Here is a 144,179-nt window from a genome sequence, read left to right on the forward strand (position 1 = left end):
CAGTCATGCAAGGTTTCTGGCCACTTTTCAGAAAAATGGATTATCTGTCACAGTTCTCTGAAGCTTTAACCCCGTGTGACCTAGTAACATTTTAGGACAGTACTGTGAGGCATTCCCCAGTCAGGCATGTTTCAGGGCCCAAGGGCTGCCCACCTCATAATAACTCTACCTACGCTATCGTTCTGTTATCTTTCAAAGTTGGATTCACTACCCCAACATCTTCTGGAATTTTTTGTCTTTGCTGTTTGTTTTTCAATAATCTGTTCTTTTTTATTATCAGTGACAAACATAGAGTTTCCAACCAGAAGAGAGTGTTTTCTGATGATCACTTCCTGTTAACACGCGGCTGACAATCTGATTCTGAATGACTTTGCTACACCAAAGGGTAATAATAGTATCAGTGATGCTTGTTATTGTTGCTTGAATTTGAGATACAACCTGGGTACAGTGACACAGTGTTCAATGTTCAGCTCAATAATTTTTACATGCGTGTGTACCCAAGAAACCACCACCCAGAGGCTCCTTCCTGTCCCTTCTCCGTCAATACCCAGCTCTGTCTTCCCTCCCCCACACACCAAAAGGTACACACTATTCTGACTTTTTTCACCACAGCTTGGTTTTTCCTGTTTTAGAACCTTTTATAAATAGAATCATTCAGTTTGTACTCTGGTGTCTGGCTTTTTCAACTTTGCATTATAGTGATGAGATTCATTCAGGTTGTTGTATTTGTCAGTGGCTTGCTCTTTTTCATTGCTTATACTCTTCTATGGATAGACCATAGTTTATCTGTTCTCCTGTTGGTAGACATTGGGTTGCTTCTAGTTTTTGCTTATTATAAATGAAGCTGCTATGAACACTTCTGTACACGTAGCATGGTGGATACACACTTGCATTTCTCTTAGATATATGTACTAAGGAGTGGAATTGCTGCATTGTAGGGTATATATATGTTTAGCTTTAGTAGAACAAGCCCAAACTGTTTCACTGGGAGGGTGATTTTGGTGAGAGGGGACTGGCAGTTCTCTGTTTGCCTCTTTAGGTCCATATTCTATTTTTCTCTGTCCTACTCTATACCTTGAATCATCCTAGCTCCCAGTTTCCTTATCAGTGGCTCTTGGTTGGATTCAGCCAGTGGAAGGCCCAGCAGTTGCTTGAAGGATGGGGAGTGGGAGAGAGACTTGGGCAGCCCCTCCTCCAAGGCTCCGACTTTCACTGGCTCCATTGACACTGTCCTTTTCCCTTTCCTCTTTAGGTTCAGCTGACGGTTTTGGATACCTGTTGTTGCTAGTCCGTGGGCACTTCTCCATCTAGTGTGGTGCTTTGAGCCCTACTTATATCCCTGAAAAAGTAATTATTCTATAAAAATCCAAAACCTTTGAGTATGCTATCCTTTGGCATAGGATTTTGACTAATACAGGAAGAAATAAAGGACATGTTGAGAGAAATTAGAATGTGTTGGAACACATAGAAGTTTCTGCTTCGCATGAGAGAATTGGAAAGAGATTGTACCGGAAGTAGTTATTTAGGGCAATTCATGTTAACAGATATACTGGATATGGTCTCAGCACTCAGAATGACATAAAGATGAGGCTCCTACCCTCAAATAGTTTTGTTGACAAGTAGACCTTGGCTTTGATCCTGTCTGCACATGACTCTACTAAGCTTCATTTTTGTAAAAATCTACAAAGTATAAATAATGATTACACCTGTTTCAGGTTGACCAGTAGCTCAACCACTACCACACCTCTGAAGCAGTCAGATAGTGAAGAAAATCAGGCTAAACACAAGCCAGAGGTGAGATGGAGGTTTCGTGATTTCATTAAAGGAATTCATCTAGTAGTAATAATGTTACCTGAGAGGAACTGTTGAACTACTCAGAATCTTGGAGGCAGAGTCCCACATATTCTGTAAGTTCATGGAGGCTACGATAATCAACCACAGATTTGCTTTAAGGGTGATAGTCTAGCAGAGTGGTTAAGAAAACGTAAAGGTTCGGGAGTCAGTTCTGAGAAGGAATCTAGACTTTGTCTCTTATTGACTATATCCCTTTGATCCATAGACTAAAATGTCTTAGTTCTGTCCATTGTAAAATGGGAATTGTCATTCTCATACCTTTTAAGGGAATTGTTCTTAATGCTTTCTTCCCTCTATAAAAAGATATTAAACCTAGTTATGAACATAGTCATTCCTACTTCAGCTAAATGCTGGTATAAGCTGTGAAGATATACAGTGTTGCAAGGAAAGGTTGGAAGTATGGGTAACACTGCTGAAAGGGTAATACTGAGAATGAACTCGTCAGGAGCATGGGAAGCGTGGACACCAAGGTTAAATACACACAGTCTGGGAACGGTGGTATTGAGAGGGCCATGTATGCATCTTGAATTACATCCTGATTCTGGGATAGAAAAGGAGAATCTGCTATGCAAAGTGGAAGATCTGAGAGGCAGAACATTGAAATAACTACACTGATTCAAACTGCAGGGAATTGTTTGTTCGTTTTTTTGTTTCTTAAGGAACGGTAATTTGAATAAATTTCTTTGAAAGGCCAGCACTCTATTTCTACTGTCTTCATGTCCATTATAGAGAAACAAAGTCAAGGTCAACCAGTCTCTCTCTGTCTCTGTCTCTCTGTGTGCATGTGTCTTTCTTGCATATACACCACACACACACACACGATGACATATGCTCAGTAATCATATATTTCAAAGCAATATCTGACATTAATTAGTGAAAGTATAAGCAAGGACACATAAAGGGATTTTTGAGAAAGCAAATTCTGGTTTGCTTGTGGTCATGCATGCCAAAGCACAAAAGTTTTGAAGGCAGCTAAGGCTCTGGGCAAATTCTGATAACACTGAAGGATGAGGAAATAGTCAAGGAGGCAAACAACGTGCTTCTGGCATCCTGCTGGTGATTCAGAAAATTCTGATTCAAAAACAAGAGTTATTTTCAAAGGTCTTTTGACAGAGCCGACAGCTTCTCAGCTGTCAGCCACTCTCCAGAGACCCTAATGAGCTCTTCCTTGTCAGGTCTTTCTGTCTAAACAAGAAATTGCCAGTCTCTGCGTCTGCCACCCCACAGTGAATGCACCTACCTTTGCTTATGCATAGTATAAATTATTATTTAATGCAAACACTTGTTCGGGTTGATCACTAAGTTGTTCCTGTCAACCTACATCAAGGTGGGTCTTTAAAGTGTCAATGACTCAACAGCAGAGTATGTGTGTAAACAGGTGGTCAAAAAGTGTTTTCCGTTGATAAACTAATGGGTTTTCCTGAAGAACTTACTGCAGTTACCTTTGGGTCTATACTTTCCTGATGCTCTTGTAGATGCTCAAAATACTCTACCTTGTTTTTCACCATAATAGCAAACCACGATAAGGGGCAATACGGATGACATCCAAGAGAAACAACTCTTTAAATATATTTAAATCTCATTGTTCCTTCTCTACAATACTCAAGGTCCTAGCCTTATGCTACATAAAGAGACTGCCATTTTAACTTTAGAATTCAGAAACCCCCTTGTAGTTTGGTTTCTGTTGTTAGAGGACACAAACACTATTTTCTAAAATAATTCCTTTTGCTAATTCTTCAGTGGCTTCCCATGTCTGTTCCATGTTAGATGGTGTTTTCCCTGTTTTTGTTTTACTATTCTTCCTCAGTACAGTATGGGTGGTCAAGATCATAAATCCTGGAGTAGTTCAACTTGGGTGTGAGTTCTGGCCAAATTCTTCCTGGTCCTCTTTTCTTACATCGATTACTTTTCTTTGACCTGGTGTGTTGTCACCCTAGAGAAGTGAAGTTTCCTTTTATTTAACTAAAATCTTTCCAGACACCCAAATTCTCTTAGTAAATTTGCCTTATATGTTTGAGGAGAGAAGCTATCCTTTTCATAAAAAAAGAAGTGAAACAACTAAACTAACAATAAAAATCAAAAACATCCTCAAACAATGTTCTTCAAAGCTTATTTCAATAATTATATAAAATAATGGAAAGAAAAAATGGAGAAGAAATAACAAAATGAATCAGTGTCTATGTTTTATGACCTCAAGTTTGACTTCTGGTATGGCCAAATAACCTCTTATTGGACCAGTTCTCTCATAGATAATAATTATAACTCCAGACAAACTAAAAAAAAAACAAAACAGCACTGACAAACGAAGAAAATTCTGCATATTCAGGGTTGAAGCTGATGTGTGCCTCAGTGGAATGGCATGGGTAAGCATCTTACTTTTATAGGTGGCACCAGTCTTTCTGACCTGAAAAGTGAGAGGACAGAGATGAGAGAGATCATAACTGCTAGGAAAATGAAGAGGGAATCCAGGAGAAGAGATGAGAAAAAGCTCCAAATTCCATATATAAATTCTACCTGAGTCGTAGACTTACTCCTGAACTATACATTTGTGGATGAGACTTATAGCAGTCCACAGTCCAACTGAGGATAAAACAATAAAATATATTTTAGTTCCCACTCAAAAGACAGATTTTTCAGCTTGAGAGGAACAAAGTTAGTTGCTTGCTAAAATAAGACCAACAGAAATTGTTCTTGGATCACCCACTCTACTCAGTACGTAGTTAAAAATTACTTGATGTACATGGATTTGGGAAATTATGAGCTGGTCTTAAGAGAAAACATAATCAGGAGTCTGGGTGGCTCAGTGGGTTAAGTGTCCAGCCTCATCAGAGGTCATGATCTCACTGTTTATGAGTGTGAGCCCCAAATCTGGTTCTGTGCTGACAGCTCAGAGCCTAGAGCCTGCTACCTCCTCTTCTCATACTCTGTTTCGGTCTCTCTCCAAAATAAATAAAACATGAGAGAGAGAAAAGATAAACAACCAAGACCAAACCAAAGAATAGTTGGCAGACTAAGAAGTTTAAAGCAACCAATGCAACTCAGCACAATAAAATAAAGGAAAATATGCTCACAAGAAATCAAGAGAAATTGAAACTAGATCAAAGAACTGCATGTAAATTCTATAATTCAAAACTTCAAGTCTGACGTTTAATACACTGGATCGGCTCACAGGAGAATAGAGATGATAGAGAAATAAATTAGTAAACTTTAATATACATTGTCTTATCTGAGGAATGATTAAAAAAAATAACATCCTGGAGACTTGTGGAGCAATAGGAAAAAGGTATAGCATATGTGTAACTGAAGATATAGGAAAAGAAGGAAGAAAGAATTTGGCAACAAACGTGTTCTAAAAACTAATGACCAAAATGTCATCAGTTTGGTGAAAACCAACAAATTTCAGATGTAAGAAGTTCAGGGAATCCAAAATGGGCAAATGAAAGGAAAACCACACCCATGCACACCATGCTCAATCTGCTAGAAAATCAAAGTTGGGAAGAAAGTCCTGAAGGTGGCTGAAGAAAAATTACACATTATATATAGTGAAACAATGATGAACTTCTCCTAATTTCTCAAGAACAACTGTGAAGTCCAGAAGACAGTATAACAATATGCTGCAAAAGTGAAATTTCAAACCAGAGTTCTATATGCCCACTACCCATCCAAATATCCTTCAAGAAATGTAGCAAAATAAAGACATTTGCAGCTGAAAGAAAATGAAGAGAATCAATTACCAGTAGACCTGTGGTACAAAAAAATGCTGAAAGACATTCTTGAGAATTAGGGAAAATGATAACAGATAGAAACTCAGATCCTTAGGCAGGGATTAAGAGCATTAGAAAAGGTCTGCATAAACAGACTGTTTTTTATTCTTAATTTCTTGAGAAACATAATTGTTTGAAGGAAAAGATATAATATTGTGGATGAGATTTTTACTGTATAAAGATGTAACAAACATGATAATCATAGAGGACAGGGGAAAGCAGTGAATGGGCCTATTTGGTTGAAAATGATTGCATTTTATGTGGAATAGCACAAATATGTATGAACTTGAAGGAAATTGTGAAAATTTAAAGTTGTATATCATCATTAAGGAGCAGTCACTCAAATATATAGCAAAGAAGCATAACTAAAAGGCCAATAAATACACTCAAGTTTTTTTGAGGGGTGTTGGGGGGTTCTCAAATACTTGAAAATACTCCACACAGTACAATTTAATTATGTTTTCCAATTGTATATGTATGCACCATGCTAGAAAGAGATATGCATTGGAGAAAGCCTTTGGATGAGTACTGTTTACTTTGATTTAAGACCAGGATATTTCTGATGAAGACTTCTATGGTGGGGTTAAAAGAATTTGTGGTCCAGGATTTTGGTTTTAACTACAAAAATCAAAACCATCTGCTCTTTCCCATGAAAATCTCTTTGACCCTTTTTCCCTTCCCCATATTTAGCGGGCCCCTGGGAAAAGGTTCTGGTCTTCCCTTTGTTCCCATTCACACACTAGGAGCAAATCTGGAAGCTTATATGAGGGAACTGTATCACTGAGAAAGTAAACAAGTGGACTGAAATTCTTGGAACTGCCATTTATTAATTTATTTTCATAAAAATAGATGAAAATACTAAATTATAATAATTGTTATTTTAGACAAAATATGACAGTCAATGTCTCTGAGATCTCACCCATGAGCTTTCTGCCTGTCTCATTTAACAGCGATGAAAGTATGCAAAACATACAAATTCCTTTTGTGTTTAAGACATTTTTTCATCTATCTGTATGTTCATATATCTGTATTTATATACACAGATTAAGGAGAAATATGCAAATTCAAAAGAAAGCAAAAGGAAGCTGTAATATGATCTCACCATGGATGGAAATCATCGTGGTTGGAGGTTGTAAGCACATTTCCATCTGGGGTTATAATCTATCCAGAACACTCTTCCCCTCTGATGGAGTAAGAAAATAAGAAAGGCCAGTAATGTATTCTCCTCTTATGGAATAGTTCCTTGGTGTCCCCTGCAGAGAATTAATTATAGTGTTGGCATAACTCTCCATCAGCTTCTCCCTGCTGCTTTCTGCTCAATCCATGGATGGGAAATTGCAGCTCTAGAGCTCAAAGCAATTGACATAGCTGAAGTACAAGTAATATCTAAATGTTGTGTGTGCATTATATTAACCAGGAAATAAATACATATAAAACTTTTTTCAACGGGTTTGAGGATTTTTATAAATTGAATTTAATTCTATCTGCATCTCATATTATTTTTCCTGTGTCTCTCTTATCTTATGCTTAAAAGAATCCAAGAATGATTTGGTCCAGGGAGAGAAATTTCAGGGCCATTATTCTGATGACTTGCTGGCTCTGTCTGGAATTTAATTCTCAACATGAAGGAGGCATTAAAGCATGAGGTAAGATCTGTAGGAGAATGATGATTCTAGTCATGGTGCAAGGGGTGAAGTTTCAGTTCCACCTTATTCCTATCTGCTGTGACCTTGAGTAGTTACTTCTTTAAGCCTTGATTTTCTAACCTTTAAAATGGGTAATGATAGTGTTCATGCCATGGGTCAATATGAGTAGTAGATCAAATAAACCATTTAAAGCACTCAACACAATGCATAGCACATCATAAGCAATCTATAAATATTAGTTATTATCATCATATTTCTGTCCATTTGACTCTTTCCATCTCAAGAAATCTCCTTTTGGTCTTTGTGCAAAGAAATGAAAGTCATTGTTAACTCATCCCATCAAGCCTCCATTAATAATGCAGATGGACAGGTTCATGTTTCATAGCCAGAGGCCCAAATTACCCACAGCCGTCTTGTCCAAAATAGAGGATAAAAGTCAGCAGGCTGAATTTTTTCCAAACTTCAGCTTGTAGCCTAAAGCATCTTGGATCCTTAGCTGCTTCAGCAGAAACCCAAGTTTAGCTGGGGAAAAAAAAAAAAAACTATTCTCCATTCAATGATGAAAAAATGTCAAAAATGTATTCTGAAGTGAGTTTTTGTGCTACTCTTGGTTTATAAGTGTATAAGAAGTAACAGAAAATAAGAAAGTATTCATAGGTCAAATTCACATATTTCCTAATCCTCATGTGCGTGAGGATACATATTCACCCTCTATGTATGAATATCTTGAACACCAATCACTTATGAAACTTAATGGGATAAATATGATAAGATTTCCAAAATGTAATTAGTTTGAAACTTGTGTATTTGGCAGGACTTGATCAAATTCCATTTGGGACCATGAGCAGAAAGATGACCCACTAAATTGTGAATGATTCTTTGGGATATTGACTCCAAATGTGTCTTCCATTTTGATTCAAAGTCATCATTTTCTCATCTTTCCTTTGCTTCTTATCCTGATGTCTTTTCATTTATTCATCTTTCAGTAAAATTTCACTCCCCACTAGTCCTTTACCCTCTGTCCCAGTTATCAGAAGGTCCTTTTGGTTATCTGCCTAATTTACAATTTCTTTTTCTCTGGGAACTGGGCTTCCATTTCCCTAGGATATTTACTCAGGAGCCATGCTTTTCATGTGTAAGCCTGTTCACCTGGCCAACACCAACTGGACCTTAAGTGGACACTTGATTTAAGCTGAACCCATCAGATCATCCCAGATATTTGGAACTGGGAACAAGAGACAGTCTCTGAGGGGTGGATAAATTATAATATATTGACATGTTATAAATATTTAAACTCAGGAACATGGGACACCCAAGAGAATAGAGCAGCAGAGTAAACCAGTTAATGGAGAAGGAGAAAAATAAAGCAGAAATAAAAGCAGAGAAATGTACAGCTTGAGTTCTTTTTTTGTATATGATTCCAGTCTCCTTGATAACCAAGTACATTCCTGCTCTAACTATGATACATTCATTTACTCATTTGGTAACTCATTCATTATACATTTTTTGATTGTCCAACTGATATCATGCTAAGTATTGTGTATACTTTCTCACTGAATTTTAATTAGAGTCTAAACCATGATGAACCAACCAAATAGCAAAATAGTAACAAACATTTAATGTTCCACTCTGACAACATCTCAGGAAAACTTGAAAACTTGATTCTGGCTATCACCGTAATATTCAAGTGAAATCCCAACTGAATTATGACTGCTCTCAGCTGAAGCCAAAGTTCCTATTGATAACACAGTGCTACCTTCCAAGACTACAGTGGCTAGCAGATGATAATCCCTGGCCATTATTATAACCTACTTAAGATTTCATATAATCACTGGAGAATTTTGATGTGGAAAGGTGGTACAAATATGATTTTTAGCTTTCACTTGTGAAATGCCAATAACTAAGATATAAGGCTAAGGGTACCTAATGCCCGATGACAAAAAAAAAAAAAAAAAATTCTCCTGACCTACTGCTTCCTAAATTTAAATGTCTATGTACCATAATGGCACACATCTATAAAAATCCATCTCCAGAGAAAACATATTTTCAGATTATCACAAATGTAAGATATGGAGATATTATAATTTGTTCTATGAGTAGTCAAATTTACAAGAGAAAAGAATTGTATATAGTTCATGGCATTAAACTTATATTTAATTTCCATCATAAATATCAGCTAGTATCATGTGGGTTGTTGCTAGAGGGAAGACTTTGGTAGCTTCATCACCTACGCTCCCTGAGTCTGTGTTCTTACTACTCATTTAGTTTTTAATCCACTGTACATCTGGCTTTATTATAACTTTATCAAAACTGCTCAGATCTTTTCCTCATTATTGACTCCATACCCTTCTTCCATCTCATTTAGAATAAAGTTCTAATTCCTTCCCACAGCTTTAAGATTGTACATGGTCTTGACGTAGCCTTTCTTCCTAGCCTTAATTTTTGCCCTGCTTCCCCTTGGCCCCTTGTAGCTGCTCAGACTTGAATTAGGGAAAAATGGTTGTGTTAGTTTGTTAGAGCTTCCATAACAAAGTACTGCAGACTGAGAAAGTTGAAGAATAGGTATTTATTTTCTCACAGTTCTGAAGGGTGGAAGTCCGAGATCAAGGTGTTGACAGGGTTTTTTCTAAGGCCTGATTTCTTGGCTTGTAGATGGCTGTCTTCTTTTTGTCTTCAAATGGTCTTCTGTCTGTGCATGTCTGTGGCCTAACTTCCTCTTCTTACAAGCCATATTGAATCAGGGCCCATGCCTATGACCTCATTTACCTTAATTACTTTTAAAGAACTGGTCTCCAAATTCAGTCATGCTGGAGGATAGGATTTCAACATAGGAATTTTTAGGGGATATAATTCAGCCCATAACAATCTTGACCTTTTGATGAGTATCATCTGGGAAGTTTGGACAAGTCACATTAGAGTCATAAGGTGTTTAGAAGAAAGTGACAAAAGAGGTACAAATTTAGTGACTCTAGAAAGTTTGGTTGTGACAGAATTTTGCCAATGTGTGCTCTTCGATGCATAGACTTGAATGTGAGGCCTCATGACCATTCCCCGCCCCGCCCCCCACAAGTCTTAGGGAAGTCAACAGGAGAGGGAAGCTGAGCAGAGAAAGGCAGAGATCCATATACAAGATCAGCAGTCTGCTGGAGCAGCCCCCACATCCCTTCAGAAAGTTGAGACCAACTGAAGGGAGTCTCAGGAGGAAACCACTGCTAATGTTGTTCTACTGAGAAAGTGAGTCTTGTGAAAAATGGCAGTGTAAGAAAATCCTTTCACTTCCATTTATCATAAACTATCCAATGAAATGACTATGCAAATAGCAAGCAACATGATGGATTAGGATAATATTATTAAGGAGTTTGGAAACTTTTTAAAGTGGTTCTTGTGAAATGTTTTTGAATAAATATATGCCATATTGTCTAGCTCAGAGACCCACAGGATTTATCATATGATTGAAAGAGAAATAAAAGGTAGAGAATGGAAGTCCTGAATGACTTAATGAGGCTGCCCCAAATACACCAATAGAAGCTCATTAAATTAATGAAGTGATTAATTTTTAAAATGTTTATTTATTTATTTTGAGAGACCTTGAGTGGGGGCAGGACAGAGAGAGAGCAGGAGAGAGAGAAAATCTGAAGCAGGTTCCGCACTGTCAGCACAGAGCGTAATGTGGGTCTAAAACTCATGAACCGTGAGATCGTGACCTGAGCAGAAATCAAGAGCTCAGCTGACTAAGCCACCCAGGCGCCCCTAGAAGTTCATTTTAAAATGAACTATTTCCTCCTGTGGGAAAACAATAAACAAAAACCAGGGTAAACAAATACAATGAATTTTAAAAATAACAAAACAACCTGATAATGGATTATATAGGGCAGTGACTAAAATGGAATTGAGCTTTATTTCCATTATTTCCATGCTCATGGAGACTTTTGAAAAATTCAGTAGGATTGATATTTTCTCTGCAAAAACAAGTAGCAGCAACAGGTCTAAGTATTTCTTGTATTTTTAGAACGGCTGATTCATACTCATTAACGCAGTTGCTAGAAACTTGATTTCAGATCTCTGTGTACGTCTAAGTGTGCTATGTTTCCGTTGTGAAATGTTCATTCTTTCATATGCTATTACCCTTCGTCCTAGCTTAAGCCACGTTTGAATTTAGACATTTGATGGAAGACATCCCAAAGAGACAGGGTTAGAGTCTTTACACTTCATTCTACAATTTTCTCACTAGTTAGCTGGGAGTATGCTTATGTCACAGGCGTCATGGAGCAGGTATCTGAGATTTTGAAGCTGGGGCTACTATAGACGAAGATTTAGAGTTTTGTCTGCAAACTGTCAATACCAGCCTCTGGCTCTCAGACTCCTTTAAAGGGAAAGCTGAACAGTTATGATTTCTGAGCTGTACAACAGTGATGTGTATAGGGATGACAGGAAGAGGTGGCTTTATCTTTAGGAGTGTGAATTCAGATTCTTCATGGATTAAAAGATTGAGATACAAATAGCATTTCTTAGAAGAAAATAGCTTTCTAACAATATTCAGAACAATAAAGAATGTCCAGGAATTAGTTTGAAGGCAATTCAAAACTTAAATTTTGTGTATTAATCACTGTGGAAATTTAATACGTTTTAAGTGGTTTCCTAGATTAAAATTTTTAAAAAAATTTTTAATGTTTATTTATTTTAGAGAGAGAGAGTGGCAGAGTATGAGAGGGGGAGAAACATAGAGGGAGACACAGAATCTGAAGCAGGCCTGACTCTGAGCTATCAGAATAGAGCCCAGTGTGGGGCTCGAACTCACAAACTGTGAGATCATAACCTGAGCCAAAATCAAATGCTTAACCGACTGAGCCATCCAGGTGCTCTTCAGTTTTTTTAAAAATGTTTATTGATTTTTGAGAGAGAGAGAGAGAAACAGAGAGTGTGAGTGGGGCAAAAAAAGAGAGAGGGAGAGACACAGAACTTGAGCAGTCTCCCTGCTCTGAGCTGTCAGCCCAGAGCTTGATGCAGGATTCGAACCCACGAACCATGAGATCATGACCTGAGCCAAAGTCCTGAACCCCAGTCAGACTCTTAACCGACTGAGCCATCCAGGTGCCCCTAGGTGGGTTCTTAGATTTAAAGATAAAGGGATGATGTAAAAAATTCCTTTCTGAACTAATTTATGCTGAGCCATAACCACAGATAGGTATTTTATAATGTTCTTTTATTAAGACATTTAAATCTGCTGTTTAGCCTTCTTATCAATGCATTCGATGGGCTGATGAGTTACGATGTGAGCAATTAAGACAATGAAACTCTTCTAGACACAATGGTGTAAGAAATTATTTACTTACTATGAAGGAATCATGAGATCTATATTTTTTAAATATTGGACTGACAAGAGCGAGTGTCATCCATAATGCTACTTTCAAGCAATACGTGTCTTAGTATAGAAAAAAAGTCTTCTGATTTTCTAACTTTAATAACAAATTTATGTTTAATTTCACTCTCAAAGTTATTCATTATCATGTATCCTAGCCAAGCAATTAACATCTTGTCAATAACACGTCTAATCTGCACCCGAATGACCTTTGGCAAGTCACTCATCCTCTCTGCTACTCAGGGTCCTTATCTTTCTGATAAGAGTTAGATAAGGGCCTCAGTTGTTGCTATGTATCCAAAACAGACTTGGTTTCAGATGGTCTGGGGACAGCCGGTCGATTGTATTGTGCAGAGAAGATTGAGAGCCACTTAATTGGATAATGTTGGTCTTCTGGTTCTACTATTTTAGGATTCAACAGAGTTTCTCATGGAATGGTAGATTTTCAACCTTTCTTACTGGAGATAACATTTGCAGAGATTTGCCATGGTGAGTTTGGAAGTGAGGACAGGAATTTCACCCTGCTTTCTGTATGAGTCCTTAAAACTTGTGTGTGAGGTTGATAGAGGTACGTATAGTGAAGGAAAGATAGGGATAGGAGAGCTGAATTGAGAGAATGCTATGGATTTTAGGAACTTTGGGGAAACTGCAGTAAAAAAAAAAAATCACTGAAAGGAAGTGGTGGGATCAGTTCTGAATGGTAAACCTTATGCTTTCCAGATATAATACGTACTTGGCGGGGGGTCTATAAATCCTAGGATTTTCCTGAAGATAGCTCATTAAAACACCTGAATAAATACAGTGACATTTTTTGAGTTATGAAAGAATACAGACCCATAAAAAGTGAGAAAAAAAATACCATGTAGTAAGAAGAGAAAATGAAAATTTCCTGTCTCTACCAAGCACAACCTGCTCCTATCCGGAAGTAGCTTGCACTTTATTTGGAATTCTTCCAGATATAGTATAACCTTGGTTTGCAAGCATAATTCATTCCAGAAACATTCTTGTAATCCAAAGTACTTGTGTATCAAAGCAAATTTTTCCATAAGAAATAATGGAAACTCAGATGATTCGCTCCACAGCCCCAAACTGTTTATATAAAAATGATTACAGTACTGTAATATAATACAAAATAATACACTTACCTGACAGAGGAGATACCGTGATCACAAAATAATAAAGAAAATACAAAATATGAAGAGAAATAATCAACTGGAACCTGCACTTAGCTTTGAAAACCTCCGTGGCTGGTGTGAGGGAGGCAAGAGAGGAGGGTTATTGTGTAGGATGACTTTACCGTCACTAATGGAATCACTGCTGTCAGTATTGGCTCAACGGCATCTTTTTCTGCATGGGGCCCATTGTATATGCTCACACCGATGTTGATGACAGTACAGTACTGATAAATTCTTGTCATGTACTCTATTTAATGTAACTGGCAATAAGATAGTGGAGGAAAGGGTCTATATCTGCAGGCAGCCTGATAGAATGAAGCAAAGCATTCCTGAGCTTACTCATGTATGGAAAAGCAAAGGCTGTCCGTAGATGCTTTGAAGTGACAAAAACATACACTAGTGTCAGTTGTGGGCACTTTCCAACTTCTGAAAAATCACTGATATCTGTGAAACACCAGGGCCTGAGACTATATATCCAAGCATGGGAGACAATCACCCACAATTCCAAAGAGAAAGAGAGAGAGAGAGAAGCATTGGTCCAGCTGTGATCACGTGATGTCGGTGTCACATGTTACTCCTTTGCGAGACATGGTTCGTTTATCAAGTTAAAATTTATTAGAGCTGTTTGCTTGTCTTGCAGAGCACTCACAGAACAAGTTACTCTCAATCCAAGGCTTTTACTGTATTTCCTTTGGATAACAATTGTATAAAATAGTCACGAAACTTATCCATCCATTGGTATGTGTTTTTTAAAATAAGATGAACATCATTGTGTTATGATGCTATTCTGTGACTCGCTCCCCTCCACCGTCTGATATATGCAGAGGGTATATGATATTATGATATATGTAAATGTAACTTATTCCTTTCGTTACTACTTAGGATTTTTAAAAGGATTTTTGTCAAAAGTGTGTACCATAGCTTAATAAGCCAGTTCTCTTATAATGGACATTTTAATCATTTCTAGTTTTTTACACATAAAAAATATTCAGTAGTGAATATCCTTGTCGGGCCAGGTAGAGTATCCCTGTAGAGTAGATCCAATGATGTGAAATTCTTGGGACAGAAGGATTTAGAGTGTAGGTAAATTTCTAAATTTTTTGTGCTTCCAAACTGTGATAGCAATTTAATAAGGCCATCAAAACTGTATAAAATTTCTGTTTCATCACAATTATACCAACCTGGGGAATTATCAGTGTTTTGGATCTTCACCATTTTTATAACTGAATTGTTATTCTGTAGCTTTAATTTGCATTTCCTTAATTATCTGTACAATTTTTTTTTAAATAAAGACATTTCCAAAGAGACTCCCACCCACCTAACAACAACAACAAAAAAATGACATACGTTTCCTAGTAAGATGGTAATGAAAGAAAACAACTAAAATGATATATTGGAGGAATTTAGGCAGAATGCAGGCATTAATTTGCATTTTCTAATCAGAAATGCATTTATTTTTCTCTTTGTCCGCTCTGGCTCTCCAATTTGAATATTCAGCAGGAGAAGAAGGCTGACTGAATACTTAGATTTAACAACAATAGTTAAACATATTCCTTTCTTATGATTCTGCTCCATCTTTGTAAGGTGAAACATTTCAAACAAAGTAAATCTTAATTTTGAATTCAGATGGCTCACCGCTGAAGTCATTATGAACACAGTAGAAATGGGAAACTTTTCAGAATATTTTACCTCTGTAGACAAACTGGCACTTGCAGAGAACATTAGCATGATGTGGGGGCTGTGCATCATTTCCATCTCTTCCCTTCCCCTTTTCCCAGCCTCGTCAAAGCCAAGGTTAATGGATGCCCTAGATTGAGGATGGCCCTCAACATGAACTTCCTGGGCTGGCTGGCAGGCACCGTGTTTTCCAAAATGATGTGTCCTGGAACATTTGCTCTCTCCCCAGGTTCTCCTTTTCCCTTCTTCCTGTCCTCCCCTCTCTCATCCTTCTATGCCTCTCCCCCATCTTCTAGGGCCCCCGCCCTGCTTCAGGGAGCACTCTTCCCCAGCACAGTCACACTGTTGTCTAATGAAACACCCACCCACCACCCTCCACTCACGGCAGCCTCACTCTCTTCTCCCATCACAGCCACGGGACTGTGCTAGCACGCTCTTCCTCTTTGTCCTACATTGACTTATCAAAAATCTGGTCCCTTTAGTCAACCGTGAATATCCAAGAGCATGCACTTGGATCAGACCACTGTGCTCGGTGCCAAGCAGTGTGGTATGCATGATGAATTATGAAACCCTTTTCTGGACAAGTTTAGAATCCCTGGTTCTGCCAGGGCCCTGGACCAATGAATGGGAACATGTGTGACAAATCAGAAAATCCTTCTTGGGAAATGGGGGGGGGGGAGGGAGAAACCTGCAGTCTGCTACTGTGACAAACTGAGGACCAGAGGAAGGCCCTTCAGGGGTGACCTGAAAAGAAGCCGGTTCTCACTTATGGCTTAAATTTAGGGATTACTTGAGATTTAGCTAGTGTAGTCCAGATCTGATTTTTGAAACGCCCACAGCAAACTCCTTCTCCATGTTTGGTTTTATATGTTATCTCTGTGTGTGTTAAGTATCTGCTGCTGAGGTCAAGTTTGATGAGCAGGATTAGTCCTGTCATCTATTTAGACAGCAAGCACCATGCCTCCTCTTGTGTGCCTCTCTGTCTCCAAGGCTGTGCAGACTCCTGTTACGCTTCTAGGTTTCCATCCAGCCCATGAGAAGAACACTGTGGGTCTAGATTTTGTAGCTAATGTGACAAGTTCAACCACCGCCAGGTCTTCTCCCTCCCGTTCTCTTTTCTTATTATCAGAAGACTAAGGGCCCAGATTTGTTAAGCCAGGCATTTTTAGTAGGAGATATAGACTCGTACACATGAACACTTCTTACATTTCTCAAGACTCATGAATTATTCCATTTCTTTTTTTCTCCTGTGCACTAGGGATACATTCTCTTTTTCTCCCTTCTACCAGAATGGAGAAAGAGTTTTCCTGTCTTCTTCTGCCTTTTGAAAAAATATTACTCCTTTTTATTATTATTATTTTAATGGAATCTTGTTAGCGTCGTTTTAAAATTGGACGACATATACACCTCACACTGGAGATGGCTTTGTCCTATTCGTCATTACCTTATGTCACCTTATTAATGTGGTAAAAACACTCTAAATCCATTGAACATATCTCTCTGGCCCTCTCGTGATGCACTGTTTAGGGGAGAAATAATTTTATAGCATTTGGCTTCATTCATAGTTGCTATTTCAATTTAGTACCTATTTGCTGAATTTCACTAGGAGTCCTGTATTTTATTTGGTACCACTAGCTGATAACCTCGTCTATGCCTATTACTACATTATAATACTTGTCCAAGTCCTCTAACAAACATAGAAGAAAAAAAAGTTGAGCAGGAACCATGACAATAAAGCCTGGGAAAATTGTAAGTTTTTGAAGCCAAAGGCTGCAGAAGTTCTGTTCCCTGTTGTAATCTCAGACCCTTGTACCCTGGAACCACAAGTGTTTATCAAATGAACTAAAACATGATAAATATTTTCTTTTAATTTATTTTTGAGAAACAGCGCAAGCAGGGGAGGGGCAGAGAGACAGGGGGATACAGAATCCGAGCAGGCTCCAGGCTCTGAGCTAGCTGTCAGCACAGAGCCCGATGACGGGCTCGAACCCATGAACCGTGAGATCATGACCTGAGCTGAAGCCGGATGCTTAACGGACTGAGCCACCAGGCGCCCCAAACATGATAAATACTGAGGACACTGCTTCCTGTACATGTCTCTGCTTTACCTTGCATCAAGTCGAAATAGTAAATATTTTAGGCTTTGTGGACCAGGATCTCTGTTACAGTTGTTCACCTGCCCCAGCGAGGTAGTAGCCGTAGGTGGCATGTAACCAAATGAGTACGGTTGTGTCCCCATAAAACTTCATTTACAAAATCAGATGATTGGCTGGGCTTAGCCTGCAGGTTAATGCTTGCTGGCATTTGTGGTAGACACAGTCCTCCCCCACCCTTCCCCCCACGTGAATGTGACGCTGATCTGTCTCTACAGCTTCTGGGGGAGTAGAAGTGGGGCGAGTAAGGCTGTGATGATGATTACAGACCTTCTCCCTCCACAGGGCCCTACTCACGACCCCCAGAAGAATACACATATCTTTCTTTTAATCTCCATTCTGATGAACAGTTTCAGGGAGCCTTACACTTGTCAAGTGTCATCTTGAGCAAGTAGTGTCATAAATGGGTATTTTTCAGTTTTTATTTTTGCTGTTGTTGATAAAAAAAAGTTAAACAAAGATGATAGGATGGGGCGACTCTCCATGAGAGCGCTTCATCTGGTCCCCTGTTTCCAGAAAGAGCAGTCCTTCAGGGGAATGAATCAGGGACTCACGTGCCAGTCTCTCTAGGGGTCAGATAGTGAGTTGTTCTTTTCTGAACATCATCCAGGGACCCTGGGATTTCAGGTAACCGATGTCCAGACACTGAACCCTGGAGCATTTTGAGATGTCTGGAAGCAGAAGGAGGTAAGCAATGAGAGGTTCTGATTAGTATTTAGGTCTAAGGGAACCCAGAGGTAGCTTCTCTCTCAATAATTCAGACAGGCCACATGAGAGAGGCCACTGTCCAGCTTCAGTCTTAGCAATGGGACAAGGATCTCCGTTGCTGGCAGGAGGCGGTTGCATGTGCGGAACTGCTGCTTGCTGGTGAGATCTTCGGACCAGAAAGGGGAGTTTCTAAGAACACAGTTGCTAAATTCTCTGTGCAGATGCAAATAAAACACAAAGGCAGAGGTAGAAGGAAAAGAAAGAAATGTTTTTTCCTGGTAGAAAGGATTTTAATTGGTATATCCAGCCATCCTGGTTTTTTTTCTCTTTTTCTTTTAAGAAATAATATTTCATTACTCCCTTTAACTCTTTACCTCTCAGGCATAGTGTGTCGTCTTCTTCTTCTTCTTCTTCTTCTTCTTCTTCTTCTTCTTCTTTTTAAATAAATGTTTCTTTCCCTTCACTCTGGGAAAGGATCTGATTTTTTAAATATCAATATGGGGCACCTGGGTAGCTAAGTCAGTTAAGCATGTGATTCTTGGTTTCCACCCATGATCTCTTGGTTTTGTGATCTTGAGTTTTGAGTTGGGCTCTGTACTGGTAGCATGGACTTTGCTTGGTATTCTCTCTCTCTCTCTCTCTCTCTCTCTCTCTCTCCCTCTTTCTTTGCCCCTCCTCCACTCATGCTGTCTCTGTCTCCCTCAAAATAAATAAAATAAAACTTAAAAAATAATTAAAATATCAATATAAATGCTTGTTTAATCTATCTATCTATCATCTATCTATCTATCTATCTATCTATCTATCTATCTATCTATCTATATCTATCTATCTATCATATACCTATCTAGGTTGATATATGTGTGTGTGTATATGTATACTTTTCCCTCCATTCTTTTATTCATGCCCCCTTCTCTCTATGAATCCCACCTATTCCTTCCCCAACTGCCCTTTGTTCTTAATGATTTAACTCAGATGCCTCTCCCTTCACCACAGAGTCTTTCAAGACTTTGGAAACCTCCCCAGCCAGACCTATGTTTTCTCTCTGCATATGTCTGTCACTGCATTCATGGAATTATATGATAATTATCTATTTGTGTAAGTTATCTTTGTTGAATCATTTCTGTCATCCTCCCCACACACCATGCTTTCTACCTGGTTAACTCTCTGTAGAAGGTCCATCGACGTTAAATGTGATGAGTGCTGGAGAGGGGGCAGGTGGCAGATGGAGAATTCTGGCCTGAGCGCTTTCCAGTTCCCCAAGCCACCCCCTCTTCAGATTAACCTGCTTTAAAAGTTCAGGAGTGGCGCCTGGGTGACTCAGTTGGTTAAGCATCCGACTTTGGCTCAGGTCACGATCTCTCAATTCATGAGTTCGAGCCCCGTGTTGGGCTCTGTGCTGACAACTCAGAACCTGGAGCCTGCTTCAGATTCTGTGTTTCCCTCTCTCTGCTTCTTCCCTGCTCACACTCTGTCTCACTCTGTCTCTCTCTGTCTCGAAAATAAAATAAGTAAACATTAAAAAAAATTCAGAATGCCTGGCTGTCTGTGGCAGACAATTCAGTAAGACCAATATTCAGCTCTTTCTCCTGAGTTTTTCATCTTTTCCCCTATTTTCACTCTTTCAGCCAAGGCAACCATCTGGTTCCTTAAAGAAAATCCCCAGGTAGAGCTGAGGGGACATATTCCCTGGGTGTTTCCTAAGACCTCCCAGCTTTTTGCATGGTGTCTCCTATGAAGAGGGCTCGTGTCCCTGCTCCTGGCCCGACTGCTCCGACCCCACACGCTCTCTATCTCTATCCTCAAACCAGCCCAAACTTGAAAGGCTCTGTTCAGACCTTTTTTTTCTATTACACAACTCTTTTCACATAACAATCTATTGCTGAAATTGTCTTAAGGGTTGACTGATAGAGGTTTGAGTCTCTTCCTACATCAAGAGAAGCCACAAAAATGGTGTATGTTTATTTGTGACTTGCTGATTTTCCTGGAATTTTGGAGGAAAATAGAATTATGGTTCATTTCACACACACACACACACACACACACACACACACACACACACACCCCTCATACCACTCACCCTTGAGAACAACTTCATGGAGCTAGAGTTGCTCAAGAAGGAAGCAGGTTGATATGGGTAACAACACCTGCACTTTAGGCCAGCACAGTCCAATAAAAATGTCTTAAAAATGTTTATTTATTTACTAAGAGAGAGAGAGAGAGAGACAGAGAGAGAGAGAGAGAGAAGGTAGGGGCACATAGGAGGGGCAGAGAGAAGGAGGGAAAGAATCTTAAGCAGGCTCCATGCTGTCAGAGCTGGATCAGGGCTCAAACTCATCAACTATGAGATCGTGACCCCAGCTGAAATCAAGAGTCAGACTCTTAACTAAGTCACCCAGGCACCACTCCAATAGAACTTTCTGCAATGATGAAAATGTTCTATAACTGTGGTGCCCCTACAATAGTCACTAGTCCCTTGTGGCTACAGAACCCTTAAAATGTGGTTAGTGAGACTGAGGAACTGCCATTTTGATGGTATTTAACGTATTAAAATTAATTTAAATTTCAATAGCTACACATGGTTAGTGGCTCCTACATTGGGCAAAGCAGATTTAGAGCAGCTGCTCTCATTGCCTCAATGTAAGAATTTATACCAGTCTTACTATTTGCTGTTTGATAACGGGCAGAAGGCATAAATCTAATTTTGCTTTATTAGAATACCTCCCCATAAGTTTGCCGTTTGAGAATAGCATTGTCAATAATTCTTGGGGTACCCTGACATCTTGGTAAGCTTTATGAAAAAGGACAATGATTTAGTTGCTGAAAAAGAAAGGTATTCCCAAGTATAATCCTTATATTCCAAATACTTTTCACAGACCTTCAAAAGTTCTGTTGTATGCACGAGCGGAGAGAGTTTATACTGTATGTGGAAGCTCATTAGAGGTTTAGAAGAAGATGAATCCAAAGACAGAGTTCTGAGTGTCAAGGCCAGCAGAGCATATGACCTTGGGAAGGTCACTTAACCTCTCCAGATTTCTGGTCATCTGTATGTTAGGAATGGTTAAGAGAACCTACTGTAATTATCTTACAACGTTTCTGGGCTAAATGAGATAAAATAGAAGCAAATGCTTTGTAGAATACCATACGAATGATGGTTGCTGCTGAAATTTTAATGAATGTAATCTGTAATCCTTCCAAAGTAGTTCAGTGTGAGCATCAGCAGTACGGGAAGGGCACTGCTCTCCCTACACCTGTTATTGCAAAGTAATTCTGAAAAAGCAAGATATTAAACTACTAAGCATTTTAGGGTTTGCATTCACTTTAACTTACAGGAATATTTGTGGGTGTTGCTAGATTCCACAGTTATACAAAGCAATCTTGTTTTGAAAACTAAATCTTCACATATTCATCTTTCTTTTCTAATGAAGGTTTTTCAGATGGAAGGTTTCCTCCTCTGTTTTCATAATGAAAAGATATTTCAGAAAAGACATGATAAGCTTTTTTCCCCCCATTTCTCTTGACTCACTCAGCAGCTTGTTTTATCATCTTCTGTCCTTTGGCCAAAGTTTCCAGGGCGAGTGGCATTTCCGATCTGGGGAAGTTAAAGACTCGGGAAAACGGAGAACATCACCACATTTTGTCAAGATGTCTTCCCCACAGTAAGCATTATTGTTCTCAGGAATAATTCCAGACCCTGAAGTATTGTTTTTTTCCCTCTGCTCTGTGTAAATAAATGTGTCTGTCAAGTTATTCCCAAGTGACAGCAAATTATTCCAAAGGGTAGGGATATTTGTACTCCCCCCTTTTATTATCTATACTTTGGGAATGTCTAAGTGAATTTTGTTTCTTTCATTCACCATAAAGCCTAATTTTAATGAACAAGGACTTTTTTTTAATTATGGTTACCTACTAAATAATAAGCCATTGCTATTATTGGCAATCCAATTTCTGTTATTTTGAGATTTTGTATTTCATACTTGAACATTTTAGCCAAGCTTCGAGTCTAGATACTTTATGAGTTTATTTATAATATATTTCTTAAATATTATGCCATTTTTATTAATATTATGGCATTCTATAAAATATACCATAAATACTTATATCTGAAAGCCTTTCTCTGAAGTTCTCTCAAATGTAACACCACAGATGAATATTCCAATTCTGGTTAATATCAGACAATGCTATCTTTGTGTTACATGAAGACAAGGTTTTTTTAGATTTTATTAATTAATTTTGAAAGAGAGAGTGGAGGAAGGGGAAGAGAGAGAGAGAGAGAGAGAGAGAGAAATCTCAAGCAGGGTCCATGCTGCCACCACAGAGCTGTCAGGGCAGAGCCTGACTTGGGGCTTGAACTTACAAACTGTGAGATCATGGCCTGAGCTGAAGTTGGACACTTAACAAACTGAGCCACCCATGTGCCCTCCTGAGGACAAGTTTTAATCTTTAAGATATATGTCAGTTGATCTGAGTTAGAACATACATGTGAGATTCTGAGAACACAAACTGAACATTATGCTTCTTTTTAACTTGAGAGGACATCTAGCAAAACTGGGGGGCGGAGCCTAAAGTAATAAAATTACCATGAGTATAGCTAAGCTGAATTCGTAGGAAAAAGAAATATCTGCTTTGATGATGTTAGGCATTCCCACAATTATTCTTTGGAAGCAAATCTAATAGTTCAGACAAGCAGCAAGTGCTATTGCTGGATTTGATTCTGTTTCAGCTTATTGGGGACCTTATAGGAGCTGGACATGTCATAAACATACCATCTTAAGATTCCCTTCCTTGATGTGAGATATGATCCCTAGTATAAACACAAGGAGGCTGGAACTGAAAGAGGCCTGATTGAATCAGAAGACAAATCACCTTTAGTTTTAACAATCAGGGCCCAAGGTTAGGGTTTCTTCCTGAGCGGCACATGGCACATGGGAACTAAAGCAGCAGTGCCTGGCTACCATTTAAAGGGTGCAGGTGGGCACAGCCTCTTTGCTTTCCTGCCTTTGCATATATTTTCCTTCCTTTCTATCTGTCCTAGTTCTTCAAGTCTCAGTCCAAAATGCTGCCTCCATCTTGGTCTTCCAGGACATGCGTCTCACTTTTCCTATATTCCTTAGTGTGTTTCCTTGTTTATTTGTTTATTTTTAATCTTTTTTCAGGGAGAGAGAATGGTGGACGGGCAGAGAGAGAGGGAGAGAGAGAATATCAAGCAGGCTCCATGCCCAATGTGGATGGTGACATCATGATCTGAGCCAAAATCAAGAATTGGACACTAAACCAACCATGCCACATAGGCATCCCCCCCACCAGCTTCCCTTAGTGTATTTATTAGGATACTGGCAATAATATATTCATTACACGAACAACTTTTTGATAGTGCCATGTTGTACAATGGTTAATGTGATAAGTCTGTCTTTCCTCTACTTACTCAGCTTTGTGTCTCCCAGAACACCCAAGGGACAGACTTGCTCCTAGGCACTCAATGGAGATTTGAATATAATTCCATTCTGGCCACTTGTTGAGCCACGTCCAATCTCACCAACAGTTTCATTTTTAATAAAGTAGATTGCACACTTAGGATACTGTCTCATAGATTGAAGAGTGGATAATGGAGATCTCCACAATTAGAGACTTAGTTATGCTCCAGTGGCTTTCACAAACTGCTTTGGTATGCTGCCCGTATTCATTGTGGAAGTTGTTCCTTCTTTAGGAGTTTCCTTTCAGTTCATCTAAGATGGAAAACCTTTATTAAATACTACTGTCTTCAATACCTGTAGTTTCTGTGAGAGAAAGGTTTTTCAGAGTTTCTGTGGCTGTAATGGCTGGAGATGAGAAGAATGGAGTTGGAACATGAGGAACAGAGGCAATTAGGACTGGGATGAATCAAAATTACATAAAACTGTGTGCTCTTGGAAAGTTTCCTGGATGCTGCAAGCTTGGCTATAACTGAGGATTTTATACATTTTATATACTATAATATGAAGTGATTTGCTTATCAGGAACAGTAAGAGGGTCTTGTATAAATATATGGCATGAATATATAAAAATACATTCAGATTTTTGTATTTAGACCAAAAAGCATAGTAATGATCTTACGAAAGTCATTCCTGAAGATCAAACACCAACCATGGTCCTTAGCAGGACATGTATCAATGATGAGGATTATGTGCAAATGTCTTGTTTAAGACATCACTTTATTAGAGTAAAATTTAAAACATTGCTGCAAATGTAGGTACATCGATGCTGGCATTTATGTTGTCTGAGACTGATTTCTTGTCAAGAATTGCAAGGTGTAGAATTATGACGTTTTCTGAAATGTAGACCAATATGGAATTATTCACGGCTGTTCTAATCAAAGTGGCACATCTCATTTAAAAGCAAAAGGTGAATAAGCTTGCCGATAGATAGCGAAACTATATTTCCAGTCTTAACAGTATTAATACTTCTCAGCTCAGAACATTCTTCTCCATTGCTATTCATTTTTAGTTACTAAGCATGGGCTGTAAATAGTAACAATCTCTTACATTTGAATACAGTGTATAAATTCTTTGAAATGTTCTCACCTAGATTTTCTCAACAGGAAACTGACATATATTTAGGGTGCTAATGGTGTGAGGAACCTTGTATATTATTTCATTTCATTCACAAATCAGCTTTTTCGGATAGTTCCTGCTATCTCCATGATAAAAATTGCCAAGCAAACATATCTTTTGAACCTGTTTAAGTTTGCCCAGTTTAATGGACAAATCCCATAATACAGGGCAGAGATGAAATTCAAATTTAGCCTTTCTGATTTCAAAGTCTTTGTAATTTTCCCTTGAAAACTGATGACAAGGAAGTCTAGTAACTTGCCCAGGGTCATAATTCATGGCGAGTTAGAGCCCAGAATGCCCATCCTTTATTACCATATGTTCTGTTCCTCTATGCTTTATGCATATACATTAGAAAGCCAAGATTAAATTTTATTATTTAAAGATTTCCCTTTTCTTGTGCAGGTTACATTTAGTTCTGATGGGAACATATGCTGCCAAGGACTACTTACCTAGCTAGAAATTCCATATGAAGCCTGAGGCCAATTCTGAGTAATTAACCTGAGTGATATATTCTTTTTCTTGTAGTCATGCTGTATACAGTAAAAGTTATCTTAAGGATCATTTTGCCACTCAGGAAGTTTTCCTCTGAAAATCTCTCCCACTTCAATCCCGAGATTGCATAAAATACCACCTTTGAACTCCGGTGTCATCCTGATGGCAGCTGTCACGTGGAGTCAGCTGTCTCCAATTAAATTGTCACCTCTGTAAGAAACAGGGACTGTGTCTCTTATGCATGGATTTCCTGTAACTCCGATATTATGCAAACATGACAGTATGCATATTTGTAGAAATTTGTTGGAGAAAATTCTAGAAGCTAGAAGTCAAACCAAAGCCCGTGCTCTGGACTGATAAATGACAAAACTTCAAGGCAACTATCCTTGTTTAAGCAAGTTTTAAATATAGCTATTGTATGACCAGAGAAGTTTTAAAAAATAAGTCTTTGGCATATCTGGTTTCTTTGATACATATACTTGGCTTCAGAAACATAACCCTACGCATTTGCTCTTTGAAATTGTGTAAAATCAGGGTAAGGTCTAATGAGTCCACTGAGGTAATGGGAATTGAAGTTACATAATATACATCTTTGGAAACATTGAAATTCCAACACTCAAAGAAAACTGAATGCAGATCTCTTCATTGTAAAGACCATGTGGTATGTCTCCCTAGGCTCAGTGAAATCAAAGATGGGAATGGATTGTTTACTTTCGAAGCACAGACCTAGGTGGCATTTAGGAGATTACAGCTGCAGTATCTTAAATGGCACTTTAGCACTTGAATATAGTCAGCATGCCTCTGAAAATATCTCACACCCAGAGACTGGATGGGCCAGGCTACGTAAACATTAGCAATACCAGATGATTACAAAAAATATCCAAAATCCCAACAATCCATCAATAATCCAGGCCAAGAATTCTAGGAGGGATTAGCTCACTGGTGCCCATGGTTTTGGAGAAAGTATGTGGTTATCAGTCCCTGGATACTGAGAAAATAACTTGTCCTATTTTCTTAAGGGCACTCAGTAGACATGTATTCCTTTTATGCCATGGACGCCCTCTGGGGGTCCTCCGGAATTTAACCTAGCAAAGGTTTCCCATTTGTGTCCTTTGCTTGTTTAGAGGCTGAAATGCCTGTTATTTAAAGTTCTTAGTTTTATAATGAATTTATATTTATAGTATTTCCCCATGATTTGAGATGATAGCTCAAAAATAAAGTTAAGCCTTAAGTGAAGTCTTGATGACTCAACATTCTAAATGTTAGGAATGGAATTTGAAAAAAAAAAGGGGGGTATGCTATTAAGTTCAAAGAAACTTGACGTTCTATCAGATGAGATTGCCACAGGATAAGTGCGGAAATGCAAATATTGTCCTGATGAGTGAAAGGTTTTAGTACAGGCATGACCGGTTTGACCAAAGCCCTCATTCTAGAAACCTTTCATAAAGGAAGTCTGTCTGTCATTATGTGAATTCCAAAACATCTGTTCCGTGGAACAGCGGAGTGGGGCCTGAGGTCTGTGCTGTACCAGTGTGAATTTTGGTTTGATTAAAATGAAAATAGCATGGAGATCTTAGAATTTAGAGAGGCCCTATGAGACAAGGCCTTGTTCCTGCAAACATACAACTAAACTCTATGAAAGAATTTGTTGGGAATGGGTGTAATTTGGCTGGCACTTCTAAGACTTAGTGTTTCTGAACAGTTTCTCAGCTATTGGCTAAGACTTAAATATTATATTCCCTTTTCAGAAATTGAGATATCAAAACATACATTCAAATATGATACTAAAGAGAACATTCTTTAATTAAGTTTTAAATATATTCTAGAAGCAGAATTTTAATGTTTCTATAGTTTCTCCTTTTGAACAGATTTGTGTAAGTTATGCTTTTCTAAAAAAAAAGTTTAATTGCTCATTCTTAAGATTTGGAAAAGAATGGACTTTTAAAAAATCTTCTATAAAAGCATTAGATAAAATTGCAAAACAGTTTCTTCAGTTAATCTAACACTTAGCAGCAAACAGCATGGCTTTGATTAAATTATTTTTCATTTGCTTTGCGCATGTTTGTGTGTGGTGTGTGAATGTCAGTGATCTTAGTTTTTTAAAAAATCTTTTCCCTTCATAATGCTTTTTAAAGATTGTACAAAACAACAATCCGTGCTCAATGACTTTCATGAGACTAACAGTGTACGGTGAGAGGTTTGACATAGAGGAGATATATGTTTGGGGGAAGAAAGGAAGGAAGGGAGGGAGGAAGGGAGGGAGGAAGGGATCCCAGGACATGGGAGGGGGTGCTGCACCTGTCATTGGAAAAGATGCACACATGATACATATACTTCATGTCCAGCTGGTTAAAGACATAATTTTAAAATGGTGTATGGTTCATTGAGAATCATTTTACTTCCCTTCCTATTCTCAAATTGGGTTAATTTTCCTTTTAGTGTTCTGAAAGAGGAAAATATGCCATCTCTTTACTGACCTCTCGGGAAAGGCATGGAGTTGAGAGACATGAGAGCTCCAACCAGCCAAATTATGTCCTTGGCACAGATTCCGTTATTCAACGTCCGTGGAAAGTTGGTCCTAACCACCAGACTGCCTGCTCCGTTGTTCAGTTCTGATGGAAAAACATGTTTAATTAGACTTTCCTTTTAGAATAGTGAGCAATGATCATTTATGAGCGCAGAACTTCCTATTTGAGGGAGATTATTTATTTATATCACGGATGGACTTTTTTTCTTTGAAGCAGGGTGTTGAGGTTTACTATTCCCAGGAAACATATCAAAGTATGTGTTGGAAAGACTAAATGTCAAGATCCCCGCTTGGTTTACCACGACTGTTTTTCAGCTTCTGCAGAATCACCGTTGGGTGTTAATGTTTCAGTGAGTGAGATGCTCCATTGTGTGAAATGACAAGCTTCTAGCTTTCTGGCTACAACACAATTCCAGGGTCAAGCCAGTTCTTTTTAATAAGAATGACTATAGGCGTAATTACTGTAGTAGTTGTAGGATAGATACCACCCTTACCCAAGTCCTGTATCTTCTTGAGGTCTCAGTTTTTCCATCCATGTAATGAAGATAATAATGCCCCCCCCTCCCACAAATGTCGTTTAAGGACAAAATGAGAAAATGCATCTGATGACAAGTCCATGGTAGGTGCTCAATAAACAGTAGTGATTCTCCTTAGCTATCCCTTTCCATGGCATAGGATTTTTGTTACTTTAAGAAAAGTACAGATGTGATCCAGTAGGACTCTTTCCCCAGGGAGTCAGCCTTTCAAAGAAATAAACAATACCACAATACCGCTCATGGCATCACTCTCCATTAGGATGGTAATAAACACAGCTCTGCCGTTCTTGGTGAAATAGCCCGAGTGATTACCACGCTCTTATTACTCTCTTTCAGAAGAAGTAAAATTATAGCTCTGGGTCAGTTTGACTTAAATCCAGTTTCTGGTCATCTGAGCCCAATGTTAGCTACCTTTAAAAAAATTAGAATTCTGCAAAAGAAGAAAACTTTTGATAAGCTATTTTCAATTACTATTTTAGGTCATAAAATTGTAACAGTATTGACTATCATGCAATTTAATTAATGTTTTCTCCTCCCTCCCCCCTTTTTTTTTTTTACTTTCTCCTGGGGGATAGTATTGAGGAAGGCATTATTAAAACAATAAATAAATAACCCAACACAAATGATTCATCCCTGCCTAGATTGTGATATTTAGAACAAAATTGAAAAGATAAAATTTTAATATAATAAGTGATTAGATTATTTCTCCTACTTTTCTCTATGCTTAATACATTATGTTAGTCAAATTTCTATCCTCTGATGTTTTAAAGTGAAATCAGTATTTATTCTATTAAATATTTGGGAGCTGTGTTTTACTGACCTACATGTAACATACAGAAATTTCCAAAATGAATTGGCCAAAATACAAGATAGATTATTTGGGATGAAGACTAATACTTACCATCACCATATGATACTCTTGGAAATCATCAGCTGTTGGGTTACTTATAGCTGTTGTTCACAATACCAAGGTTCAACCAGTCACACTTGCCAGGATTCAACAATTCATTACAGGTAAACTTCTACAGTTAGATGTATTTTTGAAACTTGTCAGGGAACTCTTAAAAGCATTAATTTTTATATTACTTCTCATTGTATCTGTGATGACAGATGAGTATGAAAAGGTCTCAGAACAGTATATCCATAATGAAAAAAAAGACCCATTTATTAATCTCAGCATGGAGTGGAAATTCTCCAAGTTGATTATATCTAGCTTCATGATCCACATAATGGAAGGATTTGGGCTCAGCACTGACTCCAAAGCTTACACTGAACTTTCCAGGTTTTGGCTATTGCTTCTAGAATAACACAGGATAAAGAACAAACCAAGAAATAAAGTCTTCACCTCTGTAAGGTTCTATATCCTTTTCTCATTTGTGTCCTGCATCAATACCCTTCATGTTATTTTCTCCATCAGCCCCACAATCTATCTCTGTAACATTCCCATTTTGAGGCTTTTAATCTGCCTATCTGTGTCTGACATCCCACTCGGTTAACAATTTCCTAAGTGTTATTATCCTGGCTATCATCTCCCTTCAGAGAACAAACATTGACATCAATGGCAGGAGAAATGTCTTGGATGTGTCCAGTATTTTTATAGTGTGAATTTCACATTCGTTTTGCCTCAGTATCATCTTATGCAAAACGAGCCAGGGTGGGTTCTTCAATATTAACAATCCTTCAAATCCTTCAAATCCTAGGTGGGAGAAATTAGTGCCCAGACTCTTGTAGCCCACTTGCCTGGATTTGAAGCCTGTTTCTAGCACCTATTATTGCTGGGAACTTGTCTAGTTGCTTTATGTTTATTAGCTTCAGTTGTCTCACCTGTGGTGTGGGCCTAATAAGAATTTCTCTTTCTGAGTATTGTTATGAAAATTAAATGAGACACACATACACACACACAACTAAAAAACAATCTGGCACATACCAAGTACTTAATAGATAGTAGCTCCTATTACTAGCCATTTATACTAGCCTATAAGATGTTTATAAAATGGTTTCACATAACAATATTTCAATTAATCTTAGTAAGGATCCCAATACCAGATGAATACTGAGGCCCAGAAAGGGCAGTTGACTTATTTATTCAATACCTGGTGATAGATCCAGAACCGGAATCCACGTGTCAATCTCCTAGCTCAGATTTCTCTCATGTAAACAAACAATAGTACATTTCCAACATAGGAAGTCTTTGATGGCTCATACCCCAGATCCTGTGATCTTTATAAGATTTTCTAGGAGACTGTTGTTGGTGTAGTCACTGTTGTTATTTTAAACTGCATGGTAACCAAGAATAATCATGATCTGTTATCTGAATTACCTAATCTAGGAACAACGTCCATATGCATATAAAATTAGGGTAAACTTTTTTACTCTGTCACTCATAGTTTTCTGAGGCTGTAGGTTGGGATAAGGAATAGATTGTTGCAAAGTGAATTTGAGGCCTGGCATTGCAGATGAAAGCCACTGCTTTCCTTGTGCAGAAATGCGTCACTCATAGAATGTTCTGCAGCACTCGTGTGAACTGTGAGTGTGCGTATGTGAGGGCATTCATGGGTCTAATTGTAGGGAGATGGAGAGAATCATCCTCTTTTGAAAGCAAGAATACATTCCTGTTCAAATATATTCATCAACATTTCTATCTGAACTATTTCTGTGAAGAGAACAAGTTCAAGTGTAGGCCTGACTTACTTGGCCTCTTTACTGCTAAAATGTGATTAATTTTGTGCCTGCCAGGGTAGAAGTGCAGGAAGCTTTTCTTTTCCTTTGTTATCCCTGTAACATCTACTGACCTATACCTGGTAATTCCCTGTGACAAAACTGTGCAGAAGAGAATAGCAGTGAACAAACAAGATGGAAAAGATACAGGGAGACAACTTGGGTGGGACGTACATTTACAAAGTAGTAAGTGGACTGTTTTCTTTATTTTAACAACAATAGTAAATAAAATTTGATGGGTCAGGTGCTAACCAAGGCAGAGTCATCAACAAATCTCTGGACTTATTTTCTTTTAACCAGACTTCTTGTTTGTTTTCACCAGGAAAAGATACTAATGAATTACTGAACCCATAGTATATGACAGGTATGATTCTAAACATGTCAACTGCATCATGAGTTCATTTTCTTCTTACACCCATCCTAACAAACCTCTGCTGTGGGTATCTTGATTCCTGTTTTACAGATACCGTTTAGAAATTTTACATAGTTTTCATAGAGCTCATAAGTTGAAGAGTCAGAGTTGGAACACTTGTAATCATAGCTACTACTCTTGTCAACATCTGTTGAGAATGATGTTCATGAAATGCAATGGTTAATTTTGTGTTTCAACTTGACTAGACTTGACTAGACCATGGTACCCAGATGATTTGTCAAACATTTTTTCTAGATGTTGTCATGAAGGTATTTTTTGGTGAGATTAACATTGAAAGCAGTGGACATTGGGTAAAAATTACCCTCCATAATGTAAGCTGGGCCCATCCAATCAGGTGACGGTCTTAATAGAATAAAAACTGGAGTCCTGGAAGAAGGAATTCTGCCAGCACATGGCCTTCTGACTTGAATGGCAGCATTGATCCTTATGTCTCCAACTTACTGGCCTGGTCTGCAAGTTTGAGATTTGCCAGCTACCACAATCACTGGCGCCAATTCCTTAAAATGCATCTCTCTTTCTATATATACACATCTTATTGATTCTGTTTTTATGGAGAAGTGTGGCTAATACAGGAGGCTCCTTCTTACTCATTCAGGTGAGTTGGCTGAGTGATGAGCCAGAGATTTTTTGCCTGGTGCAGCTCTGTAGGTCATGCCTGGGTGGGCACGAAGAGCCTCTGTGAGCTTTCTCGAGGGTGCTGGCATGTCAGTGAGAGCAGAAGAAGCTCCTCATCTCCAATGCATTGACCATACTCCATATTTCCTAGCTTACCAGTATAAGATGGGCCAATTCCTTAGTATAGAGTAAATACATGCCAGTTTTTCTTGGGAATATATTCAGAAATGAGCCCAGTCAGTACATATGTGACTACAGGTTTTTCTAAAAACATCTCATGAAAGCCTATTACATTCCAGGTACCATGACAGGTCCTTTTTATATCCAGAAAGATATGTTGTCTTTGCCCCTCATAAACAACTCGAAACATGAACACCAAGCACACTTGGTAATCCTAATTTTTCAGATGAGGAAACTACGACTCAATGAAAATTAGTAACTTGCATTAGGTAAGTAGAGGAGTTGAGATTTCAACCCAGATCTGTCTGACTTCAAACAGAAGTCTTCTAAACAACTACAGTTAATAACCCTCTTTGGTACACGATGTTCTCCTGAAAATAACACAACAATCTAAAATTTGAAAACTGAATAGACACTAGTTTATTTTTAGAGATTAAACTAAATGTTATGGTATTCTTAAGTAAATATCTGCTATTAGAATAATCTTTGGTGATATTACTTTAATTATGTTATGCTTTTTTTGGGGTAAAGTTTATTTCTTTATTTTGAGAGAGAGAGCACGTATGTGTGTGCATGTGTGGGGGAAGGGCAGAGAGAGTAGGAGAAAGAGAATCTTAAGCAGGCTCTGATAGCACAGAGCTTGATGTGGGGCTTGAACTAATGAACCATGAGATCATGACTTGTGCCAAAACCAAGAGTTGGACACTTAACCGATTGAGCCACCCAGATGCCCTAATGTTATGCTATTCTTTAATTCTGTTCTTTTCTTAACATTTGAATGAATAGTTGGCCTGGTTTAATACAATAACTGCTAACTGCTATTTTATCATAAGAATTTTATCTGTTTCAGTCATATTGGATTTATAATTCATAATATTATTCTTTTCATTGATTCACTTTCATTCATTTAATAAATAATAGGAATACAATGTGATAAACTCAGCTATGCAGACAAAAATCAGCATTTCTAAACCTGAACTATTGACCAGTTAACAAGTACAACCACTGAAGAATTAAAAATATGATTCAGTTGCTGTATACATTTCCTAAAGGATTAATGTATAGTGAATACAAGTATGTTGGCATTTTTTTTTTGAGAGAGATTAACTTGTGAAACTTGTTATGTTTTTCATACCATACCTTTTATTTGTCGTGTTTCCCATCCAAGATGTCCTTAAACTATTGGAATTTAGTTTGGCTAGCTCATGGTTCAATGCAAAAGCCTCCTAAGAAAGGTTAAAACCAGTTAATCAAAAGAAATCGAATGTAGAATATTTTATAAGCACTCCTTGATGCCTTCCAAGTTATGAGCATATTTTTAACACTAATGTTCCACATGACATTTTATAAGAAAGTTAATGGTAGTCTTATAAGCATTTATCAACTTAAATGAAGACCATCAGGTCTGAAAATATTGTGTATGGCTTAACACAATATTATCTCTAATATTTAGCTTCAACTCTAGAAGGCAATATTATCTCTTTATCCTAGCAAATTAATATGGTTGACCAAACTGAATCTGAACGAAATTAGTTGAAGTTTAAGAAAGTCAGTCTGTGGTGGGCAGATAACTTTAGCACGAGTCTAAAATAGAATCAAGAACATTGGAGCTGTTCTACTTCTGAACATGGAGATGTTTTGCCAAGACATGTGTCATCATCACTACAATGAATGCATTAGAGACTGGGAGAAGTGTTGGAAAGTCCCACAGTGAGGTGGCTGCCAAGGGAGGTGCTTCTCTGTGACCCTTACTGAGGTAACCAGGGTACTATCAAATTTAGCCCATAAATGATTCAAAGCATATGAAAAGAGGGAATATTCCAAACTAAAAAAAAAAGTTTCTCCACTGTCGGTTTATTTCCAATAAACCTTGAGCTCTTCTTCCTTCCTATCCTCCTCTCCAAAGCTAAAAATGTGAAGTTCAAAATGAACAGCTTGATATGAGTAACCTACATTGATACAATAATATGATTATTTCAGCCTGATTAATTAAGTAGAACCAAGTTAAGCATAATCATAACTTTATATCTACATTTTGTAAGTTTTGAGAAGCAACTGGATCAATATGCTTTTTATTAAAAAATTTTTAATGTTTATTTATTTTTGAGAGAGAGAGAAAGAGAGAGAGCTGGGGAGGGGCAGAGAGAGAGGGAGACACAGAATCAGAAATCAGGCTCCTGGCTCTGAGCTGTCAGCACTGAGCCTGACATGGGGCTTGAACCCACAAACTGCAAGATCATTATGAGCCGAAGTTGAATGCTTAGCCAACTGAGCCAACCAGGCACCCCTAATATGTTTAACTGTTTTAAAATTCAAATGGATTTTAATATTATAGACACCCTATGTAATTCTCTTAGGGTTTATTTGACAGATGCGAACTAAATAGATGAGAAGTTTTGAAGGAAGAGAGTGTTGAATTGATACAAAAAGATTAAATGTCTTGAGTTACCATTTGAAGTGAGAGGAAGTCACCCTGGCCCACATTTGGTGCAATTTAGCAGAACTCAAACACACATCTCTTTTCTGCTGAGAAATGGAAGACATCTATTGGCGGGGGGTGGCGGGGGGTGGCGGGGGGGGGGGAGACATATCCTCTTTGATATACCATATAAAGGGAAAAGGGAGATTTGGTGTGATTGTAAGGCAACAGGATGTGGGTGTCTGATGATGTGCATGTTGACATCAGCAGCTGCAGGGACATTTTCCTTGGGTTTCACACCAACAGCAGTTGAACCCGCTGCTGTGAGTAGCACCACATGCAACAGCAAGTAAGACCGTGTGGCTCAGCATCTCTCATGGCCTTGCTGTCCACAGGGTCTGAGAGGGAAGTTGACATTGCTCAACAACGCTCTCCCCCTCAGTGACCTAACTTTGCCTCTGGCTATTTTCACAGCTGTTTGTATGCTCAAGTCTGCTCATAAAGAACTGTGGATTGCTGGGAGAGGGGCTCCCCAGCCAGCCACCTGCAAGATAAGAACAGCCATGTTTCTTCCATCTCTCCTTCTGCCTCCTTGGTAATGATGGAAAAGTGTTCTTCCCTAAAAGGCATAGGTAGATGAGGCTGGAAGACAAATAATGCTCTCCTTTCTGTGAACCCTATCTCTCTCTTCCTGAGACTGCCCACAGAACAGATTCTTATTTGACACACATCATGCTCTGCCTCTCATCATTGCTGTTGGTGTGGACATCTTATGCCTTCTATTTGGAACAGGAAACATGACTTACTAATCTTTTTATTTTTAAACAGCAGCTATAAGAGGAACTGCAAAGCAGTGTTTGTTAGATTGATTAAACTTCAGAAGCATTTGAAAAAAAACAATTGGTGTATTAAGTCATTAACTATTTCCTGAGTGGCTACTATGTTCTAAGCACTGTTCTAGTTCTAAGTGGATAATATGAGTTCTTGCTCTCAATTAAGTTGCGTGTGTGTGTGTGTGTGTGTGTGTGTGTGTGTGTGTGTGTGAGAGAGAGAGAGAGAGAGAGAGAGAGAGAGAGAGAGAGAGAGAGAGAGAATAGGATGTTGTGGGAGTACAGAGCAGAGAGAAATGAATTCAGTTTGGAGAAGTCAAGGTTTCCAGGAGAGGATGGGTTGATCTGGATCCTGAAGGATGGCTAATATTCAGTAAGCAGAGAGAGAAAAAGGGCATTCAGGCAACATGAACATTTCTTGCAAAACCAGTCATGGAAGTAATATTTCAGTTAGAAAACTAAGAAGAGTTCAGAAAGACTGGAGCATTGAGGGGGATAGTTGGAAAAGGAAGAAAGGAGAGTACATTCACTTTCTATAGCTGTGTCACAAATGACCATAAACTTAGTTGTTTAAAACAATATGTTTATTATTGCAGAGTTTCTGTGGGTTAATGCAGTCCTCTGCTCAGCATCTCACCAGGCTGATGTCACTGGGTTGGCTGGGGCTTTATCTCACCTGAGGCTTAAGGGTGTCTTCCAAGCTCACATGGTTGTTAGGGGAATTCAGTTCTTTTGAGTTGTGTGGTTAGGAACCTTTTTCTTGGTAGTTGTTGATTTGAGGCCACTCTAAGCTTCTAGAGATCACCTTCAGGTTCTTGCTGCATGGAGCTTCCATAGGCCCTGTGACAGAAGACATGCCAGTTAACTTCATCTTTGAGACCAATAAGAGGGCATCCATATGACACTTCACCTTTTCTTAAAACACTCACCTGATTAGATCATGCGCAAAAGGCCATTCTCCTTTTCAATTAACTCAAGTCAAGTGGCTAGTAACCAAAGATGTCCCATCATTTTCACTGGCCCTGCCCACACTCAAGAGAAGGGTATTATAACAGAGCAAAACTCAGGGCATTAGAATCTTGCCAGCCATCTTTTTTTTTAATTTTTTAAATGTTTTTATTTATTTTTTAGAGAGAGAGAGAGAGAGCGAGCAGGGGAGGGTCAGAGAGAGAAGGAGTCACAGGATCTGAAGACAGGCCCCAGGCTCTGAGCTAGCTGTCAGCAGAGAGCCTGACGCAGGGCTTGAACCCACGAACTGTGAGATTCGGGTGACCGAAGTCGGACACTTAACCAACTGAGCCACCCAGGCGCCCCACCAGCCATCTTATAATTCTTCCTATTACAGAGAAAGTAGAAGGAATGGTACAGAGAAAAACTGAAGGAGGAATCTAAAACGTGAATTTTTTCTAGACCCTGCCACTTATTATTCATCCAGTTTTAGATCCCTTCACTGATATAAATTATTTTACGTATAAAATGGGATGATTATCTCCATAGAGATGGTCTAAGTAGTAAGTAGAATGAAATATTACAAAAGACTCTGCACCCTGATCTGGGTGTACATGTTTGCTACAAAGGCTCTTGTAAGCCATGTTGGGAGCTCACCCTCTGTTCTCTAGGGCAGGGAGTGGAAAACTTACCAGCACTCTCGGAAGGGAAAACGCTTGATTGTATTTGCTTTTCATCTACTGGGCCCTGATGTTCAGCATTCTGGCCTCAAACCAACCAACAATTCATTTGTATTTTAGTTCTCCTAACAAATACTAAGAATTTGGTAATCATTTGTAAAAGTTTTTTTATTACAGAAAATTTCAGCCATATGCAAAGTATTTATATGTATATATATATACACACACATACATATACATGTATATATAATAGCATAGTATTTTCCCATATAGTTATCATTAACCTTTAATAATATCAACATTCTGCCATGTTTGTTTCATTTATATCTCACCCCTCTTGGACTTCCCCCAGCTTTTGTATTATTTATTCATAAAGTTACTTTTAGGGTTAGATTTACATATATTGAAATGCACTAATCTTAACTGTACAAGTTTGACTAAGTGATATGCCCAAGTAACCCGCACCCTTATCCAGATATAAATATATTTGTCACCTCAGAAACTTTCCCCCACTGTCTCTTGCAACTCAACCCCTCTCACCTAGCTCAGAGACAAGCACTGCTCCAGTTTTTGCCCATAGGTTAGTTTTGCCAGTTGTAGAACTCAATGAGATGTAATCACACAGCATGCACTCCTTTGTGGCTGGTTGGTTTTTCTCGCTTTATTTATTTATTTATTTATTTATTTATTTATTTATTTTTGTTGTCGTTTGTTTCTGAAACATAATGTGTCATGCATCCCTGTTGTTGGGCATATTAACATTTTGTTCCTTTGTAGTATTTCATTAAAAGAACACACCACATTTTCTTTTTCATATACCTGGCTGTTCCCAGTTTGAGACCATTACAAATAAAGTGGCGCTGTACATTTTTACCTATATGTGGACATTTGTGTTCATTTTTCTTGGTTAAATATTTATGGACAAGATGGGTAAGTCAAAGGCAGGCACATATTTAAATTTATTAGAAACTAGAACACTTTCTCCCAAGGTGCTTATGGCATTTTTCTACTCCCGTCAGAAATGTTTGGGAATTATGGTTGCCCCACAGCCTCTCCAATGCTTGGCATTGCCAGTCCTGATTTCAGTCCTTGTGATGGGCGTGTGCTAGTGTCTCACCGTGGTTTTGATTTGTACTCCCCTGATTACTAATGATATTGGGTCATCATGTTATTTTTTATTTTTTTTTGAAACATATACTTTTCCTCCTTTTTTTAATGTTAATTTTTTTTTGAGAGAGATAGAGACAGAGCATAAGTGGGGGAGGGTCAGAGAGAAATGGAGATGCAGAATCGAAAGCAGGCTCCAGGCTCTGAGCTGTCAGCACAGAGACCAATGCGGGGCTCGACCTCACGGACTGAGATCATGGCCTGAGCTGAAGTCAGATGCCCAACTGACTGAGCCACCCAGACGCCCCTTGGGTCATCACATTTAGATGAATAACATTGCTTAAGGACACTAGGTTTAGTGTCAGACAGACCCTGGCCCAGATCTTTGCTGTGCTTCTTGCCAGGCAAGATGCTTGACTTCTTTGCAGAAGAAATGTAATTCTAGTCTCTTCGTCATGGAGTTGATGTAAAGATTAAGTGAGAGAATACACGTAAAGTTCCCAGCAGAGTTCATCAGCCAGTAAAGAGTGGTTTTACTATTCATGGAGAATATTTAACGAGATATACTTACTGATACACAAATTGTTAAGTAGGCAATTTATTGTTATTTATTTGAACAAAATATTGTTTTTTATTTTGAGACTATTTGAAACTTACAGAAAAGTTGCAAAAGTGGTACAGAGAATTCCATAGTATCCTTCATCTAGAGACCCTATACAAGATTTGCCAGTTGTTCCAGTAATATTTTCTATAGCAAAGGGATCTAGGTCGGAATCATGTATAGTGTTAGAGATCATGTCTCTCTTGTCTGCTTGAGTCTGAATAGTACCTCAGCCTTCCCATGACTTTCATGATATCTATATCTTTAAAAATTAGAAGCCAATCATTTTATAACATATTACTCAATTTGGATGTTTCTAATGCTTCCTTAAGAGTAGACCCAGGTTGTATGTTTTTTGGTTGGGACATTACAGAAGCAATGAGTCTGTGTTCTTCATATTGTACCTTCAGCTGTTTGAAATTTTTTTAAATGTTTATTTTTGAGAGAGAGACAGAGTGCAAGTGGGGGAGGAGCACAGAAATATGGAGACACAGAATCAGAAGCAAGCCCCAGGCTCGGAGCTGTCAGTGCAGAGCCTGATGTGGGGCCCAAAGTCATGAACTGTGAGGTCATGACCTGAACTGAAGTCGGACACGTAACTAACTGAGCCACCCAGGTGCCTCATGTACCTATAGCTATTTTTAAGTGGAGGGAACTTAAGGGTGGGGGGAATCCCTTGTACATTCAGAGCCACAATCCCAAACTCTCCTATATGTGGCGTAACCAGCCTCTCTCTGCCCTTGATGATTCCTGCAGCCTACCTGAGCATCCTTGAACTCTTGGACTTGGCCACAAGCCTTTCCCCCCCAAACAGACAGACATGGATTCCAAGGCTGCAGCTTCCTTTATACCCTTTTCCCTTGTTGCTCTGCAGCCACCCACTTCTCTCTTTCTCTTCCCCACCTCTAGTTCCCTGTTTTTACTAATGGCAATAAAGTCCATTTTAAAAGGTTTTTAAAATGCACAGAAAGGCGGACAAAAGTAATTTTTTTGGAGGTGGGACTTTGGGAGGTATAACTTTTTAAAAAATAAAGAAGAAGAATGAGCTCTTTCTTCTCAAATATTTATTTGGTTAACTTTACTAAGTATTAAGGTAGAAGGTAACATAACTCTCCCTGCTTCTACTCCCCAACAAGGTGTGGGCATGTATCAGAACAACCAGAAGCTTGGAAGAGGGTGTGAATAGTTTAAAAATCTCCCAGGTGATTCTGATGTTCTCTTGTCCACACCTCCTGTATCTCAGTAAGACTCATTTGTTAGGAGGAGAGAAGAGAGAGAAGGATGGAGTCTAGTGCTTTCTGGGAATATTGGAAGTGGCTGACAGCTTAGAGGACTGAGAGCACGTACTAGCAAAACAGGAGCAAAGCCAGAGTAGAAGGATCCTACGTTTTGAAAACGAAGAGGTGTGTTAACATTATGGAAAGCTTCAGAGTAGTGAAGTAGGATGAGGAATAAAAGACAATCACTGGAACTGGAAGCTAAGAGGTCATTGGAGATGCTTCTGCTGATGTGCATTGTTGGACGTGGGAGGACAGAATGGAAGCCAAATTTTTTGGTCAAACAGTAAGTGGGAGGTAAGTGAAATCAGCTCTCTCCTTTAAGAAATAATTTAAGAAGTGGAGTGAAGAAGACAAAAAAATGGAGTAGGATGGCTTATATAACAGTGGGCAAATTATTTTTCTGGACCTCAGTTTCTCCTTCTATAAAATGGGGTAATAATAGTACATACCCCATAAGATTTTGTCAGAATCCAATAGATTAACAGGTCTCCTATGTTTATAACAATTTCGGGAACATGGAAAGTACTCAAAAACTGTCAGCTGTGTATTTTACTATTGAAGGAGAAATAGAATAGAGCTACTCCTTTCTTCTTATCTCAGAGTCTCAGGGATCATTACATTTGTCCATTTCTAAATGCTCAGCATCACTCATCATCAGGGAAATACAAATCAAAATCACAATGAGATACCACCTCACACCTGTCAGAATGGCTAACATTAACAACTCAGGCAACAACAGATGTTGGCGAGATATAGGGGAAGAGGACCTCTTACACTGCTGGTGGGAATGCAAACTGGTGCAGCCACTCTGGAAAACTACGGAAGTTCCTCAAAAATTTTAAAATAGAACTACCCTATAACCCAGAAATTGCACTATGAGATATTCATCCAAAGGATACAGGAGCACTGCATCAAAGGGACGCATGCAGCCCAATGCTAACAGCGGCACTACTGACAATAGCCAAAGTATGGAAAGAACTCATGAAATGTCAATCAATGATGAATGGATAAAAAAGATGTGGTACACACACACACACACACACACACATACACACACACACACACTGGAATATCACTTGGCAATCAAAAAGAATGAAATCTTACCATTTGCAGTGACATGGATGGAACTAGAATGTATCATGCTAAGTGAAATAAGTCAGGCAAAGAAAGATAAATATATAATTTCATTCATATGTGGAATTGAAGATACAAAACAGATGAATATAGGGGAAGGGAAGCAAAAATAATATAAAAACAGAGAAGGAGACAAAGCATAAGAGACGTAAATACAGAGAACAAACTGAGGGTTGCTGGCAGGGTGGGGGATGGGCTAATAGCCAACGGGCGTTAGGGAGGGCACTTGTTGGGATGAGCACTGGGCACTATATGTAAGTGATGAATCACTAAAACTCTATTCCTGAAATCATTATTACACTAGATGTTAACTAACCTGGATTTAAATCAAAAAAAGAAAAAGATAATGAAAGCAGGCCATTCTGTCGACATTGCTGTACAAATTGGGTTGTTAAAGCTGGTGACAGTGGGAAAAAATTGCCCTTTTCTATTGTAACCACCTGCTCTTCGATTTGGGAGCCTCCTCCAGATGCGGACACATGGCACACACGTACTTCGATATCCGGTTGCTTCTCAGCTTAGCAGTACCACGGCAAAATTCTTTAGAGTCTGAAAAAATCCACACCCTAACTCCCGACACGTGCACTTCAACTAGCTACAAGACTAGGATAAGAACCACCACCACCACCACCAATGGGACCTTAGAAGAATTCTGAAAAGAAATTGTATTATTTTCCATTGATTTTCCTGTCATAATAGATTAGCCCCAGCCCTCAATACTGCTAGCATTATCCTTTGCCTCCTTTTTATCCCTTCTCTCTTCACTGTCATTCTTGTTCCTGTTTTGCAAGGTTCCCAGCTACTTAAATTTTCCCCCTTAAATTTTGGGGCTTTGTTTCTTACTCAGTATTCCTTGCTCTCCTTGCCCTTTTAAAATACTGCCTCCCTCATCTACTTTCCCCTAATATTTAATGTGGAATACTTGAGGGAATGAGAGAAGAAGAAATAAATATAAGTGTTCTAACAGAAGAAAACAGGGTGGTATCATGAAATTGGTTTTCATGTCAGGAGGGTTTAACTTGAGGCGCACCACTTACCGGGCAGTTCGATCACTTGAGTTCTCTGTGCTTCAATTTGTGCAATATTAGATATTATTATAATGGGACCAAGAATCTGAAATTGTGACCCATCTCATGGAGTTTAATGAGGAATAAGTGAAATCACATGAAAGAGCCTCTGGAAATAAAAGAGCTAAACACACACATCAACCACTCTCCCCTCCTGGGTTTTCAAAAAGGGCTAAATACATGTAATTTATATAGTGGAGAATAACTTGGCTGCATCCATTCCAAAGTGGCCCTTGCCTCATGAAGGAAAAAGAACATATTGGCTTTTTTCCCCCCTGACAAAAGTCATTGAAAGGGAACAAATCTATGTCAGACAATGGTGAATGGAACCTTTGAGACTGTCATACCGTTCGGTTACAAAGGGTGCGTTTATATAAGTGGAAATAGGGTTTGCAGCTACTAAAGCCTAAACGAGACATACAGAAAGCACATGCTCACCTAAGAACGCGAGGCCAGGGCAGGGGTGTTCAGTTCTGACTGATTGTTCCCTTGAGTTCATACATTTTGTGAGTTCTGTATAATGTATGGATGGAGTGGGAATTTTTTTTTTATATTTCTTACAAGGCCATAACAGGGATCAGTTAACTGGTTTTATTTCACATCACCTTGAGTATACAGCAGCTGTAAGGTGTATCATAAACTATGCTTTTGCTGCACCAATGTTGTACCAACATCCTTGCTCCGCTGCCTGCTGCTTGCGGGGCGTCCAGCCCCTCTTGGAAAACAGATACGAGGAAGAGGAGCTTCCTCAATAGAGCTAAGAAGATACATCTGTCCAACTGGCCTTCCTCCCACAACTCGTGTCTACCAGAAGAATGGCTTGCTTACTATGTCATTCTAATAATGGAATGTCCAGATGAGGAGTGGCAGAATTGGACATGGAGGGTGACCCCAGTTCTCTAAGTCCTTTGCAGCCACTAATTCTTAAAAGTCACAGTCACGTCCATTATGGACAAACACCTATGCCAGCCTTCATAAGGAAAACTTACTTCCCCCACCCCCTTTTAATCCACTTGCTTATTCATTGAAGCCTTTGTGTATATGACTTGCACTACACAATGCATAGCACCAGTCATTCAGTTTTTGGTGTGACTGGACTGGTCAGGTTCCCTACAGTCACAAAAGAGGAAGAATAATGGATCTTAGGAGAACTCATGTCTCATAGACATAGCAGGTTCCAACTCATCAGCTAGGCCCAGTGAGGAAGATGGGGAGTGCTGTTCACAAGGTGGATTTGCCCGTCCTTCTGGGATGCAGCAGTGTAGTGTTGTTGTTGCCGGTAGTGGTGTTGGTGTTGGTGTTGGTGGTGGTGGTGGTGGTGTTGATGGTGGCATGTATGTATTTTCCCTTTGTTCTTGCAGCCCATGTCAACACACGTGAGTATCTCCTCCTGTTCCTAAAACCCAGATCAGGCAACTATTGTCACTCTCTTTTGTGCCTGAGGCACGTATCCTTCCTTGAGTGTCTCTATCTCCTGCATCTGCATCTAAGACCGCCCACTCCCCGCACCTGCACCCCACGCTCAAGTGTGTCTGTCTCTTGTGTGCCAGGCTATACCAGCTCATGTCTGTACACATCCTGGGAGTGTCCAGTCCATCTAGACTTCATTTATTTTTCTGCTAGCCTGTGTCTGAGCTCATGGATTTCTTTACCCTGTGCCTGCACTGTATGTATGTCTCAAGTGTCTCCACCTAGTGTGCCTCTCTTAGTTGGTGTTCACCTAGTAAAGGACATCTTGGTTCCTTCCGGGTTTTACCTATTGTTAATATATTTGCTTTATACATGTTCTTAGTCATTGTTATATGGACATATGTTTTCACACTAGTTGGGGAAATATACGGGGGCACAACTGCTCTACAATATAGTGGCACAAGGCTTAATGTCACAAGACTCTAGCCAGATGTTTTCTCAAGAGGTGGTGCCATTTGTATTTCCATCAGCAGTGAATGAGATTTCCTATTGTCCTACATCCTCACCAGCAATTAGTATTATCACTTTTTGGTATTCAGCCACTTTAATAGATGGGTAGGCTATCTCATTGGTGTTTTTATTTGGTTTTTCTTAATGCACAATGCATATTGTTTTCCAGTAATCCCCTAATTTTGAGCAATTATACAGGCTTTTTCCATTTATATATCTTATTTGAAAAGATATCTATTTATATTGCCTTATTTAATTAGGGAGTCTGTTTTCTTATTGTGGAAGTTTACTATTTATTGGAATATTTCACATGCAAATCATTCTTCACATATATATTTTGAAATAAATTGTCCTCATTAAGGACTTATCTTTCCATTCTTTCAACATTATCTTTCACAGGGTGGACATTTTAAATTTCATAAAGTCCACATTGTCAACTTCCTTTTTTCATGGATCATGCTTGTAATTATACATAAAATCTAATCATCAAAGTAACTTGTAAATTATAATTTTTATAGTTTTGCATTTTACATTTAAGAAAATTAATGATTGTGAATGAATTTATGCCTCAGGGGCAAAGTTTGTGGGCTTACTCATCTATTTCCTTGTAGTTATCAGTTTGTACCCTTATCTTTTGTTGATGATTATTGAGAACTAAAAGGCTATCTTTTTTTTAATGATGTGCCTTTATTCATTGACCAGGGTCCAGTTGTTTGTATATAGAGGCCTGTTTGTGGACTCTCTCTTCTGTTCCATTTATCTATGTGTGTTTTTGTTTTAAAATATCATGATCTTTTGATTATTGAAGCTTTATAATAAACCTTGAAATAGGGAAATGTGTGTATGACTCTGAGATCATGACCTGAGCTGAAGTCAGATGCTCAACTGAATGAGCCATTGATGTGCCCCAAAGCACTTATTTTTTTTTTTATTTCCACATATAACAGAGAGCATACGGTATTTGTCTTTTTCTGAGTTACTTCACTCTGCATAATGCTCTCAAAAGTCTATCTATGTTGTTGCAAATGGCATGATTTTATTCATTTTTATGACTGAATAATATCCTATTGTCTGTGTGTGTGTGTACACACATATCACACATACCACAATTTATTTATTCATTCCTCTATTGATTGACATGTAATTTGTTTCCATATCTTGGCTATTATAAGTGATGCCACAATGTATATAGGGGTACATACATTTTATTTGAATTAATGTTTCTATTTTCTTTGGATAAATACCCAGAAGTAGAGTTGCTGGATCATATAATTATATTTGTAATTCTTTGAGGAACCTCTATACTATTTTCCCTAGTGGCTGGACCAATTTACATTCCCACCAACAGAGAACACAAATTTCCTTTCCTTCAAATCCTTGGCAACACTCATTATTTCTTGTCTTTTTGATAATAGTCATTCCAACAGGTGTGAGTTAATATCTCATTGTGGTTTTGATTTGCATTTCCCTGATGATTAATAATGTTAAACATATTTTCATGTGTCTGTTGGCCATCTATATGTCTTCTTTGAAAAAATGTTTATTCAGATCTTCTGCTTATTATAGTTGTTGTTGTAAACGTTCACTTATTTTTGAGAGAGAGACAGAGACAGAACACAAATGAGGGAGAAGCAGTGAGAGAAGGAGACACAGAATCTGTAGGAGGCTACTTCATCTGATGTCTCTCTAAGACTGAAAATGTCTTGAGAGAGGATGCTGTGCCTGTAGCAAATAGCACAGTACTGGAACATCATAAGCATGGAATAAATAATTCAAATAAGCAAATTAGATGAGATCATTTCCAATGTCCTTTATATTATTTTTATTTCTGGTAAAGTGACAATTGTGGTATGCTTTTGCATGGCTATGTGGACTGTTTTTTATTAATAAGGATAGTATAAAGTGGGCACAGAAGATCTGACACATATACTAAAACTTCAGTGAGATGGGAAAAATGATGATAGCAACCTGCTTCACACTGTATAATCAGAAGGACAAGGATCTAGGGAATTAATTGTGGGTCTGAAGAGATTGATCACCCTCTAGAGAACCTCTTTTATTTATGATAATTTCAGAAACATTTCCTATCAGAAGGATTAATTTTCATAAAGAGGGCAAAAGTTAGCTTGTTTTAAACATGGAAACTATACTTTAAATACTGAAACCATTTCATTTATAGAGAGGTATGACTTCATCCTAGCCAGCTACAATCCAGGGTATTTCTGGAAACTTGACATATCCAACAAGGTGCTTCCTCCTCACCGGTTATTACAGGCAATCTCAGTCTCATAGCATAAAGAGCCAAAATCTTTTCATATTTTATAATAAACTATAACTTAGAGTCTGATACCATATATTGTATAAACTACCAAGAAGGATAGGTATAATTTATGAAACCTAAAATTCAGATACAACTGATATTCTTATAGAAACACATAGGAGGGAATGATATCGAATCATATTTTCAGTTTTTCTTAGTGGTTTTAAAAACACATGTCTTGGGGCACCTGGGTGGCTCAGTCGGTTGAATGTCCAGCTTTGGCTCAGGTCATGATCTCGCGGTTCGTGGGTTTGAGCCCCGCGTCAGGCTCTGTACTGACAGCTAGCTCAGAGTCTGGAGCCTGTCTTTAGATTCTGTGTTCCCTCTCTCCTTGACCCTCCTCTGCTCCTGCTGTGTGTGTATGTCTCTCTCTCTCTCAAAAATAAATAAAACACTAAAACACACACACACCCATCTCTTAAGATGGATCAAGAGCAAATGCCATGAAAGAGAAAGGGGAAAGTTGGCATTTCTGATAGAGTTGGAATTATTTTCCTGTGAATCTAAAGAAAGGTGGGAAGATGACCAAGAATTGAAAGAGGGAGCGAGGAGGCCCTGTCTGCAAAGCTGACAGCTCCTTTGCCTGCGTGTTCCAATTTAAATGATTTCGTTTCCTTATTGTTAGCATTATTTTTTATTTTTAGCAGGCTTTGTGCAGTGCCCTAAAACCTTATAATGACTCCTTATTCTTTTTCAACAAAAGGCACATTTCCTCACCTGGTTCTATTCTTTCCTCCCTCCTGGAGAAATTAATGGAGCAAACAACACTTTTATCAAACAATATGCCAATTTTCAAAAGCACATACCATCCACCAACCCTTATGAATAACAAAGACTTGTGTTGAATAGTTTGCACTGCCATTATCTTGCCTCCGCGCTGCACAGAACACTCTGATGGAGGCCATGGCTACCGGATGCTGATGATCCCACCAGAGAGCGTTATTCAGTGTATGCAAATTCCCCTTCCAGTCTTCTTAGTAAGGCCCTTTGGGAAGGCGGTGCTGTGACAAAGCATTCTTGAAAGAGAAGGGTCAACCATGGATATTACGGTGCACATATGGCCACACCAGTCTTGAATATATAATGCTTTTCCTGAAAAATAAATTGGCAGCTATACAAAACCTGTCATTAATATTTGACACAGGGTGGTGCTGCTATCTGATCTGGAATGAGTGTGGAGTGATTCCGGGTACAGTTTTGGTGTTTTCGTTTTCATGGCTATTGTCCTGTTGGGAACCGCTGCCGATCTGACATTCAGGAGATGGAGTGGGGGAGACTCGGCAGTGGTAGCGAGGGGAAGCGTGGTCCATTCGTCACTGACGGCACAGCAAACACTGTTAAAGGCAGGGGAAGCCATTTGTTCATGAATATACATTTGATACATATAAATGCTTTGTGCCATGAATATTTATCTCTTTCATGGATTGCAGCTGTTGTGTATTGAAAACTATTAACAGGTTGGAAACCGTCCTTTAGAAACCTATGCCTATCATTTGTGTGCAGAACTATCCCTGGAAAGTTCTGTTTCCCCCCTCCTCCCTCTTTTGTAAAAAAGATAGAATACTCCAGGGGCGGAGGGTTATAATGAGGTTAGTCCCTTAGTAGATAGAGAAGAGAATTTGGTGAAAATGGAAGATGGTTTTCTTGTAGCATAACTATATATATTTATTTACTTAAAAAATTTTTTTAACTTACATTGTTTAGAGAATTTTACAACAAAGGCAGTGTTCTGTGCACCAACTGGTATTCAGGTTTTGATGAAAGCTCCATTGTTAACAGAGTAAAAATATCAGACAATAAAAATTACACAATTGTGGGGGTGAGGAGTGTCATGATTTCTATCACTAAAGATGGGATTCTCATGCCTGTAGATTTTCTAGTTCTTTAGAACAGAATGGATAGATTTTCAGACATCAATCGTATGCACTCTCCTGTGTTCTACAATCTGACCACTCTTAAGTTTTCTATGTTCTTCAAACAAGCCATTCTCTCTCTGGCTTCATGGTGTTTGTTAATTCCATTTCCGTTGTCTGAACTCATTTTCTCTGCAACAATTCTGACCTCTCCTCCAGGTTCTCTTCTTAACCCCTGGCTCTTTAAGAATCAGCTCAAACCTTTTTATCTTGTGAAATCTTCTATGACCTACCTCCATCTTTAGGCACCACTCCACTTCCTTGAACAGTTCTTAAATAGACCTTTAAACAAAGTATTCACTTAAATGAGTAGACAAATATATCACACATTAGGTATGAAGCCTTTTAGTTATCCAATATACTACCCTGGTAACATTGTGCTGCATCCCAGGAATGAGGTCTGTGTCAATGTTTAATTTTGTTTAAAATGTGTTCAGTGTTAACATAACTGCTTGGGAAAATTCTTTTTTTATTTTTTTTTTTAACTTGTAGTTCAGATCTGTACCTGTCTGGACTTACTTTCCATTATTCAGGCTAAAGATAAAAAGCCCTTTTGGAAGACTCATTTGTACTAGGTTAACTAATTCCCCTACTACTTTGGGGTTTGCAAATGAAATCAGGCCTATGCTTACATCTTTCCTTATCTTTGTATTTAGCCTTGAAATTTCTTCAGTTCCTCAGTCGAGGTTACTGCTCTTTTTTGGGTTTTATCCAAGATTGCTGTACTCTTTCTAGTCATAGAGTTCACATTTGAATTCGGAATTTCAAGTGATGTTTCAGGAAAATTCTTAGTGCCATTTTTAGTCAGTAAAATCAAAGGTATTATCCACTTACATTAAATATATTAAGAGCTGATAACAAGATTTTTTAGACATTTGTATCTGTATGTGTATATCTACTATCTATCTATGTCTAGATAGAGATATGTAAACATAGGTGTATAAGACCTTTGCCTAGAGTATAGATCTTTGTGTACATTTGCATGTCATTTACATTTTTTGGTCTCTGTCATCATTATCATCATCATCATCACTATCATCACCTGTCTTAGTCCATTTGGACTGCTATAACAAGAATACATTTATTTCTCCTGGTTGTAGTGGCTGGGAAATCCAAGATCATGGACGCAGTGTCTGACGATGATGGTCTGATCTTTGACTCATAAACAGCAACTTCTGGAGTGCCAGGTGGCTCAGTCGGTTAAACATCCAACTTCAGCTCAGGTCTTGATCTCACGGTTCATGGGTTCAAGCCCCGTGTTGGGTTCTGTGCTGACAGCTCAGAGCCTGGAGTCTGCTTCGGATTCTGTGTCTTTCTTTGTCTCTGCCCTCCCCTGCTTGCACTCCATCTGTCTGTCTCTCTCTCAAAAAAAATAAAAACAGTAAAAAAATTTTTTTAATAAAGAAAAACAACCCAACAAATTCTTGCTGTGTTGTTACATGGCAGAGTATAGAGGGATTTCTCTGGAGTCTTTTTTCATAAGCGCCCCAAGCCTGTCCATGTGGGTGGGGCCTTTATGACCTAGTCACTTCCTAAAGGTCCCATTTCCTAATATTGTCATCTTGGGCATTAGGTTAACATGTAAATCTGGGGAGGATATAAACGGTCAATCTATATCATCTTTCTCTCTCTCTATTCAGTTTGTGTGTAAATAAATCTTTTTATATCTTTGAATGACTTATGCTATTAATATTAAGAAGGAATGATGAGGGACACCATGTGGGTCAGTTGGTTAAGCAACTGACTTGACTTTGGCTCAGGTCATGATCTCAGGATTGGGAGATACTGCACTCACTGAGCTGGGCTCTGTGCTGGGAGTGGAGCCTGCTCAAGATTCTCTCTGCTTCTCTCTCTCTGTCCCTCCCCTGCTCATGCTCCCTCTCTCTCTCAAGAATAAAGAAAGAAAGAAAGGAAGGAAGGAAGAAGGAAAGAAAGGCAGAAAGAAAGAAAGAAAGAAAGAAAGAAAGAAAGAAAGAAAGAAAGAAAGAAAGAAAGAAAGAAAGAAAAAGAATGAAGAGAGTCCAGACAGCTCTTTACTTAGGGACTAATTATTAATTGCTTTTCTTTTTTTAGCTTTTTCTTTTCATGTCTATATTTTAGCTATTTCACAGTTCATTAATATGTGGTTTATTTTGCATAATCCAGAGACTACATGTTAAAGTATATTCTATTTGTTTCAAATGTCTTCCTTACATGAAATAAGCCTGTTCTTTGTGAACATACATCTCTCTGCCCTACCTGCTTCTGCTTCTTGTCACCGCCGTCCTTTTTTCCTTAGAATTTTGTGTCCTTAAACTTAAAAAGGTCTGTGGTTTTTAATTTATGCAAGATTTTTACAATACTAACAACACCCCAAATTCTTATTTCTATTTCTTTAGCTTAAAAATAAAGAGAAAACGCGCGTGCACACACACACACACACACACAGACACACACACACACATAGACAGATACCATAAAAGATTTTTTTCACAAGTTTCCATGGAAAGAAGAGAGCGGATTGGAATTGATGTTGGAACTTGAGCAGATGATGCACAACACTCCCTCTTCCTTGCCTGGGTTTGGAACCATCTAAGAAATGGGAGTGAGGATGGTCATCAAAATATCAGCTTTATCTAAGACAAAGGTCTGAGAGAAAACATCAGTTAAATATGTGGGAAATGGACTTACTAAATCTTTGCCCAAAATGGGCCAGATTCATCACTATGTTCACCAGGCAAAGGTAAACAAATCCCTGTTCTTGATATGAAAATAGTTACAAGCAGGTATGTGTTCCTGTAAAATTTACAGCAACAAGAAGTTCAGATTGCATCTTCCTTGAGCAATTCTATGGCTAATAAATAAATACAAACTATTTTTTCTATCCAATTTATAATGAATGTTAGTGATAAAAATAATTATTTGGTTTGTTGTTAACTAAAAATAGATGGAAGCAAAACTTTTTGATAAAAGATCTAAAAAAACTTTTATGTAGAACAAATGGACTTGGTAGGTATAATGTCTATGAAATTACCGTAAAATAACATAAAATAATAGGGGAGTCTTAAGAAGGGGCTAGGAAGAGTTCTTCATCTTAGCATTTAAGGACTTCTCTTAGACTCACTGTCTGAAATTAATTAGGCCTTTTGGACCTTCTTTAGGCCTTTGGCAAGTTTCAAGGACACTCTGAACTGTACTGGGCTTGCTTTTTGCTTTTTCACAACTATCCTTAGGATAATTCTGAGGGCCTGGCTTTTGGGAAAGAGTACGTTTTGTTCCAAATTTGTTTTTAGCTAAAGCAGAAAGGAGCCAGATCTGGGTGCTTTCAAACAGAGCCTCTATATTAGTCACAAAAATTAGAGGCAACAAAACCTATCAGATCATCTGTTTCCTCCCCGTGCCAAGCTCAGGGGATATGGGCTGCTTATTATCTTGAATTTACACTGTTTATCAGAAGGACAACTAAATCAAGCTTCCTCTGAAATAGATACAGAGGGGCTCATTCTGTGCCAGCAATATACACTCTCAGGAATGCCTCCAGGGCACAGGGAGAGGAATGTACTCAGACAAAAGAAATCTGCACTGAGAAGATTTTTTCCCCATTGAGATAATTTAATTCCTTAATCAATTTCCTACCTAGCACTCAAATCACACCCAATTTCTTCATGTTCATTTTTATTTTGCTGAAATTATTCTCATCAGAATCATTATTTTCCATGTAAAAATTTCAACGAAAATGAAGTCTCTCTAATCAAGAGATTTATTTGGATCAACCCTTAGAGCTACTAGATTGGAAGCATTGTTTTATGGACATCATACCTACCAAGTCCATTTGTTCTAAATCAAAGTTTGCCGATAGATACTTTATCAAAAACTTTTGCCTGTAAATTTTTAGTCAACAACAAACTAAATAATTATTTTTACTACTAATATTCATTATAAATTGGATAGAAAAAATAGTTTGTATTTATTTATTAGCCAGTTAATGAGAACACAGTACGCAATTCACCTCTGCTGCTCCAGGAGAGCTATATTATGGAAAACTAGATACTGTAATGCTTACCCCATTCTTCTGAAAATTTTACCATCACTTTGAGTATTGGATTTTAAAATGCCCTTTCTGTTGGTGAAGCAAAGAGCAAATGTCAGGGCCAAATGTCTTGTTTTACTCCATATTTATCAATATTTGAGAGAAAGAAAAAGACATGTTAAAATAAAAAAACAAGACACAGCTTTGTTCTTTTTTCCAACTTTTCCTCTCTTTTCTCTAAACTTTTCAGCCTTATCAAAGTTTCTATGACATGTCCTTTTATTTTTCTATCACTATTCTATCCTCATTGTCGCCTGCCCAATACTCTTTCTGCCTGCTGTTGGCTTTACTCTTTTTTCCCTGCTCCTCCTAAATCTCACTCGCTGTTTTGAACATTCTCCTCTGAAGCATTTAGCTGTTCGCTTTTTCTTCTCTTGTGGCACCACCGTCTCTTACCAACAGGTGCTCATCAGAGTGCTCAATGTCATGATCATAAAGGCTCAGAGAGGAAATTCTCACCCCTAACACTCAGCATCCCACCCAGATCAAGTAAGCATAACCCAAAGAGGTTGTGAAGCCCTGTTATTTTTTTTTTTTCATTTGACTATAAAAGCATCACTGAAAATGCTCAGTTATCTGGGTTTGATTTTATGGGGCAGAGGGATGAATGTTGTGATCTCAGGAGGACCAGGTCAGATCAAGGGACTTGGAATCATCGATTTAGATTTGCTGGACACTCCCTGAGTACCTGGACCTGTATTAGATGATGTCACCCTTTCTCAACTTGAAATCCAGTTTCTTTTTCTCATCTGTTTCAAATATTGTGGTATTTAACCGAATTTTTGAGAGCTTTTGTTATTATCTCTGTTATTATTGAACAGAAATACTGTATTAATATTTACTTATTACACAGACTGGGTTTGTTTGCTTGTCTCACAGTTCCATGGTTTTTAGTATACTAGAGTTGTACAACCATCACTATGGTCTAATTTTACAACACTTATAAAATTACAAAAAGAAATCACAGGGGCACCTCAGTGGCTCAGTTGGTTAAGCATCTGATCTTGATTTCAGCTCAGGTCATGATCTTATGGTTCATGAGATAGAGCCTCACATTGGGCTTCATGGTGACAATGTGGAACCTGCTAGGGATTCTCTCTCTCCTTCTCTCTCTGTCCATCCCCTGCCCATTGTCTCTCACACTGTCTCTCTAAAAATATACAAATAAACTTAAAAAATAAAAAAGAAAAGATAAAAGAAACCCCAATCCATATCGATTAGCCATCATTCTTCATTCTTATTGCCCAGCTCACCAACTGGGTAACTGCTACTATTCTATCTTCTATTTCCATGGATTTGCTTATTTAGGGCATTTCAAGTAAATGGACTTATACAATGCATTGCCTTTTGTGACTTTTTTTGAATGTCTTCAAGATTCATTGATGTTATAGTATGTTATCAGTACTCCATTCTTTTTTTATTGCTAAGCAGTATTCTACTGCATGGATACCCCAAATTTTATTTATTGATTCACCAGTCAATGGACATTTAGATGGTTTCCATTTTTTATCTTTTATAATTAATGGTACTGTGAACATTTGTGAATGAATTTTTGAGTGGACGCATGTTTTCATTTCTCTTAGGTATATCAAGTACTGTCATTGCTAGGTCTTGTGATAACTCTGTGGTTGGTAATTTGAGGAATGTCCAAAGAGTTTTCCAAAATGCCTGCACGAATTTACATCTTCTGTGTGAGGGTTATGTTTTCTCCCCATCTTCATCAACGCTTGTTATTATCTGTTTTTTTAGCCATTGTAATGGGTGTAAGGTGGTATCTCATGGTTTTGATTTGCATTTTTCTAGTGACTAATGTCACTAGATGTAGAACATCTTTTCATGTGATTATTGGCTATTTATAGATCTTATTTGGAGAAATGTCTATTCAAGTCCACAGCGCATTTTTAAATTGGGCTGTGTCTCATTGAGTTTAGGCTGCTAATGGAAATATCATGGACTGAATGGCGTATATACAACAAAAATGTATTGTTCACAGTTATGGAAACTGGGAAGTCAAAGAGCAAAGTGCTGCTGGATTCCGTGTCTCATGAGGGTCCTCTCCTGGTTCATAGAAAGCTGTCTTCTTGCTCTGGATCATAAGGTGAAATTGGTGAGGGGGCTTTCTAGGGTCTCTCTATAAGGGCACTAATCCAATTCCTTAGGTCTCTACCCTCATGATCCAATCATTCCAAAGACTTCCATCTCCAAATACCATCACATTGGGCATTAGGACTTAATATATAAATTGGGGGAGGATATATAAGCACTCAGTCTATAGTTTACTTTCTCTTTCTTTTCTTTTCTTTTCTTTCTTTTCTTTTCTTTTCTTTTCTTTTCTTTTCTTTCTTTTCTTTCTGTCTGTCTTTCTTTCTCTTTCTTTCTTTCTTTCTTTCTTTTCTTTTCTTTCTTTCTTTCTTCTTTCTTTCTTTCTTTCTTTCTTTCTTTCTTTCTTTCTTTCTTTCTTTCTTTCTTCTTTCAAGTTTATTTATCTTGAGAGAGAAGGAGAGAGGAGAGCATGAACAGGGGAGGGGCAGAGGGAGAGAATCCCAAGCAGGCTGTGCACTGTCAGTGTGGAGCCCTGCACAAGGCTTGAACTCATGAGCCATGAGATCATGGCCTGAGCCAAAATCAGGAGTTGGATGCTTAACTCACTGAGCCACCCAGGTGCCCCAGCATTCTGCCTTTAGACTCTCAAAATTCCCAGTTTTATCACATGCAAAATACATTCATTACATCCCCCAAACAACGAAATTCTTAACTCATTTCAGCATCAACTTTAAAGTCTGAGTTCAAGATTTCATATAAATATTATCTAAATCAGAGGTGATCAAGACTTAAGGTATGATTAATCCAGGGGCAAATACTTCTCCAGCTGTCAACCCGTAACAGTAGGGGCTACCTTGGTGATATTTTAATTGCCTTTAGGGTCATTTTTCCATTGTGCAATTACACGTTCCTCATTTCCATCTGAAACTCATCAGAATGACCTTTACTTTCCACTTTTCTATCAACATTCTTTATAGGATTACTTAGATATTCTCTAAGAAGACTAAGGTCTTCTCTTTTCATTCTGAGTTATCACTAGAGTCACCTATAACAGTCTCCTCATGCATGACAATGTGGCTTTTCTAGCATGCTTCTGGAAACTCTCCCAGCCTCTATGCATCACCCAGATCCAAAGCCACTTCCACATTTTAGTATTTTGTTTGCTTAGTGTGTGTTTTTTTTTTTTTTGGTGTTTGTTACAGCAGTACCCCACTTCTCAGTACTAATTTCTGCCTCAGTTCAGGTTGCTGTAACAGAAATATCATAGACTGGATGGCTTACAAACAGTAGAAATTTATTTCTCACAGTTTTGGAGGCTGAATAATCAAAGATCCAGGGGCTGGCAGATCCAGTGCCTGGTGAGAACCCACCTGGTTCACGCAAAGCAGTTTTCGTATTGTGCACCGCCCGGTGGGAAGGATTAAGGAGTTTTCTGGGATCGTTTTTATGAAGGCTCTCGTAAGTACAGCATCTTATTTATCACAGAGAAGACTTAATTCTCCATCAACAGCTACCAAACACAGATCAAGTCCTACGTTCTTTTCTATATCATTCCTTGGCTAAGGGTCTGGCGCGCCTTGTTTAGATGCTTTTGTTGAAGACAAGAGTTTAAACATAGCACTTGTGACAGAAGAACCCTGAATATATTGGCAGCCATGGTGCAAGTGCAAAACAGAATTAATGACTCTATTCAGTGTATTCTTGAATCAGGACACCAGTCAAACCAAGGCAGGAGGAAAAAAAAATGAAGCCAAAAAAGCCCAAAAGCCTGATGTCTATGAAAGTACAAAGCACGAAGAGGGATGGTGTGTCAGAGATCCAGAGAGGACAGACATTTTCAGAATGGGGAGAGACTGATAGTTCTCTTCCATTGTATTTAGAAAGACAAAAGTCCTTGGTGACCTTTGTAGGCACAGTTCCAGTGGAGTCAGAGAACAAAAGTCCGATGAAAGCAAGGTAAGGAATAAATAACTTATTAGGAAATAGAGATAGCAAGGACCAGGATATTTCTCAAGGATTTTGGCAGTAAAAACGTAGAGGTAGAGGGAAAGTATGAGGTCATTTTTTTTTTTTTATTCAGTGTTGGAGAGACTTAACTCTATCTACATGAAAATGTATATCAATTTTAGGGAAAGACTAAGAATAAAGAGGAAAAGAGGAAAAGAAAGAGAGTGAGGGAGAAGACAATAGTGAGGAAAGTGGAAGAAGAGGAAGGGCCAGGGAATAGGGACAAGGAAGAGAAAGGGTAACTGATAAACCAGGGTCCCTGAGGACCTTGACACTGGAATTCATAGGACAGAGTTCTTTATATAGGAGGAAGGAATTCTCTTTCACTGCAAAAGGAGGAAATTCTGAATGGATATGGGTGGATGAATTACACCATAGGCATGAGGGTGCAAAGCTGAAAAGACCTATTGTTTTATGGTCTCACTTTCTCATTCAAGTAGAATACAATGTCCATAAGTAAGGATGAGGGAGGGGGCATCAAGTCTGGGTTTCGAGAAGAAATGAATTTTTAAATTATAGACTCAGAGGGAAAAGTGAAAGGCAACTGGTGATAAACACTATGAAGTGTAGCCTGTTGACAGTGGAGGATGGAGACCACAAATTGGAAATGTCTCTGACTCTATGATTTTACTCCAGCAGCTCTCAGCATCAAGAGTGCCACCTGTATGTTACAGATATTTATATAATATTGTTCTTTTAATTTCAGTAATACATGGCAATAGCATATCATTGGTAGGGGCTTTTTCAAAACCATAATAAAAGCCAGTTTTGATTTTACCAAGGACACTGCTAGAAGGATTTATTAACTCCACATAGAAAATGATCATGAAATAGGTCATCTAAAAAGTCTTGCAAATTGTGCTGACAAAACGTGGCGCAGCTCTGCAATATAAGCAGCAATGCCGGCACCAGCTGTTGATCTTGTTTATAAAATTTAAATTCCTGCTGGTGCCGATGAGATGTGCAGTTAAAAGAATCCCACAGGCTCCATGAATGACTAAATGGTCTAGGTTTAGGAGAGGTTGGGGCGAATAGGTACATTGTACATATTGGAGCTACAAAAACTCTCAGAAAAAAAAATACTTTAAAGTATGCGAGGAAGCTCCTTCTGTAACACATAGGAATCGGTCTGACTTGTATAAATGCTTCCATTTTGCCCTAAAGCTTGTCTTCACTTTGGCATCAATGATATGTTGTTGTCTCTGAACACTCTCGCTCTGTTTTCTTCTTTGGGTTTCCTTCTTCTACTACCCCTGACATTTAGAGCATCTCCAAAGATAGAACCTTGATCTTTTATTTCTATACTTAATTCCTCTCTTGCCTTTCCCTCAACCGTTGCCCATATGCTGTCATCCAGAGTGAGGGGCCATAAAAAGTGGAGCATAAGGCTCTGGAATGTAGGAGAGGCGAAGGCTCTGAGACACGCAGAGTTAATGACATTGGTGTACAGGCAGAAGCCATGCCCTTCTCTCTCTCTTCTCCGTTTGACAAGCTCCTGCACATCCGCGTTGATCCAGCTCTAATAATACTAGTAAAATGATAATAAGTTATTAATGAGCTTTTCTATATGCCAAGCACTGTTCTGAGGATTATTTATTTTTACTTTTTGATTTCATATTAAAATGCAGTATTTTATTTTCTACTTTTCTTTTTATATAGTTTATTGAGAAAAATTGACATCTAGCCCTACACAAGTTTAAGATATACAACACATTGATTTGACTTACATAGAATATGAAATGATTCCCACAGTAAGTTTAATTAATACCCATCTTATCATATAGATGCAAAAAGAAAGAAAAAATTTGAAAAGATTTTTTTCCTAATGATGAGAATTATTAGGTTCTACTGTCTTAAAAACTTTCAAATATACCATACGACAGTATTAACTACAGTCCTCATGTTGTATGTTACATACCTAGTATTCACATATCTTATTACTAGGAGTTTGTATCTTTTGACCACTTCTATTCAATTTCTCCTCCCTCCATTCCCACCTCTGTGTTCTGAGTATTTTATTTTATTTTATTATTTTGAAAAAAAATTTTTTTTTGTTTTTTTGTTTCAAGTTTTTATGTAAATTCTAGTTAGTTAACATGTAGTGTACAATGTTGTGAGTATTTTAAATCTATCAACTCATTTTATTCAACAGAAAATTCAAGCTATCTTTGTAGTTGCTTGTATAAAAATACTTGCCTTCTCTAATAGACTTTAAACTCTTTTAAGAAGAGATAAATTATATCATTTATGTTTTTATTCTCTATAGGGCTTCTTGGTACTTTCTGCATTAAGTATGTAATAAATACATTTGTTGAATGACTAAATGAAAAAGAAAAGAAAAGGAAAAGAATGCACAAAATAAAAAAGAGAGAGAAAAACTATTAACTATATACTTACAAGGTTTTTTTCCAAGTGTAAATTAGATAGGATTTGTTTGTTTGTTTCCCTCAAAGTGCCAGGCATGTGGTAGATAATAAATATTTGTTAGTGGATTGTTTAAAACATGCCAGAGCACTATTTTACCCTGGAGACTGGAAAGCTAAGGGATATATCCTCTAACTCAGAGTCAGAATTCACTAAGTATCTGCTGCATACTTCTCCACAGACATATGTCAGGACTTTGATTCTTTGGATGTTATTTTATTACAGGTAATCTGAAGAATGATCTGAAGAATGGCACTTACTCTATTGCCAAAATTCCATTTGTAGCTATAACTAACTAAACTCCAGTCTGTTTCTTTTCTCTTCCAGTCATTTATCACTCTGGTGCCATCTTGAGTATTCTTTACATCTACTGAAGGCAACTTGTTTTATATATATCATGTATATGATGCTTTAAGGCAAATTACACATTAATAGTGGACTCTTTGTTTTTTATTATTTTAAGGTGCTTTTTTTTTTTGATAGAGAGACAGAGAGACAGAGAGAGTGTGGGGGGAGAGGTATTGACAGAGGGAGCGAGAGACTCTCAAGCAGGTTCCATGCCCAGCACGGAACCCAGTGCAGGGTTTAATCACATGCCTGGGAGATCAAGAGCGGAGCTGAAATCAAGAGTTGGATGCTTAATCATTTAACATTGGTTAAAATGGAGGAATTAAGATATTCAACTAGGAGCGCCTGGGTGACTCAATCCATTGAGCATCTGACTTTGGGTAGGGTCATGATCTCATGGTTTGTGGGTTTGAGCCCCACATCAGGCTCCATGCTGACCACTCAGAGCCTGGAGCCAGCTTTGGAGTCTGTGTCTCCCTCTCTCTCTCTCTCCCCCCCGCATCACGGCATCACGTTCTGTTTCTCTCAAAACAAATAAACATTTAATAAAATATATTCAACTAAATGATTCAGATTGACTTATTTTTGTTTGGCTGTTATACAATTATATAATGAAAGATGTAAGAAGTCTAGGAATTATTTATTGTCCACACTGATTTAACATAAATTTGTGAGGAGATATTATTGAGAACTGTAATACTATTTTTTTTCTGAAAAGCAACCAAACTGTCCTGTGCTGATTAGTATATAGGAAATACATTTGTAGTTAGTTCCCAAAACAAATTGATCTTTAATTTCTGCCAAAAATAATAGCAAGCTCTAATTATGAAAAGGAAAGGATTTTTATTACGAGTTGCTGGTAACTGAGTTTCAACTACATAATTTCTGCATTTTCTCCCAGTGTGTGCATATCACTTTACCTGGAGATGTGCCACAAGCCCTCAAACAAGGCACTTCCCTAGACTTTGGACTGACAACTTATCTCTCATGATTCTGTGATTCTGGCTTTTAAATTCTCTTCTCAACTTCTTGCTCTCCTTTTTCTGATAACAAGGTTGAAAAGTTTGTTGATATTGGATTCCCAGGGAAGAAAAAAAAAACCCTACAACATATCCAACCATTCCCTATGACTCTTTGGACGGGGTGAGAAATAATTGGTATTTCTGTAACAGAGCACACAAAATGGATTGTAGATGATTCCTGCCACTCTGAAGTATGGACAGTATCAGTAGAACAGTGATTTACAACTTCCTAAGGAGAAACTGCTTAAGTTATTTTATAAATTATATCTTCTAGGAATTAAATGAATTCCTATGTAATAGGAAAGAACATGAAAGTTACTTTTTATGATCTTTTGAGATTGAACTGTATATTTCAGTCCTCAGAGAAACCTAGAGATATTTGAAGACATAGAAAAAAAGTCTACAACTCGTCAAAGGACAGATCTTAGATTTAATGTGATTCAACTCCATAATTCACATAAACCTCTAACAAGCTGGAACTAATTTCCATATATAAACAAAAAGATGAATGAAACAAAATGATGTGCAATGTTTAGAACACATCCTTTGCCTTTGAGATTCACCAGCTTTCATTCTGGAGTTTTGGGGGTTATTAGATGGTGAAAATATAAGTGTACAGCAGAGGCAGATAGATTAACAACACAGGTCAACAGCATGTAAATTTACTGATTATGAAAAAGCTAATATTCTAGAAACTAAGTTAGAGAATCTTGGGCCAGAAACCCTTTCCTATCTAGAATAAATTGCTCCCTATTAGGCTGCTTAGTATAATTGTCTAACAAACCTATTGGAAAGTCATTAGACAGCAAGCACATGAAGAATTAGCTAACTTATTTAGTAATCAGATTACTATAAATCATGACTACAAGGAAATGTCATTTTACATCCATTTGATTGAAACAAAACTTTGATAACATCAACTGTTGGAGAGGTATGGATCCATGAAGTCCGATGTAGATCCAAGCAGTTGTACTGTTTTATTCTCCTCTATTGTTGGTAATTGATTTGGCAATTGTCTTGTGAAAAAGAATATTTACAAATCATGTGACCTATCAATTCTGCCCCTAGACAAAAATTCAAGTGGCCTACTTGCTTATGTGCACAGAGACATGTATAAAAATGTTTATAGGAGCACTGTTCATAGGAACAGAAGGAAAATTTAAAAATCTGTGTAAAATGCAAATAGCCATTAAGAGGAGAATAGATAAAAAGAAATCATTACAATTGTGACATTACACAGTAGTGAAAATGAATGAACTACAATATACAGCATGGATGAATCATACCTAGTTTTGGGTAAAAAAAAAACCTTAGAAGTTGTATAAAACATAACTTCGTATATAACTTTAAAAAAAAAGTGAAAAAACCAGTCAATATACAACACACTGTTGAAGCATATACTGTATGTAATCAGACTATTATTGAAAAACAGGGGAATAAAATACAAACAAAACCTTGGGTTCAAACTGTAGGCAAGAAGATAGGACAGGAGGAGTGCAGAGAAACATGTAAACACTTGTCTGTGTTCTTGTTCTTGGCCTGGATTTTGGGTTCACAGATGCTTATTCATTATTGAGATAAATGAATAAATGACTTAAAAAAAATAAAAAGAGGGTCATACATGGATCAGTGTTGATCGTGTGTTATGACCCGTGAATTAATTCAAATCTGTTTCCCACAAGTTCACTTAAAAGGCAAGCAAGACAACAAAGGAAAAGAGAAAAAGAAAGCTGTTGTTGATTTTTGCTGTTAATTTTAAAATATTTTCAGCTGAAGCAATGAAAGGTACAGTGCATCTAATTGTATTTGTTCATGACATATGAAAATGGCATTTGCATGGATATTTGTGTTTGGAGGATTTATAACCTAATATTATTAACCAGTCACACAATGTGTGGCACACAGCTAGGCTCCTGACTCTTCTAAATCCTGATGTTATTAGGATTTTGATTTGGGTCAGAAGACAGGAATGTCCACTCTGAGAGGTGATATTTCATGAGCATAATATATGGATCGTTCTATTAACAGGGCTTGGTTCTGCCACGTGGAAATGTTAGGTTTGTATCTTTTCATGATGATTTTATTACTTATAACTTCATGTCAACTCCACTGTAATTCTTTTCTTTTCTGTATATTTTTCTTTCAGCCTGTTAACAGAATTACCACACCCTGCACGAAGGTGACATTGTAATTATTACCAATATTAAGCAATCAGGATCTGTGGGTACCTGGACTAAATGAAATAGAAAAACTTGTCAGGAGTTCACCTTACATAATTTAGATCTTGATCTAGACAATTGAAGCTTCTAAACTAAAGCTTAAAGCCATGTTTCAATAGGTGGTTGTGTCCTTCTTTTTCTTTCTTTTTTTTTTTTAATGTTTTATTTATTTTTGATACAGAGAGAGACAGAGCATGAGAGGGGGAGGGTCAGAGAGAGAAGGAGACACAGAACCAGAAGCAGGCTCCAGGCTCTGAGCTGTCAGCACAGAGCCTGACGCGGGGCTCGAACCCACGAACGTGAGATCTGACCTGAGCTGAAGCTGGACGCTTAACCGACTGAGCCACCCAGGCGCCCCTTGTATCCTTCTTAAATATAATTCAGGCCCTCCAGTCTCCCATCTTGAATAGTGACAAAGACCAGGGCAGTAAAAATTTACGGTTGGAACAGACTTCAATTGAAGGGTCTCAAAGATTAGGGTGTGTGTGTGTGTGTGTGTGTGTGTGTGTGTGTGTGTGTGTATTTTGGGGAAGTGAGTGGGGGCAGCCCTCTACAGATATAGAATCAGAATAAGGATATCTGTACATACTTTGCCCAAGTAACTATATCATCAGAAACAAAACAGCACTTTTTTGTTTCCTTTACGTCTTCATTACAAATTATAGGATTTAAAAAAATCTCGTTCTTTTCTTTTTCATCAACGTCCTACATAAAAATAATGGAACCCCAGGGTGGGGTGGTTACTCACCATTGCACAGCATATATTGCTATGTCAGCTCCAAAACCAGAGTTAAATATTTGTTGAATGAATTACTCGGCTCCATTAGGCGGTGAGGCTGCTTTAGCAGTCAGTCTCCTTAAATGGCATTATTTGCTTGCTGAAAACATGCTTTCTATGTTGGCTTAGACCTTTAATTTACATAGGCCCACTGCCACTCTGCTGTGACACAGATCTTTTTTTGAAGGCTCTGCAGCTTTTCTGAACCCCTTTTCACATTGAGACATGTTGAAAAATGCATCCATTTTAATTCAACAGCACTGCCTTGCCCTACCCCTGTGTCTCAGTTGCAAATCTTTGATGCTTTGCTATAGATCTAACATGCTCCAACCTGGTGTGTGAGTTCATAAGTCCTCAGCTTTAGATTATAAATAGGGTTGCAATTCAAGTAGAGTCTTGTCTGCCTGTTTACTAGAATGTTTTAGAGATCGTTCAGACCCAAAGAGCCAGGGGAGAGATAGAAACTTAATTTGTTTCAGGCTTCAATGCCTGGAGGCAAGGCAGACTCTCCGTTTCCCATGAGCAGACTACTAAACGTTATCCACTTTGGTAAGCAGCAAAGACTGCACAGGACATACAGAGATTTTCCAAGTACAGATTGCACTCAAATGACAGAGCTACCTGTCAAATACTGAACGAGACCCACCTATCCAGGGAGCTGAGCAATTCTTTGCTTGTTCAATACTGTAATCCTCGACTCAGTTAAGCAGAGGCCTTGGCATAAATAACAAAGTACAGCAAACACGCCTTGAGCCTACATGATGGGGCTTTTGCCTGCTCTCTTTTTGCCTCACCTTCACCAGTCCCGACTGGAATAACGAGTTTTAAAGTTCTTTCTGTTTCCCTGGAAGCTGTTATTGTTGAGATAAAAAACTACAATCAGAGTAAATGTAACTTGTGTACGTAACTTACACAAGACTGAAGCCAGTTGCTTGGGACAATGAATTTCAGGCAAGAGTTAAGTTTGCGATTTCAGTGTTAAGTGACTTAATGCAAAAGAATTATTTTTTTGTTAGCCATGTAAAAGGAAGGGTGGTAAACTTAGTACATCTCCAACAATTCAATTTAATTCAGTCCAGTATCATTTATAAACACCAATTATCAAAGCTTGAAATGGACTATATCTTAGACATTGAATGACAATTCTTTCCTTAAGAAACCCACAGTATGGGGGTTGACTGATTTGCATAGACCAATGATATTAACAGAGACCAGCATGTAAAAGATATTTAATAAATCTGCTGCCATAGTGTTATTACTGTGTTATTATTATTAATGTGGCAAAGTATTAGATTGCTAATACATGTCAAGGATTATAAGAAGACATGAATATTTTCCTTATTCCTAAGGGAAGGTTATTAGAGAAAACAATATATGAATAGTGATTCTGCCAGCAGGAAACAACAAAGGACATTAAGACAAAGGGAATGGCATGTACAAAGCATCCATGGCATAAAATAACTTAGTTCAGTGGTATGAAGTGTCCCAATCCTTCTTGGTGACAAGGACACACTTGGCAGGGTAACTGTTCAGTCTAAGTTTAGTGCTCTTTGTCCAGGTCTAAACAAATCAGGATAGCTTCAGGCAGTGTAGCCAGAGAGGATTTGAAACACAGTAAGATAATGCAACCAAGGTAGCCAGAAATCAATGCTTGTGGTCAAGTTTGAAGAGCCAGCTGAAGCTGTGGGTGGGATAATAAGTAATGTAGTAAAAAGCCAATAGGAGTTGGAAGCGGGTCCAAATGTAGATCTAGAAATAGTTTGTGGGGGGCGGATTTCATTTGGATCATCCTTATTGGCACCATTGAAAGTGTATGAGAGACAAGAAGGAAAAGGACTAGTTAGAAAGCATTACGAAATCCAAGTAGATAATAAAGACTTGAAATAAGGCAATAGCACCATGCGAGAAAACTTAGGAGACAAAATGCATTGCACTTGATAAACAGTGGAACATGAGATTGAGAAGATAGATATGGAAAATTTTCCAGCAGTGCTCAGGGACAACACCTTACAAAATGTAGATGTAGGTTGAACCTGGGACTGATGTATGTTGACCCAAGAGCTGGAACACATGAGTCTATGAATTGACAGGTGGAAATACCATTAATCTCTCATCAGCATTCTTAACAACCAACCCACTTGCAGATTTATATTTCTCATCACCTCAACCTTAGTTTCTGTGGGTTTATAAGTTCAAATTCTCAATGGTAGAATGTTTCCATCACTGGATACATAAAGGATCCACTGCACTTAAAGCACCATATCACTGTACAGTGACCTCTTGCTAGTGCCCCTGCAGGCGAAAATTCAGGAGAAAATGACCCAGACAATATATAAAAGTGGAATGTGATCGGTTCCAAAAGAAAATGTAAAAGAATGCCATAGAAGTTTTGAAGATGGAGAAATTGGTAAGATTCAGAAATGCACAGATGAAAAACCTAAAGACACATGATGCATAAAAGTGATAAGGACAAATTATAATATTGCAAAGCTATATATTATTTTATTGAATGAAAATATTTAGAGATAACCTCTTGAAAGTGTCTCTGTTGGAGAAATAAAGGTACATTTGATATAACTGGATAATGCAGTTACTTGGTGATATTGTCCAATCATAATTTTAAATAACAATGTAGGAAATTAGGAAATAAACCCCTGATAGCAAAATTCTAACACATTTTTTCTACTGCCATGTGCAGAATAACTTTTCTTGGATATTTGCATCTCATTACTTAGAGTTGTGTTATCTTAGGTATCAAACTATTTTTTAAGATTAATAATAAACTTAGAAGGGTCCAATAGCTTCAACTTTATTGTCTTGACTTTGTGGCAATTTCCTCCTCATCTCTACCCAGATTCAGATTCATATTTCAGTCTAATTGTTTTTTTTTTCTTTAGAGAGAGAGAGAGAGATACAGAGAAACAGAGAGGCAAGGAGACAGAGAGACAGAGAGAGAGAATCCCAAGTAGGTTCTATGCTTAGTGCAGAGCCTGATGTGGGGCTTGATGTGGGGCTCAAACCCAGGACTCAGGGATCATGACCTGAGTTGAAATCAAGAGTCTGATGCTCAACCAACTGAACCACCTAGGCGCCCCCATATTTCAGTCTAGATTTGAAGACAATCATATGATAAACTGGTACAAACCTCAGCTTAACTTGAGTTGTCCAACTTCTTTATAGATTGTTGATATTTCTGCTTCCATTCTTCAGTGGAGATAATAATTTTGCTTAAGTGGCGTTGTGTTGATAATCAGTATAGTATTATAACTAAAAGCATGAGTTCTGGTGTTAGATGCAACTGGATATCAAAATCTTGTCAAGACCCCATTATGTTACCATATGCAAGTGAATTAACCGCTCTGTGCCTCACGTTCTTCCTTCACAAAAGAGAGTTAATAATTGGATTATATATCTCATATTTTTGGTGAAGATTATGTGAGCAAGTAAATTATTGGCCCAATTTGAAGAGTATCATGAACTTCTGCTAGCATAAAGCCTCTAGTTAATTCAGTAGTATCAATCTCTTGTAGTAGAAATTACAACAGAAAATAAATTAGTAGTAACAGTTTTAAAAGGTAATTTTTGAACAACAGGCAAATCATAACTTTGATAGAGATATAAAAGGAATGTGTCAAATTTTAAAAAAAGTTTATTTATTTACAGAGAGATTGTGCACACAGGGGAGGGGCAGTGAGAGAGAGGGTAAGAAAAAATCCCAAGCAGGCTCTGTGCTGTTAGCTCTGAATCCAATGCGGGGCTCGATCTCACAAGTCATGAGATCATGACCTAAGCCAAAATTAAGAGTTGGACACTTGACCAACTAAGCCACCCAGGTTACCCTGGAACATACCATAAATTTTATTTAATTTATTAATCAGTGAAGAAATCAAGCATATGCTATAACCAGTTCAAAAGGGAACCCAAAGAATATACATATTTATTTATTTTTTTTTACTTTTTTTATTTTCAGAGAGAGACAGAGACCCAGAGAGAGAGAAAGAAACAGAGAGAGAGAGAGAGAGAGAGAGAGAGAGAATGTTCAAATGGGGAAGAGGGGTAGAGGGAAGAGAGAGAGAATCTTAATCAGGCTCATTGTTCAGCATGAAATGAAAACCCAGAGTTTGGTGCTCAACTGAGCCACCCACGAACCCCTATATACACTTATTAATTAAGAATATAAAAATGAATGTGAAAAAGGGGGTCAAAACTGGCCTCTTCCTCAGCGGAGGAGGGAGAATAAGTGAATACCTGCTGGATAGAGCTTGCATGTCTACAGATGAGACCTTCTTATGTTGCCATGTTATCTACTCATTGAATAATAAAACAGCCTCCATGGAACCAAAATTTTAAAATAAAGAGGCACGTGCTATAGAGAGTGTATACTTTTCCATTGAAGTACAGTTGTCCCCTACATGGTGGCAGTGGTAGTTGTAGTATTTCTGGGTCACAAGTAATGTGGTGTAAACATCACTGAATAGATTAAATCCTGAAAAATCTGAAAAAGACCACGGTGTGTAGATTATTCATAAGGTTCTAATGGTGAGAGCTCTGGTCTTGGCATCAAGCAAACCTGGATTCTAGGCTCACCTTTTCAGCATTTATCACATGATTGACCTTGGACAAGTCATTTAATCTGGCTGAGTCATATTTTCCTCATTGTGTAATTGGGCACTGGAGCAAATGCTTTCTACAGCATCCCTATGGACGCATATCTGCAGCCAAGAAGCAATCACTGTTGATGTGAATTATAACGCAATGTCTTGTGGATCATCTACTGATGGGTAATTGAGACTTGGCTAAAAACGGGCAATGCCATCACAGTTACTGACCTAAACAATTCCAGTAAATGACAAGTCATTAGGGCCTTTGAAATGTCACCAATTTTACTGTGTATATTTAATGAAATGCTAATGTAATTTTGCTAAACATGCAGTACTTATCATTACACATGATGGATTGGAGATATGAGTTTCCAATGGTAGTAAACTGTCATAGAAATAGTGATTAAGTACTACAATTATGGGAACGCCTACCTCTTATATTAAAAAGTCATCTTTTTCCCCAGCTTGTGTCAGTTAAAGTGGTAGGAGACTCTGAATGTGAAGCAAAGGATGTGTGTTGAGAGCATAGCTTAAGAACATTTATCTCAAACTCTATTTGCATGGTGTCATCTGAGTGGGCAATGCCTACCTTACGTATCACGGCCACTGCACATGACTCTTGTGTCGCTCCTCAATTCTGTGTGTGAGATAACCTCAGTTATTTGGGCGAATGTTAGGCTATAAGTGGTTTGCTTTTCTAAAATAATTATTCATTATAAAATAAAATTTTAATAAAATGTTTATTATAAAATATACAGGAAACTGGATAGAGCACATACAGAGTTGAATAGCTTTTCATGATGCGTCTATCACTCAGATTAAGAGACAGATTTTTGAAAGTTACTCAAGTGATGCACCACATGTCCTGTATGAATCAAGCTCTCTTCTTCTTACCTAAGAGAAACCTCTGCCCTATATTTTAATGATTTTCTTCAATTTTTTCAGTTTTCCACCCAAGTATGCAGTGTTAGGCACTGTGTTTTGCCTGTTTTTTTATTAATGTGGTATGTAAGTCTTTTTCATCTAAATGTTCTTCCTCTATCTTTATTATTTTTGAAAATGTTTTTTAAACACGGGCCATGTGATCCATAGAAATTCTTGTTGTCTGGATTTTGGGTAAATTGGTAGTTGGATAGAGATTTGATTAGACTCAAGCTCTTTTTTTTTTTTTTTTTTTTTTGGAAGGGAGGTATACAGGTGATGATGTATTCTCCAATTGGAGGCATACCAGGCCTGATCACCTCTATTTTTGTGATGTTGCCAACCATTGAAACTCCATGTTCAGATTCATGAATCTATGAGGATTGTTTTTGGCTTGATTTTCTGTGTAAGGAACTATTTAAAATGCATGCATAAATCATTAATGTATTGGCTGACTGTTGGTTCTTGTTATGCTAATCTGTTGGTATTACTGAGGTTTGGAAACCTTATTTCTCTAACATTAAGTATAGTAGGTTAGCTAACCTTGTTGTTTCCAGTCCTCTGTGTAACTCTATAAAGGCTCTGTGTTATCTCAATGATCTTGAGAGAGTTCAATTTAAAACTACTGAAAAATTGGTCTCTGAATTGATCTCCCATATTTATAACTGGCGAGGATCATTCATAACACATCTTCCTAACAAAATCTCTCTCAGCTCTCTCAGCAGATCTAATTGGGGCGATGAAGTTTGAGCCATGTTCTGAAGCAAAGACCAAGCTTCTTACTATAATGAATATGGTCTGGATTTTTAAAAAGTTTTTTTTATGGTTTTTATTTATTTTGGAGAGATCGAGACAGCGCAAGCAGGGGAGGGCCAGAGAGAGAGGGAGACACAGAATCCAAAGCAGGCTCCAGGCTCTGAGCTGGCAGCACAGAGCCCGACACGGGGCTCGAACCCACGAACCGTGAGATCATGACCTGAGCCGAAGCTGGACACTTAACTGACTAAGCCACCCAGGCGCCCCGAGTATGGTCTGGATTAGAGGCAACTAATTTGCTGAGCACTTACTTTGTGCCCAGGAAAGGCCCAAACTAACTTTGCTAGTATTTTTGAGTTAAGAGTCTTCTCAGCTCAAGACTCTAGATATCACAAAATATAAATGTCAGGAGAAATGTTAACCATGAGCTGTTCTTTACAGGATTTTCATGGATTCAGATCTGATTCACTAGCAGATAGTATTCTACTTTATACTCATTGAGGAAAAAGTCAATTAATTTTAGCTTTCTTATCTTAAATATGAAAGTATATGGAATAAAACTTTTACCAGGTCTGAAATAATATGACTGTCAGACAGGGTTTCTCAATTTGGCAGTTATTGGTAACTTGGGCTGGATAATTCTGCGTTGTGGGGTAGATCTTGTATAGGATATTTTGCAACATCCCTGGTCTCCACCCACTAGATGTCAGTTGTGACAACTACAGATGTTGCCAAATATGGCCAAATATCTCCTGGGTGAAAGTGATCTTCCTTGATCGAAGACTACTATTCTAGGAAGGTTTTTTTAAATGTTTTTTATTTATTTTTGAGAGACAGAGAGAGACAGTGTGAGTAAGGGAGGGTCAGAGAGAGAGGGAGACACAGAATTCAAAGCAGGCTCCAGGTTCTGAGCTAGCTGTCAGCACAGAGCCTGACGTGGGGCTCGAACCCACAAACCCTGAGATCATGACCTGAGCCGAAGCCGGACGCTTAAACAACTGAGCTACCCAGCCACCCCTTCTAGGAAGTTCTTAAGTCATAAATAGTCGTGGGGGAAAGAAGGAATCTGCCTGTAATTTACATATGAAATGTGTAACCCTTTGCTAAATTTCCGCAGTGGTTTGATATGACCACATTCTATAACATACTAGAGGGACGTGGATGGATCTATGTGTATATATCATCTTTATACAATTTTAATGTCTCCCAGTACTTGTAATTTTTGAACACTTTGTGTTTATAGTGTATTCTTGATTATATTACTCATACATATTTGTTATGTAAAATGCAAGAAAAAGTCAAAGAAGATAAAAATTGTCTGTAATCCTATCCTAAAAATCTTGCTTTTATTTATGGTTGAGGTTTGTCATAAGCTTTTCAGTACTCTCTATCCATCTCTCTGTATCATTTAAGGTTATATTACATACATAGACATGTAATATGTAAAATATTTTGCATTGTTTAGATCATTATATAATGCATATGGCCACATATCTTTAATCTATTATCCCATATACTTCTTCTTTTTTGAAATACTTTGAAGCAAATCTTGGACACTGTTTCATTTTCATCCAAAAATAGTTAAAATATATTTCTAAAGGCTTAAGACTTTAAAGGAAATCCACAATAGCATTTATCTCATCAAAAATGAATAACTCCTATTCCAATGTATGTGTAAACATATAATGATAAATTATATACATATACTACTGTATTAATCATTTATATACCTTATAAATCATGCAAATGCAAAAAATAATAATTCCTTAAAATTATAAATGATTCACTCACTGTGAAGGAAAATGACAATGAATTCAGTGAGTAAATGAAAATGTATTGAATCTACACTTTTATGCTAAACTGTATTTTACTGACAGAATGACTTTACACAGCTTATACTACTGTCATTTAGGGAAAGCTTCTGGTTTCTGAAAGGTGATATTTTTCGTATTCTAGCAATCTATATAATTGTTTCCTTGACCAAATGAGGGGGAGATCTTAGGACTTTGTCCTAGGTTTATCCGTTCTCATGAGGGCCCCCTAGTGGTCAAAAGGACTTTGCAAATGTTCCTTGGCTGAGTGTGTAAAAAAGTGTGTGTGTGTGTGTGTGTGTGTGTGTGTGTGTGAGAGAGAGAGAGAGACAGAGACAGAGACAGAGACAGAGAGAGAGAGAGAAACAGAGAGAGAGAGTGAAAGGAGAGGAGGGAAGAGGCTTTAAGAGGCTACAGTGGAGTAAATGCTAACATATTTCCCCACAGACAGAAGTCCCCTGAGGTCACCGAAAGCTGTTGGATCAGTTATGGTCTGGGCTGCGGTGAAGCCAGAGGTCTCAGTCACAGCAGCCAGCTAGAGATACCAGAACACCCTGCCCCAAGTCCTTGATACCCAGTTCTCTAGATCAATTTGGGTTTTAATTTCTTATCTTATAAACCTATAAATTATAATAAATGAACTTCCAGGCCCCTATAATCCTCCTGACTGTATAGTTCTATAAAATAGAAAACTCTTTCATCAACAGCTCCCTCAGAAAGCAAATGCTGACATAAATATTCCTTAAAGTACTCTGCATTTGAAATGCTGGGAGAAGAAACAAGGAAGTTCCATTCTCTTCTGAGGAAATAATTGCAGTACTTTTCTTCTAAAAATTAAGTTTATAGGGGCACCTGGGTGTCTCAGTTGGTTAAGCATCTGACTCTTGGTTTCAGCTCAGGTCATGATCTCATGGCTTCATGAGTCTGAGCCCACATCAGGCTCTGTGCTACCAGCACACATCCTGCTTGGGACTCTCTCTCTCTCCTCTCTCTGCCCTTTGCCCCACTCACAGTCTGTCTCTTGCCCCATTCACAGTCACTGTCTCTTTCAAAATACATAAATAAAGAAAATTAAAAAATTAAATTTATAAATAGTTATTCATTCAAAAAAATGTTACCAAAAGCCTATAATAGACCAGCTATACTGCTAGATTTGGGGAAAGGAGATCAGAACAGAATGTGTAATCTGTCTTATAAGAGCTCACAATTTGTAGATGAAAAGATTAAAGTGACCAACTTTGAAAAAGATTTGAATTTGACAAAATAAATATATAATGGACAGAAATATGAGTGTCACGCTTTCTGCATGAAACAAGATAATTAAGTACACAAACACACTCACACACATCCTCCTGTACAATCTGAGCTCTTTACCTATTGTGACTGCAAATTCATTGTATTGTATTGACTGAGCTAGGGGCTTTAGATGTATTATCTAATTGAATCATTCTAATAATACTATGAGAGAAGTATTATTGTTACCTACATTTTATTCATTTATTTTTTAAATGTTATTTAAAAAATTTAAATTTATTTATTTATTTTGAAGGGGAGGGTTGGGCCTTAGTAAAGGGGAATCCCAAGCAAGCTCTGCATCATTAGCTTGAAGCCTGACACGGGGCTTGAACTCATAAACTGTGAGATCATGATCTGAGCTGAAATCAAGAGTTGGATGCTTAACCGACTAAGCCAACCAGGTGCTCTGTTATTTACATTTTATATCTGGGTAAATAAAGGTGCCCAAAGCCCAGGTAATTTGCTCAAAGGAAAAAGCCAGGAAGAAAGGAGATTTGGATTGGCTGTTTTAGCTTGGGCTCTTAACTGTTCAACTATATATTGGTTTGACCTCTTGGTTTAACTGTTGTGATACTCAGGTCAACTGTAGTGATACCGTTTAGAGGGTAGTACTGGGCAGAAAATATTACATTTTGACTTTCTTGAGCCCCAGAGTACTAAAATAGCAAGGCACTAAAAATATTTCCATTCTTTAAAGTTTTTTAAAGAAAGTACTAAATATAAGAAGTTTGCTAGCAATCAAACTAGTATTCATTATTGATAATAACAACAATTTTGTGTGTGGTAAAAACACATAACATGAAATCTACTTTTAGTCAATTTTTAAGCGTGCAGTATAGTAGTGTTAACTACACCTTGTTGTACAGCAGATCTCTAGAACTTTTTCATCTTGCATGACTGAAAATCTATACCCATTTGAAAAGCAACTCCCCATTTCCACTTTTCCTGTCCCTGGAAACATCCATCAAGTTTCTGCATCTATGAGTTTGATTACTTTAGATATCTCGAGTGAGTGGAATCATATAGTATTTGTCCTTCTATGACTAGCTTATTTCACTTAACATAATATTCTCGAGGTTCATCAGTGTTCTAGCATATGACAGAATTTCCTTCTTTGAAAAGTCTGAATAATACTCCAGTGTATGAATATACTATATTTTCTTTATCTATTCATCTGTCCATGGACATTCAGATTGTCTTCATTTCTTAGCTATTGTATAGAATGTTGAAATGAATATCAAAGTGCAAACATCTCTTGGAGATCTTATTCCCAATTCTTTTGGATAAATACTGAGAAGAAGGATTGCTGATCACATGGTAATTCTATTTTTAACTTTTAAGGAACCTCCATACTATTTTCCATAGTGGCTTCACCATTTTATGTTCTCCCAAATGGTACACAAAGGTTCCAATTTTCCCACACCCATGCCAACACTTGTTATTTTGTTTCTTTTCCTTGTCTTTTTACTTTTCTTTTTGTTTTTTATTTCTAATAGTCATTCTAACAGGTGACCTCATTATGCTTTTGATATGCATTTCCCTGATGATAAGTGATGTTGAACATCTTTTTTTATAACTGTTGGCCATTTGTCTATCTTCTTTGGATAAACGTCTATATTAATGATTATTTGCTTTGCATTTTGAAACAAAATTTATTCCTTTTCCATGAATAAAAAATAATTTAATTACTTGTAAAGATCAGGCACTGAACACATGTTGGAAGATGTACATCTCCCTTTCTTAAAAGGCAGTTTGCATCATAGAAGAAAAAACAAGTCATGTAGATTCAAACCCGAATATGAGAGAGGTCAAACGTAAGGTAATGACGGTACTGGTAACGGTGGGCGAATCTGGTGAGGAGAAAGAGCCAACGTTTATTGACCAGCTGGCACCACAGAAAACTCGGATTGGGTAAGGATCATCATCCAAGCTATCTGAGGCTCAGAGAAGGAAGTTATGTGCTCAGGATCACCAGCAGGTAGATCAGAGAATCAGCATTTGAACTGGATCCAAACTGCATAATCTTTTCTGCTATAACATGTTGCATCTTCTTTGGGAACTGAGGGAAACTTCAAAGAAATTTGACTTTAGAGCTGAATCTCAAAGAATAGATCAGTACTAATGTTAGAAGGGAAATAGTCTCACTAACTCTTCTTCTGTCTCTGTGATCTTCCTCAGAAGTGAAGTGAAAATCTGAGAGATAACACGGGATCTGAAGAGAAAATGGGGGCAGTTTCTGAAGTATGGGTTAAAAGCCTCATACTTTTGAGCTTACAAGGGTCTCCTTATTTTTGAGACTGAGGTTTCTAATTAGTCAGTTAAACGTAACCCTTTCTCTGATTGTTCTGACCTGTTCTCACTTCCTAGGGATCTTAGACCCTCGCTCCCACCCAGAGTAATTATTCTAAAGTGAGCTTCTCATAACCATGAGTTTTTTTCTCTTGAGCATCAGCTATTCCTAAGTGTCAAATGCAAATGAAATGTGTTGATTCTGAGGGCAATTCTTGGAGCTGCACATAATCAAAATTCTGAATTCTGATCCAAAAGCAAGATCTTTAACATCACCAAGGACTCAACCACTAAGGACATGTTGTAATCAAGATTAAGGATCTCTGAGAAGAAGCCATCTTTGCCTAAGGGCAGCTGGCCTTGGGTGGTGGAAGGGTTCTGTGGACACTTGTAGAATCCTGAGTGTTTAGTTCCATCTGGAATTGTTGGCTGAGATGCTTCTCATTAGAGTTAACTGTGGGAATTCAGGAGTTTCGTAATGTCTCCATTTACTCACTTTTAGCCAACAAATATTTACAGGCTGCAGAACATTACTAGGGACAGCATAAGGTTGTAATATATCCCATCATATTCAGAAGGGAAAGGAGATCAGAATTATGTGGATACCCTTGGACGTGCTGCCAAACCACTTAATGGCCTAGAGTGGCCTCAGAGCTGACCATATCCAGAGGTTGGCTCAGCTTCTTGCCTGAAACAGGGAAAAGAGTCACCCAGGTGGATGCCCCTGTGAAAATGCCCAGTCATAGACTTTAATAGTTTGTTGCCATCTTTGTGTAAATTGAATGTTAAATGGACAGATTGTCACTGCCTATCACTCACTGAGCTGTTCTTATGAAAGTACTGTTGTTTGGTGGGAAGCGGAGACCAGCAGATATTGTTCTAACTTCGGACTCTCTCACTGGCCGTGTGGTTTTGGGCAGGTAACTTTACCTCCTTGGATCTTTATTTCTTCATTTGTAATCTGGGTATATTAACACATGGTTTTTGCAAGTACTAAATTAGATATATTTTGTAAATTTTTCTATTACATTATTTGGCACTTGGTATGTGACTAGCAAAAGAAATTTTAGGTAGCATATGTATATATTGAAGTAGAAATCAAAGAATTTCCTCCAAATGAAGATAAACCAATACACTTGGGTAATGTAAAAAATGTATAAAGAAATTGGGATAATTGCCAGAAAATAATAATATTCTGCATATTTGGAAATTTAAAAATTTACCAATACATTCATTCAGCAAGCATTCTTGGAATTCTTATTATGTTTCTATAACTAAACTGAATTGGAAAATAAGTGGTGCAGATGATTAAGGTAATAGAAGAAGATGATTAAAGTAACACAATATGACCCAAGAGAAGTAGGCAGATAAAACAGAATTGAGGGTTTTAAGGAAGAAGAAATGAGTGGAATAAAGATAGACTTTATGGGAGAATAAATAGTTTCTAAGCCAGACTTGAAAGTCCAAATTGAGTTTCAAAGGACAGAAACGAGGAATGAGGCATTCCAAGGAGGACCTGGAAAAGGGAGGAGACTGCCAGACGTGCCCGATGCTGGAGGATGGGCCGGTTTGGTTGGAGGCCAGGCCAGATTCCCTGGTCATATGACTCATACAGCTACACAGGGCCCTACCCTTGGCTTATTACCTTGTGGTCACCATTTTGCAATTTGTAATTAGTTTTGGACAAGGGATCCTACATTTCCATTTTTCACTGGCCCTCAAAAATTATGTAGCCAGTCTTGACTAGAGAAAGTGACTAAAATAAAAATCTTGACATCCTGTAGGATCTTAAATGTCAGCATAAATAACCTAAATTCTCTTGTGTCAGGAATGAGCAAGGGCATGACATGACCAAGATCATGTGTTAACCATGTAAACTGTATGTACATTGGATAGCAAAAGAGAGAGGCCAGAGGTGGGGAGGAAGTGGTTTTTGCTGGGATCACCATACTTCTCTGTTTTTTAGGGCTGCCCTGCTTTACAGCAACTATCCCAGTGGAATTATTAATAGTGCCCTCTTTCACTCTCAAAAGTATCCTAGTTTAGATGATAAATTATATGGACACCCAAGTTATTTTGACAGTCAAGGTAAATTAAGCCCTGAATTTGAATGAAGACAGGAGGTATCGACCAAGAAGCTTAAATGGCAAGAATTACCAAACTTTGAGTCTGAATTTCCCTTTTAACACCAATAAACTCTGCAAATGCCTATGTGCTAGCAGTTGAACTTTTGGTGTCTGTTGCTTGAGAAAATCCATGCTAACATAATATTACTCTGACTCTAATGTACCTTCAGATAAATCGGTATTTTATCAATCGCTAGGCATCTGAATATTTGTACTACCTATTTAAAGCAAATATTCATCCTGTCTAAAGTCACTGCTTCCCATGATTTTAGATGGGTAGGCCTCTTGCAAAATTCTCCAGTTTTCCTTCCACAACAGAGTATCCATCCATGGCCTTAAAGGGCAGAGTCGCCTATTGGTAACACTAAACTTTGAATTGTTTAGCATGACATTCAAGGCATTTACCAATAAGGGCAGAATCTGAAGTGGAATCTGTGTATTGTTGTTTGAAGAATCTATCAAGAGAAGGCTGAGTGTCCACTCTGTGGAGAGGTGATGGTGTGTGTACATGGAAAAGGGATGTGGAGTAAGTGCATGTGATTTTATGGAAATTACACTCCCATGTATCATTTCAATAAAGTAATCATCTGATGTCTAATTTATATATTGGGTATCCACATGGTATTTCCTTTGAGACACTTTTGAAATCTATAAATGTGGGGGAAAAACATTATGAAATTTCAGCTTTAAATCTAAGCCTTACAGTTTACCAGATCTGTGAATTTAAGCAACTCCTTAAAGTTTTCTAAGCCCCTCTTCTTCATTTATAAAATGGGATGAATGAGTCCACTCCACAGGCTGTCATGATGGTAAATTAGGTATAGTGAGTGAAAATCTTTAAAGTATCTAACTCTGAGTAATTAAATAAATAGTCAAACTCAGTGGTTCTCAAATTTTAGCATACATTAGAATCACTTAGGAGGCTTGTTGAAACACATTGCTGGGTCCCGTCGTCTCTCCAGAGTTTCTGGTTTGATAGAATTTACATTTTAGCAAGACCTTGTGTTTATGGACGGACCCCTAAAATTCATATGTTACTATCCTAAAGTGATGGTGTGAGGAGTGGAACCTGTGGGAGGTAATTAAGTCACAGGGTGGGGCCCTCATGAATGGGGCTAGTTCCCCATGAAAAAGACCCCAGAGGTTTCCCTAGCCCTCTTTCCACCTTGGGAGAATGCAATGATAGATCATTAGTCTGCAAGCTGGATGAGGGTCCTCAGCTGATCATTTTGCACCCGGATCCAGCACCCTGATCTCAGGCTTCTGCTACCAGATACATAAACTTTGTGTTGTTGACAAGCCACTAGTCTATGGTGTTCTGTTAGAGCAGCCTGAACAGACTAAGACCCCGTGCGATTTTAATGCTGCTCCTCTGGGTACCATACTTTGAGAACCACGGCTCTTGTCTACAGCCATACCACCCTGAACGTGCCCGATCTCATCTGATCTTGGAAGCTAAGCAGGGTCGGGCCTGGTTAGTACTTGGATGGGAGAACCACTGGTCTTAGAAAAATTAAAAAGAATAAGCCCCATCTGCCTAACGGATAGGTATTTTGGGGAAGGTTGCACACTATAAAATAAAAACGGCATTGGCAAAGAAATGCACCTGACTAGATATTCTACCAGAGAAGGAAAATCCTGGCTATGTGAAGCAAATAATAGAGGTTGCTATGAATCATCTATTGGTCTCATGCAAACTAAAACCAAAGATTATACATCCAGCTTAATTTCAACTTTATAATGATTTCCTTTAATTACTGTATAAGACCAAACATGAAGATGCAGTAGTGTGAAATTAATACTGACAACACCAGGCTTGCCTGGGCTCTGCAGATTAACCAGCATTTTACAGCATCAATAAAGGAATGAGGAAATAAAATTAAAAACTGATAGTGAATGGAATTACTTATTTGAAGCTACTGATTATGTCAAGCTGTCACTCCCACAGATGGATTAAGCACAGAAAGACAACCAGATAAATTATAAAGCACTCTACAAAGTCCGTATCCATCTAGTCCACAAGCTTGGTAACAATGGAAATCTGAAATCAACTTGGTCATGGCAGATTTGGGTTGCGTGTTTAGCATGTCATAGACTCCTAGCATCTTGAAGAGCAGAGATCAAAAAGACCTTAGAGGTCATGTGAGATTAGATTTCGCTTTTTGAAGCATTACATTGAATTATTTAATTTAAAATGGAAAAAAAATCTAAAGAGGTTTCATTCCTTTTTTAAAATCACTGACACATAAGTTAGAGAAAAACAAATGGTGCCAAACAGCATACCTAAAGTATGTAAAACATAGAAATTACATTAAAATATAGCAAAGCTAGGTATTGGCACTTTTGAGTAGGTTGTGTTTAATCAGCTCATAGATTTTATTTTAATTTCCTTTTCTTTGTCTTTATTTTACTTTCCCACTTTCCTTCCTTCCTTCCTTCCTTCCTTCCTTCCTTCCTTCCTTCCTTCCTTCCTTCCTTCCTTCCACTATTCTTTTATTATTTAAACTTAGGACACTCAAAAGTCTCCTTAAAATACAATACAATGTTCAACAATTTTATCCATTATTCAGTGCTTATCAAGATAAGTGTACTATTAATTTCCTTATCTATTTAACCAATCCTCTCACCCATCTCCCCTCTGGCAACTACCAGCTTGTTTTGCGTATTTTTTATTTATTTTCATTTTAATTCCAGTATAGTTAACATACACTGTTGTATTCATTTCAGGGGTACTATATAGCAATTCACTGGAATACTGATCTCTTTTTTTACCAACTGGTTTTTGGGCAAACTGTGTCTTGTTTTATTGGGTCCTGGCATTAGCAGAAGTGAGGCTGCATTTTTCTGTATAGTTGAAAGTAATTACAGAATCATGAAATATCAAGTCAAACATGATCTTAAGAGATGCTCTCCTAATTCCCTCAAATTGTGGCAGGATGTGGTTTTTTCTTGCCTATGCTTTATGCATTTTCACTGTTGCAATGGAAAGTTTTGTTTTGTTTCGTTAATCATCCTCAAGGATTAGGATTTTGCTAAAAGAGATATTCAATGAGATTTTGTCTGTTTGTAGCTGATCCTTTCTGAAGAGGGTAAAGATGTAACATATTCCTTTCAGGATGGAACTTTAATCAAAAAGTACTGAAGCATGTTGGAGTCTGGACTCTGAAGGAAAAGTCGAAAAGGAAAAAGAGAAGGAGATTATGGGATTACAGGCATCCAACTAAAGATTGACTCTCTGTCAACTCTGACAAGTTGTGGGTCAAGATTAATTTCTTTCAGGTAATGAACAGAATCTGACCACCCTTCCAGGCACTGGGGTCACAGTACCTAGATTTTAACAAACATGGTAAAACTATGAATCTTACTAAATGCATTTCTAAACCTGCTGTCACAGAGCCAACTCCTTTTTGGCTAGAGATCCCAGTGGGGAAAAAAAAAACATAACCATTGGAAATCTTTTTTAAGGATTTGTTATCAAATAATTTCCCCTATGTGCCAATTTATCCTCTGAGTCCTCTGACTTCTCCCTCTAACAATCTCAAAACCCAGGGAAAATCATTACATCTTCCAGTTATAAGGGTTCCCTTGTCATCTAAGAAATAGCTGATCTGATGTAGGGTTTATCTCTTCATTATCCATGACAAAAGTCCATTCAGGTTTCATTGAAGCCTTTTGGTGACGGAGCTCTGAATGTGTTCCCTTTTTTTTGCACAGTTTTATTGTTGGAGCATTCTTTCAAAAGAAAAATACAACCTCTAGGTCTGAGAAGTGGAGACTAATTGATTAAGTCTGACTTTTATGAGATGCTGTGAACACTTATGTAGTAGCTAATGCACCTTAGTACATACTGTTCAATAAATTCACACTAAACCCTCACAATAATTCTAGGTATTATTATTATACCCATTTAATAGATGAAAGAATCCATGTATATAAATATTAAGTATAAGGCCCAAGGTCACATGGGATTTAAATGAAAGAGCTGGTATTTAGTACCAAGCGGTCTTATTGCCAGAGCCCATGGCCTTAACCACTAGGCAAACAACCTTTGATGTGCTGATGGAGAATTCTTTTCTGCATCATCTCTATCTCCTGGATGTTTCTACTCTTTTAATTGAAAACTGTCACTGGATTTCCAATTAGACCCAGGACCTTTCATATATACAAAAAGGAAATTCTCTCTCTCTTTTATTGAAGTATAATTAACATACAATGCTGTATTAGTGTTAGGTGTACAATACAATGTTCAACAATTTTATCCATTATTCAGTGCTTATCAAGATAAGTGTACTATTAATTCCCTTTATCTATTTAACCAATCCTCTCACCCATCTCCCCTCTGGCAACTACCAGCTTGTTTTGTGTATTTTTTATTTATTTTCATTTTAATTCCAGTATAGTTAACATACACTGTTGTATTCATTTCAGGGGTACTATATAGCAATTCACAATTCCATATATTACTCAGTGCCCATCAAGATAAATACTCCTAATCCCCTTCACCTCTTTCATCTCCCCACTTACCTCCCCTCTGGTAAACATCTGTTTGTTCTCGATAGTCTGGTTTTTGGTTTGTCTCTCTTTTTTGGTTGTTTATTTGTTTTGTTTCTTAAATTCCACATATGAGTGAAATCACATATTTGTCTTTCTCTGCTTATTTTGCTTAACATTATACCCTCTAGATCTATCCATGCTGTTGCAAATGTCAAGGTTTCATTCTGCTTTATGGCTGAATATATATATATATTCATACACACACACACACACACACACACACACACACACACACACACACACACACACCGTATCTTCTATGTCCGTTCATCTATTGTTGGATGCACTGGCTGCTTCCATAATCTGACTACTGTAAATAATGCTGCAATAAGCATAAGGATGCATATATCTCCTTGAATTAGTATTTTTGTATTCTTTGGATAAATACCCAGTAATGCAATTACTGGATCATAAAGTAGTTCTATTGTTCACGTTTTTAGGAACCTCCATACTGTTTCCCACAGTCTCTGCATCATTTGTATTCCCACTAACAGTGCACAAAGGTTTCTTTTTCTCCACATCCTCGTCAACACTTGTTATTTCATGAGCTTTTTGTTTTAGCCATTCTGACAAGTATGAGGTGGTATCTTATTGTGGTTTTGATGTGCATTTCCCTAATGATGAGTGATGTTGAATATCTTTCATGTATCTGTTGGCCATTTGTATTTGTCCTTTGGAGAAATACCTGTTCATGTCTTCTGCCCACTTTTCAATCAGATTATTTGTTTGTTTGGGTTGAGCTGTTTATATATTTAGGATAAATTAAGCTTTTATTGGGTAGGTCATTTGCAAATGTCTTCTCCGATGCAATAGGTTGTCTTTTACTTTTGTTGATGGTTTCCTCTGCTGTGCAAAGCTTTATTAACCCCAATAGTTAATTTTGCTTTTGATTTCCTTGCCTCAGGAGGTATATCTAGAAAAATGTTTCTATGGCTGAATATCAAAGAAATTACTGCTTATGTTTTCTTTTAGGATTTTTATGGTTTCAGATTTCATATTTAGGTCTTTAATCCATTTTTAGTTTATTTTCGTATATGGTATAAGCAAGTGAGGGGCACCTGGGTGGCTCAGTTGGTTAAGTGTCTGACTTCAGCCCAGGTCATAATCTCATGGTTCGTGGGATTGAGCCCCACATCGGGCTCAATGCTGACAGCTAGCTCAGAGCCTGGAGCCTGTCTTCAGAGCCTATGACTCCTCTCTCTGACCTTCCCCTGTTCATGCTGTCTCTCTCTCTCTCTCTCTCAAAAATAAACAAAAACAATAAAAAAATTAAAAAAAAAAGAAAGTGGTCCAGTTTCATTCTTCTGCTCTGTTTCTCACTACTGTCAGTTGAGGAGGCTGTCTTTTCCCCATTGTATAGTCTTGCTTTCTTTGTCATAGATTAATTGACTATATAGTTTATTTCTGGACTCTATTCTGTTTCACTGATTCATGTGTCAGTTTTTTGTCTACCATACCATTTAGTACCATACCATTTTAATTACTATAGTTTTGTAATATATCTTGAAGTCTGCGATTGTGATACCTCTAGGTTTGTTCTTCTTTCTCAAAATTGTTTTGACTATTCAGGTCATTTGTGGTTCCATATATTTCAGGATTATTTGTTCTAGTTTTGTAAAAAATGTTGATATTTTGATAGGAATTGCATTAAATCTGTAGATTACTTTGAGTACTAGGTATATCTTAATAAAACCCAAAGACTTCACTAAAAAACTACTAGAAGTGATAAATAAATTCAGTAACATCACAGCGTACAAAATTAATATACAGAAATCTGTTGCATTTCTATATACCAGTAATACAGTAGCAGAAAAAGAACTATGAAAATAATTCCATTTATAATTATATCAAAAATAATAAAAAATTATGAATAAACTTAACAAAGGAGGTGACATACCTGTACTCTGAAAACTGTAAAACACGGATGTAAGAGTAGAAGAGGACACAAACAAATGGAAGGATACGCTTACGGATTGGAAGAACCAAAAAGGCAGTCTTAATATTTAGGCATACTTCTTACTGGCATTCAGTAAATGAACTTTGATACAACTAAATACACTTTCTAATGAGGTAAAAAATAAATGAAAGTCAATGGGAGATACACTTTGTAGAATAAATCGCTTCAGAGCTTACAGTGATGCATTAAAAGGTTTTTATTCAATATCATTATAAGAAATTGCTATCAGATGCTAGAAAATGGAACTGCTTATGGAAAAATCAGACTCACCCATACCAAGCATTTATTTTTCACAGTTGCTACCCGCTGGTCTTCCACTTACTGTCAGAAAAACAAGAAAACATGCAAATGGAGAAGTCTGAAAAGCATTCAGACTCAGCTGAGGGAGACAGATTTTTTTTAAAGCTTTTAACCTATGCTTTCTGGGTGATCTGATGATAAATTAAAAAAACCAAAGAATTTTATATGCAGAGGACTTGTTTTCTTCTTAGAACTAGCACTTTCTCTCTCACTCTCTTTGTATTATTATTATTGTTATTATTCATGACTGCTTCTAAGATTCTCAAAATTATTTAAAATAAGTAATTAGTATAATATATTTAAAAATTCAGTGGAAATGAAAACAGAGATAGCAATCAGATAAAGTAAACCAGGTTAATACTTAAAAACAATAACAATAATAATAATTTTTGTTCAAAGTTAAAAGAATCACAAGGTTGCAAGTAATACCAGAACCCTGAGAGCATTTTTCAAGCCCAATCAGCGTTATGAATTTTTAAAGTAAATATATGTGTGTCTTGAACTCAAGAGTTTGTTAAGAAACTAAATAATAAATAGAGTGAAATATATTTGTTCCTATCTTATATAGTCACCAGAAGTCCACTGGGTGAGAGATAAGAAAGAGAAAAAACAGAGTGTGTTAAGAATGCAAACAATTTTTCTTGCAAAGAGATGTCAATTTAGGTAGTTTGGACATTTTCTGTCTTGTTTGGGGTTCCTGCTGGACCTGGTGGAGATGTCTGAGGATTACTCTACATTTCCACAGTGATGGAATATCTCTAAGATAAAAATCTAAGACACACAAAAATAAGACAAAAATCTCTGAGATTCTGAAAGAAAATAATGCCTTTAAATATTTAGCCCAAATACATATTATTCCAAATATTAAAAACAAAAGCATACCTTATAGTTTGTTTATCATCTAACGATCTTTGCCATAAACTCTAGTAAAGATAAACTATACTGAATCAGTGGTCCTGTGTTTGGCTCATCATGGTTAATTAATAATTAATTGCTCATTGGAAATTAGAGATTGGTAACTAATGTCACTATTGAATATAAACATTGTATCAAATACATTAATGCTAGATTTTTATGTAAGATCTTTTTCAGAGGGAGGGGTAAATAAATGAAAGCTTGCAATATGAAATTGAGAAGACATCTGTCACAGCGGCCAAACCTCTAGTAGGCTGGATAATGATTATGAATCTATTACTGTTGATATATTGCATAAAGCTGTGGGAATAGAAAGCTTTTCAAATTACACAGAGAGTAATCAACAGTCAACTGCAATAGCCCCATGCTCTCACACCTGCTGCGCCCCTCCTATGGGAACATGTGCATCTCCAAGCCTGGAATTATTGGCAAGACAGGAGTTTTCTTTCACCTTTACTTTGGCTTTCAAATTATAAAATAAACCATTGGTTATTCTGTCCCAAGATAGGGATGATTGGAACCATGCTGTTCAAGCACTGTTAATAGAGGCATTCTCTGCCTTCTTTTCTCAACATCTCAAGCTCAATTACTAAAGCTTACTTTCTTGTGATCTCTTTCTCTCTTTGGTCTCTCTCTACCACACATATCACATATTTTAAGATAATTCAGAGAAGTTCTAAAAACCCACAATTTATGTCAAGGGGGGGAAAGAAGAGGTTGGGGTGGAAATTGGGGGGTTCTTTAGAATTATGAATAAGATTCTAAGAAATATTTTTAAAGTTTTTTAATGTTTTATTTATTTTTGAGAGAGAGAGATAGCATGATCAGGGGAGGGTAAGAGAGAGAGGGAGACACAGAATCTAAAGACAGGCTCCAGGCTCTGAGCTAGCTGTCAGCACAGAGCCCAACGCAGGGCTTGAACCCACAAACCACGAGATCTTGACCTGAGCCAAAGTCGGACGCTCAACTGACTGAGCCACCCAGGCGCCCCTGACAGAAATATTTTTTAATAATGAGAATAGAAATTTTAGCTATTATGAATCTGCTTGTAGGTTCAGAACCTGTTTAACCAAAATTGTAAGCCATCAAGTGCTGGTTACTATACTTAGATGGAAAACTTGGTGGTCTGCATTTCTTGCAGACAAAATATGAAATGTCTGATTTCATGCCTAGCACATAATATATCATTCAGGCTTTTTTTTTTTTTTTAAAGAACTGAGGGAGGGGGAATGAGATACTGATGGTGGCTGCATTACAGCAGCGTGTCTTCATCCCAAGCTGGCTTTCTTTTTTGTTGCTGTTGTTTATTTTTTGAGCGGGGGAGGGACAGAGAGAGAGGGACAGATGACCCTAAGCAGGCTTTGCACTGAGAGCAGAGAGCCCGATGTGGGTCTCAAACTCACAAACTGTGAGATCACATAAGATCATGACCTGAGCCAAAGTTGGACACTTAACTGGCTGAGCCTACCCAGGCACCCCTATATTGTCCATTCTTGACAAGTGGAGTCGTTTACATTGATCGGAGGTTAAGATAACTGGGTTTCCTTTATAATCTTTAGTAGCATTTGGATTCTGCCTATACAAAAATGGCCATTTGCAGCACTCGAGCCTATTAACTTGATAATGAATTTGAAAAAGACACTCTTTCTTCAAAATATGTTATTAATGCTATAAATTTATAATCAGTATACAAATATATTGTGACTAACATGTGGAGTGTCCTCTAGGCAGTACATCATTCGTACAACCAAATGCAACTATTTTGGTAGGTGGTATATGATTGCTTCCCCATAATTTCAACTGATGGGTTCTTGGCCATCCTGCACTATGCTGTATTTATGTAGGTACATCTTGATCTTGTATTTTTATTGAGCCTGACCATCTCCAGACACACTACCTTGCACATGAGATGATTCTTATACCAACGAATACTGTGTCAGACTTCCTGGGCCATCTCCACTTACTCTTATACTCACACTTCGGTTCTGATCCCATCCACTTCCTGATTCTTGACTACATGTCTTATTTAGGTCTTTGCTTACAGAATGTGCTTGATGGTAAACAAGCTGTATTTCTTGTCACACACATACATACACAAAAGGTCACTCTGATGTATAACTGGTAAGAATCAAAATAAAGAAGATGAAAGCGTCCCTCTGAAAACTGATACCTGTCAAGAGATATTTGCAAATGTTTTATTGAGGAGGCCTAGGAAATACTCCAAAACGTTCACAATGGCATCCTTAGGTCTGGAATGTAACTAAAGCAATTGTTACTCAGAGAAGGCAGACTGCATACAAAAGGGAGAAGGACAAGTGTTCAGTGTTCACACTACACTGCATAGTGGACACTGCTCCCTTGTCTGGATGGAGAAGTCTGCCCTACCTATTTAGATTAAAATATCCTTTTCTTAAAGAAAGGACAATTCACCTGCTAATGATTATCTGATGTGATTGTGACTTCCTTTACTTTTTTTAATCAAGCAGTTGATCTATAACTTAGTGTCCTGGGAAGTCTTACATCCAGGATCAGTCATGATCTTTGATTCAGGCCTATTTGCCACTGCATTAAATTGGAGCTAAGGTTTTGTTTTATTTTTTTTAATTATATAATTTTAAGCTGTCTCCTATGAATTAGCTCTATGTTAATTCCCTAGAACCTGAAATACTGTATATAGGTAAGAGGATCAAGTGTAGCTTCTGATCGGAAAACCTGATAGTCTGACCCAGATACCCTAAAATGATCTCACACACTAGAGACCAACATAGGAGAATGTTTTGAGAGCAACTAGCAAGGTTCTTTCTTGAATATTTGATATCTCAAGGGCATGATTCTTTAGACAGATGTCCACCAAGGTCTCTACCAAAAATTCTGGGAACTCAAGGACTTGTAATTGCCTTTTGTAACTAGAATTGTAACAAATTGGGTGGTAAGCCATTGATGGTCACGTGAGCTGGGACACAGAGAGAAAAAGAATAAGGTCACAGCCAGGCACCAAGGAAAATCTGAGAAATTGCAAAAATCTTGTGACACTCCTGGTAGCTTTTCTGTTTTTGATTCTTGTCCTTGCACAAGTCTGGCCATCATCCTATCCTTGAGTCTGCAAGATAGTCCAGGAGATACACTGTCTTTTTCTCTTATTCTTTTCTTTTCTTTCCTTTTCTCTTCTTTCTTTTCTTTCTTTCCTTTTCTCTTCTTTCTTTCTTTCTTTTTTTTCTTTTTCTTTCTTTCTTCCTCCCTCCCTCCCTCCCTTCCTTCCTTCCTTCCTTCCTCTTCTTTCTTCTTCCTCACCCTTCTTCTTCTTCCTTCCTTCTTCCTTCCGTCTTTCCTTCCTTCCTTCCTTCCTTCCTCCCTCCTTCTCCATCTCCTTCTTCAGTTAATTCATGTTTCCAGTACTCACTAAAAAGTCTTAACTCTTTTAAGTCTATAATACTGATCTTTTTACCAATACATCTGATCTTACTCATTAGCTCTAGCAATGGCATTTTTATTATAATGCATTCCAAAGTCATATGTATCCTATGCATTCCAAAGTCATATGTACCCTAGGGCACGTCACTTCACAAGATTCTTAGTCAGTAAAATGGTATAAAACACTTCATGGATTTATTGTAAGAATGAAATGAGTTTATATATAAATTCTGAATAACAACACCAGGCATACATAGAAAACATAAATACATTTAATTTTTATTATTACTTACACTAATATGATTAACTATTTTTTATGTTCCTTTTTTATTTGAAAATGTTTACTCATTTTTTGAGAGAGAGAGGCAGACAGACAGACAGAGTGCAGGTGGGGGAGAGGCAAAGAGAGAGGGAGACACAGAATCTGAACTAGGGTCCAAGCTCTGAAATGTCAGCACAGAGACCCACATGGGGCTTGAGCCCACCAACTGTGAGACCATGACCTGAGCAGAGGTCAAATGCTTAACCAACTGAGCCACCAAGGCATCCCTATTCTTTTTATGTTCTTTCTATTAAAAAAATGATTCAGAATGTCTTTATGTTTAAGTCTAGCATATTTCCAGAATGGAGGTGTATTTTTTTTTTTAATGTTTACTTGTTTTTTAGAAAGAATGAGTGTGAGCAGGGGAAGTGCAGACAGAGGGGACAAAGTATGCAAGGTGAGTTCTGTGCTGACAGCAGAGAGCTTGATGGAAGGCTTGAACTTTCAAACCAGAAGATCATGACCTGAGATAATGACTTGAACCGAAGTTGGACACTCAACTGACTGAGACACACAGCTGCCCCCCAAATGGGATTTTAATTAGTACTTAAAATACTCCACACATGTATTCATTCATTAATTACTCTACTCATTCATTCAAGCAACAAGTTATTGGATACTTCATATGTTCATGTATATCTGTTCATAGAAAAACAACTATTAAGCTATTGGTTAGAAACAATCTTCTTATGTTGTTCAATTTGGGATTTTGATTAATAAGATGCTTTCTCCTGAGTTACATTTATCTGTATTAATCATCTTTAGCTTCAGAGAAAAAAAGAACTGAGAAAAGATGTTCTTTGAAGATAATTCTGTATTACACAGTTAGATGTCAGTGTTTGTTTAATAAATAAAAGGAAAAAAGGTGAGTATATTTTAAGCTTCATGATTATGCAGGTGATTGAATTATTAAGAAGATGGACAGAATCCCATTAGGGATGGCTACATATGCCTTCATCCTGATCATCCTTTAAAAAGAGGGTTCTTTGATGCCTATGAACATTTGTTTTAACTGGCCCAGGGAGTATTTAAAGCTTATTCAAAAGGTCACATTTTTGGGCAGGACTTCAGTCATACAGCCCAGATGGGGTAAAATACAAAGGAATGTAAATATGTCAAAGTTTGAGCTGTTAATACTAGGATTCCTGGACTGATTTTCTTAGATGCCACTTAAATTTTAAAGAGTTCCATTTGGAATTGTCGTAAATAATTCTCCAGAGACTGACATAGACATAAAGCCACCATTACCACGAACAATGCACAATGAGACCCTGACACAAACAAATATCTTGGAGAAGCCTGTCTCTGAATAGTGTGAAATGGAACTCTTAGAAACCATTGAAAATACCACTGAATAAATACCACTGAAATCAACATTTGCTTCCCAGGTTCACGGAGAGACTTGAGAAGGTCAAGCTATTAAAACAAACTTAGGCACAACAACTTGGTATCAGTAGCTCATAAGTTGACATCATAACCAGTTGTGGACACTTTCTAGTTAAGGAATTTCTAAGAGTCAATCTTCTACTTTTCTACCCTAATGCCTTTTTCATTTCTTACCCTCTAGATCTCAGCTTTATAAGGTGAAAAATGGTTTTAAAACAAATATCTTGTAATATGTTCTTTACCTTTCTGGAATGAAATGAATAGATGACAAAACTACCAACCACATAATTTTAAAATATGTTGTATCCTAGTTTTAACATTTTTTAAAAAATACAGGGGCAGTAATTCTATTTAAGGCGATGTGCACAACCAGAGCAGAACATAAATGATTCCATGTGATGGCTGTACCTGAATGTCTGGGAAGGTATTTATATTGAATGGAACAACTCTCAGCATTTACAGGACACTTAACATTTGTTGTTCTTGCTCATAAAATGCCTTACCACATGCACTATTGATATAACCAAAAAATGCCCTCCAAAAAATTCTGAAATTCCCCTTACTAGCCGTACTACTCCTGGTGCTAACCATTACTAATACCATTTCTAAAAGGAAATCAAATCATATTTCCAACTGACAGCAACTTAGTTTATAATAAGAACATTTTATTATTTATAGTTGTCTTTTCCATTCTTGGCTAATATCATATCACCATCTTTTAAAATTCTATCAGTAGGGGCATCTGGGTCGCTCAGTCTTAAGTATCTGACTCTTGGTTCAGGCTCAGGTCATAATCTCATGCATGGTTTGTGAGTTTGAGCCCTGTGTCCAGTTCTGCCCCGACAGTACAGAGCGTGCTTGGGATTCTCTCTCTCTGCCCCTCTCTTGCTCACTTTCTCTCTCTCTCTAAATAAATAATTAAATTAAAAAGATGTTTACAATTCTATTAATAATTCCCAGCTTTCCAAAATACAGAGACAATTATTTCTAAAACATTGTTTATTTGTTATTTTTTATCTGAACAATTGATAGTGCTTTGGGGCACAGGAACAATGTAATAAAAGAACTGATTTTTTAAGGAAATGTTAAACTCTATTGCAAAACTTTGGGAGATTATGCAATTCTTGATGTACCGCTGTAAGTTACAAAAATTTTTAAAGGGCATGAACTCTTAAGTGGAACCATTGGTTATTACGAAGAGTTTCCATGTGTTGGTCTAGTCCTGTTTCCAGATAACCCTGATGGTAAAAGCACTTGAGAGGTCCACACATGAAGAAAAATAATCCCGTTGGAATGTAGAATCAGAAGATTCATAAAAAGGGACTCATTCCAGGTGTCCAAGCAGTTGCTTTGCATTATAACCTTGCATAATGGAGCGTGAGGAACAGTTTTCACTGCAAGGTTGAGAGACACACATTTCAGTTAAGATGGTTTTCAGACTCTGATTTGGTTATGATTGCAAAAACGCGGTTTTCCATCTTCCAGTTTAGACAGTTGCACTAATGTCTGGGTTTATGTCCATATCTCTGCCTGTATTTATAACTATTTTCTTGTGGTAGCACTTGGGATATTTTAGTGCCTGGAATAAACAAAAATGACCAAGTTCACTCATGTGGCCTCAATATCCTTTCAACAATATAGTTTTTTAACTGAAAGTTTGGTCAAAGTCAACTGAAGTTTTAACAGGCCCTGGACAACTCTTCCTATTTGTCAGTTACTAACTAGTACAGTGATTCAACAATTCCACACAACACCCTGTGCTTCTCATGACAAGTGCATTCCTTAATCCCCTTCGCCTACTTAACCCATCTTCCCACTCACCTTCTTTCTGGTAACCATTGGTTTGTTCTCTATAGTTAAGAGTCTGTTTCTTGGCTTGCCTCTCTAACTTTGTCTCTGCCCTTCTTTTTTCTTTGGCTGTTTTTGTTTTGTTTTTTAAAATTCTACATATGAGTGAATCATATGGTACTTGTCTTTCTCTGACTGACTTATTTTGCTTAGCATAATACCATGTAGCTCTGGGGCACCTGGATGGCTCAATTGGTTGAGTAACCAATTCTTGATTTCAGCTCAGGTCATGATCTCAAGGTTCCTGGGTTTGAGCCCCATGTTGTGCTCTGCATTGATAGCATGGAGCCTGCTTGGGATTCTCTGTTTCCCTCTCTCTCTGCCCTCCCCTGCTCATGCTCTCTTTCTCAAAAATAAATAAATATTTAAAAAATATTCTTTAGCTCTATCCATGTTGTTGTAGATGGCAAGATTTCATTTTCTATGGCTGAGTGATATTCCATTATGTGTGTGTGTGTGTGTGTGTGTGTGTGTGTGTGTGTGTACCACATCTTCTTTATCCATTCATCAATCAATTGACCCTTGGACTATTTCCATAATTTGGCTATTATAGATGCTGATGCTGTAGACATCAGGTGCATGTATCCCATTGAATTCGTATTTAAAAAAAATTTTTTGCTTAATATCGAGTAGTATGATTGCTGGATAATAAGATGATTCTATTTTTAGCTTTATAAGGAACCCCCATACTGTTTTCCAAAATGGCTGCACCAGTTTGCATTTCCACCAACAGTACTAGAGGATTCCCCTTTCTTCACATCCTTACCAATACCTGTTGTTTTCTGTATTATTGATTTTAGCCATTCTGACAGTGGGAGGTGATAGCTCATTTCCCTGATAACAAGTGATGCATCTTATCATGTGTCTGTTGGTCATCTGTATGTCTTCTTTGGAAAAATATCTATTTATGTCATCTGCCCATTTTTTAATTGGATTACTCATATTTTGGGTGTTGAGTCTTATAAGTTCTTTCTATGTTTTGGATACTAAACCTTTATCAGGTATGTCATTTGCAATGTCTCCTCCCATTCTCTAAGTTGCTTTTTAGCTTTGCCAATTGTCTTCTCTGTGCAGAAACTTTTTATTTTGATGTAGTTCCAATAGTTTATTTTTGCTTTTGTTTCCTTTGCCTCAGGAGTCATATCTAGAAAGAAGTTGCTACAACCAATGTCAAGGGAGCTACTGCCTGTGTTCCCCTCTAGGATTTGTATGGTTTCAGGTCTCACATTTAGGTCTTTCAACCATTTTGAATTTATTTTTGTGTACAGTATAAGAAAGTGGTCCAGTTTCATTCTTCTGCATGTTGCTGTTCAGTTTTCCCAACATCTTTTGTTGAAGAGAATTTTTCCCCCTCATTGGATGTTCTTTCCTGCTTTGTTGGAGATTAATTGACCATTTAATTGTGGGTTCATTTCTGGGTTTTCACTTCTGTTCTATTGATCTATGTGTCCATTTTTGTGCCAGTGCCATACTCTTTTGATTACTACAGCCTGGTAGTATAACTTTATGTCCAGAATGGTGATGCCTCCACCCTTGTTTTTCTTTTTAAAGATTGCTTTGGCTACTTAAGATCTTTTGTGATTCCATACAAATCTTAAGATTGTTTTTTTCTAGTTCTGTGAAGAATTCTGGTGTCATTTTGGTGGCGATTGCATTAAATGTGGAGATTGCATTGAGTTTTATAGACATTTAAACAATATTTGTTCTTCCAATCCATGAGTAGGCATTATCTTCCCATTTCTTTGTGTCGTCTTTAATTTCTTTCATCAGTGTTTTAGTTTTCAGAGTACAGGTCTTTGACCTTTTTAGTTAAGTTTATCCCTAGATATCTTATTGTTTGTAAATGGGATTGACTCTTTAATTTCTTCTTCTGTTGATTCATTATAGGTGTATAGGAATGCAACAGGTTTCTGTACATTGTTTTTATAGCATGTGATCTTACTAAATTCATTCATCATTGCCAGTGTTTTGTTGTTGTTGTTGTTGTTGTTTTGTTTGTTTTGTCGAGGCATTCTGGTTTTCTGTATATGGTTTCATGTCAACTGCAAACAGTGAAACTTTTACTTCTTCCTTGCCAATTCAAATGCCTGTTATTTCTTCTTTTGTCTGATTGTGCTGATTGTTAGGACTCCCAGTACTATGCTGAATAAAAGTGATGAGAGTAGACATCCCTGTCTTGTTCCAGTGCTCAGTAAATATTAATATTATTAGTTGGCTCTCTATTTTCATTAAGTTTTATTTTTATGTAAAATCCTAGAAGATAAAAAGGATATAGTCTGAATGGAATACCTTTTGGCCAATTTGTAACCACTCTGGTTGGGGTATCATATGATTGTATAACTGTGTTTATTTAAGATTTTGCATCAACACAGCTTATAAGTGTGAAACAGGGTAAAGTGGATCTCACAAACCGCTTTTCAGAAAGATTCAGCAGTCCCTCTAGTGATTTGTGATAGGACTATAGTCTAGTGAAACTATTTCTGAGTTAGTCCTGAAAAAAGGGTGCAGACCAAATCTATGATCCATTGGTTAATGCTGATCTCATATAATGTGGTAAAAAGAGCTTATCCATCCAAGAGTTTACCACTTATAGCCTTGGTTTCCTGATCCATAATTCCACGTTCCATATAGCTACTTGCAGAATACATGGGCACAAATGAATTATTCTAAAACAAGACAGAGATGAGACAAAGCAGGTCACCTAGGTTCCTATAATAAAAAATGAACAACTGTAGGTTGCAGCTAACTTAGAGTGTATCATTCTTCATCACTGCATACCTTAATGTGGCAAATTTGATGGATTCAGTTTGGAGAAATTACTTATTGGTGGTTATGGAATTACATGTAGTCGACACAAATATAAGTAGCAAACATATTTCACTTTTTTAAACTTCCACTAAACAAGTGTAATTTGCATGCAGCTAAAAGCCCAGAGAATGCATTGCATAGAGCAGCTTTGCCCCACATCAAAGCCACTCTAGAGATCAAAACAAAATCGAGTTCTGAGGAAGGAATTCTCTTCTTTTCCTTCTTAATATACATGTTTTTCTTTCCTCTATGGGTGTGGGTCAATAAAAGGCAATATAAAAATCTGTGGGTGCCATTGACATTTGAGTGACTCCGTCTTAACCTTAGAAGTAGGCATGGTAGTTAATGAAAATGTGGAAAGTCTGACATGTGAGGAAGAGCCCGCGGGTGGAAACCAAGAGCCTGGAGTTGTAAGAAGGGAGCACCTTTGTCCTGCCTCAGCCTCCCTCTTGGAGAGGATGCCATCGCTGTCACACGACTGGATTTATGTTGCGACATTTCCCCTTCCCTTTCCATTTTTTCGTATGAGATCAACATGAAGATCATTGATTGTCCTCGCTAAGCCTGCCTGAGCCAAAGGACAATGACCTTTTCCCTGTTCTATCATCTGTGGGGGGGATTTGTTTGAGTCTTCTTGCTTTGTTTTCTGTGGGCTGGAAAATTCAGAGCCAATCACACTGTAAGATCCTGGCTCGGTTAAAACCAGGCCTGGGTTACTTAAGCAGGGCTAACACTTTCATAGATCATTTCTGTGACAAAGATTGAAAGGAGGATAGAAAATAGCACAACAGGATTCAATTCACGTGGCAAGGGGAAATTGTGCAAAGTTTAATCCATTCCTACTGCAGTCTCGATTGTGATCTCCTTGGACGCTGAGCCTACGGAAGACTTTTTTTCTACAATATGCATCATCAAGTTGCTTTAGAAGCGGTGCTGTGGGCTGGAGGGAGGCGGCGCAAGTTATATAACATGCAATTTAAGATAATGGCCTTTGAAAAGGAGAAATTAATATAAACAGATGAGGCCAACAAAGCTTCAGTCATCTAGAAGGTGGTTTCAATCACCACTGACTTTAAACAATATCACCCCCACTGAGCTTACACTATGTTTATTATCATTTAATTTCTTGCCCAAATCGGCACTTTCTTATCATGATGTCGCAGGGATGGCAAGCTCTGTTATGACTACAATTGGTAGAAAAATGCATTCATCTAAGTGAGTAACAAGATACAAAAATTGAGCTTTCCATCTTAACCTTTTGTGGCTTTAAACATGCTGCTAAAAACATTAGCAAAAATGGAAGCTATAACGCTTCCATAATTATCACAGCTCTGTCTTTGTTCTTATAATGATAGAATCCATACTTTCACTTTGGAGTGCTTAATAATAGCAGCTGTCTTGTCTGCTCAACTGTGGGGTTTTAGGGCTCCCATAATTATTCATTTTTCACTCACTTGACAGTGGGTGTTTCCTTGTAATATTTCAGGCCACATCAGAAGAGAGAATTTTAAAATCCTTTCAAGTGTTCTGCTATACATAACAATATTGAATTATGCATTAATAAACCAAATTTAATTGACTTGGAGGTGCATAAGCCCTAATTAACACGATACCTCAGTACTAAAAACTGATTGCCACAAATCAGCACACACACACACAAATGCAGGCAAAATGACTGTATCCTTCATGTCTGAGGCCCCGAGGTCTCTTGGTCCCTAAAACCACACACTCTATTTTTTCTTCACCTTCTCTCTTTCTCATCCTTCCTCATATACTTCTCTTTTTCTTATTTTTCAAAGCATTTGTTTTGGAATAATTTTAGATTTATACAAGAGTGGCCCAGGCAGAACAGGAATTCCATCTTTCCTGAGCCCTCTTCTCATTTCTTCCTAACGTTTATTAATGAGGAACTAAAAGATAAAGGGGAAAAACAGAAACCTACACACAGAAGGTCCAAATGGCACTCCATCTTTCTGATATGTGTCGAGCTAATTACAATAATAAATAAAATATGAATATTGGGAATAAACTGGGTAAATCATTTTTCATTATTATGTAGTCTAGATGAACTGGTTGTTTTGTGGTAAGAGAATAAAACATGCATGCATATGTGTACCGCGACCAATGGCAGGCAGTGTGCTTTCTTAGGATGGGGGAAAATGATCTGTGTTTGAGTGTGTTTACATGTGCCGAGAGAGTGATTCCAGAGATAAGGAAGGTAGTTTTATGGGCCAGGCTGTGGAGATGGTGGAGAGGGTAATTGAGAGAGGGAGGTTTTTATGATATAATAAGGTGCAGCGCTCATGTGAGAGCAGGGACAGGGTGAGTGGGGGATGGGCAACAGTTATAGGATGCTTTCAGGACTTTCGTGCTGGCGTTTGTAGACTCTTTAATGGTCTTTAAATGGCTTGCAAGGTTAATGCAGATGATAAGGCTCCCATTGTGTGTGAGAAGGCTGTATTTAGTCTAAACAATTAATCCTGATTTTTAAAAAAACTCAGTATTGTATATAGTACACAATTATAAAATGTACCTTTACATGTAAAGGTACATCTGCTATATAAAACTTTGAAAACTCATATTGCAGGAGGGAGAAATGAACTACCGTAGATAGCTGCTCTAAATAGTGCAATGCATTTTATTTTCAATTTTATTTTATTCATTTTTTTAACTTGTACTATCTAATCATCCTAAATTCTGTTCTGTTGTTTTTATTTTTCTTTTGAGTCAATTTATTCTTCACATCAAGTCATGAGAGGGGCTTCAGACACCCACGTATAGAGCCATTGTCTTTTTTAAACTTTGTAAAAATATTCTAGAAAATACCTCTCACTATGCAAAGGCAAACATGTAGATATAATTACTGGAAAGCATTGAAGAAAAAGTTCCAAAGACAAAAGGGTTCTACTGATTCCCAAATACATGTTCTGCTTTGTTCCCTACTGAAGGACAGGTATTGTTTTATAAGTTCAATCTGGGAACTCTTGATGCTAAATGTAAACTCTCCACTCACCCAGGCCATTTTCACTTAGAGCTATAGCTTTTCTTTCTTCACAGCATCCATATCCATACTTCTCAGACTTTATCAATCTTTACTCTAGAGATACAATACCAAATACCATGATCAGTCAAAATACTTATTGGTTGAGTAAATCAGTTTATTTATGAGCAGGGTATATATTCAGCTTTCTCCATAAAACAGAACCAATGAGGAGGGGGTAGAGAAAGACAGAGAGAGAGAAAACAACATGTTTGCTATGAAGGATTGGCTCATGTGATTAGGGAGGCTGGAAAGCCCTACAATCTGCATGCTGCAGGCCCAGGAGAGCTGGTATTATTGTTTTACTACAGACCCAAAGAATTGATAGCCAGGGTTGGGGCATTGGTATAAATTCCACACTGAGTCAGAAGACTCAAGAACCAAGACACTCCATGTCAGAGGACAGGAGGAGATCAATCCTTTACCTTTCTGTTCTCCTCAGGCCCTCAGGATTGGATAATGCCCACCCACACCAGGGAGGATGATTTTCTTTACTCAATCTACCAGTTCAAATGCTAATCTCCTCTGGAAACACTTTCACAGTCAAAACCAGATACAATGTTTTACCAGCTCTCTGGGTATCTTTGGCACAAAGTGACACATAAAATTAACCATCACAGTGGTTCAAGAATTAAACATTATCTAGAGAAACTGAAGCAGGGTGACAGACTGAGGGCTCCAGGTTACTAACCTATTCTAAGAGCAAAGATTGGTCAGGATGTCAGCCGTGATCCCACTTCATAGCAATGCCATTAAAAACATTTAAAGCACATCAGTAAATTTTGTTACACTACACAGTTTTTGTGTCTATGTCTTTAGGGAATCACCTGAGGTATAACAAAGCCTATTTTCCTTGGATATTAGAAGCAGAGTAGGAATCAGGAGTTAGCTTCAAGTTTACTAGATGCTTGGCAGCACTCCAGGGGACAGCTCAGTAGTTTGAGGACAGCTATAATGCTAGACATGTCCATGTAAATTTATTTAAATGTAAATGAGAAACAAATATCACAGGGTATTTTTGGAGAGAGATGAGCATATCATTGAATGGCACCAAGTAGAACACGGTGTTGCAGCTCCCAAAGTCCGGAAAACTTGGGCATTAGCTTGTAAACTATATTGCGACCTCAAGATGGGCCCAGATGTAAAATAAAATCATAAGATGACATAAAACCATAAAACAAAAACATAAAGTAAAATAGAATGAAGCAATTTATATGACCCAATGTAACTCATTCAGCTCAAAGGCACAGGAATTTACTGAGATTCTGTGGCTGTTTTAGTCTTTTCTTTTTAAATTTTTAAATTTTAAATTCTATTTAAAATTTTTAAATATGTATTTACTTTTTAGAGAGAATGAGACAGACAGTGTGAACAGGGGAGGGCCAGAGAAAGAGGGAGACACAGGCTCTGAGCTGTCAACACCAGAGCCTGATGTGGGGCTTGAACTCAAGAACTGCAAGATTGATCATGATCTGAGCTGAAGTTGGAGGCTTAACCAACTGAGTCACCAGGCACCCCTAAAATTTATTTTAAATAGTTATTTATTTTTGAGAGAGAGAGAGAGCACACATGAGTGCACAAGTAGGGGAAGGTCAGAAAGAGGGTCACAGGACCTGAGGCAGACTCCTCTCTGTGAGCACAGAGCCTGATGTGTGGTTCTAACTCACAAACTGACCTACAGTGAGATCATGACCTGAACCAAAATCAAGAGTCTGAGTCAAAATCAAGAGACTGAGCCACCTAGGCACCCTGCTTGTTTAGTCTAAGAGCACCAAGAACATTTCTTTAAACCAGTGGTTCAAAATATTCATTTCAGTTTAGTACATGTTTACTTAGTACTTATGATGTGCCAGGAGCTATATGAGATGCTGGATCTAAAATATTGAATAATACAACACAGCATACAGGTCTATGAAGCTTATCCTCCAACAGGGAAGCAAGATCATTAAACATACAATTACAATGAAAGGTGATTGTAGCTATGACAGAACTATTGGATGAAATAGAGAAACAGAGCACAAGTGTGTATAATTAGGGTGTTAGGAAAATCTTTCCAGGCAAAGTGACAGCCAAGATATGACCTAGACTACAGGTAAGGTTTAACCCACTGAAGTTGGGACAACAGTATGAGAGAGGGGAGCACACAAACAAACAAAAAAACAAAATAAAAATCTAGCTGAAGAGAACAGCATGTGTAAGAGCTATGGAGATGGATGAATGTGTGTCTGTGACCTATATTAAAAAAAATTTTTTTTAATGTTAATTTATTTTTGAGAGAGAGACAAACAGCACATGAGCAGGGGAGGGGCAGAGAAAGGGAGACATAGAATCCGAAGCAGGCTGGGCTGTCCACACCGAGCCTGATGCGGGGCTCGAACCCATGAACCATGAGATTATGACCTGAGCCAAAGTCACTGAGACACCCAGGTGCCTCGATGTGACCTATATTTTAAGATACAGAACAGTAAGAGATGAGACGGGAGAGCTAATCAGGCCTTATTTACCACATATTCTGTGGGAAGTTAGTAGGTGGCATAAAAATAGTCAAATAAATTTAGGAAACCTGTGCCATCCCCACAGGTCTTCTCAGAGCCCCTACCGTGTTAACACGCGCCACAGTGCATTGCCAATGGTTAGAGCTCTTGAAACAAATCACTATCTTACTATTGTTGCTCTGTGTTAGCTGTCTGCAGGAAGGCAGAGCTGTGACCACCTCCCATGTTCTTTTGAATCTGGAGGGGGACAAATGGTGTCAGGAAGGAGATCAGATGAAATTTAGATAGCGGTCCACGATTCCTTGGTATATTTCCACTGGAATGTACCTGCAGTGCGTCTCATCTGCTGTGCAGTCCTGATTCACTCCAAACCCTCATTTTTTAAAAAGTGAGTTAGTGGTATACATATTAATCTCCACGCAAAGTTCAGAGTAGATAAAAATCATCTAACCCTGCCCCCCCCCCATAATGAGTTTTACCCCATTCGTAAAGGAGTGTTTTCCTATATTGGGTGCACATTTTAAAGGCTTTGATATATTCAATTTCTCTGGGAGCTTATTTTATTTGGCAGCTACAGCTACCCCACCACAAAAGGAATGAATGAGTAAATACATATATAAATAAATAAGAATATAGGCAGCATGTTCCAAGAGCTCTACATCTTCCTGACAGAAAATCAATATATAGTGAGCCTGGAAATCGAGACCGTTGAGTTAAATTTTTGTTTACCTTCCAGATAATTCCAGTTTCTGCTGTCATCAGGATGGTAAAAAGAGAGCTTCCCTCCTTTACCATCCCATAAAACCCTTTATAGGTCATGACAAGCCATTTACAATTACGTTCATTCAAATCTAAATATGGCCCAAATGCAGTTGACAGATTGCAGACGGCTAAGTGATGGGGATGGTACAAATACATTCTGTATATGATAATTATTTATTGATCTGCATGGTGCATTTTATGTGCACTGGTACTAGGACAAAGGCATGAATAGGTTGAGAGCTAATAATAATAATAATAATAATAGTAATAAAAGCATGGACAAGAGGATCTTCCTAGCTTGTATCAGAGTTTAAATGTTCTTGCTAGAAAAGGAAGATTTCCTGCTGTTCCGGTTTCTTCTAACACATGGATGTTTAGAAAGCAGTGGTTTCTGTTTTCTTATACAAATCCAGATTCAGGAAACTCCCTTGAAAATATGCATTACTGCTTCAACCACTACATCACAACCCTGTTGATGGTGTTTAAAATGTATAAGTTCACAAGGTAAGATTAGAAATTTATAGTAACTTAAAATCAGTGTTTCTTTAAAGATAAATTAGCAAAGGTCGATGACAATGAAAGTCTGTTCAGTTCTTCCATTTATTTTAGAAACGAAGACCTGACTTTTGTTTTCAGCCAAGTTGTCTTCATACAGTCATTGAAATAGTCCTGCCCGGGATACAGGGCTGAAATAATGTCATTACGGCCCAGTCTGTTAGGCAGAACTCTGATGGGCATCTCATAATTTTCACAGGTAGGTATAGCAGCCTATCTTTAAATCTATAGGCATAACTAAAAATAATTTATGTGCTCCATTTACCATTATATTAGACCCAAATGGGAAAGTGCCCAAGACTTGACAAGCTATTCTCTTCTAATAAGTCTGAATTAGGTGCCAGAATTTTTTTTTACTTTTAGCAGCATTTCAGGTTTTTAAAACTTTTTTATTTTTTAAATATTTATTCATTTTTGAGAGAGATACAGAATATGAGCGGGGGAGGGGCAGAGAGAGGGAGAGGGAGACACAGAATCTGAAGCAGATTCCAGGTTCTGAGCTGTCAGCACAGAGCCTGGTGCAGGGCTGGAACCCATGAGCGGTGAGATCATGACATGAGCCGAAGTGGGACGCTTAACCAACTGAGCCACCCAGGTGGCTGCTTTTTTAAAAAATGTTTATTTATTTTGAGAGAGAGAGAGAAAAAGAGAGAGCGAGCAGGGGAGAGGGACAGAGAGACTAAAGCAGGTTCTGTGCTTACAGCAGACAGCCTGATACAGGTCTTGAATTCACAAACTAACAGGTCATGACCTGAGGCCAAAGCCGGAAGCTTACCTGGGTGAGCCACCCCACATTCCAGGTGGTTCTAGAGCAAGTGCTCCTTCGGCTTAGAGATGCTCGCCTTTGTAGCCCTGGTGCCTAGCACCATGCCTAATACATCTCAGGTGGGTTTTGCCTTAGAATTAACACACTTTAGTTTATGCTCAGTTATGAAATCAGAACTAGCATGTGACCCTACAAAACTGCAAGGTAGCTGGGTTGATGATCTTTCTGCAGGGTCTAGGAGAAAAGAACTGATAGTAATGAAAATGACAGATCATTATCTCTGGGCATAATGTATAAGAGCCATTATTTCATGTGTTTTTAAATGACTTTTTAGGTAATGCTCAAATACCATTCAAGGACTGTTTTACTCCAGCCCCTGTCATGGCCGCCGGCACAGCTCAACCAATAGGTATGTATTGCTTTGATGGAAGAGTCAGTGATCATGAAATAGTCACAATATCTCTACAGACATCCTCACAAAGACTTATATTAGTAAACCATGATATAGTACTCAATACTGCATTCAAATAGTACTTGAGTACTGGGACCCGAGTTTTAGAGTTAAAGAGGATACTCAGTGAACTCGGTACTCATATGATTGATGCTTGCCTCCTGAACCAAAGCACTTGTATATTTAACTCAAATAACTATTAATTCTTCCAGGATTGATATCAGTATTTTATATGTCAGAAAACACTGTGGATCAGGGAAGTATTTGCTATATCTGTGATTTCATCAAAGAAGAGGGAGAGGAAGAAGGTTCATGTGTAATCGTTGCTACATGGGAATAGGATAGAAAGCCAGTTGGCAGTATTAAAAATTGTCTTAAATACTAATAGTTAAATTGGCTATTTAAGATCAGTCAAAAAATTGATTTAAAAAAATTTTTAACATTTATTTATTATTGAGAGACAGAGAGAGACAGAGCATGAACATGGGAGGGGCAGAGAGAGAAGGAGACACAGAATCTGAAGCAGGCTCCAGGCTCTGAGCTGTCAGCACAGAGCCTGACATGGGGCTTGAACTCACAAACCGCGAGATCATGACCTGGGCCCAAGTCGGACACTTAACCGACTTGAACCATCCAGGTGCCCCCCAAAATTAATTTTTTAAATAAATTGAATCCTACAGTTGTTTGTTACTGTATGGAGGCTGTAACAATTAATTACACATTCCACTTAAAAGCAATGCATTTTCACTCTAGAGTTTTAAGTAAATGGTTAAAAAGTATTTAAGTTTTACAAGAGTAATGCTTTTAAATAAAATTCAAGCAAAATAAAAGGAAAAATTGAAAACCTCTTCTCACTCTTTCCTTTCCAAATCCCAGATATTAAAATTTTGCTTTTTGATTTATAGCCTTCCAAACTCTAGGCATATATATGCAAATATACCCCTCTAAGCAAACCCTGCACTTGTTTTTGTCCACATATTATGAATGCATGTTGATTTCATGTAGACCTCGAGTAAAATGCAAATGGAAGGGGGTCAGTAGTTTCTCAATTTTATCCCCAGGAGCAAACACAGTGCTTTATACACTATAGATCCTTACTTGACCATCTGATGAATGAAAGACTCTTTTTTTTTTTCTTTTTTTGAAAGACTTTTAAGTTAGCAGTACCTCTTAGAGAGTTTTCCATTTGAGCTTTATTATTTTTAGGAGCAGAGTAGTATTCCATAGTACGAATGTGCTATAATATTTGAAACTACTTTCTGTTGATGGGCATTAAGGTCCTTCCTGTTCTTTCACTGTTACAAAAAATTCAGAAATAAAAGTTGTGCACTATATTTGTTCACTAGGGTGTATATTTATGTAGAATAGGTCTCTGGAAATGAAATGTTTAGCTCAAAGTCATGAATGTTTTAAATGTTAATAGGGACAAGGAAATGGTTCTTCACTTTTTTTGGGAGAATCACGAAATCATTGACAATATAATGAAAATTAATGTACCCTCTCTTAGTAAATGATACAAATGTCTCATACAATTTCAAAAATGTCCAGGTATAACTCCTGTGTTAGGAACCTCTCCTTTAGAGTGATACATTACCTACTGAGGTTGATTTGGTCATAAATGATCTCAGTTTTTCACTGCAACATAGCCTGCCAACTTTCCTTCAGAAAACAGATGTTCTACGAAGAGACTTGTAAGATCTTGAGATATTACATCTCATTTGTCTCATGCATATTTTAAGCTCAGTTTACCCAATTTCAAAGGCAAATGCTTCAGCATCAATGCAGTAATGTGACCATTAAGATCTACACTCTGTCACCTTAAAATCCTAGGTTAAGCCGTGATTTTATTTCCTGCTTTAAGGTCCTGAACTGCTTCAGTCACAGCGATGCTACCAACAATTTTAAGAAAAAGGGGAACACCGTCTGTGTCCAGCTAGATTGCGTCAGGTTGATTTAAGAACTTTAATTTTGTGCAACTCAAACATGACAGTCACACTGAGTCATAAAAGAGAAGTACATGCCTGGGTGGCTCGGTGGGTTGAATGGCAGACTTCGGCTCAGAGTCATGATCTCATGGCTCAGCTCCTCGGTTTGAGCCCCGCATTAGGCTCCGTGCTGACAGCTCAGAGCCTGGAACCTGCTTCACATTCTGTCTCTGGCTGTCTCTGCCCCACCCCTGCTTGCATACTGTCTGTCTCTCTCAAATATAAATACACATTAAAAAAGATTAAAAAAAAGAAATACAAATAAAGACAGTTACTAATAGTATGGAGAATAGTATAGGAGAATGCTTGCTCAGCAAATGTGCACACACCCCAGTTCTTCAGTTCTCTAAACTAGTTCCTTTTTCTTGAAGGAAAAACAAGAACATTTAACTAGTCCTCCTGTCCCTTTCCAGAGAAAACAAAGTGTGGGCTAGAGGAAGAGATAGAAGTTTCGCCTGCCCTCAAGAGAAAGGGTTTTTTTTTTTTTTTTTAATTTAAGGGATTGTGACTGATCTACATGAGAAATAAATACTCTTGGTTTATTCAGCTACGAATGATAGAGAGGCCTTTTCTCATTCTACTTCTGAAAGAGGAACATTTGGATATTGCAGAGAATCGACTTTGACATCTTTAGAAAGTGGAATCACTTGGCTGGGCTCATTTCCTGGCTCCTGTGTTTTCATAGCACAGAGTTTCAAAGACAGTGTAAAGCCAACACACACTTAAAATTCTTGGTCTCTATCAAAACAAATCTGCCATTTCCTGCCTCACTTTTTTTTAGTGAGGCTCATTATAGTCCTAAATTTGAACCTCATTAGAGAATAAAATCCACACCTGTCTTTAGAGCATTCCTAAAAAACAAATATTCTCCAATTTTATAGTAAATGCTACTGTATGTAAACTTGAAATCCATAATTAACATATATGAATAAAAATGTTAACAGACCTGACTTTTAAACTGTGGAAGAAAAAATGTGTAAGTTCTCTCTTTGCTGTCTTTTAAGAAATCAAGTTGGAGTTCAACTCTGGAATAAACAGATTAATGCCAATACCAAATTTTTAATCTGGACCCTTGTTATGCAGAAAGTGCTTTCTACACCAGTAGGTAGCATCAGTTATCACCTCAGAGCTGTTTAGAAATGCAGAATCTAGAGCCCTACACTAGATCTACCTATTCTTAATAAGATTTTTACAAGATCTGCAAGTAATTTGCATAGCCATTAAAGTGTAAGAAACACTGACATGGGGTACCTGGTGGCTCAGTCAGTGAAGTGTGCCACTTTTGATCTCCCATCAAACCTTGATCTCCTTGGTTCCGAGGTGGAGCCTGCATTGTTCTGCACTGACAATGCGGAGTCTGCTTGGGATTCTCTCTCTATCCCTCTCTCTCTGCCTCTCCCCATTCTGGTGCTCGCTCTCTCGCTCGCTCTCTCGCTCTCTCAATAAACAAATAAACATTAAAAAAAAAAACAACCACTGACCTCCGCCACTATTGTAAAGCTACCTAGAGGCAAAAAATACGTACCCCTTAAAACACACCGTTGTGTGACTAACGCCAACTACCACAGATACAGTTTTCCGCCTTTCGCGACGTTTTGCTTTCCGTGGATTCGGTTACCCCGGGCAACTGGGAACCGGAAGCAGAGGATCCTCCTGACGCAGCGTCAGGTCAATAGTAGCCTAACACTGTGTTAGGACACCTGTGTCATTCATTTCCCTTCATCTTTCCTGGAAGGCATTTTATCATCTCATATCATCACAAGCAGGGTGAGTACGGCACGAAAAGATATTTTGAGAGAGATAATACTACATGCGGTTTCAGGAATGCACTGCAGGTCTTAGAAAGTGTTCCCCCAGGATAAGAGGGCGACCACTGTATTTATAGTCCTCAAGATCACAGCACTCCGCCTTAATTATCTCTGCAGAGATGGGAGAGCGCGTCCTTGAGGAAATCTAATCAGAGGAAGAAAGTCAAACGCACACCCTCATTCTTCGTAGCTGTATTACAGCCCATGTACAGAAGAGGTGACGACAGAATGACAAAGACAAGAGTATAAAGAAAACTAAAATTTCAAATTTTAGTTGCAAAAAAAAAGGAAAGGACTCAAAAACAATAATAAAAATAATAAGTAATAATAAAATAATAAACATAATAAAACACTTTGTTTTAGATTAATATATTTATATTGCTAATTTAATATAATCAATTAAAATGAGTCTTTAATAAATTTTATACATTTAGTCCCCAAATAATTATACTATTTTTTTGTTTTCCTTTGTTTTCCCCTAAATACAGTCTCTGAGAAGGAATACTAAAACTTTAATTCATGCTTTTGATAAGTACTATTCAACTCCAGATACTGCTTTAGGTATTTGAGATACATCAGTGGACAAAAACAAGAGCAACAACAAGAAACAAACAAACAAAACAAACAGAAAACCCAAAACATGTCTATCTTTGTGGACCTTACACTTTTGTGGGAAAACATAGGCAGTAAATACCAGAAAGAAAAAGCAAATTGTATAGTGGGTGGGAAATGATAAGTGCCAGAAAGTGTGAGTAGAGGGTTGCAATTTTATTTTTTATTTTATTTTTTATAAATTTTTAAATGTTAATTTATATTTGAGACAGTGTGTGAATGGGGGAGGGGCAGAGAGAGAGGGAGACACAGAATCTAAAGCAGGCTCCAGGCTCCTAGCTGTCAGCACAGAGCCTGACGTGGGGCTCAAACTCACAAGCCATGAGATCGTGACCTGAGCTGAAGTCGAACACTTAACCGACTGAGCCACCAATTTTAAATAGGAGTATCAGTCATAAAAGTACCATTTGAGCAAAACTTGAAGGGAGTGAGAAAAGCAAAAGAAGGAAGAGGCAGGCCCAATGCTTTTGGCCAGTGGATGATAAATGTCCGTCTCTTTTATGTATTTACTATTCTTCTGCATTTAAGAAAGAGCGGGGGAGTAAAGTGTTCTCCTAACTTGTAATATGATTGATGATCCACTGCTTTTGCAGCAAAGAACACCACTCTATAATCTTAAAGATCATTCTTTCTGGGGAACCATATATCCAGCCAGTAGTGAACTCAGAATTTACTCTTCAGCTGCATCGGAATGAACACAAAAGACATTCTTATTTTAAACACAGTTACATCTAGAAATTAAATACATGGTGATACCTTTATTATGTGCTTACTATGTACAAAAACTTTTTTTTCTAGTCTTGGAAGAGGGATTTTTTTTTTTATGTTATCCATAAGAAAACTCAGGGTCTGAGCCGATGAATCAAGCCCCAAGATTAGAGAGCTGTGTTGGCGATTCAGGCAGGAATTACACTTACTTCTCTCAGAACTCTCTCAGAAGCCAAAGTCATAGTTTTTACTAAGCCACCACCACAATTTGTTCTCAATGCATTGTTAGATACCTGTAATCTCTAATTTCATTACAAGTTTACCTTTAAAATGGACTGCACTATTTTCTTAGTACAGACTTCATGTAGTACCAATAAACACAAAAAGTTGCCACACACACACAGCTGAATAATCATTTCATGGCAGCTCAATACTTAAACCAAATAAAACTTGAAGGTCCTAAAATAGTCTTTACGATAATACTTTTTGCCAGTCTTTTCTATCTATAACTGCGGTTGTTGCACACATATGGTTGTTTCCACTGATTGAGTTTTTCTTATGAGTTAAGGATTATACTGTGTATTCTTAACATATAATTGCATTTCATTATAATAACATTAGTTTAGAGATGCGAAACAGAGTTCTAGAGAGGTTAAACAGGACCTATGCCCCTAAGTTCCCTGATAAATGGTGTGTCCTAATCTCTTGGCAGAGCTCTAGAAATGTCTATATAAGAGACTGTTTAAGGCAATTGGTGCAGGGAAATTAATAGCCCATCAGAATGTGGAAAGCATAAGAAGTCAGTAAGGAGAGGCTGTCATGGAGTCTGAGAGCCAGGAACCAGTTGAAAATACCAATCCTGCTTCTAGAAAGAAGGCCTGTGGACCAAATACGTTGCATGTCAGTACAAAGTTACCAATTCTGGTGGCTCCAGGAAAGGGCCTGACTCGTCTGGGTAACATATGTATATATATCTATTCTTTCTGGGAGGTGAGGGACAAGAACGCATTCTCTGAGGGTCTGAAATGACTCTGAGTGTCACTGGTCATCATAAGCAGCTAGCAAACTGAGATGAAAAAGAAGACCAAAAAAAATCGATCAGCACTTTGTGTAGCTCTAAGTGCAATAAGTTATTGATAACAGAGACCCTGAGTCATCAAGAATACATTTAAGGAAACAGAGATGTGTGCAGCATATGATGAAAGCTTTTCATTTGAAATTGTTAAACTGAAAGTCTAGGCACTTGATCTGGTAAGTTTTATGAGCCCTACTGGAGAATGCACTTTATGTGAAATTCTCATTTCCTGACAGCCCTGGATAGATCAGGCATTGCTGTGATAATGTGCATCTCCATGCATTATAATGAAGCTGCCATGGTAACTCTAGAAGTCACTTTAAAAATGTGCAATTTTAAAAGTTCATTTCTTAGAAAAAGATTAGCACAGCTGTAACACTCATAATAATCTAATGAGGTTTGAAAAGAACACTCAGGCAAAAAATATATAGAGACTGCTTAGATTTCACAATTGCTTAGTCCTTCTGTGAATGACGTGGTCCACCCATGACTTCCCAACTCGATGAAACAAGGGGGATCTTAGGTCAGGAGCTTAATTAAATTTTGATGTGTATGACCCAGCAGTAGAACCAGTCAGCTCCTACTTAGCTCAGGATGCTTGTTAAGTAAATCACAGAAGCACTTGCATAGAAAATTTTATGTACTTGTCATTTTCGTAAAATAAGAAACTGGGTGTCATAAATGTTCCTAGCATTCATTATTTAGGAAAGGTTGACTGTACCCTTTGTGACTGGTCACAGAAACTCAGACTGGGAAGAAAACAGATGTGATGCCTGGGAATTGGGTACATTTCCGAAATAAAACCCTCCACTCAGCCCCTACTCACCCCCATACTTTTTTTTTTTTTGAGGAAAAAGGCATAAATCAGTGTACGAGGTCTCTGTGCCTTGTTATGGAAGACATTTATCTTTCTTCTAATGGAAATTGTAACTTTTAAAAGTTAGTTATTTTTTGGAGACTGAATCATGTGTAACTGGTATGGAAATAGGGCATGCTCACGTAGCTCCTGTTATCTGTGGGGCCTCATGAGCATCCGAAAAATGCATTCCTGAAGGTGTGATGTGATGCAGTTTTGAAGTGGCATATTTGATTAGAACATCTTCTGTATTTTCATTGAAGACTTATACTTTAGGACCAAGACCTTGGCTATAAATTCAAATGAGCCAAATTTCATACATCTTTATTAGCATAAAGCTATTTTAGCCTTCAGTTAATAAAAGAAAAACCTTAATCTATAAGTAACATTCGTGAGCATTGCTGAGAAAACTCTTCTACCAAGTTTAGGTAGTTTTTAACCTCATAATTGCCTTTTAAAGAAACTAAGTTACATGGACCAGGAGTCACAGAATTCCATTTCCTCGCTTAGCCTTCCCTTCCAGAACACCCATAGTGATTTGGTCATTGATTTCACCTACTTAGTTAATGAAAAGGACAATGAAAGTGTTCCGTGGATTCCTCTCTGACCATCCCCCCACTACCCCGTCACAATTCCTGCCACAGTCCATTGAATTGGATGTTTGACATTGTGTGGATAAAACAATAGAAATATTTTAAGTCATCTGTTTCGGCTTCATGTCAAATCAGCCTTGCCATCAAAACATTGTTTTGGCCCTCTCAACAATTTCTAGATATGCTGGTGGTGGAATCAGATAGAGATGGACACGTTTCTTTGAAACTGATTATGTTACATGCAGTGGAAAAGAAGTGGAAAATCAAATTAGGCCAGTCATCCCATTTCGTAGACTTAGCGAACATGCTCCGTTATCAGGGCACCAAGAAACGCTTGCTCAGCTCTCTACCCTGAGAACAGTGGCAGGCCTCATTCTACCTCACATGTTTGATTTGCACCTTTTGTAAGCACCATGCCTAGTTTCTTGGGAGTGCTTGGTGACTCCCATAACATGAAAATGTGGTGACTGATAAGTTCTACTTAGTAAGTGGGAGCAAGAGCCAGTGAATGCAGAGTGACTGCTACTTCTGTGCCCGATTTTATATCTAAGCTGATAATGGTGAGAGAAACTCCACCCCACGCTGCTCTAACTAGTAGCGACTAGCTTGTTCTAGATTGTGTTTTAAGCATTGGACCAGGGGGATGAAGGAAACAGAAGTCTGACTTTGAGGGAGATTGCATGAAAGTGAACAAATCACTGTCCCGGTGGGAAGAATGGACCCTCTTTCTAGTCAGACGTTCACATTCATCCATCCCCAGGCACCTGACTGCCTCCTTCCATGTGAAGGTTTACCAAATCTTACATTCATTTACCTTCAACTAAGCCAAGTCTCCTCGATTTGATCAGATTTCACAACGTATTTTATCCACTAAAACAAAGATAGACACGCAGAATCATGGATTTCTTCCAATTCATCTTAGACTAACTTCTCACAGCTCCTTTGTTTCGATACTGTCCTTATTCCTTTGGAAAGCTACTACTCATTTTTAATATTTCCTCCCTGATGCTTATGCTCCAAAGTCCTTTTGACCCGTGGACAACGCTGGCTGTTTATATCCCAGGGTCTCTGAACTTTGTCACTACATTTGTCCTGCAGGGGCGCTGCGCTATTACTCACCTACTTTAACCAGTCTTTTGTTCCCTTTTACACCCTGTTCCCTCTCTTTTCTTGTTCCTTCCACTTCTCTTTCTCCATTGAGTCTATATCCTTACCCTTCAAATATGTGTAAATTCTGCTAAAAAAGTCAAAGACTTAAATTGTTTTTCTTGAATGTTACTCACTCATCAAATTACTACAGTCTTGTCTCTTTATTTTTGAAAGATGTATGCTCACCAACCATACTTTCTTTAAAAAATACATTACTTGGATCTTTTCAAATTAGAAAATGAATATAGAAAATTGGGAAACCATTTAAGAGTTTTAAGAAGAGAAATCAACACCACTCATAACCCCACCATCTAGAGGAAAATGCTGGGATTATGACCAGAAGTAAACCATCGGTTTATGTGAACAGCTTCCAGAGTTAGACTAAAGGTTTGAATCCTGGCTCTGTCATACATCAGGTATGTGACTGGGGTCAGTCACCTTGCATCTCTGTGCCTTTGTTTCCTCTCCTGCAAAATGTATAACCTCATCCCCTCGAGGGTTTGTTGTGTAATTAAATAGGTTAATGTAAAACATTTATAAAACATTTATAATAATTGGTACTAGTAAAAAAAAGTGATGAATAGGTTAAGTACTTTTTATAGTTAATGTGTGTATTTCTGGTCTTTTCATTGCACATATATTTCTTTGCACATAGATTTTTACTTGGGATCTGTGCCAATTGCTTAACAACTTGATTTCCCATCTAACTGTTGTGTGTCTCCACGTCCTGAGTCCTTATGTCCTCTTCATCTTCCTGCAGGACACTGGTGCCACATTGTAGCACCAACGCTACAAACCAGCTACTTTGTCCCAGGCGGTCGATGATCTCTAATAAGATGCAATGAGATCATCCCCGGTTCTTCTCCTTGTTGAAGCTTTTAATACTATTGACCTTCTTTTGTTGAAACTCCTTTCTTAACTTCCCTGACTATTCTCTAATTGTTCCTTTCCGTCTGTCTTAGTTTCCTGTAAAATGTATTGCTTTCTGCTGTTGGGTGCTTGCTAAACATTGTCATTTCTTCTCCAGACCACCAAAGGTAGATTTCCTACTCTGTGCTCTGCCTCTTCCCGTGTATATACTACACACCCTTCAAACTTAAGATTTTCAAAACCAACCCTATTTTCTTCAATAAAATTTTTATTCCATTGTTCATCCGATCACAGTGGATGGTGTCACCACCAACTCAGCCAGCTAGGTCATCCTAAAACATTTTCTTGTCCCATAAGGATATCCTCACTCAAAGCATGTTACATTGGGTAAAACAGTACTTTTCTACATCCTCCACATCTCAGAGTCCATCTATCATCTGTTCTTCCGCACATCCCACCAGTGGTGCCAAAGCCACTTGGTTTCCCCAGCCAGGATTGCTGGAGTTATCCTCAGCTCATAACTTCACCTTTTCTTCCACTTCAGCAATGACCTCTTGTCACCATGACCCCCTTCCTATCTCTTTATCTCCTCTGCTTGCTTTATTTCAGATCCTCACCTGTGCTATTGCAATGGCCTCTTGTGGTAGGGTGAATCGTGTTTCCCAAAAATGCGTGTCTACCTGGAACCTCAGAATACGCCTTTATTTGGAGGTAGAGTCTTTGAAAATGCACTTAAAGTCAGGATCCAGGTGAGGTCATACTAGATCAGGGTGACAGTGCCCTTTAAGAAATAGAAAAAGACACAGCAAGATGAACATGGACACGTACAGGGTAGGGGCCATGTGAAGATGGAGGCAGATATCAGAGTGATGCTACCAGAAGCCAAGGAAATCCAGGGGCCACTGGAAGCTGCAGGAGGCAAGGGAGATTCTCCTCTAAAGCCTTCACAAGGAGCATGGCCCTGTTCACACCTTGATTACACTTCTGTTACTTTAAATCACAAAGTTTGTGGCAGTTTGTTATGGCAGCTTTGGATACTAAGATAGCTCCATACCAGTTTCCCCCATCAATCCATTCTCTGTGCTTCCATCAAAACTCAGATCAGACTCTGTCACTAATCAATGTCTTTCAATAAAATGCCAACAAGCCTCTTTCCAACCTACCCTAACTTCCTTTTGTTATTCTCCTGCACATGCACACTTTGTTATTTATTTTATTTTATTTTTTAAAAATTTTTTCAATGTTTTATTTATTTTTGATACAGAGAAAGACAGAGCATGAGAGGGGGAGGGGCAGAGAGAGAAGGCGACACAGAACCAGAAGCAGGCTCCAGGCTCTGACCAGGCTCTCGGGGCTCGATTGGGGCTCGATCGGGGCTCGATCAGGGCTCGAACCCATGAACTGAGATCTGACCTGAGCCGAAGTCGGATGCTTAACCGACTGAGCCACGCAGGCGCCCTTCTCCCGCCCACTTTATAATCCTGACCACCTCTGAGCCCTGAGCAAAGATTTTGTCCCCACCCAAGTGCTTTCTGAATCTTGCCTCTCTGCTTGGAATTCCCTTGCCAGTCTTGTCTTCCTCATTCTGTTACTCATGACCACCCAGCCTGGGCATCACCTCCTCTGTGTGGTTCTCTTGACTCTTCTTTCTTTGTTCATGTCCTGCTTTTCTTCTATTATCATATTTATCACACATATAATTGTTTGTGTATAACCTCTTATTTGTCTAAATAGTCCAATATTTTTGTTAGGGACCCAGACACATAGTAGATTTTCAATATATGTTTGTCGAAGAAAAATTTTATTTTCTTATAAATTGTATATAAGTGAATGTATATTTTCATTCAAAAATGATTTTTGAGTCTTTTTTCCCAATTTGATCCCTCATTTTGCTTTGCTGTCTTGGTTCAAGAGTTTATTCATCTCTCCAAAGTGTTTTTCCTGCCTCCATTATTGTCTTTCAACTTTGTTTCTTCTTTTGCCATTAATAGAATTATCCTGAAATCTATCTGTGATTATGTCATTCCCTTAGCTGGAAACTTCAACAATTTCCCATTAGCTTCAGTATAAACAGCAAACTTTATGCCATGACTTCTTCCAGTTTCAGTTCATCATGAATTCTGTGTTCCAATTTCACTGAATTTCTTACAAATCCTTAAACTTCATTTGTGTTTGTGTCTTCATATCTTCATTCTTTAGCTTTTTCCTCCTGGTGGAACCCTCGTTCTCCACAGGGGGGTTGAAGTGTCTTGCTCTTTGAGTTTCTTCTCAGTTCTGGGATAGCCATAAAGAAGTACTTTACTACTTCTGTCTTCCTGTTGAACTCTAATCCAACATCTTCATTAAAACTCAGTAGGATGTAAAATAGTTGGTTGTATGCATTACATGTCTGTTTCTCTCTCTTTGACCCAGCCCGATTATAAGAACCTGGAAATTTGGGACCTTCTTTGAGGTCCTGATAGGCAGCAAAAAGTCCTGATATTCTCAGTAAATGTTGCTTCAAAGTTGGCTAACTCTTTACCAGTGAAGAGGTTTGCTAATTTGTTTTCAACTATAACATATAAATATTGTAAATGCATACAGGTATATAGTTATAATAGTTAATTTTATGTGTCTACTTGTCCAGGCTGTAATAACCAGATATTTGATCAAATGTTAATATCGATGTCTCTGAGAAGGTATTTTATTTTTTTAATTTTTTAATGTTTATTTTTGAGAGAGAGACAGAGTCTAGCTTAGTGGTGGGAGGGGCAGAGAGAGAGGCAGACACAGAATCTGAAGCAGACTGCAGACTCTTAGCTCTGAGTTGTCAGCCCAGAGCCTGATGTGGGGCTCAAACTCATGAATCATAAGATCATGAGATCGTGACCTGAATTGAAGTTGGACGCCTAACTGACTGAGCCACCCAGAAGGTATTTTTTAAATGTTAGATTAACATTTAGATCCATAGACCTCAGTAAAGCAGATTATATTTTATAATGTGGATGGGCCTTGTCTAATCAATTGAAGATTTTAATAGGAAAAAGACTGACCTCCCTTGAGGAAGAGGAATTTCTGCCATAAGACAGATTTTGGACTGTCGCTCTTCTCTGGACCCTCAGTCTACTGACCTAATCTGAAAATTTTGGACTTGACAGCTTCCACAAAAACATGAGCCCAATCCTTAAAATAAATCTCTTTCTATGTACATCCTATCAGTTCTATTTCTCTGCAGAACCCTGGCTAATATAACATCTAGAACATATCTCTTTTCACCTGAAACATTTCATTAATTCAATTATCACGGAAGGTTTCTAACACACAGTAACACAAAACAAGTTATTTATAAATAAAACCCATGGACTTAGATTTGGGAATGTTTGTGTCTATGGCATGGCTCAGTTGCCCTGGAGTTTGAATTCTGGTTTTAGTAGCCAGGTGACCAGGATCAGGTTCCCTGGGCTTTTTTTTTCTGACTTCTACCTACCTCTTATATGATGGCTGTTGTGAGGATTAATGACTTACCATGAAAATACACAAAGTGCTTAAAACAGGGCCTGGCAAATAGTAAATACTCAGTGTATCTTAGCTGCCATGTTTATGAAGACTCTCCCTGTTTGCCTAATTGCTTCAGTTCACTGTCTTTCCCTTATCAATTTACTATGAAGAAAAACGGGATTATGTTTGTCTGCAGTTCCTATAGTCTGAAAAGTGATATATAATAACGAATTCATTACAATAAAATTCAACTATTCAATCTTTTGGTTAACTTATGTTGCTTGATATAGTGATATTATATGTATATTCCCAGGGTGATATTTATTTGGTTGCTTATTGTTTAAGCAACACAGTCTACTTTGATTCTAGGATACTAGAAATGTGGAAAGTTCAAATATACTGGTAAAAATGAAAGACGTTTTCATTTATTAAAGCCATAGTCAAGACAGAAGCCATTAACTAAGTAATCACTTAAGGGAATAAAAGTGTTGTTTTTGAGTTTGCAAATGATTTTTTTTCCTGCTGAGGGGTTGCTAGAGTTTTGTCTTTAGCTATAACATATGCAAATACAGACATAATTATAGCCAACTTTGGGTTTTCTTTACTTACCAAAGGAAACAGTGGTTCAAAGGAAAAATAAACCTCAAAAATTAATTTTGTTCAGTTTAAATCCTGCACCACACGATTTAGGGAGAATTAGTGGATTTATTGTGCAAATATGTGTGTATGTTTTAACCCTTAGTCTAAAACAGGACTAAAATTAATCTTTATGTCTTAGCACATTCCTGCTTAGTATTTAAGAAGATGTGTTAGAATTGTGTTAATCAGATAGGAGAGTCCATCAGAAAGAGAGGAGTGTGTGTGTGTGGGGGTGGTTCACACACGAATCCCATAAGGCATTGCTTCGTCCTCATTACTTTCTATTCTGCACTGATGGTATTGAATTCCTCTTGCTTTTTCTTGATAAAGCATCATGTCCCTAAGGCTTCTACTAATGTTGAAAGAAAATACTCATTTCTTATCCCCTTTGAGCATGTGAAACATTGATTATGGAGACATTCTCCATCTTCTCTCCTACAGTTCTCTCTTTAGATCATTACTAATAACTTGGCAATCAAATGCACTTGAAAGATGTAGATGAAATAGTCTTTATTCTTTTTATCAGTGGCAAAAGAATTTCTGACTTACAAGTGGATCAAGAAACATACACACACTTCACTGAGATATATTAATAACTCTCCGAAAGACCTGTAACTATAAATGATAGTTATAGCTGAGCATAAAGCAGTATAAACTAAAAGGCCTATATTGCTGAAGTCATTTAAGTCATTATCCGTCTTCCAATCAGGCTTCATTAAATCAAAACAGATTGATGAGTGTTTATCTCTTTCTTGTAAATTTCCAGGAAGGAAGATGCCTCATTTACAGAGTAATCATTACCTATATATGAACATATATGCATATATATTTACATATAAAATATATGCTACTTACAAAAATTCAAGTTAAGTTTTAACTTGATTTGACCTTGCATTAAATATTCGCTTTGTTTTAACTTTTCATAGTCCAGTGTAATCAGATTTATCCCTATTGTATAGAAAGAAAAAAAAAATGAGGCACAAGCTTGCCTACATTCCATAGGGAGTTAATCAAAAAGTTTTTAAAAATTAAAAAAAAATGTTTGCTTTTTGCTTTACTTAATGCTAGAATTCTTTTCATCAATCCAGCTCATTTTCTTAAAATGTCTCAATCATCTCTTATAAAACTATCATCAATGGAGGGAAATACCCAGGTGACTTCCTTTTTTCTCTCTTACACCCTTATCTTTTCCATTAAAAATCTTCTTTAATGTTTTTATAAAAGTTTCTTAGAATCACATTCCGTTGATCCAGTGTGGTCACCGTGGGTTAACTTTGGTCCTCACTGTCTATATTTCTTATATGAAAACCAGTTTGGTTTGAAATCTTTGTGCGTGGGTATTTATTAGTCTTGCTGACTAATGTAGATGCATCTGGTGATTTTTACTGCTTCCAAAGGACTTGAGAAACAACCCGAGACAGCCTTTGAAAGTTGGGCCCGCTGGATCCTGCAGTAGTTGTTGATTTCCGCGGGTCAGTTGAGTCTGGCTGCTTTCCAGAGCCTGGAATGAGAAATGCTCCATGAGGCTTCCATCAGGCTCTTCTGGTAAATGACTCACGTCTTATCTTTAATTGGACTCTTCCTCCTTCACGTGCCTGCCTTCTGTTCCCCACCCCCGACGTTGCCCCAACTTTTCTCTCTTTTCTTCTGACGTAACAGTAACACGTAGGGGTCTGAAATGGCATAATTTTATCAAACCCATTTCCCTGTGTCTGGTGAGCAGAAGCTCACTTTGTGTTTCTTCATGCCTGATTTTCAGTCAGGCCTTCCCTGTAATTTCTCTCACACTCCAGTTTCTATTCAGTGCAGAAGACGTTTTAATGTGTTCCACAGATGCTGCTTCCCAGTGCCATCTTTTCCGAGTACCGAAAAGTGCTCTATTGTGGAACCTAGCGTATATGCTTAAATATACAAACACAGCACTACTTCTTTTCTTTATTGACTTGCACTGAAATCTGTGGCTCTACTAAATAAAACACGTCACCAGCCCAGTATCAGGGTGCCCATGTGCTGAGACATTTGTGTCTCCTGAAAATGCATCAGATCTTCCCCGGTCTGCCTCCAACAATATTTTAACAGATAACTCACTGCCAAAACCCAATCAAACACTTTCCAGATCTTCTCGACAGCATTAGTGATGACAGATGGTTAGCCTGCACATCTCACCAAACCATAGGACAGTATTAGAAGTCCCACTGCCTCTATATGGTTATGTGCGCCAGCAGCATATGTAATCCCTGTTCCACTCTCAACCCCTGCAGAACGTCAACACTGAGAAGAGTTCCAAAATGTCAGAAGAGCTAGAATTGCATGCAGTTTGATGTGGAAAGTTTACTTACTGGTCCCTTCAGCTACAGGGGAGTTACTTATTTATTTTTTTTTTTCCATAGGAATCCTAAGTGTCATTCTGCTATATTTATAACGTCCATTCTCAGAGGTTACCAAAGAAAGGCAGCTAATTTTCCATGAGTGAAAATGCTCTGAAAATAGATTACTCAGAGCTGGAAAATGCAATGTCTCAAAGTCTGTTGTTTCTAGTTAGGAGGCTTTGGCCAGAAATAAAATGATATGTTGTTTGTCCTAATTATTATTTATGGTTTATTTCCTAATTATTATTTGTTTGGTTCTTTGTGAAAATCAATGCTTAATATTTAAGTATCAAAAATACAATTAATATTATGACATATGTATTATTTAGTATAGCCACGTATATAAAAAAATTTGTAAGATAGTTATAAATTTGAATAAATCTCTTGGACGTTAAAATATCCTATCATAATAAATAGTTTACCATGGATGCTTGGGATGATTTTCATGTTTCTAGCTTCCTAAGTACCCATATATATCCATATATTTCCTTCCTTGATTATAAACTCCCTGAGGGTGAGGATTATGTCTGCCTTGTTCACTTTTGTATTTTCAGTAACAAGCATATAATCTGTTGCCATAATAGATGCTCAATAAATGTGTGATGATTATCTGGATGAATAAATAGATGGGTAAATGGAAGGATCGATTTATCTAGTGTTAAATAATATTATAATGTTTATTTTTTCTTTTTCTCTCTTTTTTTTATTTTATAGAGACAGAGAATGTGAGCAGGGGGAGAGAGAGAGAGAGAGAGAGAGAGAGAATCTTAAGCAAGCTCCACACTCAGCACAAAGCCTGATGTGAGGCTCAATCCCACAAACTGAGCTGAAATCAAGAGTTGGTTGCTCAACTGACTGAGCCATCCAGGCACTCCTACAGTGTTTATTTTTTCTTAAGAAAACATAGTGAGAGTTAGAATACATTATGGGTAAGAGGCCAGCTTTAGCTCTGGTTCTACTTACTAGCCTTAAAAAGTGGAAGTTTTTATCATGTACTGCCCCAATTCTATTATCTCTAAAACGGGAGTAGAAATACTTCCCACAACATAAGAATATAAAGGCAGGGTTGTGGTAGTGCCAAGCACACTGACTCTAGGGATGGATTTTCTGTATTTGAATTCATGTGAATTACAGACCTTGCTCAAGGTTTTCATGAGAATTTGGTAAGTTGATAATTGTTTTCTTTTTTTTTTAACATATTTTTTTTAAGTTTGTTTATTTACTTATTTAAAAAGTACAAGAGAGCAGGGTAGGGGCAGAGAGAAGGAGAGAGAGAATTCCAAGCAGGCTCTATGCTGGCAACACAGGGCCCAAGAGGGACTAGATCTCATAAACCATGAGATCATGACCTGAGCTGAAATCAATGGACTGAGCCATCCAGGCACCCCAATACTTGTAAAGTTACCACACTTAGGGTTTAGTAAGCACTCAAAACAAATGTTAGTTATTTTTATCATATAATATTATTTTTTCTTTTTTGAAACAAATAAGGTTTTTTCTTTCTGATTAATGAAAAAGAAAAGAAAATCAGTAATTATAATTTAAGAGCTATAAAATATGAATTCATTAGTCAAGTTACACATGTGAAAAAAAAAAAAGGGCTTTAGAGCTAGGAGTGGAGATGGAGAAATAGCCTGTCACTATAATAGAGCTTTACAGAAAAAGAGTAACCTGTTTTCTCTCTCCATCTATTTATTTCATTCATTCAACAATACAGAACTCTGGCTCTGTGATAGGCACTAGTCTAGGTACAGTAAATATAGACAGTAGTCAGCAAATAAATACATACTGCCTTCAACAGTTAGAATCATGCATGTTTTTAGTGTTGTTTGTGTTTGTGTATATAGAAAAAAATGATAGGCAAAATAAGTAAATTTATAGTAAGTTAACTTCATGAAGTAATTTGTGTTTAGAAGATAACTCAGAGAGAGGTAAATTTGCATTTGACGGTCCAGTTTTCCTAGAGTGGATAGGAGAATCCTCTTTTATATGATGGACTTAAAATAAAGATCTAGCAGAGATGAGAAAGTGGAACATGCTGGTGTCTTGGAAAGGCCAGCCAGAGTGAGAACAAGGGGAAGACCCTGATGAGGAAGCCCAGGAGGCGTTCACCTCCAATATTAGAGTGAACACATCCAGTAACCTCAAGGAAGCCAGTCTTTTTGCAAGCAAGCTCTACATGGAGGAAGGTAGTAGGAGATGAAGTCAAAGAAAAAGGTGGGAGTGGACTGGATTGTATGGGGCTTCTGAGGCCAATGGAAAGATTTTGCTTTCACTTGTAGGGCTGAAGGTTTTTAGCAGGAGGATGAAATTATCTGATCAGCATTTTAACAGGATTATTTTAACTACTTTATTGAGAATATGCAATAGAGAGGGCAAAGGGGAAAAAAGAGTATGGAGACTTTTGCAGTAACCCAAGTAAGAGATGATGAGCTCATGGACTCAGAAGTTACAATGAAGACTGTGAAAAGTTGATGAATCTTGAACTTATTTTGAAGTTAATTAATGTGAGGAAGAAATGTACAGAGACACTTTTTGAAAAATCTGGAGCTGCTAGAAAGATAGAGTTGCTATTAACTATTTAGGAAGGCTGAAGAAGGTAAATGAGATTAGGTGGCCTGTTTTAGATGGGTGGGGAATTTGAGTAGGCAGCCACACCTACATATCTCAAGTTCAGGGTAAAAACCTCAGATTGGATATTCACAGCTGGAAGTCATCACTGTACTGAGAATTTGAAAATGCAACCCCCAAAATAGTTTCAAAAACTTGTTGAATAGAGGAAAAATAGCATTCAAGTCAGTAAAACACAATTATTAGTTACAAATTGGAAAACAAATTTCACTTTATAACACAAAGGTTAAAACCCTAAAATATAATTTCTTTAAAAAGAGAAGAAAAATGCTAACAGTTGACAACTCAACAAAAATAATGCAAATAGCCAAAGAACATGAGTAAGATGCTTAAACTCATTTTACAATGACAGATTTCTAAGTGAAAATCTCAGTGAGATATCAAGGACTCTGACCATAATAAATATTTTGGCAAGGCTCTGGGGGAACAGGAACTTTCATTTATTTCTTGGTGGGACTGTAAAATGTCATTTTAACAGAATTTGGAAATACTTCATAAAATATGTCTTTATTCTTTTATCTAGCAATTCCTTCTAGCAGTCTACATGAAGATACCCTTGCACAAATACAAAATGATGTACAGTACAATCTTGGTTTGCAAGCACAATTTATGCCGGAAACATGCTTGTAATCTAAAGCACTGTATATCGAAGCGAATTTCCAAACCATTGGCCTAGTTGTGATCATGTGACTTTTGGTGTCATATAGTATGGCAAGACATTGCTCATTTACCAAGTTAAAATTTATCAGAAATGCTTGCTTGTCTTGCGGAATGCTTGCAGAGCAACTTACTCGTAGTCCAAGGTTTTACTGTACCTACAAGGATATTAATTTTGACAATATTTATTTTTTATTTTTTAAATATTTATTTATTTGGAGAGAGAACAAGAAGAGAGGGACAGAGAGAGAGGGAGACCAAGAATGCCAGGCAGGCTCTGCACTGTCAGCACAGAGCTCAACCTGGGGCTTGATCTCATGAACCATGATCTTGAGCAAAGATCAAGAGTTAATTGCTTAACCAACTGAGCCACCTACATGCCCCTAATTTTGACAGTATTTTAAATAACAAAATCTAGAAACCACCTATATGTCCATCTGTAGTGAACTGGTTTAAAATAAATTATATTTCTCCATAATACAGCAATAGTCCTCTGTAAAATGTGATGGAGTGGCTCCAGAGTATTTGTTTGAGTGAAGGAAAAAATTGCAGAAAATCCTCCCAACCTATAGAGTGGGAAAGAGGAGAAAAGAAAAAGGAGCCAGGATGGAAGCAAAGACTTCTCTGGATATACATTGCATTGGTTTTTTTTGTAATTACTTAATGTTTTACACATTTAAAAATAAATAAAGATAAGAATAATTGCTAAAAATGGAATAAAGATGAAATAAATGATTCAAATTTTATATTGTGTGTAAAATAATCACATAGAAAGAAGGATTACTTCATGTTATTTAAAATGCATTATTTTTACTGTATAACTCTAATAAGTATTTTAAAGATAAACATCTATTTAAAAATAAATGTCTGAATTCAGTAGACTTGTTTTTAGTAGTTCTATTATTATTTTGAATATATTATTAGTTTTATAGACACCAGTATTTTCAGTGCATGAAAGAAACATATAAAATCAAATTAATTTAAAACCTGTAATTTGAGGGGCGCCTGGATGGCTCAGTCGTTTAAGCATCCGACTTTGGCTCAGGTCATGATCTGACGGTTCGTGGGTTCGAGCCCCGCGTCAGGCTCTGTGCTGACAGCTAGTTCAGAGCCTGGAGCCTGTCTTCAGATTCTCTGTCTCTCTCTCTCTCTGACCTTCCCCTGCTTGTGCTGTCTCGTTCTGTCTCTCAAAAATAAATAAGAAACATAAAAAAATTTAAAACCTGTAATTTGAAATGTAAACTATAGTATCACTATAAAATCATCACTAATTTTTTGTCCAATAGTTTTTTGACTTTTTTGTATTTTGTCCAATTCTTTTTTAAAGCATCTATTTTAAAGTATTAAAATATTATTTTTTAAAGTTTATTCATTTATTTTGAGAGAAAGCATGAACAAACTGAGGAAGGGGAGAGAGAGAGAGAGAGAGAGGGAGAGGGAGGGAAGGAGGGGGAGAGAGAGAGAGAGAGAGACAGAGAGAGAGACAGAGAGAGAGACAGAGAGAGAGAGAATCCCAAGCAGGCTATGCACTGTCAGCACAGAACCTGACAGGAGGTGAGGCTCAGTCTCACAAACCCTGAGACCTGAGCCCAAAATCAAGAGTCAGATGCTTAACCAACTGAGCTACCCAGGTGCTTCTAAATACTGGTTTTTTTTAAAGGCACTTTATTAAAAGGGCACCTGGGTGGTCAGTTTAAGCTTCAGACTTCAGTCATGTGTGTTCGAGCCTGCATAAGGCTCTGTGCTGATAGCTCAGAGCCTGGAGCCTGCTTCGGATTCTGTGTCTCCCTCTCTCTCTGCCTCTCCCCTGCTCCAATTCTCTCCTTTCTCAAAAATAAATAATAATAAAAAAAATTTTTTAAATAGAAGCATTTTATTGAAGAGGTCTGTGATAGAAATTGAAAACTTTATTTTCCATTTTATTTACCTTTCTCTTTGTACTGATATTTTTGTCATGCAAATTTTCTTATTTTTATATACTTACATTTATTATTTTTAAATTAAGATTTATGTGTTTTTTATTCACAAATAGGCTTTTCTTCCTTCAAAGTCATAAAGGAAATTATTCATGGTTTTGTTCAGTACTTGTATGGTTTTACTTCTGATATTTTATTTTTATACCTTTAGAGAGTATTCTGGTGTTTGATTACAGGGATGGATCCAATTTTGTCTTTTTTTCCAGATGGCTGTGCAATTCCCTCAACACCATGCATTTTTATCCTTCTATTTGAAAATGCTAACTTTATCATGTGCTAAATTTCCATACATATTTGGATCTATTTCTGGACTCCATATTCTGTTCTATTGGTTTGTCTATTAATGAATCTATTGTTTTATCATATAGTTTTTGCAATATGCTTCAATATCTATAAGATTAGTATCAATAACTTATCATTTTTTATAGTTCTCCAAAATATTTTTATTTAAAACTTTTTCCCATGTGCATTTTAGAATCACCTTTCTTAGTTCCAAAACAAAACAATAACAATAAACAACTCCCCCAACTTCCCGAAAAAAAAAATAAAAGAACAGAAAGAACAAGCTTTTCTTTTTCTTGGTCAAGTATACTCTTGCATCTTTCAGACGTTTAAAAATTTTCCTGATAAATGATGTGAATATTTCTTATTAAGTGTTTCTAACAGTTATTTATATTGCAGAGCCACCCAAGCTTGGTGGTGTAAAACAACCATTTGGTTAGGCTTCTAGATTCTGTGGGTCAGGAATTTGGAAAGGAAAGACTAGCAACAGCCCTTTTGGCTTCTCTATGACATCAGCTGAAAAGAGTTGAAGGCAGGAGGGTAATGGGTGGCTGGGGGCAGGAAGCATTTGGAGACATCTTCAGTCACATGTCTGGTCATTGATATGGACTCCTCTCAGGAATCTCAGCTGGGGTGTCACCTAGATCCCTACATCTGCCCTAAGTTGCCCAAGCTGCCTCACAGCATGGCGGCTGTGGACATCTTACCTGGGACTCAGGGTCCTAAAGGCAAGTGTCCCAGGAGAACCAGATGGAAGCTCCATCACCTTTGAGAACTCAGCCTCAGAAGTCAGTCACATGGCATCACTTCCACGATAGTCATAAGCCTGTCCAATTTCAAGGGCACAGACATAGATCCCACCTCTTGATAGGAGAAGGGTAAAGTTACATTTTAAGAATACGTGAGATGAAAGATATTGCTGAAATAATTTGTCAGAAATACAACGTGCCAGAGTATTTCTCTTTGGCATTTTTTTTTCCTGTTGACTTTATAGATCGTCTTTCCTTTCATATTTTATCATAACTAGACATTTGTTATTATGAATGTTACTGATTTCTATATATTACTTCTATACCATACAATCTTTTTAAATGTTTATTTATTTATTTTGAGAGACCCAGAGAGAGAGAACACACATGCATGACCAGGGGAGGGCAGAGAAAGAGGGAGAGAGAGAAACCCAAGCACTCCCCACACTGCTACACAGAGCCCGACCTGGGGTCAATCCCATGACCCTGAGATATGACTTGAACCCAGAACAAGAGTTGGATGCTTAATCAGCTGAGCCACTCTGGCACCCCTATACCCTATAATCTTATTTAATTCTATCACTTTCTTTTTATGCTTGATTCTCTTCCATTATCAGTTACACATTAGATAATTAGCAAATAGAGTTTTACCCCTTTTATTAAAAATTTTGAGCTTTCTGCTTTTACTCTAACTTTTCCTTTGCATAATTTCATTCGTTTTGATCCTCCCAGTATAATGTTAAATATAATGGTGACAGTGGACATTCTTGAGATTTTTCTGACGACAGCAGAAATGTCTGTGTTTCCATTAATAAAAATGGTGCAATAGAAAAGAGAATATGTTCCCCATAGGCTTCACTTTTTAAAAAGTTGCACTATGATATTTGATATATAAATTATCATTACTATTATATTTTCACTGTGTATTTCGATCTTAACTATTATATAGTGTCTCTCTCACTTTTGCTCTAGCTCTTTCTTTTCCCTTTTTCCCCTTCCATTTTCCCTTCCCCTTTCTCTCCCTTCCATTTTCTCCTTTCCCCCTTCCCCCTTCTCTTCCCTTCCTTTCTCTTTTCTTCCAAATGCTTTTTGGTATAATTTCTACCTGATCTGACAGTAAGATTACCAACCTTGAGTCTCCTTTATGGCTCATATTTTCTTTGCTTAAACATCTCGTAGGTATTTTTCCACTGTCTTCTGACATTAAAAGATACTGGGAGAGAAGTTTGGTATTTTCTAAGCCGATTCGGTCTGCCATAACAGAATACTAGAGACTAGAGAGCTAATAATCAACAGAAATTGATTTCTCGCAGCTCTGGAGACTGGAAATTTAAGATCAGGGTGTCAGTGTAATTTGTTGAGTGCTCTCTTCTGGGCCACAGAATTCCGTGTTGTATCCTCATAGGGACGGGGCTCGGGATCTCTCAGGAGCTACTTTGATATGGGCAATAATCCCCTTTATGGGGGTTCCAACCTCATGGCCTAATTATTTCCCAAAGTTCTTACCTCATAATACCATCATATTGGACATTAAGATTTAACATATGAATTTGGGGGGGGGGGGGACAAACATTCAGCCCATAACGGTTACTAATCTTATTCCCCCACGCCCTCATACGAGTACTGATGTTTTTGCCTTTTGCCTATCCAGTGAATTTTTTCTTTATTCTTAAAGCCCAATAATTTTACTAGGATATGTCTTGGGACCAATTTTTTTTTTTTTTTTGGTACACAGATTCAATGTATAGATTTACTTCTTCTTTTAGTTAAAATAATTTTTAAATGTGTTTTATTAAAATTTTTAAAAATGTTTTTATTTATTTTTGAGAGAGAGAGAGACAGTGCGAGGAGGGGAGGGGCAGAGAGAGAAGGAGTCACAGGATCTGAAGTCAGCCTCCAGGCTCTGAGCTAGCTGTCAGCACAGAGCCCGACGCGGGGCTTGAACCCCATGAGATCATGACATGAGCCGAAGCCGGCCACTCAACCGACTGAGCCACCCAGGCGCCCCTTTAAATGTTTTTAATTTTTAAATAACTCTTAAATGTTAATTCTCTAGTTGGTTTTCGCCATTGGAATCTTCAGTTATACATGTGCTACATTTCCTTTACTTGTTTTCTATACCCATCATTTAATTTTTGTTTCCATTACTTTATTGGTTTCCTCCTCTTTCTTCTATTTGTCAGAACCTTTGTGTATTTTCCATGACATTATTCTCTTCTAGCTATAAAATAATTTTGTCCTTTTTACCCCTGAGTTCTGTCAACTTTTTATTTTATTTTTTTACTTTTGCTGGCTTTCTGGTCATCACTTCTTACTGTCTGTGTTATTCTAGAACTCTTATATTTCTGCTTTGTGATCTTCCTTCATAGCTGCAAATAATCTGTTATTTTTAAACTTGTATTTATTCAATTATTGGGTTGAAGTTGTTACCTGCTATATTGTAAGATAATTTTAGTGAGTATTCCTTTCTGTTGGAAAATTTCTCACGTTATTTTTTTTTCTGACACCATTTTAATTTTTTTGTGGGTGTCATTACCACCTCATTTTTTGGTTCAGCTGTAAATGAGAACAGTATGTTCCTAGACATGAGTATGAGGTGGTGTAGAGTGAATAGGAATAGCTTCCCTGATTCACAACTCAAACCAGAATAGTATAGGCATTGATATGGTGTGGAAACCAAGCAATTTAAAATGGACATCTCAGCCAATGATTATAGTCTTAGAGAAAAAAAAATCAGGAATGAATTTCTGTTGGAAATCAGTCCTGGGTTCAGAAGTTTTTTGTTATGCTTTGGCACTTCTATGTAGGCACCGTCATTTGCCTCTTAGAACCTAGCTTGGCTCCGGAGAACTTCCTCATCCAGTCGTCTGTCTCCTCTGCTTATTCTGTCGGCTGTAGCTCCTCCCCAGGGACATATGTCTTGCTTTCCAGTGCGATCCACTTACTTTCAGAAAATTGATTTTTCCTGACATTCTCTAAATATTTTCTCTGCATTTGTCTGGGCAAACTTTTTTTTAAATTTTTTAAAAATATTTTACTTATTTTTGATACAGAGAGAGACAGAGCATGAGAGACACAGAACCAGAGGCAGACTCCAGGCTCTGAGCTAACTGTCAGCACAGAGCCTGATGCGGGGCTCGAACCCACAATCATGAGATCTGACCTGAGCTGAAGTCAGAGGCTTAACCGACTGAGCCACCCAGGTGCCCCTGTCTGGGCAAACTTTTAAGTCTTCCTTCTACCCCCAGTTGCTCATGCCCATGTGTCTTTCCATACTGTTCATAGCATTTTTGCCCATAGTTTGGGACCCTCACCTTTTGGAGAGTAGATATTTGTGTTGTTACTGGTTTCTGCGAGCGGCCCCCACAGTGTCAGCCCTCCCCAGTCCTCCCTACCCATGCAGCATGGCTGCTCTGGGCCTTCCTGCCAGGTTCTGCGGGTTTCAGTTGCTTTTGGCAGCACGTACACATAATTTGAAGTTTGTGGCTTTTCTTTGTCTCTTATTTTAAGTGAAAATGGAGTTTGTGATTTTTTTTCTTTTTGTTCCTTTCTTTTCATTATCTTGTTGCTCTATTTCTAGCGGAAGCAGACAGATTCAGAATTAAGCAGCCATCATGCTCCTCCAGAATCATAATTAATATAATTATTTTTGTCATAGTGAAAATATGAAGTATAGGTCAGGTAAATAAAGAATGGCCTTTTCTTGTGGGTATATGAGGCTCCCTAAAAGATGGATCCCTGAGCCAAATGTATTCCCCACTGGTGAGTTTTCAAGATGTGCTCTGGACGGAACAGAGAGAGGGCAACTCGATAAGCTTGTTAGATAAGCAAATCTGTGCAGAGAGTCTGTCACTCTCTGAGAAATGAAACTGGGTAGAGGAAAAAGAATCAGATTTACATGTTACAAAATGCTGTTCTTTATTTTAATCGACAGAATTGGATTAGACTCCAGCATCAGCATGCATTTCCCATTGTTTTCTTTTTATATTAACTACAGGAGACTCATTAGAATTTCATGGATGTAATTGTTTCTGGGTTACATCCTCAATTAATGACTATAATTGAAAGATCGGATAGGACTGGGATGACGTGACTGTAATTTAAGTGTAAGACGTCTGGGCCTCTATTTACAACGCATTTGTTATTTTTTCTTCTACTGCGGAGGAGTATTTACGAGAGGCAGAAATAAATGCATTTCAAACAGCAATGTCTCAATCAAAACAATGTGCATATTGTGTGCTGGGTGTTGTTTTTCTGGGCTGTTTTGTGACTCTGCCGCCCTCAGCAGGATACATGTGCATAAAAAGAGCCTGTGCTCTGATCTTCTGGGAGGACTTGGGGGAGGAGAACATGCCTCAACAAAAGAGAGGTGGACCAGAAGGCTGTCTCTGTCCTCTATGGGATGTGTTATAACAACTGTTCAAAGCCCAGCACTCCAGCCTGCATAGACCAAGGATTCCCTAACTGGTTTTACATTATGTCATGGGGAGAGAAAAGAAGTGCCCCCCCATCTCCCAATTATGACTCTTCTACTTCCCTCTTCTTATATTTTCCCTAAAAGTAGATATTAACCTTATTAGCTTTTTGAGCAGTACATCACTGATTATCTACACACAGGCTTTGAGAGCAGCTGCAAGGGGCAACTGAACAATTATCTGAGGTTAGCCAGATTTGCTCCAGACTCTGGGATCAGAGAAGCCTGTAGACTGGAGCTCTTGAGTTCAGGGACGTCTGCTCTTTCTCCATCCAAGGTCACATGTGGACTGCGCACTTCATTATGTCTCTTTTTCAACAGCAGTGACCTTTCTTTCTCTTGTGGGTCTATTGATCTGGAAGGATGGCAAAGACAGCCACAGGATGGATGGCGTGACAGACGAGCTTGAGGGGCCAAGATGTGTGGCTGGACTAACCCACCATGCAAAGAAAAAGTAAAGGGTTACAATTCACAGGCAGGAAAAGAGTTAGGAGTCCATGGGTGAGAAGGGAGGGGCTGCTGGGTCATAGGTGACTTCATAATAATGACTTGACAACCTTGTGCCTCTTTTTGTATGTAGTTTTCATGCTGATACTGTGAACTGAGAAGTATTTCTTAATGTATTGCCTCCGCTTCTGAAACATGAGGGAGCTTGCTAGAATGCAGATTAGTACACCCTATCCAGACCTGTAGGAATCAGAATTTCTGGTCATGGTCTCAGGAAGCTGCACTTATTCTGATAGACCCTGGCATTTAAGAATGACTAGAGAGGAGGGAGTGGAAAGCAGAAAGAATGGAATAGTAGTGACCAGCCAGGGAAGGAAGCTGGGAGAGTGCGGGCTGAATCAGACTCACAGTTAAGGGACTGTGAACCAGAGCAGCAAAGTATCTTTCTGTAAGTTATGCCTCTACGAAGCGGCAGAGCCATGGTTTGTGCTTCTGAGTCTAAGCCTCTTTGTACCAAGCTTAAGTCAACAGGGATAGGAAAGCGCTAGAATTTGAATGGCAGGTTATGGGAAGAAGGCAACATGGCTTGGGATCCAGGCTTTGAATTTGTTACATATTGAGACAAGAACCCTTTTTATGAATATGATATGGAAGGGAAAATATATTCCATTTTCTTTAGCCTTCTATTCTAAACTCATTATATTTGTCACCTTCATGAATAGTTTTGTACATGGCTGCATATAAACTATAAAATTACACATGCAACCTCTTTTTGCTAAATTGATATATATGTATTAAATTTAGCATGGTTCTAACTCATAATTTTGATATATTGACTAAGGCAAGCTAGCACACCTTCACCAAGATTCAACTAATTATTTCTTAAGAAATCCATCTGTTTGCTACTTAAAATCATTTTTGCCAGCGGTACTGCACATACTGGACTTTTGATATAGTGCTTTCAGCAATTTTATCTTCTGCTCAAGAGTTATGCCTCTTTACGTTGACTCCCTTGTGCCCCATTGTCTAGGACCTATTTCCATGATCTCAAACCATCATTTCACTCTATTGATTTGTTTAGCACTACTTTCAGGGTGTTTTTGACACTTTTTTTAAAAGTTTTTTTATTTTGAAAGAGAGAGAGAGAGAGAGAGAGAGAGAGAGAGCTGTGTGAACAGGGAAGGGGCAGAGAGAGAAGCGAGAGACAGAGAATCCCAAGCAGGCTTCACATGGTCAGCCCATTGGGGTCTCAAACTCCAGAACCTTGAGATCATGACCTGAGCCAAAACCAGGAGTCAGATGCTTAACTGACTGAGTCACCGAGGTGCCCCCAGCATTGCTTTCATAGTGGTGCAGGCTTGCTTGTTTTCTTTCTTTTATATCTCCACTTGTCCTTCTCTTTTGCATTTTGCTCCTGAGCTTCTCCTCCAACCTTCATTTCTTTCTTTTCTTTTAGTGCGGAGCCTGATGTGGGGTTGATCTCACAACCGCAAGATCATGACCGAGCCAAAATCAAGAGTCTGACACTTAACCAGCTGAGCTCCCAAGTGTCCCTTCCAACACTCGTTTCTAACTGAATTTTGCTCATGGACTTTGGATATCTCTGTCTTTAGTGGTTCCAACAAGCTCCCCTCTCTCTTCACAAACGTGACTACTTTATGAATGATAACGTCCCTTGGTGACATGGTGTTAGTAAAATGTTTGATTGATGAATCAATTCTTAAATGGTTTCAGACCACCAAGTACAATTTTAAGTGGCTTTGAAATACTCAAATGACAGGTATTAAAAAATGAACAAATAAATATGATACTGGTTTATTTTATGGAGAAAATAAAACTGTGAAGTGTTAGAGAGACAAGAAGATTCTTCCTTTCTCTGTACAATGGATAGGGATGATCTCTCTAAGAGAGGATGACTTGAATAATGAGAAGGAGACAACAAAGAGATGATCTCATTCCAGTGATATGTATACAAGGAGGAAATATACAAAAGACCCTGAGATCAGGATGAACTTGAAGCCCTAAAGGGTTAGAAATAAAGCTCAGAAAGAAGACAGTAGTAGCAGAAGAGATCAGAGAGGTAGGCAAGAGGAAGAGCCTACAGGCTCTTATAGATGACAGCAAGGAGTGTGAAGTACATCCTAAGTGCAATGGAAGCCACCAGAGGTGGTTCCAAAGGTAGGACCCTGATCTAGTTTCCTCATCCAGGTTCTGGGGAGAAAAAAATGTATCTCCCCTTACTTGAAGGGCACTCATTTGCCTTTGTGTCTACCAGTTTTCCTAGCCCCCATCTCGCTCCTTTTTGACTTTAGCTTCCTACTATAAAGAAAATATAGTTAATTTTGATTCCATGTTTCTCAAACTTATTTGACCACAAACTTTTCCATGAAATGTCTATTACCTTCTTTGGGAAGGCATTCTAGACATATAAGCTACTTGGGCCCTTTTAACAATTGTGAAATAGATATAGTCATTTTCTGTTGATTAGCTTTTGTATTAATTAGGCTTTTCCACAGAAAACATTTATCTATCTATCTATCTATCTATCTATCTATCTATCTATCTATCAAAAGAGATTTATTTTAAGGAATTGACTCAGGCAATTATGAAAGCTCACAAGTCTGAAATCTGTAGGCTGGTCTGTCAGGCTGGAGACCTACAGAGTAGCCACTACTGCAGTTCAAGTCCAAAGGTTATCTGTGGCAAAATTCCCTGTTGTTCTGGGGAAGTCAGTCTTTTGTTCTATTCAGGCCTTCAACTGATTGTCCCACCCACATTAGGAACCGAAGTGTTCTTTACTCAAAGTGTACTGGTTTAGGGGCTCCTGGGCTCAATCAGTTAAGTGACTGACTCTTGATTTCAGAGCTCAGGTCATGATCTCACAGTTCATGAGTTCCAGACCCCACATCAATCTTGAACCTACACTGACAGTGCAGAGCCTGCTTGGGATTCTCTCTCCCTCTTTTTTTTTCACTATTTCTTCTCTGCTTGTATTCTCTCCCCCCCACAATAAATAAATAAATTTTAAAAATCCTTTTTTTAAAGTCCGCTGGTTTAAACGTTAATCTCATCCAAAACATCCACACAGAAACATCCAGATTAACAGTTGACTACATACCAGGGTACCATGACCCAGCCAAGCTGACACATAAAATTCACCATCATATTTTTCTTATAAGACAAAGGAAGAAAACCAATTTCTCCATTTTAAGAAATAGTTCTGTATTTTATCACAGATGGATTTGGATGTACGTGCTTTTTGTGCTGCCACTAAATTAGTAACCATGGAATTAACACTCTCCTTCCAATAATGGTCATGTTTATTGAAGGCTTTTCTGAAATAAATGTAAAAAGTGTAGTAATCAGACTATAAGAGTTAAGTGAAGAAGAATAGACCACAGGTAAGAACACAGACTAGGTTAGGATAAAAATAAAGGAAAGCAAAAGATTGATAAGAATTTCCTTTTGAAATTCTCTAGTAAAATAGAGTAGAGACAGCTAGGAGTAACCTAAGTGTTGTTGCTGCAGGATGGGCTGATGATTTTTTTTTTAAGAGAGAAGCCCTAATTGATCAGCACTTCATGTAAATGAATAATGTAGGTGAACCTTATCAGCATGCTGGAAGCTTACAATTATTCAAATTACACAAAGCCATCAAATATGTGGAAATCAAAACAACAGAAAGAGCCATTAATTCCTGTTCTGTCCCCCAGCATTCTAGGGTTTTACCCACATTTGTGATGGGAAGACACTTCAACCTTGAAATTAAACAGAGAATACAGTGTGGTAATTTAGTCACACATTCACCATTTAATTGTTTTAAAGGTGATCCAGGCAGATGTACAACAGTGAAGTATGCACATTTTTAGTGTGCAGTCCAATTCTATTCGTGTCTTGCATGATGGATTTGGAATTTCAGATCATTCTAGTTAATAGAAAATGTGTTAATTAAGGTTGGTTTAGAGGAGGTGTTTTTGGAGGATAAAAAAAAATGTTTCATTCGAGTACCACATTTCCATTCTGAGAAGCTAGAGTGCTTGGAAAGTGAATATACTGGATATGAAATATCTCCTAAACAAATCATCCTTTAACTGGAATTCTGTATTTTCTGAGTTAGAAGGCATCTATCTGTCAGTCCTCAAAGGACTGTTTTCCTTACTCCCTCCCAGACCTCCCCCGTCGATGCATGCACCTGTGACACCAATAGCTTAGGACAGTGGCTACCAACCAGAGTCCTGGACCATCACTGGGTAGAGAGGCCCTGTAGATGTGGGATCTTTGCTGAGATGAAAGGGAAAGTCACATCAAAAGGGTGCATCCACTTGTTCCCACTGAGCCAAATACTAACTGTAATGTGGCCCAAAGGACCGCCTCCTCTGTGTCTTAAAAATGTCAGGAAATGGCCTAATGATAAATAATGTCACACACACACACACACACACACACACACACAGTATTAGGCTAAGGGATCTGATGGTCTGGAAAATCCACTACTATCAGCAAGCTGTATGATCTAGGACAAGTTATCAATTTTTCTGTGCCCACATTCTTTTATCTGCAAAATGGACACAACTATAATGCATTAAGGTTGTATTATGTCCTATGCACTTTTCATACTTAATCTCTCTGTTTTCACAACAACATTATGAAGTAGGCAACGTTATACACCCACTCATTCTTTTGCTGACGGGATTGATGATGCTTAGAGATGCTGAGTGTTGTCCCGCATCACACAAACATGGCAGCAGAATTTGAAAGCAAGTTTTCCATAATTCTTGACGTTAATTACAGAACTGATTTCCTGTGTGCTAGTTAGTGCCTACTTCATTGGATTGATCCTGGGAAACATTTATGTAATGCATGTAAAACACAAAGTACAAATATCTGAAAGTAAATATTAGCTTTAGCACTTGAATATAGCAGCAGCAGCAACAAAGTTTTTGCAGGGAATTTTCTTCATTAGTCCCCTTCCAATATTCCCCTCACCTCTCTTCAGTGCTAATGCATCCAGAGTCAGTACCACTTAACTGATATCTCTCCATGTAATTGAAACTTTTTCATTGTTCACTAATTATTTTGTGAATGAATGTGTGGTCTCTACAGTTTGAGTTGTTTGATGGAGGGTGAGCCAAGGACCAACAGGCTTTTGCTTAGAAAATCAGCATGGATTCCTAGTTCTTCCCCTGGACTTTAAGGAAAAAGAGAAACCTCAGAATTTCAGCTTTCTCATTTCTGAAAAAAGAATAATGACACTTATTCTTCACCTCTGTCAGCACTAGAACAAAATTGAAATGAAAGCAGTCATATGAAAAGCTTTATAAGCATCAATGAACCATAGAAATGTAAAGGTAGTATTAGCAAGGGTTATGACATCTTCTGTTTTCTTTCCATTCATCTTTTTTAATGTGTCTATCAATATAAAAAGCAATAATTTTTGACTTGCAAATTTTACCATTAGCCTCAACTGTTGAATGACACAATGAAAGGAGGATGCATTCACATTTTGTTTTTATGTGAATAAATTATGGGCAACTATTTTTCCCTTTTATTCTCACCCCCACCCAGGGGCAAATGAGCTCATCTTATTCATACCTAGACCAAAGTTTCAATTTCTTTCTGGAAAGTATTTAGGCTCTAAAAATCCATGTGAGCTAGTTCATTTGTATGAGGTTGGTTGGTTTGTTTTAGATGGTGGTATAAGTTGGGTTCCTCCTGAGGAAGACTGAGATAGTGATTTGAATATAAGAAGGCTACAGGTAGTGCTCTTAAGTTCAACATCCCTGGAGGAAGAGATAGAAACAGGATTGGGCAGAGGGAAAAGGGGTCACCTTAATCTGACTCAGGAAAGTTCTTGGCTGATTCCATTGGGAACTCAAAAGTGGGGTGATCCTTCAGAATTCTCATGATTTAGGGAGAAGAGACTGTGTCTTATTACCTCTACAACAGCCAATTTTGGATCTACAGTGCCCCAGGAAGAGGGCGTGGCTTTAGGTGAGTTAGCTCTTCAGACAAGAGCAAGTTCCAGAGTGGACTGATGACTAGATGCACTGGCAGCTGATGAGGAATTGTGCCCTCAGTTCTGAAAAGGGCTCTGGGCAGTGCATTGCAGTATCCACCACACATGGCAATGTACCTGCTTCGTCAGATCTATGTGAATCTCATCTACAGCCTCCTGGGGAACGACCGTACAAATTTAGGCAAGTCAGTACCTCATGAGTATTTCTGTCTACGTTTAGAAAGAAATAACTCATATTATGCTGAACCTTCTATTAGCCTGAAATCTGACTCCAGATTCCTTAATCCTCAAAGAGATGATTCTAAGGGAACGCTGCTGAAGAGCTCAACCTGGCATTGGAACAGAGAGAATAGTACAGTACTTGGAACTCAAGTTATCTTTGCTGGAGGAATAAATTGCCGAGTGATGAGCAGAATTTACTTAGTTCCTGGTTATAGAATCAGTCTTTATTCACTGTTAACACTTTACAGCCCCTGAGGAAGAATAATGGCTAATATTTTTGAATATTCACTATGTACTAGACACTGTTTTGGGGGAATTACGTATGTTAACTATTAATATTATAACACTATAGGATGAGCATTATAAACCACATCTTAAAAACAAGAAAACAGACTCAGAGAGGTTAAAATGTATACTTATAGTTACATGTCTAGTAAATAATGGAAACTGGAACATTTTCTTACATTTCATAATGGAATGATAGTAAATTGGCACCTCACATTTTAATTCTTACTCATCATCCCAACCTTTTTTTTTTCTTTTTGTTGTATATGTTAATCTCCTATGGCCGTCCTAACAAAGTATCACAAACTGCATGGCTAAGGACAACAGAAATTTATTCTTTACTCTTCTGGAGGTCAGAAGTCAAAATTTTAGGTTGTGGCAAGGTTGGTTCCTTCTGGAGATCTCTGAGGAAAAGTCTGCTCCATGCCTTCTTCTTAGCTACTGGTGTTACCAGCAATCCTTGGCTTGCACACACCCCACTCCAATCTCTGCCTCTATTGTCACATGGTATTTTTCCTTTTATTCATGTCTGTCTCTGTATCTCTTCTGTTTTTATAAGGACACTAAGGTTAAGGGCCAACTTAATAAAGAATGACCTTGTATTACCTTCATTACATCAGCAAAGACATTGTTTCCAAGTAAGATCACATTCACAGATACCAGGGTTTAGGAATTAAACATATCTTTTTGAGGGGCATAATTCAACCCATAGTACCAAATTATTGTCAAGCAGATTATTCTCAGGGAAAACACTAATTCAATCAATGAATATTTCTTATTTATCTAAAATGTATATGGTGTGAGGCATTGGAGGAAGAGGGGTTAAGAAGACAAACTCTCTACCACTCACTCAAAACATTTATCAGTCACCAACTGTTTATCAGGCACAGGTCCAAGAACTGAGAAATAGTAATGGATGGGAAAAAGTCTCTGTTCTCAAGCAGTTTATCTTCAAGTGGGATAGACAATAAATACATCAACGGATATGATAGTTTCTTTTTTTTATTTTTAAAAAATGTTTATTTTTGAGAGACAGAGAGAGCATGCATGAGTTGGAGAGGGGCAGAGAGAGAGGGAGACACAGAATCCGAAGCAGGCTCCAGGCTCTGAGCTGTCAGCACAGAGCCTGACACATAGCTCAAACCCATGAACCATGAGATCATGACCTGAGCCGAAGTTGGATGCTTAATGAACTGAGCCACCCAGGCACGCCTGAATATGATAGTTCTGATACTAAAATGTGCTATGGAAAAGACAAAGTAGGGAAATATAAGAATGACTGACTGAGGCAGTGTAGGCACCTTTGTCTAAAGAGTCACAGAAGACCTCTCTGGGAGGGTGAAATTTGAGTTGAGACCTGAGTGACTAGAAGCAGGTAGCCATGCAGAGATCTTGGAGCAGAGAATCCAAGCAGAAAGGCATTCAAAGGCAAATACCCTGGTTAGGATAGATGTAGAATGTTCAAGAAAGAGAATGGAAGATATTCTCCCTAAAGTGTGTGACCGAAGGGAACATGGAAAGAAATCAGTGGGTAAAGGGATTGGCTTTTATCATCCTTTGCATCGGAAGTCATTTGAAGGAGTTATTAAGGGAAATGACTTGAATGATAGTTTTAGAAACGCCCCTCTGGCACCCCTCAGTAGGGTAGATTTAGTGGGATAGGAGCAGAGTCAGGAAGACCACTCCGGTGACTATCGAATGCATCCAAACAAAAGATGATGAGACCCTGTGGTACGATTGTAGTATCAAAATTGGTAAGAGGGAGTTGGGAAAGAGATATATTTTAGTAGTAGAGAGGATGGTACCCTGTCATCAATTGGATATAAGGTCTGAAAAAAAAAACACTTGAGTAAGACACCTCTCCATCAAAGAGCTTAAGTATAATGGGAGGTGGCACAGAAATGGGCAATTTTAATTTACTGTAATATGGCCTACAATGGGAATAAACCCAGAGAGGTATTCCCAGAACCATTTGGGAAAACTTGAGAGAGGCTGGTATTCCCTCAAGAAAAAAGGGAAGCCTGGGTCTTCAGCCAACCAAAGTTCTTTCAAAATGTGTAATGGGCTCTCTCAGAGATGGAACTTGCATGGCTTAATAAGACCCTAAATCACATATTCCTATAAAGCATCATATGTATCAGCATATAACAAAGCTATCGGTAGCATAGGCTTCATAATTACAATTGCTCTGTATTAATCACATTAAGGAAGAAACATACTATTTTCAAATCAGGCACAAAACTTCCTATAATATCTAGGTAGATTGTAACTTCATGCATGCACAGTCTCATGTTACCTCATTTTATTTTTCTAATATTAGAAGTTTAGGTTGACCTTGAGTGAGGATATTAGCTTATGTTGCTGTTCTTTAAGACTTCTGACCACTCATTCATGCCTTGTTCCTCTAGAGGATCTTCCCTTCTACAGTATCCTCCCCAGCACTGGCCATCCCACTGATATACTATTGGAGCTCTATTTATTTAACCCCTCTGCATGGTAAATTATTCCAACATACATTTTGTTAGCCTCTGATTTAGGGGATGGTTTCTGCAATATATCTGCATGAGAATATGTTAAGTCTTCAAACAAGCCGTGACCTCTTGGAACTTGGCCTGAAGTACAGATTTTATAACCATTTGGGAGAGTGAGTTAACTTTACCATTCATCTGCCTAGTCATAGATTAGGGAGCAAGACATAAAATCAATGTTTTCATAATCAAGTGTGCTTTTCTATAAACATAAAACTTCTAAATAAAATATTCAGCATAAATATTGATTAAAGTAAGCTATAAAGGAAAGGTCTAGGAAAAAAAGATAAAATGAAGCACAATTTAACCAGTTACAGTTGGAAAGGCACAGATTTTATGTTCCTCTCAAACACGTACATGTCTATATATGCATATATATACACATATATGTATGCATTATGTATGTGTATAAAATTCAACTTCTGATATTCTCTCAGAATTAATCTCCATGTCCTGAATTCTACTCTTTAAATTCATAAATCTTGCAGTGCTGTGCTGAGAGCTAGTGGTATTTGAAAGCTTAATGCGTATCTACTTTGGGCAGGCTTTTATATAGATACTCAACTCTTAATTGAGTAAAGAGTAGTTAGCGTTTTTACCATCTCAGTTCTTTCATTAAGCTATTCAACTGACCAGGTAAGGCCACTCTATTTTCATTTGGTAAAGGGAACAAATCTCTTTGTGTAATTTTCTCTTAAAGTGTATTGAGAAAAGGTAACTAATATGTATCAATTCTCCTTCCTTAAAACTGATTTAAGAAATGTATGTGTGTTCCAGTATTTGCCCTGTTTTTTTCATTTCTCATTTTACCATCTACTTCTGAAAAAGGGTCATCAACTTTTCTATAGCATGCTTAAACCCCTGCTCGCCTTAACTTTAAAGATACTGAACTCTACTGCCATGGATATTGCGACACATCTTAAGCAAATCATACTGTTCCTATTTTAAGTGAACCAGGGAATGGCTTGTCCCAAAACAGTAACTAGTTTTCCCAGCGGAGATAATTATTCCTTTCAGTACAGTTCAGAATAAAAATCAAGATCATCAGTTTAGTCCATAAATAGAAATATACTCTAGATTGCCCTGTCTTGGTGAGTACATGGAGGAAAAAAAGAGCAAGCAAAGTCAAGTGAAAAAATAATTCTATGTATTTTGTAATAGAATGTAAAAAAAACAATTTGAAGGGCTACTCAGAATCCTCACAATTTCTAAAAGTTAAAGAAATTTCACAAAAGCATGTATAGGAATTTTAAAAAATCTAAATACTCAAGATTTACTTCAGTAAAACAGCTACTGATCTGAAGTATCTTGGAGGTAAACCAATCAGAATAACAAGACTTTCCTAGAATATTGGATTTCAACATAAATGCATAATCAAAACCAAATAAAGACATCAGATCTCAAGCCCCACACCTTCCCTGAAAAGCAAAAGATGGGCCTTGAAAGGATGACAATATGGTAGCATGGGGTGGGGGGGTTCATCTAAAAAATTATAACTAATTAAACAACTGCTTTAAAAAGAATGTATGTATTTTTATGTATGTCTTTTTACTGTGTACTTCCCTGTTAAGTGAGCTTCTAGAATTCTATCATCCCTAATCTTTTGTGCAGGTGCTAATGCTTGGCACTTTTTGATAGCAAATGAGAGAAAACCAAGAAAGAAGGCTCGTTATGCATTTAAGTCATCTGGCAAGTCCTTTGAGAAGAACACCATTTGAGAAATGTTGATTTCCACATTGCTATCCTTTCTAGCGTGCTGCTATTATTAACTAGAGAGTAGTACATAAAAGAAAACATCAGTATACCAAGTATAGGTTTCATATTCATAGCAACAATGAGGATTAACATACTGTTTATATATATATATATGTATATATATATTTTTTGAAAAGAGATCATATACATATATATACATATATATATATTTTGGAAAAGAGATCATATGATCATTAGTGTAAAATGGCATCGCCTAGAAATTTGGGAAAAAAAGTGATTTTACCTTAATTAAAATATTTTTCTGAAAAGATTCACTTTCACATAATTCAGTGTTCCTGAGTGCTGGATGACATTATCTTTTCAATAATAGCAGTCAAAAATATAATCATTGTAACTATTTCACGGGAAAAGTTATAGTTAAGTTGCATATAGAATGAGTTCCCCCAGTTGCAGTTTTAATTTTTCCTTTGGAATTACTCTGACCTGAACCATTACAAATCACAATAGAGGGACATAACTAAAGCTGTGCTGTTTTCTGACATCTGAGGGCATTAAATGTCACTATTCGATTTTTTAAATTTTTTTAATATTTGTGTAATTTACTCTTATTTTAGTGTTTAGATAGCTTTGTATATCCATATGACTAGGCAGCAGTGCATCTCTCCTCATATGTCCTAGAATGGTCATATAATAGGTCAGAAGTAGTTCATAAAGATGATACTCAGGGATAGAGAGGTATTGGATAAAATGTAGAGTAATTAAGAAAAAACAGTTGTGTCTTCTGGAAGTCATGTGAGTGAAAAAAATAGCTTTTGCTTTTTAATATTGTAAAAGAGTATCTTCCTCCTTATATTGGCCTATATCATTCGTCAATATGTATTTGCATTCGTTGAACTATATGTGGGCTTTTATTTTCTAAATCAAGAAAATAGAAGCAATTTTGTTGGAGTAGAGAGGGATATAAATGGAGGGGCATAGCTTTTGTTCCTTCAAACTTTCTTCTTCTTTTTGATCACTTAGTGTTGGAGAAGCTATTTTTATGAGAGACTGGAAATCTGTGTATAGAGCACATTCTGTTTGGGGATCCAGAAGACAAAAATAGCAAACAAATAGGAAAAGTCAGTTCTTATCCACCTATCCTGAAAACCCACATTGCAGCTTTGACAGCATTGAGAGGCAGCTTTCTTGTTACAAATGTTATCAAGGTAGCAGCAATGAATAGGCTATTTAAGTGATTGGTTAGGCATCCCTCTTCAAAAGCAAGATCCAGAGCAGGAGTAGAACATGATGGGCACCACATATATACTGGAGCTGATACTTTGGCCGAAGTTGCAAACACACTTGTCGCATTCCTTGGAAGATGTCCTGGAAAGCAAATGGGGACCATAAGGAGCCTGGTGATTCTGCATGCACAAGAACAATCGTAGGAATACTGGTTTATTGATTGCATTGTAGGTTTATTTGTATTTATCAAGTACTATGGCCTAATATTTGGGATTATACATTTTAGCCATTTTTAGTTTTAATCTCAGGGTCCTAGACATAGTCAGAATGAAGCCTAGATCTCAAAATATTGTGTTAGGAAACTTGGTGGTAGCTGTCTGGGTGATGCACCTTATAAGGGCTTGTTTCTGACTCAGGTGAAGTCTGCAGCAGGTCAGGTGTCTTCCATTTTGAGTCATGCCATGCGAAGCCATGACTTCTATGTTCACTGAAACAGAGGAAGGAAGGGAAGGATAGAGGAGGCACCTCACTCTTGGTACCAAAATCTGTAGTCAGGGTTCTCTAGGAAAAAAGAATGAATAGGATACAGATTGATTATCTATATGTTTGCCTATCTATCTGTCTGTCTGTCTATCGATTTATTATAAGGAATTGGCTCACTTGATTATGGAGGCAGGCAAGTCCCAAGATCTCTAGGCTGGATTAGCATGCTGGAGACCAGGGGAGTTAATGGTTTAGTTCTAGTCCAAGTAAAGGAAAAACAAACAAACAATAATGTCCCAGTTGAAAGACAGTCGGGCAGGAAGAATTCTTTCCCTTACTCAGGGGAGGGTCAGCCTTTTGCTTCTGTTTAGGCCTTCAACTAACTGGATGAGGCCTCGCACATTAGAGACAACAATCTACTTTACTCAATCTACTTATAAATTTGAATATTACTCTCACTCAAAAACACATAGAAAAGCCAGGACAATGTTTGACCAAATGTCTGGGCATCTCTTGATCTAGTCCAGTTGACACATAAAATTAACACAGCTTTCCTTTGTCAGTGAGGCACTTATACACATCTCTTTGACCCATATTTAACCTTCAAATAAGGACAATAACAAATATACCAAATATAATACAACAATCCTTCTTATAACCAAAAATGCATATCCTCTTCTCCAGAAGAGGACGTAAAATCTATGAGTGAGGTTTACTCTTCTCCTTGGTATCCTGTAACTTAAAAATGATACAAGGTTAACAAACACTATGATGTGAAATCAATATTCCTTATGTTACATGGTAAGGGAATAAGAGGAGAAAGAAAATAGTTACTTGTTTAAAAGTATATCCTTGTGCCACACACACACACACCCCCATGCCACCCCCAAACATTCGTAACAAAATAAAGAAATGTTCTTGACAGTTTCAGTTTTTGTTTCTGTAACTGGTTACATGGTTGTCGCTAGTATTTACAATTGCCTTCTACTTCTTATTCTGTATTCTCTTTGGCCTCAGCAAGCTCTAGCCAGCCGAGGCTGGTGCGTTCTTTCCTGTGGTGGTGACCCAAACCCTCATTCCTCAAGGATCTGGTGGGGGTGTCAGGGAGTACAGAGCAGTACCTGGGATATTGGGTGAGCCCTAAATATTTCCAATGTGATATTTAATTTCACAAAGTGAAAAGTAAGTGGATAGTCAATGAAAATCAATTGTACCAAAGCTAGAAAACCAGACACTTGTATTTTTGGACCATATGAAGCAGTTTTTATTTGGGGAGTGATCCTATGTTCTTTGCCTAGATGAAGAAAAGCCTGTTTTTTTTTTTTTGTTTTTTTTTTTTTTGTCTCAGTTCTAGACAACTCCTATTGATTTTTGCCCTTCATGCTGATGACCTATCCATACAGGTTATTTCCTTGGGGATTC

The 144,179-nt window shown here is 37.8% G+C and overlaps 1 long non-coding RNA gene across 1 annotated transcript; it reads right to left on the reverse strand.

The window, feature by feature from the left end:
* Positions 1-36,273: 36,273 nt before the first annotated feature.
* On the reverse strand, positions 36,274-106,512 carry LOC115303599. The gene is made up of 3 exons (XR_003914143.1): positions 106,437-106,512; positions 97,871-97,954; positions 36,274-36,516 (listed from the first exon to the last, which is right to left on the reverse strand). It is a non-coding gene; the product is annotated as an uncharacterized LOC115303599 (long non-coding RNA).
* Positions 106,513-144,179: the final 37,667 nt, after the last annotated feature.

This window comes from Suricata suricatta, chromosome 10 (genome assembly GCF_006229205.1).
Source record: "Suricata suricatta isolate VVHF042 chromosome 10, meerkat_22Aug2017_6uvM2_HiC, whole genome shotgun sequence".
Taxonomy (NCBI): Eukaryota; Metazoa; Chordata; class Mammalia; order Carnivora; family Herpestidae; genus Suricata; species Suricata suricatta.